Source organism: Eulemur rufifrons, chromosome 23 (assembly GCF_041146395.1).
Source record: "Eulemur rufifrons isolate Redbay chromosome 23, OSU_ERuf_1, whole genome shotgun sequence".
Lineage (NCBI taxonomy): Eukaryota > Metazoa > Chordata > Mammalia > Primates > Lemuridae > Eulemur > Eulemur rufifrons.
The window spans coordinates 28,702,854-28,817,477 of record NC_091005.1 but is presented as its reverse complement, the minus strand read 5'-3'; the positions used below and the strand labels follow the sequence as shown (position 1 = coordinate 28,817,477).

The 114,624-nt window shown below is 41.5% G+C and overlaps 1 protein-coding gene across 3 annotated transcripts; it reads left to right on the top strand.

The window, feature by feature from the left end:
- The first annotated feature begins 33,147 nt into the window (after positions 1–33,147).
- TENT4B (terminal nucleotidyltransferase 4B) lies at positions 33,148–105,765 on the top strand. Of its 3 annotated transcripts, XM_069456731.1 has the most exons (13): positions 33,338–33,767; positions 85,239–85,362; positions 87,500–87,546; positions 89,548–89,668; positions 91,300–91,407; positions 93,265–93,393; positions 94,108–94,321; positions 95,538–95,664; positions 95,767–95,870; positions 95,974–96,161; positions 98,297–98,461; positions 99,940–99,985; positions 105,581–105,765. In XM_069456731.1, exons 1-13 carry the CDS (start codon positions 33,382–33,384, stop codon positions 105,631–105,633), a joined length of 1,812 nt encoding a protein of 603 aa, XP_069312832.1. In that variant the 5' UTR covers positions 33,338–33,381; the 3' UTR covers positions 105,634–105,765. The 3 variants fall into 3 exon arrangements, with proteins under 3 accessions (XP_069312831.1, XP_069312833.1, XP_069312832.1); XM_069456730.1 differs by lacking the exon at positions 105,581–105,765 and having other exon boundaries at positions 33,148–33,767; positions 99,940–102,002; XM_069456732.1 differs by lacking the exon at positions 105,581–105,765 and having other exon boundaries at positions 33,317–33,767; positions 96,115–96,161; positions 99,940–102,002.
- Positions 105,766–114,624: the final 8,859 nt, after the last annotated feature.

Here is a 114,624-nt window from a genome sequence, read left to right as displayed (position 1 = left end):
AGCATGTGTTTTTTGGGAGAGATTCTTCCAATAAAGAAAAGTTTTAGAGTTCTCTTTGCCTCAAATATCTATAGAATATCATTATTTTCAAGGAGAAGAAAGCTTCCAGTCCCATTTTTTCCCATGCTTTCCAACCTATAGACAATATGCAGACTATCTGGCACAGGACCTGGTATATAATAAGCTCTTGATAAATATTTGTTGAACGCATAAATGTTATCGATTCTGTTTGGCAGCTGTTGAATTGCAGAATCATCCTGTAGAACGACAGAAGGTGAGTTGTTATTAATACACTGAAATGTGCCACCCTAAAATGTTTTTAGATGCTGGGGCATGGATGGTTTGATCCATATTGCTACCCTTCAGTTTTGTTATTCTAACAACAGAGAAAAAGGGAAAACAAATTTTAAATACACACTGCAGTTTACCTATTTACATAACAGCTTAGTAAAGCACGTGAGTAGTATTCATGGCACTATATAATAGAGACTATAGTGTTTTCCTTCATGACCATAGGAAAAAAGCAGTCAGCTTTAAAACACGTTTATTTGAAAATCATCCATAATCGTCCACTAAAAATATACACTATTTTAAGTGTTGGAGTATGAACTCATATGACATTCTTTGTTTTAGAAGATGTTATTAAGTGTTCACCCATAGCATGTTTGCCCAACGAAATAAAAATCACTACTTTTTGGGGTTTTATGCCTTTAAAATGGAAAACGTTTTATTTATTTTATTCTTTTTCTTTTTTTTTATTGCTTCATACCCACTCTGAGGAAACATTTTATTTTAAAAGAATTGATTTTGAAATATCGGTCATTTAATTACACTTATATTTTGCAGGTTTATCTTGTTTGAGTTACCAAGATAGGGAAAGATCTCTTTAGGACCCCTGTTTACCCAGCTATGTTGTGGGCTTCCTGCCTTTTTGAAATTGCACGGACCAAGACTTGATTGTATTTAAGCTATGTATAGAACATGAGCAATTTAAAAAAAAACTCTCTTCACTGTATCCAGAAATTCTATAGTAAAGTTATACTATAGTATTTTGAAACATTGACTTTTGGCCAGGCGCAGTGGCTCATGCCTGTAATCCTAGCACCCTAGGAGGCCAAGGCGGGAGGATTGCTTGAGGTCAGGAGTTTGAGACCAACCTGAGCAAGAGTGAGACCCCATCTCTACTAAACACAGAGAAATTAGCCAGACATTATGGCATGCACCTGTAGTCCCAGCTACTAGGGAGGCTGAGGCAGGAGGATTACTTGAGCTCAGGAGTTTGCTGTGAACTATGATGATGCCACTGCACTCTAGCCAGGGTGACAGAAGAGCGAGACTCTGTCTCAAAAAAGAAATCTAGTTTTAATATTTATTTTACAGTAGTAATTCTTAGCCATTTTGGGCATCGCTAATCTGAGACTCTAATGAAAATCATAGACTTTCCCCTCAAATAAGTGCACTGTGTTACTTACCTATTGTGCAACAAATTGCCCCAAAATTTACAAACTTAAAGCAGTGAAATTTATTGTTTCACAGTTTCTGTGGTTCAGGAATTCAGGAGTGGCTTAGCTAAGTGGTCCTGCCTCAGGGTCTCTCCAAGTTTCAGTCAAGATGTCAGCCTGGGCTATAGTCAGTTGAATGAAGGCTTGACCGGGACTAGAGGATCTGCTTCCAAGGCGGCTCATTCGCATGGCTGTTGGCAGGAGGTCTCAGCTTCTTGCTGTGAGAGTCCTCATGACACAGCAACCGATTTTCCCCAGTCAGTGATCCAAGAGCACAAGGACAAAGCGGTGGTGCCTTTTATGAAGTCGTCTCGGAAATAACACTTCACTTCTGCCATGTTCTATTTGTTGTGAGTCAAGTTCAGCCCACCCTGGGGTGGCTCTACCTATTGAAGGGAGGAATGTCAAGGAATTTCTGAATGTCAAAGAATGCATAGAACCACCATGTGCACATGCACACATCCCTCTGTTTTACATCAGAGCTCAGAGTGTTTACGGATTTTTTAATTCATGCGTGGACATCAGATTGAGGATTGCTGTTTTATTGAGTTGATAAAGTATTAAAAACATGCAAAACAATCATAAGAACCACTTACAAATACAAACTTATGTAATGAAAGTGTAAGCCATGCAAAAGAATAAAATACCAAAGTCAGGGTGATTCTAAAATTCATATGGAAAAGCAAAGGGCATAGAATACAACTTTTAAAAAGAACAAAGTTGGGGGGCTTATACTACCTGATTTTATAAAGAATCAACTTTCTTGGACATTGAAAGCTAGTTCCTCTTTTTTTTTTTCTTCTTGCTCTTGCGTGTACCCTTGGTTGGTGTGAGGACTGGAGCTGTCTCACCTGGTACAGAGTGAATGAGATCTTGTAGCACAGACCAACGAGATGAAGCAAGTGGTGACACATGAGGTAGATGAGGCCGATGGAAAGAGCCAACAGGAGGCAGAGAACCTCAGGCTCAGGGCAGACCTTTGCTTGGAATCCTTTGCCAAAGACAAGACTCTCCAGGTTATCAAAGGCAGTGAGAGAGAAGACGAAGGAACTGCACAGAAGTAGCCCCCCTGGGTGGTGAGCCGTCCTTGGAGGCCAACTGGCCCTGTACATCTGCATCCCAGCAAAGAGCGGGTGCCGGTCCCCGTCACCCTCATGTCGCAACTGTGGGTCCAATCAGTGCCTCTGGCTAAGAGAGAGGGGAGCAGAACTGGGTGCAGTTGGCTCTGTGACATGTTACCCGAATTTAAAACTTATTACCCAGAAAGCTATAGTAATGGAGTCAGCATGGTTTCGGCGTAAGTAAAGACATAGATCAATGGAACAAAATTGAGTCCAGAAATAGAGCCATAATTATATGGTCGATTGATTTTCCACTAAGGTGCCAAGTTAATTCCATGGAAAAATAATAGTCTTTTCAATAAATGGTGCTAGAATAACTGATAGCTATATGGAAAAAGACATGTACTCAAGAGTCAAAGTTTAATAAAATTAGTATTTTTTACTAATTCGTCAAGCACATGACTGAGTGCAGCTGTAAGGGCGTGATGGGGAGGACACGGTGATGACTGGCACAGTTTGGTGCCAAGGCCTTGATGGATACTCGCCACAGCGGTTTTAGCCGCCCTGCCCCCATTGCTTCTGTCCCGCAGCACCAACGTGCCGACACAGCGAAAGGGCAAGTCACACTCCAGTATTGTTGCCAGAATAGTCTTGACCTCATGACACCTCTCCACCCCCGAGAAAAGGATCTGTGGAACACACTTTGAGAACTACTAGTCTAGAAAGAGGTAGTAGGAGAAAAGAAAAAGGACGAAGAGGAAGCCACGAAGCAATCTAGATGTGGCAAATGGCCCGGTTGGAGGATGAACCTGAAAAGCAGCAGAAGTGAAAGCTGAGTCCTAGAGGACGGGGAAGCGCCCCCGGGGCAGTCAGGGAGCACCGCGCGCTGCCAGCTGCGACGGTGTCGTGGGCTCAGGGCCGCTGCGCATCCTACGACAGCCCTTTCCCGGCCATCGGCTCAGAAGGCGGGTGGGTGTGAGAGGACAGACGTCTTCAGAGGCGTCCGTGGAGGGGAGGGAGCCGCGAGTGGAGATTTGCTCTTCTTTTTTTTTTTTTTTTTTTGTTGAGACAGAGTCTCACTTTGTTGCCCAGGCTAGAGTGAGTGCCGTGGCGTCAGCTTAGCTCACAGCAACCTCAAACTCCTGGGCTTAAGCGATCCTACTGCCTCAGCCTCCCGAGTAGCTGGGACTACAGGCATGCGCCACTATGCCCGGCTAATTTTTTCTATATAGATTTTTAGGTGTCCATATAATGTCTTTCTATTTTTTGTAGAGACGGGGTCTCGCTCAGGCTGGTCTCGAACTCCTGACCTTGAGCAATCCACCCGCCTCGGCCTCCCAGAGTGCTAGGATTACAGGCGTGAGCCACCGCGCCCGGCCGAGATTTGCTCTTCTTGAATGAACGAGTGACTCGGCGATGCCATACGGGGCACGGAGCCCAGGATGACTCCTGGGTTTCCAGCGCAGGGAACTCTGTCGCGATGGGAAACGAGGCCCACGTTAGGCAGGACCTAGCTGTAGTCTGAGTTGAGGAAGCATCTCCCTGTGAAATCTTAATTTCCTTTTTAAGGAAGTGTTTGGTTTCTTTCCCCAGAAACCTCAAAGCCTGCCTACTGCTTCTGTTGGTAAGTTTCAAGGTCTTAGTTAATACTTTTTATCTTGGCCCTTCTTTGAGTTAAAAGTACACATTAGTTTAACCAAAAAAAAAAAAAAAAAGTTCTGTCTTCCTATAGTGGAAGGTCGTTACATTTTGCCCAATCAGAGAAATTTATATCTTTAATTGGGACTATTTTGGTCCACTTAATTGAGCATTTTCTTCTTTTGGTGAACAGAATTAACTTGAGTCATTTTTTTCTAGGCAGAGTGAGAAATTATAAGTAGTTTCTAGAGTTTGCTTAAGTGTATTTTTATCCTTCGTAATCTTATATAGGAATCCTAATTATGAGAACACAGTTGCCCTAAAATTTTAACATTTTCAGCAATGTAGGCTTGTTCATGAAAAGAACAAATTCTTTTTGAATAAAGGAATTACTATCTTCAATTACTTGCATTCAGTAAGAGTGAAACCAGGAAAACCACTTTCCTACTCTCACTTGTAGGAATCAATTTCCTGAGTTTATTTAACATAAAGATAATTAGTTATTCAAGTAAGATAGGAAGAAGTGGTTTTTTGAATGAATGTTGTTGAATTAAAGGAATAATGTATCTACTTTTAGGGTCATCGGATTTTCAAATTACATAGAGTGGAACAGGTGCAGAACATGGAGCTGAAATGATGTTCACAAAGCTGTTTCCTTCTTTCAAAAATGAATGTACAAAGATAGAAATTAAGTGTAAAATAATTACAGTATTTAAGAAATTACACCCTCCAGTGAAATAGGCAACTCCATACGGCACAGTTTCATGAAAATTTGCACATGAATTTAATGCACTTCACTATTTGACAAAGTATCCTGATAAACTACACCCCCCCCCCAAATTTAAAGCCATATGAAAGATATGGAATTTTTCGCCTTTGATCTTTCACTTTCACTTTAAATAATAGGGTAAAATAAGTTATGGAAAATTCAGAAGATGACATTTTCCATTGCTCTCTGTTGAAAGAAGTTATATTTCCTTTCTATTTGTTTTTAAAGTTGTGTTAATAAAAACAGATAAGACCTGTGCATGATAAACAAAACAATACTAGGAGACAATTCTTGAAAAGTTTTTCTATTTCCCAGTTCCTCTCCCCCAAAATAAGTACCCCTACCAGTCTTGTGTGTATCTTTTCAGAGATGCTCTTTGCATAATAAAGCACATGTATTTGTTCCTCCTCTGTTTGTTTGTTTGTTTTTTGTTGTTGTTGTTGTTGTTTTTGAGACAGTCTCTCTCTGTTGCCCTGGCTAGAGTGCCATGGCGTGAACCTAGCTCACAGCAACCTCAAACTCCTGGGCTCAAGCGAGCCTCCTGAGTAGCTGGGACTATAGGCATGCGCCACCATGCCCGGCTAATTTTTTCTATATATTTTTTTAGATGTCCAGATAATTTCTTTCTATTTTTTTTTAGTAGAGATGGGGGTCTCGCTCCTGCTCAGGCTGGTCTGGAACTCCTGACCTTGAGCAATCCTCCCGCCTCGTCCTCCCAGAGTGCTAGGATTACAGGCATGAGCCACCGCGCCCGGCCCTCCTCTGTTTGCAGGAAACTCCAAAGTTTTAATGTTTAATAATTAATAGGGCAACTGACCAAGGTCCAAGATGCAAGGATACCATGTTCAAGAAACTGGGGAGTAAATAACTCTATAAACCATATAGTATGTGATAAGAATGCATACTTTACTTTTTATGTATATATTTATATATATGTATATATATGGATTTTTTTCCAGACACAGAGCCTTGCTTTGTGGCCCAGGCTGCAGTGCAGTGATGTGATCACAGCTCTGTGCAGCCTGGAACTCAGACTCTGGAGCAAGACAGCCTGGGTTCAGATTCTGAATCTGCCACTTCCTCACTGTGGTCAGCTCAGACATATGACTTACTTTCTCTGCCTCAGTTTGCTCATCTGAAAAAGGGGATAATGATAGTAAGTAGGTCTGTTGTTGAAGGTTGAGTTAGTATTTGTAAAATACAGAAGAGTGCCTAACGCATATTAAATGCCGTGACAAATATAATGTTTCTTGCATAAATAGATGTCTAGATTAGTTCTGGTCTTTCACTGCTACAGACAATGCTTCGGTGAATATTCTAGGACTTGTGTGAATATCTATGAACAAGATCCTAGAACTTGAATTGCTAAAGGATAAGAATAAAATATATATACATATTATATATAAATATAACTATGTATATTACAACATCTCTTTGCCGGAGAGACATCCCACGCCGTCATCTGAAATAGTTGTGTGCACTCTCTATACCCTCATACTCTGCTATATTGTCTTCAGCAATCACCACCACTGGACATATTACATTTAGAACATTACATTTTTAATTCCATAAATTGGCCCAGATTTCTTCTCTTTACATTTGGAAAGAAAAATAAGAACCAGAAACCTGAGAACGCCCGTGTTCTAGATTTTTCCCATTGCTTTAAAGAGGGTTTTAGAAAGAATTGGATTTTGGAAGCCTCACATGATTTAGTGCTCACCGCACTCTGTCTCTGTCAGTGCCAGGAGGTGAGAAAGTCATTGCTCCTTCCAGGGGCTTCCAGATGAGAACGGAAGCCTAAGAAGTCTCTGTGATATGTGAGATGACACAGGCAGCCAAATAAATTCTGAAAGAAACAAGAGAAAAAAAGACGCTTAAGCCTATGTAGGAGCTTCGGGAGAAGAACATGGCAGGTACTGTTGGAGTCCTGCCTCCTGCCCTCATCCTGACTACGCCAGTGCACACCAGCCTGACTTCCGGCTGCCCACCCTGCCTGTCCTTGCCTGACCACTTCCTTTGGTCCCCAGGTCCTCCTTTGCCCCAGCATGGCAGCCAGGTCAGAAGTGCAGGGAATGGGTGAACCCACCCACCCCATCCCTCCATCGGTGACTGGCAGGAGCGGTGTATGAATACCCAACACTCTTGCCCCTTGGATGGGATGACTCTGAGGCGCCCATTCTACACTAGCTCCCAGAGTTACCGAGTGTTCCCAGTGGGTGCCCTGCTGGAAAACACGGCCTTTATTGCTGCCTTCCCGTCCCTGTCTGACTCCCCCTCTGCCCACTGGTGTTTTTGGGGATCACCCCCCTATAAACTGGTTGCTCTTGTCAGTAAAGTTTCGGGATAGAAAATCAATATACAAAAATCAGGCCGGGCGAGGTGGCTCATGCCTATAATCTTAGCACTCTGGGAGGCTGAGGTGGGAAAATTGCTTCAGGTCAGGAGTTTGAGACCAGTCTGAGCAAGAGCGAGACCCCTGTCTCTTCAAAAAATAGAAAAATTAGCTGGGCATGGTGGCACGCACCTGTAGTCTCAGCTACTTGGGAGGCTGAGGCAGGAGGATATTTGGGGCCCAAGAATTTGAGGTCACAGTGAGCTATGATGATGCCACTACACTCTAGCCCAGGTGACAGAGCAAGACCCTGTCTCAAAAACAAAAACAAATCAAAAAACAATATATAAAGATCAGTAGTGTGCCTATACATAAACAACAAATTTCCTCAGTGTCCATTTCTAGGAGAATCCAACACAACACAAGACATATTTTAGTTATATATTTTTTATTTTTTTATTTTTTTATTTTTTTTATTTATTTATTTTTTTTTTTTGAGACAGAGTCTCACTCTGTTGCCCAGGCTAGAGTGAGTGCCGTGGCGTCAGCCTAGCTCACAGCAACCTCAAACTCCTGAGCTCAAGTGATCCTCCTGCCTCAGCCTCCCGAGTAGCTGGGACTACAGGCATGCGCCACCATGCCCGGATAATTTTTTCTATATATATTTTTAGCTGTCCATATAATTTCTTTCTATTTTTAGTAGAGGTGGGGTCTCGCTCTTGCTCAGGCTGGTCTCGAACTCCTGAGCTCAAACGATCCGCCCACCTCGGCCTCCCAGAGTGCTAGGATTAGAGGCGTGAGCCACCGCGCCCGGCCTAGTTATATATTTTTTAAATATTTTTTATGTGTATATATTCATGGGGTGCAAGTTCAATTTTGCTACATTGGTAAATGGCACCATGGTGGAGTCAGGGCCTTCAGTGCGTCCATTGCTGGAGCAACGCACATTGTGCCCGACAAGCAACCGCCCCTCTCCCTGTCTAAATTATATTTAATGAGAAAAAATGTGTGTGTGTGTAAGATATGTAAGGTCATGAATTTACATTCTGGGGGTGTAAGAGTTCTATCCGTTAGTCACACCCATGGAGTAGTGCTTGTCAACGTGCAGGGCCATTATCTTCGATTTCTCGCTTTAAGATGGAAGATAATTCTGTTTCCATTTATCAAGCTAATTTCCTTCCATGGAATCAAAAGTTGCTTAAGTTCATCCAAATTTCTATTCAATAGAAATTAATTTAATGCTAGATTAAATTACATGTAAGTGTACTTAGGATCAAAACACTGTATCTTTTTTTTTAACTAAAAAAATGTATTTTTACTTTTTAAAAAAGTAAAAGTGGGCTGGGCATAGTGGTGCACACCTGTAGTCTAAGCTACTTGGGAGGCTGAGGCAGGAAGATCACTTGAGCCCAGGAGTTCAAATACAGCCTGCAAAACAGAGCAAGACCCTCTGTCTCTAAATAAATAGCCAACTGATAAGTTCTTGCCTAATGGGAATGAGATAAAATGAAATACTGGAAAATCAGAGCAATACACCCTAGTTTGAAAAATTATATTTTTATCCAGGAGAGACTAGTGTAAAAAGTATAGGAACTTGCTTATCCAAACTTTGCCTCCATTTCTACATCTATGTGTGTGTGTGTGGGGGGGAATCAACTTAACGATTACTTGGATAGGCCCTGGGAATCCACTCATAAAAAGATAGAAATAAAGTTCTTATTAAAAGACTGTTTTTGTGGTCCTATACAAATTTTAGAATTTTTTTTCTATTTTTGTGAACAATGTCATTGGTATATTGATAGGGATTGCACTGAATCTGTAGATTACTTTGGGTAGTATTGTCATTTTAATAATATTAATTCTTTAGATCCATGAGCATGGGATGTGTTCCATTTATATCCTCTTTAATATTGTTCATCAGTGTTTTATAGTTTTCCTTGTAGAGGTTTTTACCTCCTTGGTTAAATTTATTCCCAGGTATTTTTTTTTTTTTTTGTAGGTATTATATATGGGATTGCCTTCTTGATTTCTTTTTCAGCTAGTTTGTTGTTTTTTTGTTTTGTTTTGTTTTTTTGAGACAGAGTCTCACTCTGTTGCCCAGGCTAGAGTGCCGTGGCGTCAGCCTAGCTCACAGCAACCTCAAACTCCTGAGCTCAAGCGATCCTCCTGCCTCAGCCTCCTGAGTAGCTGGGACTACCGGCATGAGCCACCATGCCCGGCTAATTTTTTCTACATATATTTTAGTTGTCCATATAATTTCTTTCTATTTTAGTAGAGATGGGGTCTCGCTCTTGCTCAGGCTGGTCTTGAACTCCTGAGCTCAAATGATCCACCCGCCTCAGCCTCCCAGAGTGCTAGGATTACAGGCATGAGCCACCGCGCCCAGCCTAGTTTGTTGTTTGTCTATAGAAACACTACTGAATTTTGTATATTGATTTTGTATCCTGCAACTTTTCTGAATTTGGTTATCTGTTTTAAGAGTTTTTTGTTAGAACAAAACTGGGGGCATCACACTACCAGACTTCAAAATATACTACAAAGCTATAGTAACCAAAACAGCACTGTACTGGTATAAAAACAGACACATAGACCAATGGAACGGAATTGAGAATGCAGAAATAAGTCCACATATCTATAACCAACTGACTTTTCCACAAAGGTGCTAAGAACTCTCACCATGGAAAGGACAGTCTCTTCGATAAATGGTACTGGGCGAACTAGATATCTGTATGCAGAAGAATAACACTAGACTCCACCTCTCCCCTTATGCAAAAATCAACTCAATACACAGGGGAGAATGCCATATGACAACAGGGGCAGAGATTAGGGTGATGCAGCTACAAGCCAAGAGATGCCAAGGATTGCCAGCAACAACCAGAACTAGAAGAGAGGCTTGGAACAGGCTCTCCCTCGTGGCCTTCGGAAGGAACCAACCCTATCAACACCGTGATTTCAGACTTCTGGCTTCCTAAACTGTGAGACAATAAATTTCTTCTGTTTTAAGTCAAAAAAAAAAAAAAATCAACTCAAAATGGATCAAAGACCTAAACATAAGACCCAAAACTATAAAACTACTAAAAGAAAACAGAGGGGGAAATGCTTCAGGACATTGGTCTAAGAAAAGATTTTATGAGTGAGATCTCAAAAGCACAGGCAGCAAAAGCAAAAATAAACAAATGAGATTATATCAAACTACAAAGCTTCCGCATAGCCAAGGACACAATCAACAGAATGAAAAGATAAGCTATAAAATGGGAGAAAATATTTGCAAACTACACATCTGACGGGGGATTGATCTGTAAAATATTCAAGGAACTCAAACATCTCAACAGCAAAAAAAATAAATAGTCCAATTAAAAAATGGGCAAATGATCTGACCAGACATTTCTCAAAAGAAAACATACAAATAGCCAGTAAATATGTGACACAATGCTCAACATCATTAATCATCAGGGAAACGCAAATCAAAACCACGAGATGTCATCTCACCCCGGTTAGCATGGCTATTACCAAAAAGACTAAAAATAAAAAATACTGGCGAGGATGTGGAGAAAAGGGACCTCTTATACACTATTGGTGGGAATGTAAACTGGTGCAGCCACTACAGAGAACAGTATGGAGGTTCCTCAGAAAACTAGAACTACCATAAGATCCAGTAATCCCACTACTGGGTATTTATCCAAAGAAAAGTAAATCAGTATTTGAAGGAGACGTCTGCACTCCCATGTTTATTGCAGCTCTATTCACAATAGCCACGATATGAAATCAACCTAGGTATTCAACAACAGATGACTGGATTAAAAATGTAATGTACATATACAATGGAATACTATTCAGCCATAAAAAGAATGAAATCCTGTCATTCTTGGCAGCAGCGATAGAGCTGGAAGACATTACGTTAAATGAAATAAGCAAGGAACAGAAAGTTAAACAGCACATATTCCCACTCATATGTGAAAGCTAAAAAAAAGTTAAAAATCTCATAGAAGTAAAAAGTAAAACAAAGGATACTAGACGCTGGGAAGGGTAGGAGAAGGGAGAAATGGGGAGGATACGTAATTAAGGAATTTCTTTAAAAGACCTATTTTTAAGAAGTAGAATGGCATGGGCTTCTATTAATATAAGGATTTTCCTTACAGTGGTGTTTATAGTAGTAAAAGATTGCAAACTGGGGGCGGAAAAAGATTGCAAGCTACCTAAATGTTCATCCACAGAGTTGTGGCTGTATCACTGCAATATGGTCTCACTATGGAATTCTGTGTGGAGTTAAAAAAAGGCAAGTGGATCTGCATGTACTAACATTGAGAGGCCTCTGAGATTGTTGAGTGAAAAGAAAGTTACAGAACAAAATGCACATCTATGTTTTTTAAATGATACATGTTTTAATAGAGATATGGATGTTTCTAAGTGTGTGTATTAAATTTTTATTTTTTGGCCAGATTTTTTGGTGGCTCATGCCTATAATCCTAGCACTTTGGGAGGCCGAGGCGGGAGGATCACTTGAGGCCAGGAGTTCAAGACCAGCCTGAGCAACATAGTGAGACCCTATCTTAGGTGAAAGCAGCTAGATACCAAAGGCCAAATATTCTATTATTCCATTTATATGAAATCTCTAGAGTAGGCAAATCCATGGAGACAAAAAGCAGATTAGTGGTTACCAGGGACTGGGAGAGGGGACACCGGGGAGCGATTGCCCTTTTGGGGTAATGAAAATGTTTGCAACTAGAGATCATAGTTGCATAACATTGTGAATGTACTAAGTGCACCTGAATTGTACACTTTTTCTTTCTTTCTTTTCTTTTTTTTTCTTGAGATGGAGTCTCCTTCTGTCACCTGGGCTAGAGTGCAGTGGCATCACACATAGCTCACTGCAACCTCAAACTCCTGGGCTCAAGCGATCCTCCTGCGTCAGCCTCCAGAGTAGCTGAGACTACAGATACATGCCACCAAAATGGGCTAATTTTCTTTCTTTCTTTTTTTTTTTTTGGTAGATACATGGTCTCGCTATGTTGTTCAAGCTGGTCTCGAACTCCTGGGCTCAAGTGATCCTCCCACCTCCCAGCCTCCCTAAGTGCTGGGATTACAGGCATGAGCCCACCGTACCCAGCCTGAATTGTACACTTTTAAATGGTTAAGATGGTGAATTTTCTTTGCTCTGTGAATTTTACCTCAATAAAAAAGTAATCTTCAAACATGAATGTCCTAAAGTAGGTATCTTCATTTAGACACTGTGACATAGTACTGTCCGTCTGTCTACAGCTGCAAGAACTTGTCAGGTCAGAGGGAAAACAGTCCCAATCATGGAATGATTTTTTCTTTTCTTTTTTTTTTTTTTTTTTTTCTGAGACAGAGTCTTGCTCTATTGCCCAGGCTAGAGTGCCGTGGCGTCAGCCTAGCTCACAGCAACCTCAAACTCCTGGGCTCAAGCGATCCTCCTGCCTCAGCCTCCCGAGTAGCTCTGGCCTCCCAGAGTCCTAGGATTACAGGCATGAGCCACCGCGCCCGGCCAAGAATTTGTTTCTTATACCCTTCTGTACTGTGTGCTTTGCCCATCCTCACCACTTATGTAGGTATTATTTTTTATATTATGTATAAAAATTATTTTTAATATATAATTTTTTCATTTAATTTTTAATTTTTTTTTTTTTTTTTTTTTAGAAATGGGGTTTCGCTATACTGCTCAGGCTGGTCTTGAACTCCTGGCCTCAAGTAATCCTCCCACCTCAGCCTCCCAAAGTGCTGGGATTACAGGCATGAGCCACTGCACCCAACAAAAATTATTTTTTAGAAAGAAAATAATCAGGCCGGGCACAGTGGCTCACACTGGCCTTGAGCTCAGGAGTTCAAGGCCAGCCTGAGCAAGATTGAGATCCCCGTCTCTACTAAAAAATGGAAAGAAATTAGCTAGATAACTAAAAATATATATAGAAAAAATTAGCCGGGCATGGTGGTGCATGCCTGTAGCCCCAGCTACTCGGGGGGCTGAGGCAGGAGGATTGCTTGAGCCCAGGAGTTTGAGGTTGCTGTGAGCTAGGCTGACGCCACGGCACTCTAGCCCGGGCAACAGAGTGAGACTCTGTCTAAAAAAAAAAAAAAAAGAAAGAAAACAAATTCTTCCTCTTCATCCTCCAAACCTGCTCCTCAGAGGTAATGACTGCCAGAGGTTTCTCATAAATCCTTCCAGAAAATATTAAGCCTTTATTATCATTATTACAGAAATTTCGTCATGGTCTGCATGCTGTTCCACACCTTGCTTTTTCCACTTATGTTGTATTTTAGTGAGTGCTCATGTCACCATGTTTAGTGGTGGCTCATGTGTTTTAATGGCTGCATTTTATTGACTGAATGCACCTTTATTTGCTTAACTAGTCCCCTCCTGATGGATGCTTAGATTGTTTACAGTTCTTGGCTGCTGCAGATAATGTGACCTTAAATATTCTTATTTAATGATCTTTGTAGGCCGGGCACGGTGGCTCATGCCTGTAATCCTAGCACTCTGGGAGGCTGAGGCGGGAGGATCGCGCGAGGTCAGGAGTTCGAGACCAGCCTGAGCAAGAGCGAGACCTGGTCTCTACTAAAAATAGAAAGAAATTTTCTGGACAGCTAAAAATATATATGGAAAAAAATTAGCCGGGCATGGTGGCACATGCCTGTAGTCCCAGCTACTCGGGAGGCTGAGGCAGGAGGATTGCTTGAGCCCAGGAGTTTGAGGTTGCTGTGAGCTAGGCTGACGCCACAGCACTCTAGCCTGGGTAACGGAGTGAGACTCTGTCTCAAAAAAAAAAAAAAAAAAAAAAAAAAAAATGATCTTTGTGCACACGTGCAAACATGTATGCAGGGTACATTCCTAAAACTTAATGAACTGAATTGTGTCCTCCCCAAATTCATATGCTAAACCCCTATCCTCCAGTGTGACAGGATTTGGAGATGGAGTCCATAGGGAGGTAACTGAGGTTAAATGAGGTCATAGGAGTGGAGCCCTAACCTGATAGGGCTGGTGTCCTTGTAAGAAGAGGACGAGACACCAGAGATCTCTCTTTCTCTCTTTCTTTCTCTGCACAGAGAAGAGGCCATGGGAAGATGCAATGAGAAGGCGGCCACCTCCAAGCCAGGAAGAGAGGCCTCACCAGAAACCAACCCTAATGGCACCTTGATCTTGAACTTCTAGCCTCCGGAACTATAGGGGGAAAAAAATCTGTTGTTTAAGCCACGCAGTGTGTGGTATTCTGTTATGGCAGCCCACCCTGACTTATGCACTGGGTCGAAGGACATCCTCATTTTACAATTGACAGATAGGACCAAAATAGCCCTACAGAATGAACAGGACCTGTCCCTCCTGCACCCTCTCACACCGAGCATCATCACCCCGTTTAACCTGTGTCAGCCTGATCAACACAAAAAAGGTACCAAATTTTAATGTATGCTTGAAGTTGTGCTTTCCCCAAATGTTTGTATGACATTTAATGAGTGAATTCTTTATCCTTCCCCTCCAGCCCTGGAAGCCCATTGTGTGGTATGACATGAGAACTTGTCCAATTCCACAAGGATGTTTAAGTAACTTTCTCATTCATTCATTTTCCATTGCCTTTTGCTTCTTTCGTATTCCATGGGTTGAAATGGCTCTAAAAGAAACAAAGGTAAGAGAATGTTATTTTGGAGTCTGTTATATTTGGTGGCAAGGCATTCACAGTCATTTGGAAAATGAGTAATAGGTCACTATAGTATTATCAATGAACATGAGCAGTCAGAGTTCCTCAGCTGCCTGATCACTGTGTGAAATGGATTTGAACAACTTCACAACAGAAGTGGTTGCTACAGCATCCACGGCGCTGTTCGAAGTAGGGAGCAGAAGGATGTACAATTTTTGTTTCTTGAAATATGTTCGGTTAGATTCTTTCTGGACATTTTTCTTTCCTCCTTCTCATCACTTGGGAATCTGAGGATATGTCACCAGGACACTGCGCCAGGGGCATCAGCTTCCCCATTTGAGTGACGCATCCTCCGTGCCTGTCCTCCAGCAGCTCATATTCCTGACAATTGAAAAAGGATTTGGCCACAATGACATAGTGACTAGAAAACACACCCACATACCCACGGACCACTGGAATGTGAGTAAGGCCCCCGACTTAGGCCTCTTTGGAGTCCAGCGTTAAATGTTGGTAGAATGAATGAATGGCAAACGCAGCTATTTAATGTATCCACGTGTTTCTTGGAAAGTTGTTACTTTGGCCAAGAGGCTGGGCCCACCTTTTGATCTTCATAGGATTCAAAGTCATGACTTTGTAGCCACATGGGCAAGAAGTGTGGCTTGAACAGATTGAATAATCAGCCAGATGCAGCCATTGTGTCACCTGTGAGAAATTGTTATGTTTTATTGGGGTTTTGTTGTTCTTTGTTTGTTAGGGTTTTGTTTTTTTTTGTTTTTTTTTTTTTTTTCAATACAGAGTCTCACTCTGTTGCCCAGGCTAGAGTGCCGTGGCGTCAGCCTAGCTCACAGCAACCTCAAACTCCTGGGCTCAAGCGATCCTCCCACCTCAGCCTCCCGAGTAGCTGGGACTACAGGCATGCACCACCATGCCCGGCTAATTTTTTCTATATGTATTTTTAGTTGTCCATATAATTTCTTTTTATTTTTAGTAGAGATGGGGTCTTGCTCTTGCTCAGGCTGGTCTCAAACTCCTGAGCTCAAACAATCCACCCACCTCGGCCTCCCAGAGTGCTAGGATTACAGACGTGAGTCACCGTGGCCTGTTTGTTAGTTTTTTGAAACAGGGTCTCACTGTGTTGCCTAGACTGGTCTCAAACTCTTGGGCTCAAGTGATCCTCCTACATCAGCCTCCCTAGTTGCTGGGTTTATAAGCATGTGCCACCGTGCCCAGCAAAACTGTAATGTTTTATACACACTCATGCACACACGTACACACAAAACTAATTATGACTTAAGAAGCTAGTCAGAGATAATATCTTATAACTCAACTGTTTTTTAGCCATCAAATCACAGATGTTGATTAATCATTGAACATTAATTAGGGCTGTATGTGTTCAGGTCCAGTTTTAGAACTATGAACAAGGTTCATAGTCTTGTGTTGCTGCGGTTACAGTCCCTCACTAATTACTGAGAGTAAAGAAAATGTGATCGCAAGAACATTCCATTCACTGTCTCAAATATTCTCCATAGTGCAGAGAGAAATGACTTTCATTGTATCTGAGGTTGGTTGTATTGGCTAGTTTCATAGTAGACTGGGGGCTATAAATTCAAAACAGTTCCACTAGTGTGATGTGCCAAGGCTAGTTTGTAAGTGATAACCTTGGCAGCTTCTATTTCGGGCACAGGTGTGTGGCCTTGCACAGCCCCGTGCTGTACCCTCTGACTCAGTTTTTCTTGCTGTGTAAGGGGTTCTGTCCATAGTCGTCAGCCTGCACATTTTCAGTTGGATTTTTTTGTGTCAGCCAAGCAGATATAGACGTTGCTCCTCTCACCCTGGCGATTTTAGCCACACTTTTCAAAGCGCACTGTCAGACCATCCCCAAACTCCAGGGTAACTGTAACTTGTATCGTTCGCATGTTTCTCAAATGCAACATCTGCCAGGCTGGTTACACAGTAACAGCGGGGGAAAGCTCGGCCCCCTTTGCTTTGCATTTTACCTTCACCAGGTCCCTTGTGGCTTGACTGTGCACACGTCTGGAAACAAAGTTGCCTTTCTGCTTCTCTGTGAGGTGGGCACAGCAGGAGGTGCCTGTAGTGCGTGTAGTTTCAAATGTATCTAATTCTATCTGCAGCGTTCTCCTATTGGGAGCGCGGGCCACACAGCGCCCTGGAGGGGCTGGTGGAGACGGAGAACAGGCGGGATGCTGCTGGGAAGGGGAAGGCCGAGCTCGGGGAAAGGAATGAGTGCGGAAGAAATGACTTTACTTGGAAACCTGTAAAATTCAAAGTCTCGGGGGCTACTTTGTTTCAGGGTGTGTGTGTGTAAGAGATACATTTATAGAGAGAAAAAATAATCCAAACAGCTCAGAAGGGCATAAAGTGAAAGTCTCTCTTCTTCACGGATTTGGATTTGCCATTTTTTATTTTGTATACCTTTCCAGAACATTCTACGTTTATGCAGATATATACGTAGAGGCGCTCTCTCTCTCTCTCTCTCTCGCTCACACACACACACACCTGGTAGCATATTACAACACTGCTGCCCACTTTGTTTGCTGTTTTGCTTTTCCATAGCAATGTATTCATTCAATAAATAATCTATTAGGCACCTAATGTATGCTAAATCCTATTCTAAATACTTAGGATAAAGCAATGAACAAGCCAAACCTTAGTTTTCTATTGCTGCATAGCAAATTATCACAGCACACATTTACTATCTCGGTTTCTGCGGGCCAAGAGTCCAGGCACTGTCTGCCTCGGGCTCTCGCCAGGCTGCCGGCAAGGTGTGAGCAAGGCTGTGTTCTCATCCAGAGGCTCAACTGCAGAAGAATCTGCTTCCAAGCCCACCGCACTGGTTGGCAGAACCCATGTCCTTGGGTGGTGGCGCTGAGAACTTGGGTTTGTCACAGCTGTGTGCCAGAGGCCCTCCGTTCCCTGCAGCTGCTGTCAGGCAGTTCCCAAGTGGCCGCTTGCTTCTTCCAGGCCAGCAGGAGGGAGGCATCTGCTAGAAAGATAGAGTCTTATATCATGTAACATAATCATGGGAATGATGTCCCATCATTTGACCATATTCCGTTTATTAGAACCAAGTCACAGGTCCCACCCACACTGAAGGAGAGGGAATTACACAGAGATGGGACCACCAGGAAGTGCAGACCATGGGAGGCCCTCTCTGGAGCTTATGTTCCAGCGGGGAAGACAGACAACAAATGAATAAACAAACAAGTGTATGCTAGGTGCTGAAAATAAGTGCTAAAACTGAACGATAAAGTTGGATAAATGGAGAAGTGAAGGAGTGTTATTGCAGAAGAGGGTGGCAGGGGCGGCCTCTGGGGAAGAACCACTGGAGCAGAGACCCAGGGGAAGTGAGGAGGCCATACAGACAGCTGGGAGAAGAGGGCGCCAGCCCCCGAGGAGCAAGTGCACAGGGCCTGACTGTCAGCGTGCTGGAGGGCTCTGTGGCAGCGAGGAGACCTGTGTGGCTGGAGCACAGTGGCAGGTAGCAGGACACAAGGCTGCAGAGGAGGTGGGGTTGGACCAAGTGGGGGCCTGAGGCTGTGTGAGGCTCTCTGACTGTGAGGCAGAGCCATTGAAGAATTTGGGGCACAGGAGAACACTGTTTGGCTTGCCTTTGCAAAGGATCACTTTGTTCCTGGGGTAAGAACAGATTGGAGAGGGGCATAGTTGGAAGCAGAGAAGCCAGTCTCAGTCATCTCAGCAAGAAACAGTGGTCCAGCCTGATCAACACAATGAGGCCCCATCTCTACAAACAAACAAACAAACAAAATTAGCCATTGCTGATGGAGCCGGTTACAAAGAAAAGAAAAAAGAAAAAAAGAAAAAAAAATTAGCCGGGCGTGGTGGCACATGCCTGTAGTTCCAGCTACTTCGGAGGCTGAGGCAGGAGGATCACCTGAACCTAGGAGTCTGAGGCTGCAGTGAGCTATGATGGCACCACTGCCCTCCAGTCTGGGTGACAGAGTGAGACCCTGGCTCTAAAAAAGAAGGAAGGAAGGAAAGAAGGAAAAAAGGAAGAAAGGTTGGTTTGGGCCCACGTGGTGCTTGCATGTTTCCAGGAAAGAAAGCAGCTGTCGTCTACAGGTAGAGCCCGCAGCATCGACGGTGGATTAGATGTGGGGTGGGAGGGAAACAAATGTTAAGGGTGATGTCAAAGGCTTTGGCTTGTGGTGCTGGAGGGATGGGGTCACCATTTACTGAGATGTCGAAGACAGCCAAAAGGAATGGGTTTGGCAGAAAAAAATCTAGCGTTTGATTTTATCATACACTGTAAGGAAAGTGACATTGTCAAATTTGTCTTTTTAGAAGTTCACCTTGGGTGCTGTGGGGAGGTTGGAATGAGGGCCTAAAGTGTGGACACTCCCAGACCAACAGTTAGAAAGGCAGCTGACAGCGTAGACAAGAGCTAGGCAGGAAGGGTGGAAGCAGAGGCAGTAAGTGGGGTTGTGCTGTGTTCTGGGTGTGCTGTGGGGAAGCGCTGGGGTCTTCTGAATGCGGGAGGGGGTCTTCTGAATGCAGGAGGAACAGGAAGATTGCCTTTCTCTCCCAGGCATCAGGCGGAACGTGACTCTCAAAACAAAACAAGAACAATAGCAAAATTGGATTCTACACGTGCGCTTTGGCAACTTCTTTCAGAAGTGCCCAAGTAAACTCTTTTTCAAGAAGAAGGCCTGGACGGGATTTCAAGCTATGTAGGCTCTGGTAAGAGAAAGTTCTGGAGTGAGGACTCCATGTTCAGTAAGAGCCTTTGTCTTTAGAAATGGAATTTCTCTCCTGGGACTGTTTAATGACAGGTGACATAGCAACTGTCATGAGTACCTTCTAAGGCAAGACCACCTCGTGGGGTTTCTTCCTCATCCACAGACTGTCTAGCAGTGATGAGCTAAAAAGAAAAGGTAAATGCACAGTGCTTTTGGGTGTTGGGTCTTGGTTGGGTTTCCGGGCTTTTTCTCCAAAGTGGCTGCTGGGACCATCACTTGCTTTGCATGCCCCAGCCAAGGGCACCATTTCCTTTTTTCCTTTTTTTTTTTTTTTTTTTTTTTGACAGAGTCTTGCTCTGTCGCCCGGGCTAGAGTGCCGTGGCATCAGCCTAGCTTGCAGCAACCTCAAACTCCTGGGCTCAAGTGATCCTCCTGCCTCAGCCTCCCAAGTAGCTGGGACTACAGGTGCACACCACCACTCCCAGCTAATTTTTCTGTGTTTAGTAGAGACGGGATCTCACTCTTGCTCAGGCTGGTCTCAAACTCCTGACCTCAAGCGATCCTCCCACCTCGGCCTCCCAGAGTGCTAGGATCACAGGAATGAGCCTCCGTGCCTGGCCTCAATAAAGCTTTTAAAAAATATTCTAGCCTGAGCAAGAGCGAGATCCCATCTCTACTAAAAAAATAGAAAGAAATTATCTGGACAACTAAAAATATATAGACAAAACTAGCTGGGGATGGTGGCACATGCCTATAGTCCCAGCTACTCGGGAGGCTGAGGCAGAAGGACTGCCTAAGCCCAGGAGTTTGAGGTTGCTGTGAGCTAGGCTGATGCCATGGCACTCTAGCCAGGGCAAAAGAGGGAGACTCTGTCTCCAAAAAAAAAAAGAAAAAAATATATTTAATTAACAAGGAGGAATAATTGTATATGTTAATATCTGTGAGGTATTAATACAATGTGATGTTTTGATATATGTATACATTATGGAATAATTAAATCAAGCGAATTAGCATATCCCTCACCTCACATTTTTATCTTTTTTTGTGGTGTGAACATTGAAAACCTGTTCTCTTAGCAATTTTGAAATATACATTGCATGATTATTAACATATTCACCATGCTGTGCAATAGATTTCAAAAACTATTTCTTATGTCTAATGGAAACTTTGTACCCTTTGACCAGTATCTTCTCCCGCCCCCAACAAAGCTCTTAAAACGCACACACACTGTGTTAGGGCTCTCCAGAGAAACAGACCAATACGATCAATTCTATCTTTCTGTCTACCTCCATCTCTGTGTCATCACTATGATTTATTACAGGAATTAGCAAACATGACTGTGAGGCTGAGAAGTCCCACAATGGGCTGTCTGCAGACTGGAGACCCAGGGTGCAGTTCTGCGAACCAGAGGGCTGGTGGTGTCTCAGCGCGTGCAAGAAAAGGCTGACATCTCAGCTCGAGTAGTCAGGCAGAGAGAGCAGAGAGAGCAAGCTTGCCCCCGTCCTCTGCTTTTATGTTCTGTTCAGGCCCTCAGTGGATTGGCTGATGGGATTGGATGGGTAGGCACTTTGGGGAAGGCAATCAGCTTACTAGGTCACTGATTCTAATGCCAATCTTATGCAGAAACCCTCTCACAGACACACCCAGAAATGATGTTTTATCTGGGCACTCATGTCCCAGTCAATTCGCCACATAAAATTACCCATGGCAAGTCCACTCCTTGTGCCATATACCTGGCACTCATACACTCACACACAACTCCTTAAACCATATTTAATCTCCAAATAAGAAAATAACAGGTCATAATTTTGCCTAACATGATATATCTGTCCTGTGTACCACTGAAAATGCACTAACCCTTTCCCAGAAGAGGAGGTAAAGTCCCTGAGTGGAGTTTATTCTTCTCCTTGATATTCTGAGACTCAGACATCATGATGTAAAATGAAGGATACTTAAATCTTATGATATAAAGTCAATACATCTTAGATGTTATGTGATAAAACAAGAGAGAAAAGAAAACAAAGATATTTGCTACACACACACAACCATATTCATAACAAAACAAGGAGGAAATTCGCTCATGGCAGTTGCACTTGTCATTTCTGTAACTGGTCATGTGGCTGTGACCAGTCCTTACAGCTACCTTCTTCCCCGACCCATTCTGCACTCCCTTTGCGTGTGGCAGGCACCTCAGCTAGTCACAGTTCTTCACGTGGTGTGTTGACCCAAATTTTCAATTTGAAAGGATCCGGGCTGTCAGTAGTCCTGTCTGGATTGGGTTGTTGTGTATTTGCCCACTGAACTTAACCACAGGGCATGGTAATACTAAGAGATGCCCTCAGGGATGTCAGTTTCCCTTGGTTGCCAGGGTTAATCTCTCCAGCCCTGACAGTTGATTCAGGTAGTTGAGGAGCCCAAAGCATCCGGGTGGCAGCCCTAACTTCCAATTCAGTGCAATCATGGTTGTGTCTCTGGATGGAACCATTCTTCCCTCTGGAACTAAAACCTCTGGGCCAGCAGAGCATGAGGTTGTGGGAACAGGAACCAAAAATTTTGCCAGTGGGTCACTAGGGGTAAGGTGAGTGGTGCCACTCCCATTTCCACCCCTAATTCCTGGACCTGTGACTCCTGGCCATGGCAGAAACAGCACCATATATTGGATGCTGATTCAGAGCATATATGTGGCCTTCTGGAGAACCTTGCTCCAGGCCTGCAAGGTATTGCCACCTAGCTGATGATGTAACTGAATCTTCAAAAGGTCCTGCCACTGGTTCCATGAAGCCAGCTACCTCTGGGTGCTGGGGAAAGACCAGGGAATGCTGTGAGCGCGAGCCCACTGCTGCACTTCTTTCGCTGTGACATCAGTTCCTTGATCAGAAGCTTTGCTCTATGTTGTACCCTCACAGTGGATGAGGCGTTCTATGAGCCCAATAATGGCAGTTTGGGTAGAAGCATTGTGTCCAGGGAAGGCAAACTCATACACAGAGAAAGACTCTATTGCAAGTTGACATAGTGGTGTGCACCTGGAGTCCCAGCTACTTGGGAGGCTGAGGCAGGAGGATCACTTGAGCCTAGGGGTTCGAGGCTGCAGTGAGCTATGACCGTACCTGTGAATAGCCACTGTACTCCAGCCTGGACAACATAGTGAGGCCCCACCTCTAAAAACAAAACAAAAAATTTTTTTAAAGAGCCTATTATGGTAAGAACAAAATGCTATCCCTTCCATGATGGAAGCAGTCCAATGTAATCAACCTGCCACTTGGTAGCTGGCTGGTCACCGCAGGAAATGTCAGGGACTCAGTGTTGGTTTCTGCTGCTGACAGACTGGTCACTAAGAGGTGGCTGTAGCTAGGCTGGCCTTGGTGAGTGGGAGTCCCTGTAGCTGAGCCCATACTTAACCTCTGTTTCTGCCACCATGGCCACTTTGTTCATGAGCCCACTGGGTAGTGACAGGTGGTTGGAGAAAGACGCTGACTGGTAACCACAGAATGGGTCATCCTTTCCGCTTGATTAGTAAGGTCCTCCTCTGCTGAGGTCGCCCTTTGGTGAGCACTCACTTGGGAGACAATATCTTCGTGGTTTTTGTCCATTCAGAGAGGCCTATCCACACACCTCTTCCCCAAATTCCCTTGTCACCAGTTTTCTAATCATATTCCTTCCAAATCCCTGGCCATCCAGACAGGCCACTGGCCACAGCCCATGCAATTGTTGATACATACCATGAATTGGTGAATAGGTACCATAAATATATACCATGAGTTAATGAATATGTACCATTAATACATGCCATGAGTTGGTGTATATTAATACTTACATGTCTGGCCGTTTTTCCTCCCAAGCGAAGTGAACAACCAGGTGCGCTGTCTGAGGTTTTGTCCATTGGGAAACTCTCCCTTTGCCACTGTCCTTCAGGGATGTCCCCAAGAGAAGCTATAGTGCTGTGGATGTGCATTTTCAGATGGTGCCCACATAGTGTGCAGAACTATCTGTAAACCAGTCCTGAGCCTTATTGTCCTCCGTCAGCTAATTTGGGGGAACATCCTGTGAGGCCACAGGTGCAGAATGGGAGAGGGAAAGAAGTGTAGCAGGGGTGGGCACCATGGGCATTTGGGCCACTTCTTCGTGTAACTTACTTGTCCCTTCAGGGCCTGCTGGGGCCTGACCACATATACACCACTTCCTTACGATGACAGAGTGCTTCTCTGCACACCCAACTTTATAGCTTGGCGGGTCAGGTGACACCCAGTTAATGATAGGCAGTTCAGGTGACATGGTAAATTGGTGGGCCATGATCGAGCATTCAGTCTCTCCTAAGGCCCAGTAGCAGGCCAAGAGCTGTGTTTCGAAAGAAGAGCAGTTATCTGTGGAGGATGTCGGGGTTTGCTCCCAAATCCTAAAGGCCTGCACTGCAGTTCACCTACAGGCCCCCAACAACATGCCCACCTGCCACTGCCGCTTCAAGCACCGTGGGACCTGCTGAGTCGTGTGTCAACGCCAGAGCAGCTTGCGCAGCAGCCTGGACCTGTTGCAGAGCCTTCTTCTGTTCCTGGTCCCACCCAGAACTAGCAGCTTTTTGGGTCACTCAGTAAGTAGGTTGGAATATCACACCTGAATGAGAAATACGTTGCCTCCCAAATCCAAAGAGTCATTGTGCTTCCGTTTTGCCTGTAGGAGGGGCCGGGTGCAACGATGTATCCTTCACCTTACAAGGGATATCTCAATATGTTTCATAACACTGGACCTCTAGAAACTTCACCGAGGTGGACAGTCTTTGAATTTTTGTTGGATTTACTTCCCACCCTCTGACACACAAATGTCTTACCAAAAAGTGTAGATAGAGTAGTTGCTACTCCTTGCTCACTAGGTCCAATCAGCATAACGTCATCAGTGTAATGGACCAGTATGATAGCTTGTGGAAGGGACAGGTGATCTCTGCAAACTAAACTTTGACATAAGGCCAGAGAGTTGATATATACTTTTTTTGTTTTTCAGTGCAATGGGGTGATTATAGCTTGCTACAATCTCAAACTCCTGGGCCCAAGCGATCTTCCTGCCTCAGCTTCCTGAGTAGCTGGGACTACAGGTGTGTACCACTATGCCTGGCTAATTTTTTCTGTTTTTGGTACAGACGAGGTCTTGCTCTCACTCAGGCTGGTCTTGAACTCCTGAGCTCAAGCGATCCTCCTGACTCAGCCTCCCAGAGTGCTAGGATTACCGGCATGTGCCACCGCACCCTTGGCCTTCAGTTGATATATACTCTTGAGATAGGACAGCGAAGGTGTCCTGCTGGCCCTGCCAGCTGAGCGCAAACTGCTCTTGTGGGCCTCATTGGCTGAGACAGGGGAAAGACATGTGCCAGGTCTCTAGCTGCGTATCAGGTGCCAGGGAATGTGTTAATTTGTTTAAGCAATGAAACCACATCTGATAGCGCAGCTGCAATTAGAGTCACCCGCTGGTTAAGCCTGCGGTAATCCACCACCATCCTTTAAGATCTGTCTTTCTGCACGGGCCAAACAGGCAGGCTGGATGGCGCCGCCTCTGCCCCCTTCACATCCCCGACGGTGGCACCAACCTCTGCCGTCCCTCCAGGGATGTGTTACTACTTTTGGTTTAGCATCTCTAGGTCAAGGCACTGCTAGTGGCTTCTAAGTGGCTTTTCCGCCATCATAGCCCTCACTGCACAGGTCAGGGCACTGACACGGGGATTATTCCAGCTGCTTTGTGTGTCTGTCTCAATTACACTTTCTGGAACCGGAATTAACTACAGGAGGGGTTCGGGGACCCACCGGACCCACCATGAGACAGACATAAACTAAAACTTGATCCATTACTCGAACTTTAAACCCCTACTCTCTTTGGTAGGCCACAGTAATATTTTGGTCACTATCTTGGAATTAGTATTAGTTCAGAGCCAGTGTCCGGTCGTCTCCGAAAGTTCTAATCATTTCCTTCTTCCCAATGCAGTTACCGTGGTAAAAGTCCATAGGTCCTTTGGGGAAGGCTGGGAGACAGATTGACAGCATGAATTTTCCATAGTATCAGGGTCCTTCCCCAAGGGGACCAGGCCTTCCCCTCATTCCAGTGGCCCTGGGTCAGTGAACTGGTTGGAGTCTAACGATTCACTGAGAGGCTATGGGTCTCTATTTTTACGATTCCGGTTAGACTTTTGTTCGCTTGACCTAGAACTTTTCTGCTTATACAGATCAAGTAAGACTCTCTTTCACTTCTAGGAACACCCTGATAAACTAGCCGATGCCAAAGGTCTGCATGAGTCAGACTATTCTGATTGCTGCCTTGTTCCTACTGTTCATCATTCGACCCATGCCCGCCTTGCCTGTGTTGGTTGAGTGCCAAAATTTGGCCCCTGCCACCCTGGGCAGGGGTGGGATCTGATTACTCCCACTGCATTTAGGTTTCCCAATTCGGGGACCATAGTTCCCATTGTAAGGCCTGGCCTCCAGAGAACAGCATAGAGCTCTCCATGGATGCCGGGGATCCCTCACAAATTGACTTTTCACAGTACTGGTGAAGGGTATGTCTTTTGAACCCTCCCAGTGTGGGTGAGTAGGTCTTAAATGACAAATTCTTTTTTTTTTTTTTTTTTTTTGAGACAGAGTCTGGTTCTGTCGCCCAGCTAGAGTGCCATGGCATCATCATAGCTCACTCCAACCTCAAACTCCTGGGCTCAAGTGATCCTCCTGCCTCAGCCTCCCGAGTAGTGGGACTATAGGCATGCGCCACCATGCCCAGCTAATTTTTCTATTTTTGGTAGAGACAGGGTCATGCTCTTGCTCAGGGTGGTCTTGAACTCCTGACCTCAAGCAATTCTTGCACCTTGGCCTCCCACAGTGCTAGGATTACAGGTGTGAGCCACTGGGCCTGGCCCAAATCCATTTTAACATTCCAGTCTCCCTAAGCCTTTGACTCCCCTCTCTACACACACAAGGCAGTATGGCATTTCCGGTTCACTCACTGTGGGCAATGCTTTGGTGCTTGCTTGAGTCAACCAATCAGACAAACTGTCAGAGCCTTTTTGAACTCCTTGAGCTGGGACATTAAAGACAGAATATCTGCTTAGTGAACCTATGACAATAAATTTAGCTTGACCCCTTCCTACGTTCCTTCCACTACCCACTCCTTTAGTGTCCATTCCCACACGTGTGCCCCCATTTCTGTCTGTATAAATTAGAAAACTCAAGTACAATATTCCCCCCCTTATCCTCAGGGGACACATTCCAAGACCCCCAGTGGATGTCTGAAACTGGGTAGTACTGAACTCTATATATACTGTTTTTTACCATACATAACTATGATAAAGGTTAATCTATAAATTAGGCACAGTAAGAAATTAACGGTAACAACCAATACTGAAATAGAACAATTACAACAATATACTGTAGTGAAAATTATTACCGTGGCAGTAATTTCTGCAGTTAGAGGTGCGACAACAAAAGTAGCACAAATTTCTTTCTCCTTCTTCACAATTTCCCACGTAGAAGATTTGTTCCTACCATAGATCTTAGCAAGCTCAGTGCAGGATTCTTTTTCTTGCCTTACTAAGTGGAGAACTTTCCCCTTTTCCTTAAATGAAGCACTTTACGGCTTCTGTTTGGCACATCGAGTTGCCAGCATGAACACTCTCGCACTTTGGAGCTGTTATGAAGTAAAATAAGGGCTACTTGGACACAAGCCCTGCAGTACAGCAGCAACTGACAACCAGGGTAGCTACCAACGGGCGAACAGCATATCCAGTGTATAGGACAAGCCGGAGGAAGGTGTGGCTGATTCACGTCCTGGGTGAGATGGCATGGGATGCCACCATGCTACTCAGAACAGCATGCAATTGAAAACTTACTTTTGAGTTGTTTATTTCTTGAGTTCTCCATTTAATACTTTTTGGTTTTTTTTTTTTTTTTTGGAGAAAGAGTCTTGCTCTGTCTCCTGGGCTAGAGTGCAGTGGCGTCATCATAGCTCACTGAAATCTCAAACTCTTGGGCTCAAGTGATCCTCCCGCTTCTGTCTTCCAAAGTGCTAGGAATTTAGGCGTGAGCGCCATGCCTTGCCCATTTAATACTTTTGGACCATGGTTGACCATGGGTAAATGAAACCTAGGAGCGCGAAACTATGGATAAGGGCAGACTACTGTAGTTCTTTTGGAATGTAGCACACCTTCTCATGGATCACACTTCACCTTTAGGGGCCTGCTGGGACTTGAGTCTAGTTATAGGCCTAGAAGCAAAATGGGATGGTTGGGGTGGGTCCTGTCTCTCCCAGCACCTGCCTCAGTGGAGGCCATTACGGTTTTCCTCAGGCAATGCATGGTTACTTCCCCAAGATGAGAGTGAGGGGTGGGGGAGAGACCAATACAACTGGGGTGGGGAGGCCCCTTCCGCTGTCCATGGGGACTCATCAGAATTTAGGGGCTCACGGCTACGTGGGAGGCTTAGGTGGGAGGATTGCTTGAGGCTAGGAGTTTGAGATCAGCCTGGGCAACATAGTGAGACCCTGTCTGTAAAGGAAAAAAAAAAAAAGAAGAAGAATTTAGGAGCTAAATATCCCTTATCAGGATCTTGCCATACTTCCCCATTCCCATTTACAGGATCCTATTGCTTCCCTGACAGTGCCCTCGCTGTAAACAGTAGACACCTTGTGAGGCTGGGTATAATCCAGTCGGTCTCAGGCTGAGATGTGGCATTCGATTTTCAGCACTCTCAGCCATAGGAGATAAGTGATTCCTTCAGGGCACACATGGAAGCCCTGACCCAAAATGCTTTACTCAGCCAGGATTGGAGTGCTGATCTCATTCAGAAAGACCCTCCCAGACACACCCCCAAACAATGTTTAATCTGGGCACTTTGTGTCCCAGTCAAGTTGACACATGAAATTAATCATCACACATACATACGTGTACCAAAGGCCCCAGAAAGGCTACATAATCTGAGCAATTTTGTTTCTAGAACAGTAGGAATAAGAGAAATTTTTATTGTCCTAGACAAGATACAAGCCTTCACATTGCTAATTATTTTGAAGTCTCATTGGAAAATATTTCCCTACTTGGAATCCTCTTTGTATTAATGAAAGAGAAAAATAATATGGAACAATGATGTATATTTTGTGCAAAAAGGGGAAAGTTTGTAAATGGGGCCTAATCTAAGATTATTAATACCTGGAACAAATACTTCATAACGTAAACAATGCAGACGCTAATAACTATGTAACTATTATTCATAGTTATTATTGACTCCAGAATACAGTAATTTAATCACATACTCATTTAGTTGTAAAGACAATTATTAATGATACCAGGTAGTAGTTTGTGCAATTCCCCTTCTGTTTTATTTAAGTTAATAAATCAATGAAAACATATTTAAATTTGTGTGATTCTTGGGTAATTTTCTTATTTCTCTACTCAATTTGTACTCTGTAGAAACTTGGTGTTTCAGTAAATCTTGCAAGTTAAGACCATCAATTCAACATTTTCTCCATCTAGGAACAAAAATATTGAGAATGAATAGGACACCAGATTTTGGAGGAAAATGTCTGGGTTTGTGATAGCTGTGTTTTTTGGCTCATCAATTTAATGCAGATGGCTTTGAAAAATGTAATAAATGTCTGTTCTCTTGTTCTAAATAGCAAAATGAAAAGGTTGAGGAATTAAAATTGATTAATGGAATCAGTATGGTCTATCTCTTTGGATGTAGTACTAGATTACTTTGAAACAAAACATTGCAGATTTGTTGAGGAAAGTTAATACAGTTGACCTTTGAACAACATGATTTGAACTTCATGGGTCCACTTGAATGTGGATTTTTTTCAATAAATATATTGGAGAATTTATTAGAGATTTGGGAAAATTTGAAAAAACTCACAGATGAACTTCAAAACCTAAAAATATTGAAAAAAATTTTTAAAAGTTAATGCATAAAATACATGTAGATACTAGTCTATTTCATCATTTACTACCATAAAATATACACAAATCTATTATAAAAAGTTAAAATTTATCAAAACTTATACACAAAAACTCTTAAGGACCATACATGCCACTATTCACAGTTGAGAGAAAAGTAAACAAATATAAAGATGTGATATTAAATCATAACTGTGTAAAATTAACTGTAGTAATACTGTGCTACTGTAATAATTTTAGTCAGCTCCTGTGGCTACTGCAGTGAACTCAAGTTTAGCGCTTAAAATGCCCACGACGCTAATCATCTCCATGTGAACAGCTGTCTCTTCAGTAAGTTGTGTATCACAGTAAAAAGTGATCTCTCGAGGTTCTCACATATTTTTCATCATGTTTAGTGCAATACTGTAAACCTTGAATAACAGCAGGGGACCCATTCTAGTGATACTGGAAATGCTCCCAAGAAGCAAGAGAAAAGTCATGACATGACAAGAAAAAGTTGGATTGCTTGCTCTGTACCAGAGACTGAGGTCTGAAGCTTCTGGTGGGTGGCTGCCATCTCAGACAGATGATTCATCTGGTGAACAGACGATGTAAACTTACAGTATAGATAAATACAGTACAGTACTGTAAATGTATTCTCTCTTCTTTGTGATTTTCTTTCTTTCTTTCTTTCTTTTTTGAGATAGTGGCTCACTCTGTTGCCCAGGCTAGAGTGCCGTGGCGTCAGCCCAGCTCACAGCAACCTCAAACTCCTGGGCTCAAGCGATCCTCCTGCCTCTTGAGTAGCTGGGACTACAGGCATGTGCCACCTAGCCCTGGTGACAAACCAAGACTCTTATCTCAAAAAAAAAATGTTAAAAAAAATCATATTGCCTTATCATCTTGCACACAAAGCATGTTCCTGCCTCAGGAACATGCTAGTCCCTGTCAAATGAAGTATTCCTTAGTCAGGGCCTACTCCCTCACTTAAGTCTGGGCTCAAATATCACCTCCTCAGAGCAGTGTTCCCCGGTTAGCCCATCTAAAGATATCACACTGTCACTATCCCTTTAGCCTGGCTTCTTTTTCTTCATAGCATTTACTACAGTCTGACTTTATATGCTTGCCTTGCCCACTGGCATACAAGGTCCATGAAGGCAGGGAGGGACCTCATTAGTATTGTTCATTGCTGTATCCCCGGAATCTGACATACAATAATTGCTCAAGATGTATTTGTTGAATTAATTGAACTGCAACTGGAGTTTAAATATTTACCTCTTTTTGCCTCCTCAACCAGACAGTAAATTCATGGAAGGCAGCCAAAGGCCCTGGTTGCTTATTTATCTCCTCTAACGCAATTAGCTCAGTTCTGCATGGATGATAGACATTTAACCAAGACTTGCCGAATGCCTTCAAACGTGGATAAGTTACAGGGCTAACCTGTCAGCATTCCCCACCCCGGAATGAGAATAGTAATGCCTTGCCTGTTAGCCCACACTTTACAGTTTACAAGGTACTTTTAGGTATGTTAACTCATTTGAACATTTTGTCAATACTTCAGTAGTTCTTAACATTTGTCTGAAGAAATGAGCACTCAAATATAACAAATGTTAATTTCTGACATGTATTAATTTTGAATACTTTTTTTGACTTAGATATCAGTGATACTGTGTTGTTCTTGGACATCCAAAGAAATATTTTATTACGAAAGACTGAATTTATACCTGCATTTCAACACATATATGTGCACGGAGAAATTTTTTGGAAGAATGTTTAACAGCCTTCACTGTGGGTATCTAGATCGTAGGACCTTGATACAGTTTATTTTTGGGGCTTTCTGTTTTTCTTGTTTGAATTTTTAAAACAAATTTGAAGTAATCAAACAAGATCTATTTCTATATAATGTTGTAGTTTTCTCAGTGTGAGTAACATAAAAAATACTATTTTCGTAGCTATGTAGTTCTTAGTACATAGCGAATTTCATTTGGAGAAAAACTTTCAATACTGATTTCTAGTAAAATAGTAGCAACAAACAACTAGAATGAACTAACATTCTGAAGTGTTTTCATTTTCCATATTTGTGGTCATGTTATTCTCTTAGTAAGAAAAAACAGGAATGCTTCCTTCTTTGAGAAATAGTTTTTCATCATTTGCCAAAAAAACTTTCCAGGATATTGAGCTCCCTAAACACAAGGCCAAAAATCAGGCACCAGGAACTTGTTCTGGACTTTGGATCAACTTTAAAGGGCAGACATAGTATGTGTTCATCTATTCACTTTTTTCTCTTGATTTAAGATATTTGAAATTCTCCTTTCCTTGCCTTTTTTTTTAACATAGGGATTGGAAAGACATCCAAATACAATAACCACCTTGTGGAAAAAACCTCTACTGATGTTAACACTAGGGTCCTCATTTTAGGCTTAAAAGGGTTCGGGTTTTCTTAAACTCTGAATAAGAACTCTCTGAGGATGAACTTGCTCTGCCCTCAGAGCAGCCTGCGTGGCCGCGTCTCCCAGCAGCTGTGCGTGTGCAGCGCGCGTGTCCGTGCGAGGGGCTGGGAGAGCGTGACTGCGCCGCAGCCCGCAGCTCCCCCAGGGCTGGCGACGGGAACCGAGACGCGCGGCGGCCACGCAGGCGGCGCGGGATTCTCCAGCCCGGGCGGGGCGAGGCCCCTTCGCGGAGGCCGGCCGGGCGGGGCGCAGCTGCGGGGATCCGGCGTCAGGGCCCCGCACGTGCTCGCAGGGGCGCACCTGACCCCCTCTGGTGCGTCTGTCCCGCTAGAAGTAGTATTTTAGGCCGTTTTCTATTTATTTATTTTTTTAGTGTCTCAGAAAACAGGCCGGACCCCAGGGATCGGGAGGGTGGGAGGGGCCGGGTCCCGCGGGGCCGGTGGGGGAGGGGCAAGGGCGGGGCGACACCGCCCACAACGCATTTCCTGCGGGGTGGCGCGACCTGCGTGCGGCCTCACGGGTCTCGGCGACCGGGAAGCCGGGGCCGGGTGGCGGCGCGCGCGTCAGAGGCGCCCGGACGCCAGGTACGTGAAGCCGCCTCTGCGGCCAGCGCGGGGACGGTTGGGCCGGGCGGTTGCAGCCCCGTCGCGCCGCGGCCTCTGTGACGCACCGCGTGGCCTCCGGGGCCGGCTGGGCGGCGCGGCGCGGCGCGACGGGGGCGGAGCGAGCGGGGGGCGGGGCGGGGCGGAGCGAGCGGGGCGGAGCCGGCGGAGGCCCCGCCCCGGGGCCGGAGGAGCGAGGACGCTACGGAGCAGGCGCGTCCCGCCGCCGCTGCCGCCGCCGCTGCCGCCGCTCGCCCTTCTCTGGAGCCACCGCCGCCGCCGCCATTTGCACGGGAACCCCGGTGACAGGGGCTCGGCGGAGGGGCGGAGGGAGGGGGGGAGGGCCCGCGGAGCCCCCGAGGGCGGGAGCGACGCCGCCGGCGCCGGCCGGGCTCCCTGCGCTACCGCGCCGCCCGCGGCGGGCCCCGAGCAGCAGCGGCGGCAGCAGCAGCCGAGGCCGGGCGTGCGCCTGAGGCGGCGGCGGCGGCGGCCCTGCGGGCAGCCGGGAGGGGCGGGGGCAGCGGCCGCCGCCGTTTGATGGATCCGAGGATCGCCTGGTTCCAGCCAGAGCAGCTCGGACCGTCCAACAGTCTGTGGATGCAGATCTGGGAGACGACTCAGGGGCTGAGGAACCTCTACTTCAACCACCACTGTCACAGCAGCGGCGGCGCGAGCGGCGGCGGCGGCAGCAGCACGGCCACCGGCGGGAGCGGCAGCAGCACCGGCAGCCCGGGCGGCGCGGCCCCGGCCCCGGCCCCGGCCCCGGCCGGCATGTACCGCTCCGGGGAGCGCCTGCTGGGCGGCCACGCGCTGCCGGCGGAGCAGCGGGACTTCCTGCCCCTGGAGACGACCAACAACAACAACAACCACCACCAGCCCGCGGCCTGGGCTCGCCGAGCCGCCGCGGGCCCCTCGGCATCCTCATCCCCCTCGGGGTCCTCGTCCCCGCACTCCGCGGCCACCGAGCCCGCCGACTCGGCCTCGGGCAGCAGCAACAAGAGGAAGCGCGACAACAAGGCCAGCACCTACGGACTCAACTACAGCCTGCTGCAGCCCAGCGGAGGGCGGGCCGCGGGGGGCGGCCGGGCCGACGGCAGCGGGGGCGTGTACAGTGGGACCCCGTGGAAGCGGAGGAACTACCACCAGGGAGTCGTGGGGTGAGTGCTGGCCCTGCGGCCTGGTGGCCTGGCCCATGCTAACGCTTAGCCGGGCACACGCCCACAGAGGCGGGTGGGAGGGAGCCTGGGAGAAGCCACCCCAGGGCCTGCTTTCGCTGCTGCTTCACAGAGGGCTGATGGCCATCTGCCCATCCCCCACCCGCTAGCCCCCAGCCATCTACACCTTCTTCAACCCTCCTTAGCGGTCCACACCTTCTCCCTCAGCCATCCACGCCCTCCCCTCCCGTCCCCTCCCTTAGTCATCCCCACCTTCTTCCCCTCCCTCTTAACTGCCCACACCTTCCTTGGGTCCCCCTTTATCCATTCACTCTTCCCTCCCATCCCCCTTAGTCAAACACACCTTCCCCTAACCACCCCCCACCAGCCCTCCAGCCTCTACGAATTTGTCCCCATCATCACACCCCAAGATGAGGTCGTTTAGCAGGGACATATCGTTCATTCCCTGAAAACATTCATGTGTTAGAATCTTTTGATGGTACAGGACCCGGAGGTGCTTTCCTTGCCAAGAATAGAAACATCCAGAATGCTCCTCCCCCTCCCCCAATCCCAGACAGGAATCATGTCAGCCCTGTAAGGCATTGCCTACTCTTGACCCTTTGGCCCATCTTTTTATTTTTATTTTTAAAAATTTCCTGTATTAATGATGTCCTGTTTGGGGGGAGGGAGAGGTGAGGTTGACAGCTAAGTTTACGGTGGTGGAGGTGGTGAGCTCTTCTGAGGCCTTGATAGAACTTTCCAGGAGTTCATGGTCTGAGGCTCAGGCTTCTCACTGTAAAGTTATCATCCTGGCAGAGGCAGCCAATGCTTTTCATTCTAGGGGGTAGATCTGTGCTAATGAGTGAATGTTGCACCACTAGTGACTTTCTGTTTAAAGTTCACCTCTTACAAAATGGAATCTTACCTGACCCCTGGTGAATTATGCACATAAGCAGGGAATGTTTCCAGCTAGATTTCCCTTCTGGAAGAGCCTCTGTGCTGGAATAGGTTACTGAGTCTTTTTTCGTTTGTAAAACACGGCTTTTGGATTGTGTGTGTGTATGTGTGTGTGTGTGTGTGTGTGTGTAAGTATTTAGTTCGAGTATGGAGAACAGGCTTTCAAATTGCTTTTCATTTTTCAGGACTTTTTTTCATTGAGTACAACGGTATAAAAATGAAATCACCAATTACTAATCCTGCGTGAACCTTTTCTTAGATATACCCATTCAGATCTGCCCTGCTTTGGCAAGGAGAGACAGTTCTGTGTACCTTTTTGAAGGTCTGGGTAAAATGAGTTGGTGGGTTCCATCTGCTTCTAGTGGGCTGGTGTCTGCTATATGCTACTATTACAACTCCCACCTTTTATGGAAAATGCAGTCAAGCATTTTAGAACTGGTGCTGGGGTACATGTCAAAGCTGCCCTCGCTTTCCAGAGGGTAACCCTTTAGGGTCGAGTCCTGTTGGCAAGCTTCAAGGGCGCTCTCCATGGTCATCACACTTTCGTAAAGGCTTGTGGTTCCATCCTGTTAACATTTCCAAGTGTAAACCTGTGGTCTAGTGACAAGCAAATTGATATTGAGGGCTTCTGATGGTTTCATTTCATAGGAATAAGCTCCAGTTAAGTAATCACTGTCAATTAAAACCTTGAATTTCCCTAATTGCATATTACTGGAGCCTCTTTGCATGTGTCTAGAAAAGAGATACTGTAAATCCACAATACTAGCTGCCTCTTATTTTGATAAATTAGAAGTTGTCCTCTCTACATGATATTTAATGTAGAGGATATTGCACAAGGTTCACATTTGAACTTGATGTAGAAGCAAGATGTTTTTCCTGATTCAGATATTATATTGTCTTCAAAGGGATTAGGAGAGGAATTTTCATTTCCCAGCGGGATTAGTGTTTAAAAACTGAATGTAAACCTATTTTAAAACTGCTTATCACTTCATCAGATTTTCCATCTTTTGCCTCCTCTGTGAGGGTGTCAGCAGTTAAATTTTTTTTCCCCCAATTCTGAGACCTCTTAGTTTTGAAAAATATATTAAGCAGTTCCTAACAGTGTTTTTGTAAGAGGGCCTGGGTGCTTAAAAATTCTTATTTTGACTTATAGATCCTGATTTCTTAGTTTTTAAGGAAGTTTTGCTATTTTTAATACAGGTACTTTAAAAATCTGAATTCAGAGTGTACCTCAATGTTATACTGTTCTCAGATTACATATGGCAAAACTGTTACCACTAGTTTCTGAGTTTGTAGGGTGTGATTGATACTTAGCTAATGTGGTGGTCCTTGGCCTCTGAGACCAAAATACGTGAAAAGTGGATTACAGGTATGAGACAACTACATACTCTCCCATAGCTCTCTTTTATCTCTCAGTGTGGTTTCTCTGCTTCAGCCAAAACCAGTTGACATATTCCCTGAACACTTTTTTTAGATAGTTCAAAATCCTGAATTCTTCCATTACCCAAAGTTCTTGATTTTTTTGGTTCCTCCCCTGAACTCTTGAAATATGTGCTGCATGCTCTTAGTATAGCTCACTTATGTTTAACTTTCCTTTTATATATATGTTCCCTCTTATCCTCTAGATGGAGGTTTCTTTAGAGTAATAAGATATTTGGATTTCATCCTAAAGTCTTCATAGTCTTCTTTCAAAATGAAACTCTCCTGGACTGACTGTCTTAGACTTCTTCCTGTACCCACAGGCCCAGGGAGTTCTCTTTCCTTTTTTTTTTTTTTTTTTTTTTTTTTAAGTTGCTTCCACTTACTCTCTTTCTTGTTGCTTCATTACCCTTTGGGGCCGGCATTGGTAGGATGCAGTCCACGTGCTCCTTCTGGCTTGTCCATGAAAATGAGCCAACCCCCCCCCCCCAAGCTTTAATTGTTGATTACCAAGGAGAAAGAAGGGATGGTAAAAAGTAGCAAACACAGGGAACTTAGAGAGATTCAGAGCCCTTGGTTCTGAGCACTGCGTCCAGAAACGTGGAAGGTGCTTGGTGTTTATGCAAGCTCACGAGGATAGTTCTGTGTTGGCTGCACTACTTGATTTGTAGATGCTTTGACTTGTTCCAAATGATGTTTTGGAGTATGAATTTGGCTGTGAGAACATGAAGATGATCTCGTTGGGAAACTTGGGTTTTAGGAATAATTTCTTGAACTAGGATGGTGGGAATGGCATGGATGGGAAGGATGAATGAATGAGAGGTATTACAGGGTAAGATTGGAGAGAATTGTGACTCCCTTAGTCAATTTAACAATCATGCTATAGCTTTGAATTTGAGTAGATGGGGAAATGTTGGTGTTATTGAAAATAAGGGCCAGAAGGACTATTGGTTTGGGACAGAAGATAGGGGAATGTTTAGGCGGACATGCCTAGCAGGGAGTTGAGATTTGGGGGCTGAAATGTAGTGCTCTTTGCTGTCGTGGGGCATTACCCTCTTGTCTGTGCTGCTGTTGTAGTGCCCATTGTTCACTACATCACAGTAAGCTCAAGATGCTGATGGCTTTTCTTCAGCTCCGGCATTATGGCTTATTTCTTATTTCTACACAGTGTCATCAGTGAGATTGGTGTTACTGCTGGGCTCCAAAGTGATCAGGCAGATTAAAATAGGTTGAATATGAAAGAATTTAGAGCCCTTATTCTAGGGGCTTTGTGCTATGTTTAATTTCTGTGCATTTGCAAATGTGGCCCACAGTAATTCTTTAGTGAACTGGGACCTTCAGGTTATTGAATTTTACTAATTTGGGTACTGAAATGTGCTTTTAGGAAGACATCAGATTTTCTATAGTGTAGATTCTATCCTAATAGTGTAATTCATATTTGAGGATTTCTCCAAATTTAGTATATTGTGTTCAACTAAGTTACTTGCATGCCACAACTTCCATATTCTATCCAAAATCTGTGACCAGTGAACGCTGTCACTATTAGAATCATTGGCGTTTCAATGTGTGGGCTGTTTTTTAACCCTCAATAAGTTTTCAGCTGTTGAGAAGCAAAAAGAAACAGCGAGTGACTTTTTGGATTCTATCCTGTGTTCACATGAAAGATTTAGTACATTGCACGAAAGATAGAACGAGAAAGCGTTGCTAGAAAAGTCTAAGGCAGGGAGGTGGAGTGTGTGTCAGAAAAATTCTGATCTTAGTATGCTAAGATGGCCTTCTATTTCAGCTTCTTCCATAAAACTGCTACCAACGAATCCTGGTGTTAGAAGTCCAGAAGGGTCCATGGGAAGAGAATTCTGGTCACATGGTCGTCTCGCTTGTTAGTTGGTTCTCAGATAATCTGCCTAACAGTATATCACAGGAATGGTGTAGATATGATGGCAGTGGTTAGGAATTCATATACTGTCGAAGCTGAGGAAAATTAAAGTCACATTTTCTGTGGAGAGTAGAAAAGGAAGCTGTTGTATGATTTCACGCAGCTTTCTGTTCTCTTTGTTGACTCCGTTAGAGTAACATTTGGTGGAGGAAACTATTTCAGGATCACACCCACGACACTAGGGACTGTATTAATCACTTACAAACACATAGGTATAGAGTAATCTTGAAGGGGCTGTAGGCCAAAGAGGATGCTTTTTTGAAGAATTAGAGTCCAGTTACCAGCCACTGATCTTTGCTCTTTCTTACAGCGCTGACCGGACAGCTCAAAGTCTCCCAAATTCAGAGGATGTCCTATAGAATGTTCTTTCCACCTCTCAGAATATTTACTAGGGACTCAGCTGCTGTAGAACACCAAAAAGTCTTCAAATTTGTTTCACTATTTTTAAGATTACTTAGAATTATATTTTTTGTGAGAGATTATATATTGAGGTTGAGGATGGCCTTGAACTACTTTTCATTAATTTGGAACCACACTGCAGGTGATACATTTATTTACATCCAGTAAAGTCTGGAAAAAATCTTGCCATGCGAACAAGAGATTTCATGTACAATCTGGTATGTAAATGAGGAATTCTAGCTCAAGTCATGCCTTCTTTTGAAGTAGTTGTATCAGTTTAGTGCAGGAACCTGTGTTTTCAAATTAATTGATTTAATAAAGTGCTCAGTAAAATGGAAGCCTTTATTATGTTTCAAATACTGTGCTAACCCTTTCCCATTTGTTATCATGTTAACCTCCTCATACATGGCCCCATTCAATTTTTTTAACCAAATTTTTAATTTTGAAATAATTATAGATTCATGGGAAGTTGTAAAAAATAATAGAGAGATCTCATGTTCATTTCACCCAGTTTCTCCTCGTGGTAACTGTCACACATAACTAGTTTAATGTCAATGAGGAAATTGACATTGCTATAATCCATAGCCTTTTTAAGATTTCACCAATTTCACATAAATTAATTTTGTATATTTGTGGTTCTGTACAATTTTATCATGTGTAGGTTTGTGTAACCACCAGCACAATCAAGATGCAGAGCTATGCCATCAGCTCGAAGATCCCTTGCACTGCCCTTTTATAGCCACACACACCTTCTCCCTAACCCCTAGTGGCCACCAGTCTGTTCTCCATCTCTGTAATTTTGCCATTTTGAGAATATTATGTAAATGGAATCATATAGTATGTAACATTAGCTTTTTTTCTTTCACTGTAATTCCTTTGAGAGCCATTCAAATTGTTACGTGTATCAATAGTTCATTCCTTTTTGTTGTTGAGTAGTAGTCCAAAGTATGGATGAACCACAGTTTGTTTAACCATTTACTTGTTGAAGGACATTCCGGAAGGATTGTTTCCAGTTTTTTGGCTATTTATTAGAAATAAAGCTGCTATAAACATTAATGCACTTTTTTCCCCTCCTGCTGTTACGTGACATGTAAATGTTTTCCTTTGGCGGGGGATAAATGCCCAAACTTGCTGGGTCATATGGTAAGTACATATTTAGTTTTTTGTTTGTTTGTTTTTTTTGAGACAGAGTCTCACTCTGTTGCTCGGGCAAGTGCCTTGGCGTCAGCCTAGCTAACAGCAACCTCAAACTCCTGGGCTCAAGCAGTCCTCCTGCCTCAGCCTCCCCAGTAGCTGGGATTACAGTATGAGCCACCGTGCCTGGCCTCACATGTAGTTTTTAAGGGAACTGCTAAATTGTTTTCTAGTATTCTCTTTGGTGTTATCATTGTTTTTTATTTTAGTGATTCTAGTATGTATAATGATAGCTCATTGTGCTTTTTATCATATTATCCTTCCCATAAATAGCCCCACCTAATTTTTTTTTTTTTAGCTGTCCATATAATTTCTTTCTATTTTTAGTAGAGATGGGGTCTCACTCTTGCTCAGGCTGGTCTCGAACTCCTGAGCTCAAATGATCCGCCCACCTCGGCCTCCCAGAGTGCTAGGATTACAGGCGTGAGCCACCGCGCCCGGCCTCCCCACCTAATTTTAACTTTAATTTTTATTTTAAAAAGTTCTTAACAGTACTGAGAACTGTCTCAATTAGAAATCATTAAATATGGGCTGGACGTAAGCAGTGGCTCACGCTTGTAAAACTTGTACTTTGTTAAACCAAGGCCAGAGAGGATCACTTGAGGTCAGGAGTTTCAGACCAGCTTGGGCAATGTAGCAAGACCCTATTTCTACAAAGTATATTTTTTATTATTTATTTATTTATTTTTTAAAATTTTATAATTTTAAAAAAGAGACAAGGTCTCACTCTTGCTCAGGCTGGTCTCGAACTCCTGACCTCAAGTGATCCTCCCACCTCAGCCTCCCAGAGTGCTAGAATTACAGGTGTGAGCCACTGAGTCTGGCCTACAAAATATATTTTTTAAAAAAATTAGCCAGGCATGGAGGTGTACACCTGTAGTGTAAGCTACCTGGGAGGCTGAGGCAGGAGGATCGCTTGAGTCCCAGAGTTGGCAGTTGCAGTGAGCTATCATGATGCCACTACACTCTAGTGTAGGCAACAGAGTGAGACCCTGTCTCAAAAAAAAAAAAAAAAAAGAAAGAAAGAAAAAGAAATCTTTAAGTAAAATTGTGACTTAAAAGGCTTTAATTTACAAGTTTTTTCTTTCATTTTGCTCTTAGCAGTATCGTTTTAACTTTGTCTTTGAAGTAATTTTCAGTGTTTCCTTTGTATGTTGCTTTCTCTTAGAAACTAGTTATTGGCGTATAGTAGATCTTCAGTCTGGTTTTCTGAACAGGTAAAAGTATAATTTATAGCTGAGTTGATTTCAAAATTGAGAGTACTGTCTTTTTGTATTTGTATGAGTATAGTTCGCTTTCTGTTGGCTAGGCTCGATTTTGGGGAGTAAACCCTGTGGTCGGTGGTTTGGTGTTGGTGTAGTGGTAGTGAAGTTTTTTATAGTATTTTTATATCTGAATAATACCTTCTGACTGTGTAGAATAAATACTTTATCTTCAAATCTATCTTAGTGTAAACGGTTTCATCTGAACCGCTTTCTGGACTGAGAATTGGGAGTTGGTCCCTTATTTTTCCCTTACTGGGCTTTTGTAGTTACTGCTTTCATTCTGTCAAAATAACAGCTCTTAGCACAGTCAAGTATTGTAAATTTCTGCTAAAGCAAGAATAAGAATCTATAAGGATACCAAGTGTGGAGGGCTAAAGTTAATTCCTGGTAATTTGGACTTAATAAAGTACCATTGATGAGGTTTGAAATTTTGATGTCTTTATTCCTTGAAGTTAGTTATTCACCCTTTATTTTCTTGTTTGTATGAGGTGTTGATTACTGCTGTTTCTTAAGAGTACTTGTTTTTGAAATCAATTTGTATTTTATATACTACTAATAAATGCTAATTGCCAAAAATCTAGAAAATACACTAAACCAAAGGAAGAAAAATAACCCCCATAATACTACTACCAGAATGTAACTACGGTTAACATTTTGTTGTAAATGTTTTTAGACTTTTAAATGTGTTTATACATATTTTCCTTTTTTTAAATCACTCTGGACTTCTATGAGTTTAATTTTTTTCCAATTTAAAGAATTGTTATTTTTTTTATTTTTTTTACCGCTGATTATGTAGAGTAATTATTTTGTTTTATTATTTTTAATAACAGAAGTTTATTCTCTTATAGTCTGGAGGCCAGAAGTTAAAGCTGGTTTTTAGTCTTAAGATTTTTTTTTCTTCCTTGGGAGAAGGCTATCAGAATATTGTGAGTGTACTTTTTTGACTTAAAAGATATTTTATTAATATGACAGATGTCTTTTCAGATGAACTCTATTCTGTAGCATTTTCAATATCTCATTATCTTTGGAATGACTCTGTAGATACTACATGTGTACATGATATTCAATTGATTTAATGTACATTGTTTATTTCACCAATTCCCTATTGGCCTTGTAATTTGTTTCTAGTCTTTTTGTTTTTTTTAAAAGACATGCATTTAGCAGAGGCTTTGCCTCAGGATTATTTCTTTTATTTTTCTACTTTTTTAATTGAGATATAATTCACATACCATAAAATTATCCCTATTAAAGAGTTCAATTCAGTGATTTTACTATATTACAGGGTTGTGCAATCATCACAGCTAACTAATGCCAGAACATTGTCATCACCCCAGAAAGAAACCCCATACCCATTATCACTCCCCATTCTCTCACACCCCTCACCCTAACTCTGGCAACCACATAGAGACTGTCTGTCTCTGGATTTCTGGTCTTTTTGTATAAATGGAATCATATAATTTGTGGCCTTTTGTGCCTGGCAGCTTTTACTTAGCATAATGTTTTCAAGGGTCATCCATGTTTTAGCATATATTAGTACTTCATTCCTTTTTATGCCTAATATTTTGTTGTATGTATAACCACATTTTATCTATCCATTCACCTATTGATGATGTTTGGGTTGTTTCTACTTTTTTGCTATTATTAATATTGCTACTTGGATTTTTTTTTTTTTTTTTTTTTGAGACAGAGTCTCACTCTGTTGCCCAGGCTAGAGTGAATGCCGTGGCGTCAGCCTAGCTCACAGCAACCTCAAACTCCTGGGCTCAAGCAATCCTCCTGCCTCAGCCTCCCGAGTAGCTGGGACTACAGGCATGTGCCACCATGCCCGGCTAATTTTTTCTATATATATATTTAGCTGTCTATAATTTCTTTCTATTTTTAGTAGAGATGGGGTCTCGCTCTTGCTCAGGCTGGTCTCGAACTCCTGAGCTCAAACGATCCGCCCACCTCGGCCTCCCAGAGTGCTAGGATTACAGACGTGAGCCACCGCGCCCGGCCACTACTTGGATTTTAATGTACAAGTTTTTGTGTGAACATGTTTTCATTTCTCTTGGGTATATACCTAGGAGTGGAATTCCTGGGTCTTATGGTAACTATACATTTAACATTTTGAGGAACTGCCAAAATATTTTCCAAAGTGGCTGGGACATTTTACATTCCCACCAGCAATGAATGAAATTTCCAATTTCTCTGCATACTTGTTAACACTTTTTATTATCTGTCTTTTTTATTATAGACATCTGAGTGGGTGTGAAGTAGGGTCTCGTTGTTTTGATTTGTATTTCCCTAATAACTAATGATGTTGAACATCTTTACATGTGTTTTTTGGCCATATGTATATCTTCTTTGGAGAAAGTCAATTCAAATCCTTTATGGCTGTTTTTAAGTTGGGTTATTTAATTTTTTGCTGTTGAACTGCAAGAGTTCCTTTTTTTTTTTTTTGAGACAGAGTCTCTCACTTCGTTGCCCTGAGTAGAGTGCCGTGGCATCAGCCTAGCTCACAGCAACCTCAAACTCCTGGGCTCAAGCGATCCTCCTGTCTCAGCCTCCCAAGTAGCCGGGACTACAGGTGCACACCACAATGCCAGGCTTATTTTTCTATTTTTAGTAGGGACAGGGTCTCACTCTTGCTCAGGCTGGTCTCAAACTCCTGACCTCAAGCAATCCTCCCGCCTCGTCCTCTCAGAGTGCTAGGATTACAGGTGTTAGCCACATGTCTGGCCTGTAAGAGTTCTTGATATTCTAGATACCATTCGCTTATCAGAAAGATAATTTGCAGATACTTTCTCTCATCCTGTGAGTTGTCTTCACTTTCTTGGTAGTATTCTTTAAAACACAAAGTTTCATTATTTTTTTCAGTGAAGTCCAATTTTCTATTTTTCTTTGGTTGCTTGTGCTTTAGGTATCATATTTAAGAAACCATTGCCTAATCTAAAATCCTGAAGATTAGTTCATGTATTATATGTTTTGTTTTAAGAGTTTTTATAGTTTTAATTCTTACGTACTTTCTTTTTTTTTTTTTTTAAAGAAACAGAGTCTTGCTCTGTTGCCCAGGCTGGAGTGCAGTGACTCAGTCATAGCTCACTGTAACCTCAAATTCGTGGGCTCAAGTGATTCTCCTGCCTCAGCTTCCTGAGTTGCTAGGACCACAGGTGTGTACCACCATGCCTAGCTGATGTTCTTATTTTTTGTAGAGATTGGGTCGTGTCATGTTGTCCAGGTTGGTTTTGAACTCCTGGCCTCAAGTGATCGTCCTGACAAAGTGCTGGTATTACAGGCTCACTCCCTGCCGACACCTATTTTTTTTGTACGATTAGGTGACTTTTGGCAAATATATAGTGTTATGTAACTCACAACAATTTAGATACAGACCATTTCCATGACCCCAGAAGGCACCCTCAGGCCGTTTACAGTTGGTCCTTTTACCCCATCCCTGGCCCTAAGCAACGACCACTTTTGCTTTTTCTGAGGTTTCATATAAATGGAATTATGTGTGCTGTGTATTTTGTGTCTGTCATCTTTTATAGCAGGATGTTTCAGAGAGTCATTCATATTGTTGCACGTAACAGCAGTTTGTCACTTTCTAATGCTGATCATTGCATGGATCTGCCAAGATTTGTTTATCCATTGGTTATGATCTATAGAATTTTTAAACATGTCCTGTGCCTTTGGTGTTACATCACTTGTTGGTTTTGCGACTTCAGTCTGATCAGGCCAGAACTGATCCACACATTTTTGGGTTGCAGCTGCTCTTTTGCAAAACACTATGCTAGGCTTTCTGTAGGAAGTAGACACTGAAACATCCCTCTCCTTCTAAGAACTTCGGTTTGGCTGGATAGACAATGCATTAGTTGGAGAGATTGCTTTTAATCAGTGAGGTGGGGGCAAACTTTCAGAGGAATGAAGATTTCTGCTAATGGTTTAAAACAGCAGTCCCCGACCTTTTTGGCTCCAGGGACTGGTTTCATGGAGGACAATTTTTCCATGGTCTGAGGAAGGGGGATGGATGGTTTCAGGATGATTCAAGTACATTACATTTATTGTGCAAACTTTTCTGCTAATGATAATCTGTATTTGTAGTTGCTCCCCAGTACTAGCATCACTGCCTCAGCTCCATCTGGGATCATCAGGCATTAGATTCTTACAGAGAGCACACAACCTAGATCCCTTGCGTGTGCAGTTTACAGCAGGGTTCGTGCTCCTATGAGAATCTAATGGCATTGCTGATCTGACAGGAGGCGGAGCTCAGGTGGTGATGCTAGTGATGGGGAGCAGCTGTAGATACACATGAAGCTTCACTTTCTTGCCTTCCGCTCACCTCCTGTCATGTGGCCCGGTTCCTAACAGGCAACAAGCAGACCGCACAGTTTCAAAAGATTGGTTAGCTTGTGGAGGGTTTGAAGGGAAAAACTGATTGTATTGTTGTAAAATAATGATTAGCATAATTGAGATAGATGGTGAACAGAATTTACTATTATGATAGTTGACCTCTCTCAAAGGAATTTTGAGATCTGAAAGTACCCTAATTAATTTTTTAAACCTTTCTTATGGAAAATTACCAAACATAATACAGAAGTAGAGAGAATTTGATAATAAACTGCTATGTAGGCCTGACGCGGTGGCTCATGCCTGTAATCCTAGCACTCTGGGAGGCCGAGGTGGGCAGATCGTTTGAGCTCAGGAGTTCGAGACCAGCCTGAGCAAGAACGAGACCCCGTCTCTACTAAAAATAGAAAGAAATTATATGGACAACTAAAAATATATGTAGAAAAAATTAACCGGGCATGGTGACACATGCCTGTAGTCCCAGCTACTCGGGAGGCTGAGGCAGGAGGATCGCTTGAGCCCAGGAGTTTGAGGTTGCTGTGAGCTAGGCTGACGCCACGGCACTCACTCTAGCCTGGGCAACAGAATGAGACTCTGTCTCAAAAAAAAAAAAAAAAAAATCAAAAACCTCTATGTACTCATAATGCAGATTTAACTGTTATCAACTCAGCTAAACTTATTTCAGCCAATCTTATTCACACCCCAATCCATTTCCACCCCACATTACTTAGAAGCAAATTCCACATCACATAATTTCATATAAATATTTCCTTTTTTTTTTTTAATAGAGACAGGGTTTTGCTATTTTGCCCAGGCTGGCTTTGAACTCCTGTGCTGAAGCAATCCTCCCACCTCAGCCTCCCGAGTAGCTGGGATTGCAGGCACATACCACCACATCTGGCATTAAATCTTTACATTTTATAGGTTTTTCTGCCATCTGTCCTCCCTCATCCCCTCTTAATTTATTTGTTGAAGAAATCAAGTTTTTTTCTGTAGACTTTCACACTCTGGATTTTACTGATTGCGTTCTCTGTTGTCCATTTAATATGTTCCTTTGTTTCCCCATATTTTGTGTAAATTTGTAATTGGATCTAGAGACTTGTTTAGTTTTTTTTCCCCCCCAAGAATACTTCGTAGGTCGTAGTATATACTCAGAAGACACCTAATGTCTGGATATCTTTCTGTGATATTAGTAGCCATTAATGATCATTCCCTGTATTTATTAATTCATTATTTGGATTGTAAACCTATGATATTCTCATTCTCTTGGTCCTTTTTCTTTCTTTCTTTTTTTTTGAGACGGTATTTCTGTTGTTCAGGCTGGAGTGCAGTGGTGCAATCATAGCTCTCTATAACCTTGAACTCATGGGTTCAAATGATCCTCCTGCCCCAGCCTTATAGCTGGGACTACAGCTGCTCACCATCACGCCTGGCTAAATTTTAAATTTTTTTTGCCGAGATGGAATCTCAGTATGTTGCCCGGGCTGGTCCTGAACTCCTGGGCTCAAGGGATCCTCCCACTTCAGCCTCCCAATGTGCTGGGATCACAGGTATAAGCTACAGTGCCTGGTCACCAATTGGTCCTTTTTCAACTGTTAGTCGGAATGCTTCTAAAAGGAGAAAGTTTCCCTCCTCTACTATTTGGTTATCTTGATGGTTCTGTTCTTGTGAGTAAAACAGGCTAAGAGTGAGAAAGGAGATATAATTTCTATTTTTTATTTTTTTTTGAAAATTTTAATATATATTTTCTAGAACTGCAACCAAGTAAAGGAGATATAATTTCTAACTAGCTCTGTTAATGAGCTGTCATCCCTGGGCAAAGAGAAACAAGGTGGGCTACAGGAAGCTGAAGTAGGCTTTGGGATGACTGGTCCTGGGTGTGTGGCAATGGAAGTTAATTCTGCCTGTAGTGATCTCTGGGTGGCTTGTGGTCAGTGGCCAGGCCTGTCACGGGAGCCCTTTGCTCGCAGCCATAGCTGGTCTTTGCTTCCAGCTTGTGGCAGCAGAACAAACCAGATGATCTGTGACCTGTGAGCCTCTGCTCAGGAGACAAAGTTCTCGCAGCCTCAATTCAGTAACCAGGATGAACACATTTATTTTTCCTTGAAATCAAGCTTGAATTATATTTCTTCATCTTGTGCTTATATTCTTAGCCTTAGTGTGAATCATTCCTGCCCTCAGGCTGATGTAAACTCTACAGCCTTATAGGAAGATTTCCTACGGGAAGTAAATTTGTCAAATGATTTTCCCCCAAAATCAAATATTTATTTTAAAAGCCGCTATTGACGTGTAAAAACTGTGCAGCAAGCATGGTTACAGCTGTGTGAAGAAAGGACAGTGTGGCTGCTGTAAAGGAAGGCTCCGAGAAGATGAGCTAAACTGAGACTCTGGGTCATAGTTTGGCTTTGGCTTCCTTAGGAGTTTGCACTAGCCCTTCTGGGGAAGTCGGGAGACAAGGCTGTCTCTGAGACCTGGGCAAGGTGGGCGTAGTCATGGACTTCTCCTCAGTTTTTCCTCTCCAGGGTATATACAGTTGACCCTTGAACAACGTGAGTTTGAACTGTGAGGGCCCACTTATATGCAGATTATTTTCAACTGTACTCAGAGAAATACAATATTCTTGGCATTTGAAACCTGCCTGAATAGAAGCCCTACTTTTTTTATACGTGGGTTACACAGGCTGACTGTGGGACTGGAGTATGAGTAGGGGAATCTAAAACTAATCCCCCATGTATTCCAAGAGACAATTGTATGTTTACATAGAAATTATTATTTTTAGCAGTTACAGAGTTTCCATCCCTCCCCCTTCTCTTGTTATTGGCATCTTGAGATAGTGTGGTATGTTTCTTAAAGTTGTTGAGCCAATATTGATACGTTACTGTTAACTAAAGCCCATAGTTTATATTAGGGTTCACTCTGGGTGATACAGATTCTGTGTATTTTGGCAAATATATAATGATACATATCCACCATTATAGAATCATAACTGAGTAGTTTCACTGCCCTAAAAATCCCCTTTGCTCCACCTATTCATGGTTCCCTTCTTCACCCTGAACCCCCGGCGACCACTGATCTGTAACCATACTGTCTCCATAGTTTAGCCTTTTCCAGAATGTCAAGAGTTGGAACCATACAGTTTATAGTCTTTTCTGATTGGCTTCATTCACTTAGCAACATGCACTTAAGAGTCCTCCATGACTTTTCCTTGATAGCTCATTTCTTTTTGGCGCTGAATAATACTCCATTGTATGGATGTACCAGTTTGTTTATACATTCACCTACTGAAGGACATTTTGGTTGCTTCCAAGTTTTGACAATTATGCATAAAGTTGCTGTAAACATCAGTGTACAGTTTTTTGTGTGGACATGTTTTTAGCTGATTTGAGTAAATACCAAAGAGCATGATTGCTGCATCATATGGTAAGCGTATGTTTAGTTTTGTAAGAAACTGCCAAACTGTCTTCCAAGATGGCTGTGCCATTTTGCATTCCCACCAGCAATGAATGAGAGTTCTTGTCACTTCATATCCTTGTCACCATTTGGTTTTGTCAGTGTTTTGACTTTTCACCATTCTAATAGATATGTAGTGATATCTTGTTTTAATTTGCAATTCTGTTCCTTTCTTTTTCTTTTTAATTTTTAAGCAGGGGATTGGGAGGGGAGTTCAGTTTCTTTCTTTCTTTTTTTTTTTTTGAGTCAGAGTCTCACTCTGTTGCCCTGGGTAGAGTGCAGTGGTGTCATTATAGCTCACTGCAACCTCCAACTCCTAGGCTCAAGCAATCCTCCTGCCTCAGCTTGCCTAGTAGCTCAGACTATAGGTGCATGCCTCGTTGCCTAGCTAATTTTTCTATTTAGTAGAGACGGGGTCTCCCTCTTGTGCAGGCTGGTCTTGAACTCCTGAGCTCAGGCAATTCTCCTGCCTCACAGACATGAGCCATTATGCATGGCCTTTTTTTTTTTCCGTAGTTTTTTTCCCCCTCTCTCTTTTTTTTATTTCTTAGAGACAGGTGTCACCCAGGCTGTAGTGCAGTGGCGTGATCATAGCTCACTGCATCCTCCAACTGTTGGGCTCAAGTGATCCTCTTGTCTCAGCCTCCTGAGTAGCTTGGACTATAGGTATGCGCCACCCCGCCTGGCTAATTTTTCTAAGAGATGGGGTCTTAGTAGATGTTCAGACAAGACTCAAACTCCTGGCCTAAAGGGTTCCTCCCACCTTGGCCTCTCAAAGTGCTGGGATTATAGACTTGAGCCACTGAGCCAGGCCAGAAATAGTTTTTGCCACAAAGGAAAGACGAAGATTCTGAGACCAAAATATTTAATAGCTGACAAAATAATATTTGACCTTCGGGGTGCAGAGTGATAGATTCCTCTCATCCCCCTTTTGAATTCTCAGTCTATGAAATGGTCATAGTGTTCTGGAATGGGTCTTATATTGCATGGGAGAAATCTAGCTTGGGGATGTCACTGTGTAAGTAGTTTTATCCACAACATCATTTGTTACCAAAACTGCTTGTCCCTACTCCCTTATGAACTTTCTACCACTGTTTTTTAAATAAACAGACCCAGAAATGTAAAACCCATTCTTAGGAACATGGGAGATGAATCAAAGTATCAGCCAACCCAGGTAATTTTTACCAAGTATTTATTCCAAATAATCGCCTGCAGCTTCCCCACTTAATCTCCCTGGTATGCTTTTACTGGGTTAAGTCTTTATAGCTGACTTATAGAGAACAAAACCTGAAAGGTGGCAAAAAAATCAAAACTGAGTTCTGCCATGATTTGGGGGTCTGCTACCAAGAACTTAGCAGGCCCTGTCATCTGTGCACCACACACTGTGAGCTAAATTCTGGGGTAACACCAAGCGTTTCAGACATGACAAACTCTCACCTCTCTAGTGGGAAGAAGCAGAGAGCTTGAGAAAGAAAAGCCGGCTGGAAACACGTGTTTTGGAAGGGAGCTGGAGAGGGGTCAGGCCCCAGGGCACGGGCATGAGCCCGGCTCGGTCCCTCCTGCACGGGTGGCGGTTTGTCGTGACTTCTCGGACCTCGATATTGAGCATATTTTTATCTGCTTAATTGTTATGTGTATATTTTATTTGGTGAAGTGTCTGTTCTGATCCTTTGCCCATTTTTAAATTGGATTGTTTTCTCACCTAGTTTTAAGAGTTCTTTGTATATATGTATTTTTTGTGGGGGTTTTTATTGATTCATAATAATTATACATATATATGGGGTATATGTGATATTTTGATACATGCATGCAATGTGTAATGATCACACCAGGACAATAGGATTTCAGTCACTTTAAACATTTATCACTTCTTTGTGTTGAAAACATTTCAAATCTTTCTCTTCTAGCTATTTTGAAATATGCAATAAATTCTTGTTAACTGTAGGCACCCTACTATGCTATTGGACACTAGAATTTATTCCTTCTAACTGTATCTTTGTACCCATTAACCAATCTCTCTTCACACCCCTCTCTCCCAAACCCCCCTTCCAGCCTCAGGTAGGTTCTACCTCCACTTCCATGAGATCAGCTTTTTTAGCTCCCACATTTGAGTTGAGAACATGTAATATTTGTCTTTCTGTGCCTGGCATATTTCTTTCACTTAATCTTTTTATATTTTGGATACCAGTCCTTTATCAGATGTGTTTTGTTAATATTTTCTCCCAGCTTGGGGCTTACCTTTTCTGTTCTCTTAGCAGTGTCTTTTTTTTTTTTTTCTTCAGGCAAGCACGAAAATGAGGTTTATTGAGGAAAGAAAGATAGGATAATAGGGCAAGAGCAAGATACAGGGTTACAGAGCAAGATACATACACCACAGATGATGAGCAGATCCATCGTCGCAGCCAAGGGAGAGCCAAAGGAAGGGTAGACAGAGCTAGCAGTGTCTATTGCAGAGCGAAAGTTTGTAATTTTAGTGCAGTCCAACTTATCAATTCTTTCTTTATGAATTGTGCTTTTGGTATTGTGTCTAAAAAGTCATTGCCAAACCCAAGGCTGCCTAGATTTTCTCTTACGATTTCTTTAAAGAATTTAGTAATTTTGTGTTTTACATTTAGGTCTGTGATTTTGAGTTAATTTTTATGAAAGGTGTAAGATCTGTGTCTAGATTCATGTTTTTTTCATGTGGATGTCCACTCGTTCTGGCACCATTTTCTGAAAAAACTATCCTTTCTCTACTAAATTGCCTTGCCTCCTTTGTCAAAGATCACTTGATTATTTTGTCAACAGTGAGGAAACAGCACAGCTGATGTCAGAAAGGTGAGCCTCGTGATTATAGAGAGGTCTTCCAGTTGTGTGGTCGCAGCCCAGAGCCTAGGGAGTCTTTGTTCATCTTGCTGAGCTCTGCAGAGTCCAGGGAAGGGACACAGGCTGAGGGACGAGGGATAGACCCCTGCCTGATGTGAACAGGCTCCAGCCTGACCTCAGGCCTCTGTTTGAGCTTCACAAAATGTCTTCTGGATTTCCGCGCCCCGCTCCCCCCCCCCCAGGCAGGTATATTCCTGAATCTTCCAGATTTTTTTTTTTTTTTTTTTTTTTTTTGAGACAGAGTCTCACTGTGTTGCCCAGGCTAGAGTGAGTGCTGTGGCGTCAGCCTAGCTCACAGCAACCTCAAACTCCTGAGCTCAAGGGATCCTCCTGTCTCAGCCTCCCGAGTAGCTGGGACTACAGGCATGCACCACCATGCCCGGCTAATTTTTTCTATATATTTTTAGCTGTCCATATAATTTCTTTCTATTTTTAGTAGAGATGGGGTCTCGCTCTTGCTCAGGCTGGTCTCGAACTCCTGAGCTCAAACGATCCACCCACCTCGGCCTCCCAGAGTGCTAGGATTACAGGCGTGAGCCACCACGCCTGGCCTCTTCCAGATTTTTGATTGGAATTTTGTTGAATTTTTAGATCAAGTTGAGAAAAATCATGTCTTGATAATATTGAGTCTTCCTATCCATGTACATGAAATCTATCCATTTATTTAGATCTTAATTTCTTTCATCAGAGCTTTTGAGTTTTCCTCATGTAGATGTACATATTTTGTTAGATTTATATTTTAGTATTTAAGCATGGTTTTTTGGGTGCTAGTGTAAATGGTATTACATTTAAAATTTCTCCAGGCGTGGTGACTCATGCCTGTATTCCTAGCACCCTGGAAGGCCGAGGCGGGAGGATAGCTTGAGCCCGGGAGTTTGAGATTGCCGTAAACTAGGCTGACTCCACAGCGCTGGAGTCTAGCCTGGGCAACAGAGCTAGACTCTGTCTTAAAATCAAACAGAAAAGAAAAAGAAGAAAAATTTCAAATTCCAGTATTGCTGATATATAAGCAATTGATTTTTGTATATTAACTCTGTATCTTGCATTCTTGCTATAATTACTTATTAGTTCCAGGAGGTGTTTTTGTTGTTCATTTTTTTAGGATTTTCTACATAGACAAAGTAAGCTAGCTAGCTTGCTTGCTTGCTTGCTTGCTTGCTTGCTTTCTTTCTTTCTTTCTTTCTTTCTTTCTTTCTTTCTTTTTTAAGACAGAGTCTTGCTCTGTTGCCTGGCTTACAGTGCTGTGACGTCAGCCTAGCTCACTGCAACCTCAAACTCCTGGGCTCAAGCAATCCTCCTGCCTCAGCCTCCCAAGAGTAGCTGGGACTACAGGTGCATGCCACCCATGCCTGGCAAATTTTTTCTATTTTTAGTTGCCCAGTTAATTTTTTTTTCTATTTTTAATAGAGATGGGCCCTCACTCTTGCTCAGGCTGGTCTCGAACTCCTGACCTCAAGCGATCCTTCGGTCTTGGCCTCCCAGAGTGCTAGGATTACAGGCGTGAGCTGCCGTGCCCAGCCAAGAAAGTTTTCTTTTTTTTCTTCGTAATCTGTATACATTTTATTTCCCTTTCTTGTCTTAGCTAGGATGTCCAGTATTGTGTAGGAGTAGTGAGAGTGGACATCTTGCCTTATTCCTGATCTTAGTGGGAAAGCGTCTAAATTGTCACCATTATGTATGATGTCAGCTGTAGGTTTTTTGTAGATATTCTTTATCAAGTTGAAGAACTTCCCCTCTATTTTTAGTTTGCTGAGAGTTTTTCTCATGAAATGGATGTTTGTTCTTGTCAAATGATTTTTCTACATCCGTTGGTATGGTCGTAGGATTTTTCTTATTTAGCCTGTTGATGTAAGGGATTACATCAATTTTTAAGAGGTGGGATCTTGTTGTATTGCCCAGGCTAGATTTGAACTCCTGGGCTCAAGCAGTCCTCCTGCCTCAGCTTCCCTAGTAGCTGGGAGTACAGGTGGGTGCCACCATGCCCAGCTTACATTAATTTATTTTTTAATATTGAGCCAGCCTTGCATACCTGGAATAGATTTTATTTGGTTGTGCTGTAGAATTCTTTTTGTGCATTGTTAGGTTCAATTTGCTAGTATTTTGTTCAGCATTTGTGTATCTGTGTTCATGAGAGATACTGGTCTATAGTTTTCCTTTCTTGTCTTTGTCCATTTTCTTTCTCTGGTTTGAGGATTAGGGCAATGCTGGCCTTCTAGAATGAGTTAGGAAATATTCTCTCTACTTCTGTTTTCTAAAAGAGATTATAGAGGATTGAGATAATTTCTGATTTAAAAGTTTGGTAGAATTGGCCAATGAACCTGTCTGCGCCTGTTGCTTTTTGCTGTGGAATGTTATTAATTATTGATTAAATTTCATTACAGATACAGATCTACTGAAATTGTCCTTTTGTTCTTGTGTAAATTTTGGTACACTGTGTCTTTCAAGGAGTTTTTGTCCATTTCATCTACGTTATCAAATTTGTATTTAGAGAGTCCTTCGTAATATTCCTTTGTTATTCTTTTACTGTCCATAGGATCAGTAGTGCTGGCTGTATTTCATTTTTGATACTAGTAATTTGTGTCTTCTCCTTTTTTCTTTGTTAATCTGGCTAGAAGGTTATCAATTTTATTGATATTTTCAAACAACCAACTTTTGGTTTTATTGATTTTTCTCTCTTCCTGTTTTCAATTTCATTGATTTCTGCTGTAATTTTAATTATTTTTCTTTTGCATACTTTGGATTTAATTTGTTTCTCTTTTTCTGGTTTCCCAAAATGGAAACTGAGGTTATTGATTTTTTTAGATCTTTCTTCTTTTCTAATATTTGTATTCTGTGCTGTAAATTTTCCTCTAAGCACTGCTTTCTCTGTATCTCAAAAATCTTGGTAAGTTCTATTTTCGTTTTCATTTAGTTAGAAATATCTCTTGAGAATTCTTTGACCCATCTATTATTTAGAAGTGTGTTGTTTAAGATCCAAGTTTGTATTTTGGGATTTTCTAGCTTTCTTTCTGTTATTGATTTCTAGTTTAATTCCACTGTGGTCTGAGAGCATTCTTTATATGATTTTTATTCTCTAAATTTGTTAAAGTGTATTTTATGGCTTAGCAGGTGGTTGGCTTATTTTTGTTTTTTTAAGAAATGCTGATAATATCAAGTTCTCTCATCTTTTTTGTATGTGACTTCAAAATAACAGATGGTTAAAAAAAGAATGAAACAACCTTAAGTGTCCATCAGTGGATGAATGGATTAAAAAAAAGTGATGTGTGTATACATACACACACACACACACACACACACACACAACAATGGAATATTACTCAGTCTTAGAAAGGAAGGAAACTCTGTTGTATCCTACAACATGGATGAACCTTGAAATCATGCTAAATCGCCAGACACAAAAGGACAAATATTTCATGATTTCACTTATATGAGCTTCCTAGTATAGGCAGACTTACCGAGACAGAAGTTAGAGTGGTGGTTTCTAGTGGCTGGGGGTATGAGGGAATGGGGAGTTAGTGTTTAATGGGTACAGAGTTTCATTTGGGGAAGATTAAAAAGTTCTGGAGGTCAGTGCTAATAGTTGCACACCAATGTGAATATACTTAATGCCCTAGAACTATACACATTAAAAATGATTAAGATGATACATTTTATGTTACATATATTTTACCACAATTTTTAAAAATGGAAAAAATGTTAAAAGTTAGAATGGTGTTGATAGTGAAAAGGTTAAATAGTTACTTTAAAATTTTATTTTATTCCAGATGTTTATATTTATTTTGGGACTTCTGTGACTGGTTTAATTTTCATTTGTGATTGACCTGATAGAACATATTTTGTTTAGTTAGAATTTCTTAGGGTGTGATGAGTAGGGTTTTTATGTAAGTCAGCAAAAAATTGTATATTTCTGATTAATCTGACATTTGTAGAAGATATGCCTGCATTTACTTAAGGACCGCTCTGCTTATTCATTTGACTGATTTGTAGCAGAGTGATAATGGGTCCTAGTGTACCATCAGAATCTGGTCCTATCAGCCTAAGCCTGTGATAACAGATAAAACCAATGTGTTTCCTACAGTCTATGCAGGTAATGGTGTTCTGCTAATCAGCAGGGTTCTTAATCTTAAGAAGTTAAAAAAAAGTTCTTTTGATTGGAACCCACTCCTTGGAGATTCTGAATGAATAAGTGTGAAGAGGGTGGTGGTTTTCATATTTTTAAAAATAATAATCATATGCAACACAGATTGAGAACTGCTGTGAGAGGAATGATCAAGTGTGGGTTTCCAAACCTGGCTGATTGTCCAAATGCCTGGGGAGCTCATTGCGGTAGAGAAGACTCCTGCTCATGGGGGAGATAGGACGTTGGGAGACCTCAAGTTCACTCAAGATGGAATAGCTGTTCCCCCCCCCCAATTTCTCTGTATTGATTAAAACCAGACCAAGTGAATTAAACAACTTCAAGATAGTTATATGGGCAGCAGTTGTTAATTTAATGAAGTGAAGCTTGGCTCTGGCTTTGTAACACTATTGTTTTTTGGATTAAAAGTAAAAATGTTTATTAAAGCATTTGAGATTGTGTGTAAAATCTCTTTTAAGAATTTTGGTCTTAGACTGGGCGTGGTAGCTCACGCCTCTAATCCTAGCACTCTGGGAGGGTGAGGTGGGCAGATCGTTTGTTTGAGCTCAGAAGTTTGAGACCAGCCTAAGCAAGAGCGAGACCCCGTCTCTACCAAAATTAGAAAGAAATTGTATGGACAACTAAAAATATATACAGAAAAAATTAGCCGGGCATAGTGGCGCATGCCTGTAGTCCCAGCTACTCGGGAGGCTGAGGCAGGAGGATTGCTTGAGCCCAGGAGTTTGAGGTTGCTGTGAGCTAGGCTGACACCACCGCACTCTAGACTGGGCAACAGAGTGAGACTCTGTCTCAAAAAAAAAAAAAAAAAAAAAAATTTTTTTTGGTCTTGTGCTAAAAATGCTGGGGGGGTTTTGTTTGTTTTTTGATTGGGGTTGTTTTTAAGCAAGATAGTATTTATATTGTTGGAGAGGCACAGGGTGTGTGTGTGTATGTGTGTGTGTGTTTAAATGTGAAGACACTGTGCCTTGAATGCCCTTTATCAGTCTGAATCAAACCACCTGCACTCATGTGGATTTGAATTCCCTTAATGGAATGTTGGATAAACCACCTGTAATTTATGATCCAGAGATTTTTCTTAAAATTAAAATGTTATTTATATAAGTAAGGCATCAATTTATCCTCTTTGTAAAAACTTAAAACATTACCTAAAAGGCAGGAGTCTCACATAACCACCATTCTTAATCCCAGTCTCTTGCTCCGAGGTAGTGATTATTTCTAGTGTTTTGTGGATTCTTCCAGGCTTTTTTAAAAATCAGGTAGACCATAGAAAATGTATATTATTTTGCATAACATAAATGGTGTTATAGTTGATATTTTGTTTTGCAACTTGCTTTTTCCCGATAATATATCTTAGAAATTTTTTCATGTAGGATTTATGTAGGTGCTATATAGACTTCAGTTGTATGGTTGTACCATCCTTGGTTTTTTTTGTTTTTTTTTTTGCCATTTTCCTCCTGGTGAACATCACGATTGTTTCCAGTGTTTCATATTGCAGTGCTGCAATGAATATTCTCGCACAGGCCTCCGTGCGCACGTGTGCTGTGGTTGCTGGGACATGGGTGGACATTTAAATGTTTAACAGATCCTGCTAAATTGTCCCCCAGCCAGACTGCTGAGTGGTGATAGAGGTGAGGCAGGGACTCGGAGAATTTGCTGGACATCACTGAGCTCATAAATATTTGAGTCAAGACACAGACTAATATGGCACATGCCAATTTTTTTGTTTTTTGTTTTAAATTTGAGGAGTATCTTTGAGTGGGCCTTGCAGACCAGACCTATGTATCTGCATGCTTAGTGCCAGTATGCTGGGTGCTTGCTTGGACACATTTTATTAAAAATGCTAAATTAGGATAGTGATGTGAAGATGATTACCAGGTCATGGTAATCAGAATAATTGTGTCCAAACATTAAGAAACAGCAAGAGAAAACTTAATTTGATGTATTCCGCATTTTCTTTGGTGCTTGCCTTTCATATGAATGTCAGAAATTTTAGGTTGTATATTTAATAATTTTCTTCCATATTTGTTCAACTTGAGTATAAAATAACACCCAAAAATTGTAAGAATTTCAAAGAATATCTTCATAAACTCTTAGTATCTGTGTCGTTGTAAAAGATCCATTAAAAAACAATTTTCCCCAGCCCTTTGGGAAGTCAAGACGGGAGGGAGGATTGCTTGAGGTCAGAAGTTTGAGACCAGGCTGAGCAAGAGTGAGACCCGTCTCTACAGAAAATAGAAAAATTAGCCAGGTGCAGTTGCATGTGCCTGTAGTCCCAGCTACTTGGGAGGCTAAGGCAGGAGGATTGCGCAGGAGTTTGAGGTCGCGATGAGCTATGATGACATCACTGTGCTCTAGCCCCGGTGACAGAGTCAGACCCTGTCTCCAAAAAAAAAATTTTTTTTATTCAACATGAAACATCTTAAAGCATCTCCTGGTTTACATTTTATATGATTTTTTCTGTGTACTTACATAGTCTACACATGCAGCTTGTGTGTGTGTGCGCGTGTGTGTATGTAAATGTATTTTTCTATATAAATATGCCAAGGTTTAAGCATTCCTCTACTCTTGGACATGCAAATTTTTATTTTCTATTGTGAAAAAAACACTAGGAGCTTACTTATGCAAAGTATTATTTACTTTTCAGCTAGTATCTCCACCTGTGTAGCTTAAAATAAGATTGCTAGGATTTTTGTTATATGTTGCCAGAACAATCTTGAAGGTTAACAGTGAATGAGAGGAAATTGTTAACACTTAAGGTTCCCACTGCTCTTCTCCCAAGTAGATTAGGTTTTATCATTTTACTTATTTTTATTTTGGTATAGTGGTTGTGAGATTTTTGCCTTGTGAGGTTGTTTTGGGGGGGGTGTTTTGAGATAATGTGTGACTGTATTAGTTGTGTTGCCATTATACTTTGAAGTTTCACTAGTGTGTTAGTCTTTTTTTCTCATTATGTTTAATCACTTTCTTATCTGAAAGTGAAGTAATATTGTACTTGGCACCATTGCATTAGCAAATTGTCTGTTCTTGGCCAGAAGATCACATACACAGGAACTAGATAAGATTCAGCAATTCCAGAAATGGACATTTGTGTCTTCCATGGAGAAGAATCTGCCAGAGAATTGTTCAGATCTACGTAATTTTCCATAACATGAGACAAGACTCCTTTAGTAAGGATAAATTTAAGGACATGTAACATGTGCTCATTAATAAGGAAATTAATGGTGAAAAGAGTATTTTGACTTTGTGTGGATTCTTGGAAATTATCCTGTGAAAGCAGCAAGGCCCACGAGGGAGATGCATTGGGCAGATGCAGATTCATGGACTCTCGAATGACCTGCGGAGAAGCTATCAGGAATCTAGGATTAGATTGTTGTGGATTAAAAGCTCTTAACACTTTATATAAGTGGTGACCATGGGATTCTTAGATCCCCTGTGGGCATGAGTCCTAATATAAAGTGGTCTGCTAGTGTCAGTATTTAGAAAGACAAACGATTTTCCTGTTAACTAAAATATCAAGTTGCATTGTTTTGGGTTTGTGCAAGTCATTCATGCCCATAAAGTACAAGTCTTCTTTTTTATTGACTTACACAGTCTCCTGGTCAGTCCTCTTACTTTGCTTTGTGGTATCATACAAGGTGGAAGTTTAGGCACGATCAATTTAGTAGCTGTAATGGCAGCTCGTTCTGTCTTTAAAAAAAATAACAGCATTGAGATATAGTTCACACATTTAAAGTGTAAGTCTAATGGTTTTTTTTAGTGTATTCAGAGTTGTGTAGCCATACCTGGAATAAGTTTTAAGAACATTTTCATCACCGCCAAAAGAAACTGTCCATTCCTCCTCTTTTCTCCCCAAACCCCACAGCCCTAGGTAGCCACCAGCATACTTTCTGTCTTTATGGATCTGGCTATTCTGGACATTTCATATCGATATGTGGCCTTTTGTGTCTCCCTTCTATCACTTAGAATGTTTTCAAAGTTCATTCAGTTTGTAGCATGTATCAGTACTTCATCTTTGATGTAAACTGAGAAATATTCCGTTGTTTAGATACACCACATTTTATTTAATCATCATTTGATGGACATTTAGGCTTTCAGTTTTTGACTAGTATGAATAGTGCTGCTATGAACATTCATGTTCATGAGCATACATTTTCAGTAGATACCCAAGAGTATTCCCACTTTTGGTTCTTAGTGTCATTTTGAGCCTGTTGTGCTCTCACATGCCGTGCACTTACATGGAAATAGTGTTTTGGCTACAGTGGGAATTAAAAAAGACCTTGTCATGAGAGAGAGAGAGAAACAGAAAGAAAGAATGACTTTAGAGTTACTTCCATTGTGATATTATTTGTATAGTCTTGGAATGATTGGCAAAGTAGCAAGCTCAAAGTTGCAGTTGCTTTCAAGTTCCTGGTTTCTGTGGGAATTTTTACATTTTATTAATGACAATTTTCAGTTACATACAATAAGTAATTATGGGCCAGTCTTATCTATATTACTAGTCTATTAATATACTTGCTCGTGTATTAATAGAAATGCTGCAGCTTCTACATTACTTCAACTAGGAATTAATGTTTATTTAACTTGCATTTCTGGAGACAAGCAAAACCAATTATGCTGTTAGTGTGAGAGATAAGTCTAGCTAGTGAATGGTGATTGGCAACTCTGCCTGCTGATGGCCTCTTAGATCTGTGGGGAAAGTAGAGGGAAGAGAAGTCCAAGGTACACTTGATGGTAAGTTCTGGAACATTTCCCTGTATCCCTGGGCTGTGTATTCATTCATTGTTTTGAGTGTCTCTAGGAAGTTTTAATTCCTCGCGTAGACTTTTGATTTTTAGTCATTTCAAATTTTATGGATTCAGAGTAACATATTGAACCCCTGAGTACCTACCTACCACTTGGATTTAACAAATTTGAGTTCCTGTTTCTTTTTCCTCTACCCCTTCCCCTTTTCTGTAAGGAATACGACTTTGTAGGACAGCTGCACACCCTTGGTAAACCTCTTGTTCACCTTCGTCCTTTCCCAGAGGTGAATACTCCTGTGTGGCATATGTGTGCCCTTTTCATCCATGTTTCATCTGTGTTTATATCCATTAGTATACTGCTATCTGTACTTTTAAACATTACATAAATGGTTTAATATTTAATTGTAACTTTATAGCAGCATTTAATTAAGTTCTGCATGAAACATTTTACAGATACCCAATGTTGGCTTATGTTTCTGTTTATGTAATTGTGGTAAGATACATATAACATAAAATTTATCTGTTTTGGGAGGTGGGGGGAGACAGGGTCTCTCTCTGTTGCCAGGGCTAGAGTTGCAGTGGTGTCGTGATAGCTCACTACAACCTCAAACTCCTGGGATCAAGTGATCCTCCTGCCTCAGCCTTCCAAAGTGCTAGGATTACAGGCATGAACCACCACGCCAGTCCTCAAATTTACCATTTTAACCATTTTTAAGTATACAATTCAGTGGTATTAAGTGCAGTCACATTGTTGTGCAATCATCACTGCTGTCCATATCCAGAACTTTTTCATCATTGCAAACAGAAACTGTATACCCATCAAACAGTAACTTCCTACTTTTCCCTCCCCACAGCTACTGGATACCACCATTTTGTCTCTATGAATTTGCCTATTCTGGGTACCTCATATAAGTGAAATCATACAGTATTTGTCCTTTTGTTACTGGGTTTTTTTACTTAACGTAATGATTGTGAGGTTCATCCATGTCATAGCACGTTATCAATTTCATTTTTAAATGGATGATTAATATTCCGTTGTATATATACACCACAGTTTACTTTTCCGTTCAGTCTTGCTGGACATTTGGATTGTTTACACCTTTGGACTGTTGTGAATAATGTTGCTGTGCACATTGATGTAGCATGTATTTGTTTGAGTCCCAGATTTTTAGTTCTTTTGCGTGTACACCTGGGAGTAGAATTGCTGGGTCATATGGTAATTTTATGCTTAACTTTTTGAGGAACTGCCAAACTGTTTTCCACCATGGCTAGGTCATTTCATGTTTTCACAAGCAAAGTTTGATTGTTTCAATTTCCCCCCATCTTCACCAACACTAGTTGTTTTTCATTTTAAAAAATGTAACCATCCTAGTGGGTGTGAAGTGATTATCTCATTATGGTTCTGATTTTTCATTTCTCTAATGACTAACATTGAATATCTTATTATGTGCTTATTGGCTACATGTATATCTTCTTTCTTTTCTTTCCTTTCTTTTCCTGTCCTCCCCTCCCCTCCCCTCCCCTCCCCTCCCCTCCCTTCCCTTCCCTTCCCATCCCTTCTCTTCTCTTCTTTTCTTTGGCTTAATAAACTTCCATTGATGTATATCTTCTTTGGACAAGTGTCTATTTACGTCCTCTGTCTGTTTTTAAATTGAATTGTTTGTTTTCTTGTTCTTCAGTTGTAGGAGTTATTTATATATTCTGAATATTATTGCTTTATCAGATAGATATATGATTTGCAAATATTGTATCAGATTCAGTGAGTTACCTTTTTACTCTCTTAATAGTGTCCTTTGATGTACTAAAGTTTTCGGTTTTGATGAAGTGTCCAGTTTATTTTTTCTCTTGTTATCTGTGCATTTGGTGTCACATCCAAGAAATCACTGTCAAATACAATGTCATGAAGCATTTTTCTCAGTGTTACCTTCCTAGAGTTTTATAGTTTTAGCTCTTAAGTTTCGGTCTTTGATCCATTTTGAGTTAATTTTTGTATGTGGTTTAAGCTAAGAGTCAAACTTCATTCTTTTCCATGTGGATATCCAGTTTTCCTAGCATTATTTGTTGAAAAGTCTGTCCTTTCTCTACTGAATGGTCTTGGTACCTTAGCTGAAGTTATTTTTATTATAATGCTACTTCTGAATGCTCACAAGTTTAAACTCCTCATACTTAAAGATTATAAAAAGAAACATATCCACAAATTAAATGCAGATAAGTGGCAAAACCAATAAAATTAAAATTTTTTTTTTCACCTCAATAAAATTAAAATTAACTTTATGAATCGGATGATGTTTTACTCAAATTGCTACTCTCATTACAAATACAGTATGGCCTGTGGTAGCTGACTTGGAGGCTTTGGGAGTGCTTCTCTTACCTTGCCATGGGGTGACTCAGGTGCCTCATCACTGTTTTCTGTTCCGACAGCTATGAAACCTTGCAGGAGTGCCCTTTGGCCTTCCCTTGGCATGTGTGTGTTATACCGGGGTCCGGTCTTACTCCATTCTTGACTCGGTACACAACAATTAAAAGCCTATTGTTTGGCCTTGCCCCGTCTGGTGAGTACACACAACAGCACACACGGGCTAGGAAATCCCCAGGCAGCTCTGTGTTTCCAGGGAAGCATCTGGATGATCCAGAACAGGCTTATGCTAATGTTTTTAGCATAATTTTAAAATGGAAACACACAGTTTAAAAATCCCCATAGAGAATTTATGGACCTGGAGAGGTTTCTGCAGACCCAGTTTGCGACTTTTCTCAGTGTTGGAAAACACTGCAGTATTTCCTATGCTGCTTATACGTTTAATTTTTTCACCCAAATTTAAACAGTCAAGTTGAGCACAGTGGCATGCACCTGTAGTCCAAGCTCCTCAGGAGGCTGATTGGGACACGAGGATCACGTGAGCCCAGGAGTTCCAAGGCTACATGTAGTACACTGTGATTGGACCTGTGAATGGCCACGGCACGCCAGCCTGGGCAACATAGTGAGACCCTGACTCTATTTATTCAAAACAGAAAGTTAAGATAGAGATATTGACTTTCTAGTTTGGCAGGAGGAGCTTGTTTTGTTTTTCTCCCCTTTTTTCGTAGTAATCATTTATAAAGCATTTCAGGTTGGATGCAGTGACTCATGCCTGTAATCTTAGCACCTTCGGAGGCTAAGGTGGGAGGATCGCTTGAAGCCAGGAGTTCAAGACCAGCCTGGGCAACAAACATAGCGAGACCTGTCTCTACAAAAAAATAAAAGAAAGAAAGAAAGAGAGAGGAATCAAAATAAATTAGCCAGGTATGGTGGTATGTACGTGTAGTCCCAACCACTCAGGAGGCTGAGGGAGGAGGATCACTCGAGCCCAGGAGTTTGTGGTTACATGGATGTTATGATGGAACTACTGCACTCTAATGTGGATGACAGAACGAGACCCTGTCTCTAAAAAATGAAATAAGTTAAAAAAATATATAGGGCATCACATTATTGTCTACTGTCTGTATTGCTTCTGCTCCTCTATGTGATAGATTCATTGTAACTTCAGCTTTTCTTATTATTTATTTTTATTGCTTATATCTTATTGTTTACATTGAATACAACCAAAATAAAAGCTTATATTCTTCATCTTAGATATAATGTTTATATTTAAAAATATTCTTACTGCCAAAATTCTGTTATCTTGACTTTTACTACATTAGTTTCTTTAATGTGCTTTGCATGACCCTGGAATACCTTGTCTTCTCACTGTTAAATTCTCAACTGAATTGTCTCTATTTAAAGTTTGAGATTGTGCCACATTGATTTTAAAATATTGCAAATAAGTTATGGCAAGATAAAGCTGCAAAGGAAGAATCTCCATGTTTCCTTGATTATAAATGCTTTTGGCACTTGTTTCTACTTGAAGATAACATTTTCCTAGTGCTTTTTTGAGGAAAGAACCTCTGAACTCTTCAGATGGGTCAGGGGGCAAATGACTAAAACATGAACTGAGGCCCTGGGTTGTCTCCTAATGAGGAATCCCCTTCACACTCTTGCTGGAATGTTCCAGTGTATGGTGTGTTTCTTATTGGTGTGAACTCCAATATAAAACACCCCAAATCAAACTGTAATTTATCTTCTATGCATGACCTAAAGTAGTGCCCTAATCTAATTCCAGTATGTGATTCAACATTTCTCTTAAAAATATAATGGTTTTCTAAATTTGTGTCAAAAAATAATCAGAGAATCATATTTATTAAGAAAATGGTATTTTTGGTGTTTCTTTTCACAGACTAAGGTTTTATGTGAAATAACACTGCTATGATTGATAGTGGGGTCGGTCGTAGTTCCTCAGTGATGTGTCTCTGCTGATTATTAGCTCTAAGTGAGCGTTGGCTTTTTTTGTTTGTTTTTTTAAAACAGAAGTGATGTTTTTATTTTTTTATGTTTTATTTTTATTTTTATTTTTTGAGACAGAGTCTTACTGTGTTGCCTGGGATAGAGTGCCGTGGCGTCAGCCTAGCTCACAGCAACCTCAAACTCCTGGAGTCAAGCAATCCAACTGCCTCAGCCTCCCAAGTAGCTGGGACTACAGGCATGCACCACCATGCCTGGCTAATTTTTTCTATATATTTTTTTTAGTAGTCCAGCTATTTTTTTTCCTATTTTTGTAGTAGAGACAGGGTCTCGCGCTTGCTCAGGCCGGTCTCGAACTCCTGAGCTCAAACGATCCACCCACCTCAGCCTCCCAGAGTGTTAGGATTACAGGCGTGAGCCACCATGCCCAGGCTGTTGGCTGTTTTTTTAAAGAACAGTGCATTTTTATGCTTTTTAAAATTGTGGCAAGATACCCATAACATTAAATTTAATGTCTTAACCATTTTTAAGCACACAGTTCAGTGGTATTAAGTATATTCACATTGCTGTGCAACCATCACCACCATCTGTCTCAAGAACTTTTTCATCTTCCCCAGCTAAAACTCTATGTCCATTAAACACAAACTCCTCATTCTTCCATCCCCTGGCCTTAGCAGCCACCATTCTACTTTTCTGTCTCCATGATAGAGATTTTACTATTCCTCATATAAGAGGAACCAACAGTATTTGTCTTTTTGTGATGAGCTTGTTTCACTTAGCCTAATGTCCTCAAGGCTTATCAATGTTATATGTTAGAATTTCCTTTTTAAGGCTGAATAATATTTCACTGTATATGTATATCACATTTTGTTTTTCCGTTAATCTGTTTCTCGTTCCATCAGCGGACAATAACAATTGAGGCTGGGCACAGTGGCTCATGGCTATAACCTCAGTGCTTTGGAAGGCTGAGGCGGAAGGATCACTTGAGATCAGGAGTTCAAGACCAGGCTTGGTAACATAGGGAGACCCTGTCTCCACAAAAATTAGGAATTTTCCAGGCATGGTGGCACACACCTATACTGCTAGCTACTCAAGAGGCTGAAGTGGGAGGATTGCTTCGGCCCGGGGGTTCGAGGTTACAGTGAGCTGTATGATGTGGATTGTGCCACTGCATTCTAGGCTAGGCAAAAGGGTGAGATCCTGTCTCTTTAAAAAAAAAAAAAAAAAAAAAAAATCAACTGACTGCTATGAACCAGGATGGACATGTGGAGGATGTTGAAGAGACAGTTGTTCCTAGAGTGTGGAGGATGTTGAGGAGACAATTGTTGCTAGGGGTACTAAGTGTAAATCTAATTCAATAGATTTTTTTTTTACCCCCAAATAATGTAGAAGGCAATGCAGAGAAATACACAGTGTAACTTGGTAGACTTGGTCCATCAAGTTACTCTTGAATATATTATGGCACCTATGTATAAGCAGGGGTCAGCAAACTTTTCCTATAAAGTTAATAGATATTTAAAGCTTTGTTGCTTCTGTGGTCTCTGTCTTAACTACTCTACTGAGAAAGCAGCAGCCATTGACGATATGTAAATGAATGAGTGTGGCACTCTTCCAATAAATCTATTTATGTACACTGTAATTTGAATTATATGTAATTTTCATGTGTCCCCAATATAATTCTTTTGACTTCTTTTCAACCATTTAGAAATGTAAAAACATTCTTAGCTTGTGAGCTGTGCAAACCCAAACCCAAACCCAGGCTAGCTGAGATTGGCCTTTGGATGTGGTTTGCTGACCTCTGGGAGGGGCGAATTAGTGCATGTTAGAGACAGTGTGGAACCGTGTGATATTCGGGTCCTTTGTAGAAATCCTTTGGAGTTAGGTGGTTGGTTCAGGCAAAGTGCCAAGGGCCAATGGAGTGAGGCTGGTAAAGGAGTGGTAGGCCCAGAGCAGTAGGTCCTGAAATCTCTAAGGGGATGTGTGTCTGGTGTGGCAGGTTAAGTGACTGGACCAAGGCCTGATGCAGCGCTTGGCATGTCATTGCTTTCCACAAGTGTGGGAATGTAGGTAAAGAGGAGGAGGAGTAGAGGACGTCTGAAGGATAAAGAGGAGGGGTGGCGGCTGCCACGGTAAGTGATTGCCGTTTTGGTGGACCTGTCTTAGAGAAATGACCATCATACTCTCTCTGTGGGTGTGTGAGCTCATGAAGTCCCATGGCTGCTGAAGCCTGAGGGTCAAGTGGGGACTTGAAAGTGCATCACGTGCCAGGCAGTGCGCTCAGAGCCCATGGAGCTGTGGAATGGACGTTAACATCCCTGTTTTACAGACTCAGAGACTGAGAATGAGGAATGTTGAAAGGTCACTCAGCCAGAAGAGTCTGAGCCAGAATTTGAAAGTAATTTTACCTCTGTGGTCCTCCTAGTGGTTGGTATGTTCAAGTGAGGAGATCTGTTTTTCAGATTTGGTCCTGTCATTGATTTTCTGTATGGTCTTAGGGAAATAAATTATTTCCCATAAAAATTCTTTTAATCACCAATTAACTTCTGCGTAGTTTGCCTCACAGAATTATTGTAGATGATTGAATCAAAGAATAGATGAGAGCTCGTGGAAAAATATGAAGTGCTATGCAGAAGTTAGTTGCTTTGTCCAGGCCCCTCCAAAGCACAGCCAGGAAAGTGTAGGAGGCACTCCTTTTTTTCCCCCCACCCAGAGTCTCGCTTTGTTACCCAGGGTAGAGTGCATGGTGTCATCGTGGCTCACTGCAACAAGTGATCCTCCTGCCTCAGCTTCCTGAGTAGCAGGGACTATGGGCCCGTGCTAGTACAGCCAGCTAACTTTTTCTGTTCTTAGTAGACATAGGGTCTCGCTGTTGCTTAGGCTGGTCTCCAACTGCTGCCCTCAAGCAATCCTCCTGCCTTGGCCTCCCAAAGTGCTAGGATTATAGGTGTGAGCCACTGCGCCTGGCCGGAGGACTTTAAATCATGTATGCCTTAGGAACATAGCACATTCATATCATTACTAAAGTTTTAGCACATAGCAAGGAAAGTTTGGTAAGTAATACTTATATATATACTTTCTTTGATGTGGGGGGAGACTGGGTCTCATTCTGTTTCCCAGGCTGAGTTCAGTAGTGTCATCATAGCTCCCTGCAGCCTCAAACTCCTGGGCTCAAGCCATCCACTTCAGCCTCCTGAGTAGCTGGGACTACAGGCACGGGCCAACACACCCTGCTAAGTTTTAAAAAAAGTTTTTGTAGAGATGGGATCTCTGTGTTGCTCAGGCTGGTGTTGAACCTCTGGCCTCAGGTGATCCTCTCACCTTGGCCTCTCAAAGTGCTAGTATGTAGATGTGAGTCACTGTGCCTGGCCACATTTCATTTCCTATTAGCAAAACTGGATGAGGCAATTATAGGGCCTCTTATCAAAGTGTTCACAGTGTCTTCCAAAAAAAATTTATATATATGTATATTTGCATGTGTATATGCATAAAAATATACATATTATATATATTAAAATTTGGTGGACTATCTTGTAGCTCTTTTATTTTGCCCACAGGTCTTAAAGATTTTATACTATTTTCAGGGAAAGGATAACTTTAGTGGAGTCTTTTATAAAGTGCTATATTGCCTAGTGTAGATATAGTAGAAATAACTCTTGGAACGGCAGACATCCCAGGCCTCACTTTGAAGTAGAAGACATAGTCAATGTAGAAAAACTTCACTGTACATAGATGTCTCCGTCAATAACTTCTGTAGACAGCAAATTTTAAGAGAAGTTAGGTGGTAAACGAGACATCTAAAATGGATTTGGTCTGAGAGAATTTAACAAGGTGAAACAGTACACAGTCCCGATAATTTGTATAATCAAAGAATTATGGAAAATCTTCAATGTTTTAAATCTTATGCACATCCAGAAAATGTCTTACTGTGATCTGTTGGCTGGCTACGCAGTGAAAGTATCAGGTGTGTCATTTTTGTTTTGTTTTGTTTGCTATTTTATTGGGTTCAGAAAGTTACCTAACTGGGGATAAGAAACAGTTGATTTATTAAGTGGGCTTTTGTTTAACTTTAAACATTTTTGTTGTTACTGCAATATTAGTTGCCTATTTGTGAAATTTTTTCATGGAGAAGCCACATACTCAATTGTAGCTTTTACTTTTCTGTTTCTTCTTCCTCCTTCTCCTCTTCCTCCATCATCATTGCCATCATCATTAAAGAAAAAAATACCTTGTTGCTTTATTCTGCAAAAAGTATTGCAGATGCTTGTTCAAAATAACTATTAGTGAAGTCTTAAATGAAATGTGTGTGTTAAAAGAGTACAATTTTTACGCCAGGCGTTGTAGTGGTTGTGCTTAGTGGTGGCATGTGCCTGTAGCCCAGCTACTGGGGAGGCTGAGGCAGGAGGATCACCAGGAGTTCAAGCCTGCAGTGAGCTATGATTGCACCTGTGAATAGCCACTGAGTTCTAGCCTGGGCAGCATAGTGAGACCTTGTCTCTTGGAAACAAAGAAACAAAAGAGTGCAACAACTTTAGTTAATATACAGATGTACAGATACTTCCTTAACCTGATAAAGAGTGGTACTTTCAAATGTATACATTATGTGACACTAGAAACACTTCCCGTTAAATCAGTAACAAGATAAGGATGCTTGCCCACACTGGTATTATTTGACCTAATCTTAATAATTCTAGCCAATGTAGTAGGGCAGGAGAATTGTGTGGTTGTTTATAAAATAAATACATGAAAGTACATAGTTTTCCCATGTAACAGTCAGAAAATATAATTGAAAAGAGTTCACTCACTAGAGCATCAGAATCCCCAAATAATTTCAAAACAAAGCCAGAGAGGTGAAGAAAATAAAAACCTTTACAATGAGTAACATAAAAAACTTGAAGATATTAGGTCAAATCATTAATTTGTCAATTAATATAATTTACAAATCCCACTGAGTTTTGGGGGGAAGGTGGGAGAATAACTTGTCAAAATGATTTGAAAGAGCATCTGGAAGAATAAACAGGCAAGAATAGCCAAGAACATTTTGCATACTAAAGATGAGTTCAGGGGAATGATTGGTTTTGTACTATCTTGTACTATCAACTATTTATAGATTTATGCAAGAATTTTAAAGGGTAATTTGAGCCCTAGAATAGAAAGAGCCATAGGTCCGAAGAAAAGCCTAAGATCTGACCTGACTATGAGAGCTTTGTGTGTGAATCAGGAGTCTTTTCTGGTTGAAGGGGAAGAAACTCATAATGGCTTAAGCAAAAACCAAACAAAGGCATTTATTTTGTCAAGTACCAGGGATACCCTTTGGATAATACTTGCTTCAGTGACATCAGAGGAGGCTCAAATGTCCTGTCTTTCCCTGACTTTGATTCTTTTTGGAATTGGCTCCATTCTCTTTTCTTGCTCATGGCTTCCTTTGTGTAGCTAGAAGAAAAGGAGGTATGGTTGTTGATCCTTCCAGGCTCCTATTTTTATAGCTTGAGGTCAAAGATGAAAGTGACCTTCCTTAATGTCAGTATGTACAGTCCTAAGGAAGGGGCAGCATGTGGGCTGCTGGGTACAGGTGCCCATCACTGGGCCATGACCATGGGAGTACTGCACTAACTGGGGCCACCCATGCCTCTCCTGTCTAGAACCACCAGGTGGCTTTGTCATGCAGCCTCACCAGAATCACAGGAAACAGTAGGCACAGGAACTGTTTCCCCAAGGAAAGCAGGTGGGGTGGTAGAATTATTGGGGGAACCAGGGGACAGGCCATTGTGCAGACTGATGCAGCAAGTATATACTCAATCACTGAGAAAAGGATGACAGATAGTCAACAAAGGGTACTGAAAACTTGTTTAGCTATTTGAAAAAAAAGTTATATTCCTACCTTTTGCCATATTCAATTAAATCTCAAATGAATAAGTGATAGTTAAACAGTAAAAAGAAAAAAAATAAGTTGCAGAAAATATAAACAAATTTTAGAATTTAAAAATATTTATAGACTTTATATTTTAGAGCACTTTCATGTTCATAGCAAAATAGAGGGGGAGGTACAGAGATTTTCCATATACTCCCTGCCCCAACATACACACAGCCTCCCCCACGATCCATATCCTGCCCCAGAGTGGCACGTTTGTTACAATTGCTCAATCTACATTGACACATCATAGTCACCATTGTCACGTGGTCCATAGTTTACATTAGGGTTCACTCTTGGTGTTGAACATTCTAGGGGTTCTGACAAACATGCAATGGCATGTACCCAACATTAGAGTATTGTACAGAATAGTTTCGCTGCCCTAAAAACCCTGTGTGCTTTGCCTTTTAGTTCCTTCCTCCTCCCAACCCCTGGCAACCACTGATCCTTTTACTGTCTCCACAGTTTTGCCTTTTCCAGAATGTCATATAATTGTAATCATAGAGTATGTATGAAAAGGCTACAGCTTTTTCACATTGGCTTTGTTTACCTAGTAATATGCATTTAAGATTCCTCCGTGTCTTTTCCTGGCCTGACAGCTCATATCTTCTTAGCCCTGAATAATATTCCATTGTGCAGATGCCCTGCAGTTCATCTATCCATTCACCTACTGAAGGGCATCTTGGTTGCTTCTAAGTTTTGACAATTATGAAAAAAGCTGCCATAAACATGCTGTGTACATTTTTTTGGTGCAGACTTGTTTTCAAATCATTAAGGTATCCACCAAGAATTGTGATTGCTAGATTGTATGGTAAGAGTATATTTAGTTTTGTAAGAAACTGCCAAATCGAGCTCCCGTGCGATGGAGGCATGAGTTGCAGACTCCCTGGCCGGTGAGACTGCGCAAGCAGTGGGTGGGGATCTGGCAGTAGTGGGCAGCGCTGCTGCAGGGCCCCCAGTCTTGGCGCCTCTGGGAGCAGCATGGTGGAAGGTTCTGAAGCAAAAAGACATGGATGATTGTCTGTGACGTGTATCTGTAAGGAGATTTGAATCATTTAATCTGTTTTCAGTAGCAGAAGCCTAAAAAAGGGAAACTGAAGAGGAAGTTGGTGCATAGATCCAATATACAAGTGTCTTGTATCTTGAATACAGTATCTCCTTAAGGCATAATGGATCCTTAAATGTTGAAGAGGTTCTTACCAGCTTTGACAGTACAGGAAATGTTTGGATGAAATGAAGTTTATTGAGGAAGGACAAAGGTAGGCTTACAGAGCAAGAGTAAGATACATTTGCCATAGACAATGAACAGACCCCACCGTATTAAAAAGAGGGCCTTAAACATTTTTTAAGAAGCAAAATATTTTCATACATTTATGGTAACCTTTGTAACCCTCTCTGATCTTTTCCTTCCTCCTTTTCCCCCCCTCCTTCCTTCCCTATATGTAACCATTACCAGAAGCTGGTGTGTTACCTTCTATTCTATTCCCCTATACTTAAATTTCATATGTCTCCCCCTTTTACCTTTGTTTAGTTTTCCCCACCATCTTGCATGCGTTATTGGGACTTTGTGGGTTTTTTTACCTTTTTTTTTTTTTTTTTTTTTTAAAGAGACAGGGCTTCACTATGTTGCTAGGCTGGAACGCAGTGGCTTTTTACGGGCATAATCCCACTGCTGATCAGCACGGAAGTTTTGACCTGCTGTGTTTCTGACCTGGCCGATTCACCCCTCCTTAGGCAACCTGGTGGTCCCCTGCTCCTGGGAGGTCACCATATTGATGCTGAACTTAGTGTAGACACCCAATCGGCATAGCATACTACAGGCCAGAACTCCTGGGCTCAAGGGATCCTCCTGCTTCAGCCTCCCAAGTAGCTGGGACTACAGGTGCACCATGATATCTGGCCATTATTGGGATTTTTGTCATCCTAACATTTTAGGGATATTTGGGAGTTGTTCCTTTGTTGGCTGTTTAGGTCAAAAACTAATATTTAATAGGGAAAGAATGGTTCAAGACTCCTAGACTTACCATAAAAAGAGGTCTACATCATGTCGCTTTAAAATCTCCTTTATTAAATGAGTGAGATAAGTGAGAGCTAGTATAGCTCAGTGGTCTCAAAAATGCATGCTTTAGACCTATATTTCCTAGGTTTGAATCTAGGTCGCACCACATCTTAGTTATGTAACCCTAAGGAAGTTGTTTATTCTCTCTGAGCCTGAGTTTGCTCATCTTTTAAAAAAGGATAACAACCATTATTTCATACATGTGAAGTGCTCTGCCTAAGACCTGGCACATAGATCTCATTAAATTTTGACTATTTACTGACAAAAATTCAAATACTCTTAGTTTTTTTTCTCTCTCCATTAGCTGTCTCTTCTGAATCGATACATTTTATTTAATTATTTGGAAGCCTCCTGAAACTATTTTGCTACTGAAGTAAACAACCAGTAACTCAAGCAACATGAAACATTCTCAAAATATCTTAAAAGTTTAATTTGGAGTGTAGTTTAAAAGTAAGTTAGGCGGGCGTGGTGGCTCATGCCTGTAATCCTAGCACTCTGGGAGGCCAAGGCGGGCAGATTGTTTGAGATAAGGAGTTTGAGACCAGCCTGAGCAAGAGCGAGACCCCGTCTCTACTAAAAAAATAGAAATTAGCTGGACAACTAAAAATATATGTAGAAAAAAAAAAAATTAGCTGGGCATGGTGGCTCATGCCTATAATCCCAGCTACTCGGGAGGCTGAGGCAGGAGGATCGCTTGAGCCCAGGAGTTTGAGGTTGCTGTGAGGTAGGCTAACGCCACGGCACTTCAGCCTTGGCGACAGAGTAAGACTCTGTCTCAGGAAAAAAAAAAAAAAAAAGTAGTAAATTATGCATTCTGCACAGTTCTCTGGGGGCTGATTACAAATACTGAATGGTCGTATAGTCTGTTTTTCATTTGAGTGATCATGGGCATTGTTTCTCTGTTTGATTTATCTTCATCTCAAAATCTAATTTTAAATGAAAGTGATTGGCAGATTTTTAGAGAAGAGTATTTTGAATTAAATATAACCATAATCTACTGTTAGTAAAGAAATTAAGAAATGGATCCATGGGAAATACGTACTTTTTTTTTTTTTTTTTGAGACAGAGTCTCACTTTGTTGCCCGGGCTAGAATGCCATGGTGTCAGCCTAGCTCACAGCAACCTCAAACTCCTGGGCTCAAGCGATCCTCCTGCCTCAGCCTCCCAAGTAGCTGGGACTACAGGCATGCACCACCATGCCCGGTTAATTTTTTTTCTGTATATATTTTTAGTTGTCCATATAAATCCTTTCTATTTTTAATAGAGACGGGGTCTCGCTCTTGTTCAGGCTGGCCTCGAACTCCTGAGCTCAAGCAATCTTCCTGCCTCGGCCTCCCAGAGTGCTAGGATTACAGGCATGAGCCCCCGCGCCTGACTCATACATTTGTTGAATTGAAAATTATAGCAGTTTGCTCAAATCTATTGTATTGTTCATGTAAAACGCAGGTAAAATGAAGATGATGATTTAAAAGGAGATATAGTTAGAAATGTGGCATTCCGAAAGACTTGACTTAATATGTGGACATGAGTTTCACAATTAATAAATTTTAGGCCTCATACAAAATTTAAAAAAAAGAGAAAAGGAACTGCCAAATTGTCTTGCAAAGTTGCTGGGCCATTTTGTGTTTCCACCATCAGTGAATGAGAGTTCCTGTTGTTCCACATCTTCACCAGCATGTGGTGTTGTCAGTGTTCTGGATTTTGGCTATTCTAATAGGTATATAGTGTTATCTCACTGTTTTAATTTGCAGTTCCCCAATGATATATGATGTTGAGCATCTTTTTAATATACTTGCCATCTGTATGTCTTCTTCAGTGAGGTGTCTGTTTAGGTCTTTTGCCCATTTTTTTTTTCTTTCGCTCCTTTTCTAAATGGTTGGTTTCTTTTCTTTCTTTTTTTTTTTTTTTTGAGACAGAGTCTCACTCTGTTGCCCAGGCTAGAGTGAGTGCCGTGGCGTCAGTCTAGCTCACAGCAACCTCAAACTCCTGGGCTTAAGTGATCCTCCTGCCTCAGCCTCCCGAGTAGCTGGGACTACAGGCATGCGCCACCATGCCCGGCTAATTTTTTCCATATAGATTTTTAGTTGTCCATATAATGTCTTTCTATTTTTAGTAGAGACGGGGTCTCGCTCTTGCTCAGGCTGGTCTCGAACTCCTGACCTCGAGCGATCCACCCGCCTCGGCCTCCCAGAGTGCTAGGATTACAGGCGTGAGCCATCGCGCCCGGCCGGTTGGTTTATTTTCTTACTGTTGAGTTTTAAGAGTTCTTTGTATATTTCAGATACTAGTCTTTCATAAATATTTTCTCCCAGTCTATGGTTTGTGTTTTCTCATTCTCTTGGTAGATATTTTTCTATCTCAAAGTAAAAAAGCCTTTTGAAACATTTACAAAAAAGAGATTTAAAAGCAGAGATTGCACACTGATGGCCTACTAGCTAGATCAGACCTAGACCTGTTATGTTTTGCCTGCACTGTTTTGTCTTGTTCAGTGTATCTTTTGAAATTAAATATTTGTTAATAATAATGATAGTTGATATTTACTTACTAGTAAACCCTGTGCTAAGCCCTTTCCATACTTTTGTTTAATTCCTACAGAAACCCTCCAAAATAAGCCCTATTGTTCTTATTTCACATATGAGAAACAGGCTAGAGAGGTAGAACACCTGTCCAGTCACTCCCAGTAAGTGGTGACACAGAGGTGTGATTCCAGCTGTGCTCTTTAAATTATTATGTTAATTACATCTAATACCATTGAAATGAATTGAAAAAAGAAGGAATATAAATGTCTAATAAATATGAAGAAAATTTGCAACCTTACTAGGAATCAGAGAACAAGAACGAAACACTCTCCATTGATACGGAGCTTGGAAAAGGACCCTTAGGCATTTCTGTGGGGAGAATGTACCAGCATCCTTTCTGGGAGAGGGCATTTTGGGAATATCTTTCAAAAGTATTAACTGTTCATACCCTTTCACCCAGGGATTCCACTTCTAAGAATTTATTTTGAGAAAAATTAGAGTTTATTATAGATTTCTGTGCAAAGATAGGCATTATTATGTTAATTATAGCAGTAAAAAATTGGGAGCAACCTAATTCTCAACAGTAAAGGATTGGTGGAATAAATAATGGTATATTCATGTGCTAAAATACTATCCAGCCATTAAAAATTCAATTTTATCATAGCAAATAATATGCATGGCGATCCTGATATGGCCACTGTGCTTTTCCACTGACTCTAAAGTGGTATGTGAGTAAAGCAGTTTGCACCAGGTGTTTGGCACATGGCTGTGTTTGCTACTGGCTGTGTTTGCTGCTGTTAAGGGGGTGGGCGCATAGGTTATTTTTATGTTGTTTTTTTTCCTGCGTATTTTCCCCCAGACAGCTCACAATTTACCTATTTCTTTAAGAGTTTTTTATTTGTTAATTTTGGAAAAAATATAGAACTTCATAAAAGTCAGCCTGGGTTTCATACAGTATATTTTTGGTATATGTGTAAATGAATTCTTTGTGAATCAATTTGTTTTTATTTTTTTACTTAAGCTTTTAAAAATTCCTTAAATAATACTAGCACTTATCTAAAAGATCTCAACAGTACAGAAAAAGAAGTAAATTGTGAAAGCCTTTCTCCAAATTAGTCTTGTTCTCAGTTTCATTATTTAAGGTAATCACTATTAGAAGATAAAATTTTAAATATTTATTGGCAATTTGCCCTAGTTAATATAAATTATTTGTTAAGCAAATAATCACCTCTGATATGTTTTGAGTATTGGGATTTTCAACTCTAGGGATCCAAGTGAGATATCCCCACGTTGGTTCTGTCTTCCTTTTACCAGTATACTTAACCTAAGTAAAGATGTTACAGGTAGTTGTGTATTTATAGTGCAGTGTCTATTCTCAGACACCAGTCCTTCCATCAAACATAAACAAAAAAATAAATAATGATGTTTCGGTATTAGAATAGTGTGAGTTAAACTAATCCATATTTCGTTATTTAATTATATAACTTCTGTAGAATGGACTATTCTTACTGGCATTTGGACCTTATAGCTGAGGAAAGGTTCAGCTTCGTTTGTGTTTTGTTTTCTTTTTCTTTGCTTCACAGATATTTGAGGGCCTCTCATTTGGGGAATAAATTTATTCCCTAAGGTTTTGTTTCAAGCTGTTTGATCTTAGTTGGGGAATACTACCAAGCACTCTTCTTTAGGTTTCCTAAGTTTACCCACATTTGGTTAGATCTACTTAGAGTGGTGGGTAAATTCAAAATTTTTACTGGAAGGGGAAAGAATTATTTACCAGAATTAGATAAAGCACCTCTTGGGTAATGATTTCTTTTTTCTCTCTTAATAATTGATTGATTGAAAGTAGTGGCAGGGTTTTGTGGCAAAGGAAAGGCCTGGGGAAGAAGACAGGTGGTTTTCATTCTGTCCCTTCATAGCAGTAAAGAGGGAAAGGACAGAGAGGAAATCATCTGAAAACCGTCCTGTGAACATTGGCCTAAAAAACCGTAGTACAGAAATTCAGTGCCGCCAGCAATGGTATTTAGGAGGAGCGATCCAATTTCTAGGAAAGCAGGTACAAGTACCCTTTAAAAGAAGGAAAAAAAAAAAAAAAAAGGAATACTGTAATTTGGGATACACAGACAAGTGTTTGTTCTCTGCACTTTTTACTACCCTGTCCTAACCAAGGATGGGTTAACATAGCAAATAAGACATTCCTTAACTGTGAACAACCATTGTAAATGCCTGCAATGTTCATGAAAGATATGAGGGCTCTTTAAATAATTTTATGTTGTCATCCATATTTTCTCCCTTGTTTTTTTTAACACTTGGGATATAGTGAGAATTATTTGGGGGTGTGAATAAGTTTCTTGTCCACAAGTAGAAGAGAGAGGGTTTTTTTCCTTTCAGCTTTGGAGGTGGTGTCCTTCCTATGTAGTTAGGCATGGCTGTTTTCCAAGTGACCTTGTATCCTTATCAATACTGTAGAAAACTAGACACATCGTACAGACTTTACAATGTAAAGCCATTAGGGCATTGCATTCTTGAAATACTTCTAAACCTTGGCTTTTAAAAAAAATTACATGTTCATTGTGGATATTTTCTTATAGCCCTATCTGTGTGCACACGCGGACTTACTTCCTTAGGCTACATGCTGAGACGTGGAATTGCCGTCTGTAACTGTAAAGGACATCTACAGTTCTTGGGCCAAATGACCCTGTGTTCTTTTTCTGTCAGTTCTCACCCACAATACACGAGTGTCCATTTCCTCGGGTTCTGGTTCGGGGCTCATTTGAAGGGAACGTCACCTCCCTTTTGTGACTATGTGGACATGGGTGTGTGTAGATTTCCCCCTGGGAACCTAGGGAAGTGCTTCTGTGTGCAGAGCCCTGGGTCTGGGCACACGGGTCCCCAGCAGGGCGCGTCGAGCCAGAGTGGGCAGCCTGCAGGCAGGTGCTTGCTCTCCGGGACCAGCTGCTCTGCGCGGGCTGGGCCGGGCCTGCTGTGCTCCAGGAGCACTCGGGAGGCTCTCAAGTCATTCTGCCTCTGGGAATTTTACAGAGGTGATATTGAGCTCTCGAAGGCTGAGTAAGAAGGTGTTCCAGGCATGGGGCCTGCCTGTGCAAGCGTGATTTCTGAAAAGGCGTGGCATGTTCCAGCACAGTTCTATGGGGCTGTCCTGGGAGAAGAGGCTGGAAAGGTAGGCGGTGATCTGATAAGGAGTTTGGAAATGACCTGTAGGCTGAGGAAGGAGATCCCAGTGGTCCCGTCAAGATGGCTTAGAGAAGGGAAAGCCTGGTGGCTGGGAGAGCAGTGTGGAGGTTGCCACAGTGTTCTACTGTGAGAAAAAAGGACTTGAACTCGAAGCAGGGGCAGGGAACATTTGGAAGTGTTTGTTTTGGTTTTTGGTAGAAGCATTTGGGCTACTTTGCCTTGTAAGCTCCAGAGGATGAAGGAGAAGGGTGAATTAGGGAAGAATCTGAAGATTCCATTTAGGGAAACACAAACTCCAGAGGAAAATGCAAGAAGTAGGAGGAATAGGTTCAGGAGAAAGAAAAGGACTTTTGAGTTGGAGGAGACATCTTAGTAGAGGTGTCTAGCTAGTAGCTAAAAGTACAGGAGGAGCCTGGATGTGTGTGTGCAGTTTCTTTGAAAAGATTGATTCTGGAGCCTCCTGGAGGTGTCAACTCAGATTACACTGCCATCGCCCCAGGGCTTGAGGTTTTCACTTTTCTCTTCATGCCTCTATGCATTTAAGACAAATCACAGTACAAAAAAAGTCACAGCCACTTAGACCTCAGTCCCACCTCAAGAGAAAAGTACTGGTAACAATTTTTGTGTATTCTTCCAGAAATTTGTCTTGCATGTACACATACATCTAAGCATATAAATCCCTAGAAAGGATGAGTCAGACACCAACGGAAACTCACTACACACACTGCAAGGGACACACAGTAACTTCCCAAAGTGTACTGGTGTGTGCTGTCGCTGTGTGCCTGGATTTGGGGGTCTTCTGTGTCCCCAGGAGTCAGTGCTGCTCATAGGTGGACCACTGAGTCCCTTCCACAATTGCCCAGGTTCCCCATTTTTGGTTTGCAGGGCTAGAATTAGAGTAATTTGAGTCTTTGTACTTCTGTGTTAGTTTTCTTTAATGAATATTTTTCCTAGTTACAAAGACCTTGTTTTAAAAATATATAATGGTAATTAACATGTATGCATTTTAGAAAGTCTGTATAGATGCATACATTTTAAGAAGTGAATTCTCACCCCCACCACCCCCCATCACTCCCCAGATTTAATCCCTGTTAGTGGTGTGGTGTATAGACCCCATTTTATGTGAGGGGAAAGTGGATGGGGGTAGAATACACATTTTCTTTCTTTCTTTCTTTCTTTCTTTTTTTTTTTTTGGAGACAGAGTCTCATTCTGTTGCCCAGGCTAGAGTGAGTGCCGTGGCGTCAGCCTAGCTCACAGCAACCTCAAACTCCTGAGCTCAAGGGATCCTCCTGTCTCAGCCTCCCGAGTAGCTGGGACTACAGGCATGTGCCACCATGCCCGGCTAATTTTTTCTATATATATTTTTAGCCGTCCATATAATTTCTTTCTAATTTTAGTAGAGATGGGGTCTCGCTCTTGTTCAGGCTGGTCTCGAACTCCTGAGCTCAAACAATCCGCCCACCTCGGCCTCCCAGAGTGCTAGGATTACAGGCGTGAGCCACCGCGCCCGGCCTAGAATACACATTTTCGACATGGGAAAATATAAAGAAGACAGTAAATCTCATGGCCTATAATCTCACCAAGCAGACAGTGATCCCTGTTAGAAGAGCAAACAAATGCATGATAGTGGTTAAAAAAGCAAACAAACTAGAATAGTACAGAGAGAGACAAGGTAAAAAGTTAGTCTTCCTAACTCTCCTGCCCATACTACTAGACAGAAGTCCCTCTCCCCAAGGTAATCTCTATTACAGTTCTCATTCCAGAAAACCTGTGATGCAAATATAAACATTGTGTGTGTGTGTGTGTGTGTGTGTGTGTGTGTGTCTGTCTGTCTGTCTGTCTGTCTGTCTTTTTAATGCAGACAGAAAGGACCCTACTGCAGTGGTTCCCAACTTTTTTGGTATCATGCAGGGCAGTTTATCCACACACCGGGGGTGGGTGGAGGTACAGAGCTCAGGTGGTGATGTGAGGCCCATTTCCTAACAGGCCACGGCCCGGTACCAGGCCGTGGCCCTGGGGGTTGGAGCCTGCAGCCCTACTGTGCTTTTTCTTTTAAACTTAACATATCTTAGATCTTTCTCTATCAGCTTTACTTTATTCTTTTTAATGGGTTATTGGCTATAAATGGAAGGTCAGTCAATGGGTGTGTCTGTGATTATTTAATTGGATCCCATTGGTGGACAGTGATACCATTTCTAAATTTTTTAGTATTCCAGATAATGTTGTGAACATGCTTGTACAGATATACTTGTTCCCTCATGGAAATATTTCTGGAGGATAGAAAGAAGGGGAATTTTAAAAATTATTTATATATGTTATCTATCATTATATATACATTGGTACAATCTAATGATAATATAGAGAGGTTGTAGTAATTTATACTTCCACACGTGTATATGAATGCCATTTCCATGTATCCTTGTCAAAATTGGATATTATTAACTTTAGAAAACATTTTTTGGGCCAGCCGCAGTGTGTCTCACCTGTAATCCCAGCACTTTGGGAGGCCAAGGTGGGAGGATCACTTGAGCCTAGGAGTTTGAGGGCTGCAGTGAGCTATGATCACACCACTTCACTCCAGCCTGGGCAACAGAGTGAGACCCCATCTCTAAAAAAACAAAACAAAACAAAACTTCTTGTGTGTAGGTGTCTTATCATTTATTGACAGTTATTAAATAGAACTTTGTCAGTGCCTTCCTGTAAGGATGAAATTGGCAATTAAAGGTTTCTTACTTCAGTTATGAAACCTAGAAACCTTGACCTTGATGTGGAGGTAGCCTCAAGGGTGGCCCAGCTGAAAGAATGTGAAGTGAGTTTTTCCATTTTTATAGCCAAAGAAACTAAGCCTTTGAGGGCCGTTTCTTTACCCCTCTTACCCCATCATGAGAGGAGCATTACAGAATTAATACAATTTTGTTAGGCTAGCATTTCCCTCTCTGTAGTAGAGCTTTCCTCAGAGCAAAAGTAGATTTTTTTTTCGTGTCTCTATTTTGACCTAAATTATCTAACTTGTACTTTTTTTAAATATGTAAAGTACTTTTTGACATCTTACAACATTAAATTTTTGTTATTGAGAGAAATGTAAATTTTACCCCAGCAAATTAATTTTGTTTCTCTTTTTTTTGGCATCCTTTCCAGTTGTATAGTGGTACTCATCTCATCATTGCTTTTATATTACTTTTCCTTTATAGACAGAGAATGGTATGTTTTCTTGCTTACTTTTCCTTTTAAAAGGAAAACATTGATATCATAGTAGAAGGTACTGTATTTTGGTCCTGAGTGAGTTCATATCACAGAATTGAATCTTATATTAATAATTTCATATGAGAAACTGCAAAGGCTGGATATCAAGCAGAGGCCTATGGATTTAAAAAAAAAGAAAGAAAGAAAGAAAGAAAGAAATGACAATGCTGGGTGCGTGGTGTTCAGCAATACTTACTAATGAATCATAGGAGTTTTCATCCAAACATGGTCTCTGTGTAGTTGGATGCTCTCAGAGGCAGAAAATGACAGTAACATGTGGAAACACGCCTGCAGAATTCCTCTGATGTCCATTCTGCCACCCAGATGTACATCCAGCCTGTACTGGGCACCTCAAAAACAGAATTCAGGTCCTTCAGCCTTTTTTAAGCACCTAGATATGAAAGGCACAGTGCCAGTTAATTATGCAGTCCATGGGGATAGAGTCCCTCAGAATTATTTAGAAATCTGTACTGGAAGTTTATTTCCTAAATGTACCAAGATTTTTTTCCTTAGTTCGTAGCTGGTTACATGCAGGTGAGGTGGTGATGCTTGTCCTTGGTATAGGTAGAAAGATGATCCTGGCAGGGCGGGGGGGGCGGGGGGGTCTTCTTACTGTTCAAGTATATTTTTGCTTTAATGGCCTCCCCCCAACCCAAATTCCTCTTTCTCCCTTCTAGTATGGCAAATATACATCAATTAAAGAAACATAATAACCCGTGGGGCCATTTTTCCTTAAATAGGAAGAAGATTCCATGGACTATTAACTATTTAGGGTGGTCTTATTTTGAGTGCTTGTCTTATAAACCTATAATAATGTTCTTCCAAATTAATGTGCTAATTAGAAGCCTGGAATCCCAGTGCTGAACGTGAATTTCAGAATCTCCTCCAACTTTTCACCAAGGTCAGAAATCTCTTTTATTGGACCTTTGTTTGCCCCAGGGTCATCTAGTTTCTTCATTTACCCTTGAAGTGACAGGAGCCTCACTACCCTACAAGGCTGCCCAGTTCCTTCTGGGCTTTGGAAAGCTCTGAATCACTCACCTGAAACCTGCCTGTGGAACAGCGCAGAACACACATATTGCACACACCACAAAACTGGGTTAAACGATTATTTCTTTTCACAGTTAGCTAGGAATTACCCAGGCAGGGATCATCTTTGGTAAGTGAACACAGGCACTCAGTAGTGTTTAGAGAATGAATTCTTGATTTCTTATGACTTAAAGATTGACTGGCAATTAGTTGGGCTAATTATTTTTTGTCTGAAATTGCATTGGAAAATGTGTAAGCGGGCCTGTGGATGCAGTCAAACTTAGGCGGTGGTCTCCATTGGTTAAGATGCCATTTGTTTTACAGAGATCAGTTTTTAAACTACAGAGGAACTCTGATCACTGATAGCAGACTATCCAGTGGGATAAGAGGCAATCTCTTCCTTCTGCTGTTTAGTCACGGCCCCCTTCCTTACCAGCAGACCTGGGCAGAAGAGAGACTGAGGCAAGCTGTGAACTTTCTAACAGCTATTCTCTTTTAGCTGTTGGCTTTGAGAAGCAGAAGGGATCAATAATCTTAGAGAATATAGCAAAACCCGGGAAGCTTTAAAAACAAACAAACAAACAAAGTAAACATGAGAAGTTGAAAATTTAAGGTATCCAGAAACATCCCAAGGAAAAATAGACTCCACTGGGATATCTTCTGAATTCACCCACAGAATTCTCTGGAGTTTTAAAATCCACTTTTATGCAGTATTGCACAGCAAACAGACAGATCGCTATTATAAATCATTCCTTACCAAAGACTCAAGTTTTGAAACTAAGGGCTTGAAAGGAGCTTAGTGTTGTGTTGTGCCTGAGCGTGCTGAGGCCCGAAACTACCAGTCACCTGTCAGAGGGAACACAGCTGCCCTCAGTCAGAGTCTGGGTCTAGAACTCAAGTTTTTTGACTCTCAGCCCAAAAATAAAACATCAGAAGAGGCAGGAACTGTTGGTTGCTTAATTAATCACATTTTCAAAGTCTCCAGAGTTTCATGTAGCAGAAGTTATAGCCCGTGGGAATTGGAGTGTAGACATTTTTTTTTCCTTCCCCCAAACCATTTTTGGTTTCTCAGTGTTTCCAGCTTCCTGCTCTGAAGGGGCTGTGCAGGTGCAGGCCCACTCCCCCTTCAGGTCTCTGTTGTCATGCGGCTGCCTTTCCAGGCCACCATCCCTCAGTCCCAGCCCCCCTGCCCCTAAAGCTCTCATGGCCTTTGCCACCCATTACTTCAAGCACCTTCCTTCCAGCCTCCTGGTCCATCCCAGGCAGGAGAGACTGGGAGACCCCCTGAGGTCACCTCACTGCAGCTTAGGCTGACCTCCTCAACCTGGAGGCGGGCCGGCCGTGCTTGTGAGTTGCACTCAAGGGAATTTGAGCAGATCACACCCCTTCTTTTTTCATTCCCTTCCATTTCACTCTCACTTTTCCCTTCCAAAGGGTGCTGTTCATAGTTTCACCGACTTCATAAGAAATGGTTCATTCCCAGTGTCCTGCGGCATTGACTATATTCAACTCGTAGCCCAGCCGTTGAGTTTGTCCTGTCCTCCCAGCCAGTAGTTTCCCATAGTCCCTCAGGCTTCAGCCTTCAAGGCATCCTCAGCCCCACCCCTCTGCATGCTGGGCGGGCCCTGCACCTGGCTCCGTATGGGAGGTGTATGTGGTTTCTGGGGCCCGTTCCTTTCCTGCCCACCGTGTTCTAGGCCTGCATCCAGTCCGGTACAAGTCAGTGATTTATGACTTGTTCTCCCTGCATCCTGTCTGGTCTCTGCCGGTTCAGTGCTTGCACAGTTGCTGATTTAATCTTCTTAAAATGCTGCATTTCTGAAGTCAGTCTCTCCCTAGTCCCTCCCAGCATATTTACATACTTCCCTGTTGCCCTCTACCGGGGCCTGCCTTCCTCTCCAGATGTTTCTCCTGCTCTGCCCCCTGCCACAGCCTGGGCGGTTGGCTCCTTGCCTCATACCTCAGGCTCTCTGGGAGTCTTCAGCTCCTTCATGGAGCTTTTGTCTGCCAGCGGTTCTTTTCAAGGCCTTGCTGATGTTCACTGACTGACTTGTTCATTTGACACTTAATTCACTAAGCAAACATGGAAGACATACTGTTTGGTTCACTGTGAGAAATGGATTACTGAGAGGTAAGAGGCTCAGTCTCCACCGCCAGGAAGCTTGCCTGGGTTCAGTATCTTCTTGTGTTGTGTCTACTGTATCCTGAGTGGAAAGGCAGAAACCAGGTCCTGTGCTTTTTTTTTTTTTTTTTTTGTCTAAATTACCTGTACCCAGCAAGTCTTCTGTACAGGGAATTTCTTATTTTATTTAACTATTTTGGCTTTTTTGATTAAATTCTGTGCATTCCCATTTTAGCTTAGCATGAGTTATAACATTAAAATTAAGATAAAAATCTATGAATATAAAGTCATCAGCTGAATTATCTCGTAAGACTTAATTAGATAAGATTACTTAAGACAGTGATTTCTCATTAGATCGGCCCTGTTCATATTAACTTTTCTCCATTTGTCCTCAGCCTGCATGAAGAAATCAGTGATTTTTATGAGTACATGTCTCCACGGCCCGAGGAGGAGAAGATGCGGATGGAGGTGGTGAGCAGGATCGAGAGTGTGATCAAGGAGCTCTGGCCCAGTGCTGATGTGAGTCCCTGTCTGGGGAGATGCTGCGTAGGGTGACAGCCCTTGTCCCCGAGAGGGAAGTTGTCTGTTGGTGTCTCATGCAGAGTCCTCACCTGCAAGTAGGAGTGTCTCTGTAGAGTTATGGTCTAATTAAATCTTAAAGGCAAACTTTTTTTTCCCCCCCAACCTTCAGATTTGGGGCTTCCTAATTATTTTCATTGAATCGGATGGCTGATTTAAAACATTTTTTTTGTGGTGCTAACAACAGTTACTAGATGGAATCTATATTTAAGAACCGTTGGTGTGAAGAAAGGAAAGACAAATCAAACCTCATTATAGCAACCTGTTATTGGATGTGATATATCAATCCCATTACTATTGTGTTCCAATCTCCAGTATAATAAATGTTTTATAATTGTTTATAGCTGTATGAAAATGTCAGTAGGAATTTTTGTCACCTGAAGGAAATTTTCTTAGGCTACTGCAGGTGTAAGGCTTTTCTACCCCATCCTGCAAACGCTCTTCCTTTCTTCTCTCTCTGACCAGCTCTTGTCAGAGAGCCCTTGTTTCCCAGCCCAGCCTAGCCCCCCACTTATCAAGAAAAATTTTTGCCCAGGATTTCTTCTTGGCTTATTTGTGGTTCTTGTTATTGGTACTAAGGTAATACTTCACCTTTTAGGGCTCTTTTGAGGGTCTGTTCTATAATTCTGTGCATTCAAAGAAGTAACTTATTAGAATCCATTACTTTGTCTATATAGCTTTTCTTTAGACTCTGTCCTGAGGTGGCAGAGGGGAAGCGAGGGAAGGTTTGTGTCCCGTTGGCAAAACCAAAAGGATTTTGGATATGACACTGCAGGTAAAGGGAGAGGGAGGACACTAATATTTTATTGAGTAGCTACCCTACGCCATGTTGCTTCTCCCATGTGATCTAAATAAGTGGCTCTCAACTTAGGGTGGTTTTGCTCCCCAGAGGGCATTTGGCAATGTTGGCAACATTTTTGATTGTTGTGACTGATGAAGCACTTCTGGCATCTAGTGGACAGAGGCTACGGATGCCACTAACAATCCTACAGTGAACAGTACAGCCCTTACAACAAAGAATGGTCTACCCAAATGTCAGTAGTGCTGAGGCTGAGTAATCCTGATCTAAATTAATCCTTATCCTTCTGAGATGGGGGATTTTATCCATTTTTTTAAAAAGCAGATGAGAAACAGGTTGTGGTTAGGTTCCCAGTTCATCTCACCTTAAACATTGAGCTGTTTTCACTGTTGATCCTTTATTGTGATTAAGCACATACACATACCTGCCTGAGTTCCCTGTTGTCCGTGGGTTGAGGTGGAATGTGTCCCAGCTTTATGCCACAGCGTGATGTTATAATGGTAGTGCCTGATGCTCTCTTTGGAGTTGACCTGTAGGCCAGCTCTTGTCTTGCAGTTGAAGTAGTCTGACCCTAATTTAGTAATCTATAAGAAGACTTCTGTTAGAGAACAAAAATTAAGAGTTTGTGATTGTGTCTCTGGCTTATAAGGAAACCTCAGTGACCTGAATACTACTTTTGAAAGTTTTCTACAGTTGGCCCAGTCTATCCACAGGCTCCACATCCCCATATCCAATCAACCTCGAATTGAAAATATTTAGGAAAGAAAAACCTGACAAAAATAATAATACACAAATTAAAAAATACAAATTTTTAAAAATACAGTATAGCAAATGTTGATGTTGCATTTATATTTTATTATATTGCAAATATTTATGTTGCATTTATATTTTATTAGGTACTTTAAGTAATCTACAGAGGACTAAAATTATATGGGAGGGCTGTGTAAGTCTTATGCAAATATTATGCCATTTTATATTACAGGCTTGGAGCATCCTTAGATTTTGGTGTGGGAGGGGTGGAACCAGTCTTCCTCAGATACCAAGGGAAAACTGTGTTTTAGTCTGTATGTTTCATATTTGAGTCTGATAAATTTAAATTATATTCTGAATGTCTGTTTGTGAAAGAGTCCCCAATTCATGAAAGCATGGTGTTAGGAAAAAAAAGGCTCTTGTAGTACTAAAAAGTACCAGTAGAGGGTAGCAAAAACTGGCATTTCTCCATAGCCAGGTGACTTTTTATCTGATACCTCAATATAATATCTTCTTTTTCTATTTCAGGTCCAAATATTTGGAAGTTTTAAAACTGGCCTGTATTTACCTACTAGGTTAGTATACTTATGAAGGTTTCAAGGGATTGTACAAAGAGTGTATTCATTTTGGTTACTGAATGCATTATGAGTGTAAACAAAGCAGTTAGACTTATAAACCAAAAATTCATCCACTGGTGTTTTATTTGAATTACCTTGAAGTAGAATATCGTTTCGGATCAAGACTGAGATGATACAGAGATGTCAAAGGCAGCATGTAGTGGTGGAATCAGTTGCTAATTTGCAGAAATTGACTACTTGGCAGAGAACTGCTCAACTCCAGAACATTTTTTTTCTTTTGAAGTTTATTTCCCCTTATTTTTATTTCATGATATATAAATATTTTTAATTTACAGATTTACACAATGTAAAAAATCATGTACCTACCACCCCAGTCGCGATACAGAAGAATTTTCCTTGTACCTCCCAATTCCTTCCTTCTGCACCTTACATTAAAACTCTTTCCCCCACCTCTGATCTGTTTTCGCTGTCCCTATAGTTTTGCCTTTTCCAAAGTGTTCAAAAAATGGAATCATACAATATGTAATCTTTTTAAGTCTAGCTTTTTTCACTTAGGTTAATGCATTTAAGATTCATCCATTCAACCCCATCACTTAACCCACTAACATAGATGTTAATGTAGTATTGTTATAAAATGACTGATTATATGTAGCACTAGATATACTCTGGAATTTAAGGTGTCTCTTTCTCTCTTTTTTTTATAATTAAGAACTCGTTCTGCTGGTATGATTCCAGCAATCCTGAACCAGAAATTCAGGGCACAAAAACTCTTCTCTGAGGATGGTCCTGGCCTTTTCAGTACCCTTTTTCAGTCTCAATGGTACTGAAATTTCAGTACCCTCAATTTCAGTCTTCTCAAATGAGATCTATCTTAACCCACAGCCTTGGAGGAGCTCTTTGGTGACCGGTAATGTTTGCCTGAAGGGTGGATAGTTGCCCCCTTAGAATTGAAACGGTTTGGTCTTTATGAAGGAAAAGCGTTCCAATATGTTTTTTTATTTGAGCTTGATTTGGTCTACTTTACTCCAACTTAAAATATGTTGAAGTGGATAGACCCTGGCAATTTCCATTCTTCCCATTAGTGTCGTTGGCCTACAAGAGCCATAAAATATTCAACTTTGAGTTCATTAATATTATTCCTTATTTAGGTTCTGAGCTACAGCAAAACCCAAAAAGTCATTTTCCTTAAAAATTTAATTAGATTTTATGAATAGGTAGTACATCCATATAGTTCAGATTTGGAAAAGGCAGAAAAATAATTGCAGTGAAAAAAATCTCAATTCCACCTCTGTCCCCTAGTTCTCCTCCTTGGATCAGCTATGTTGGCAGTTTCTCACATACCCTTCCGAGATATCTATTCATGTAAAAGGAAATGTATGTCTGGGTGTGGCTGCTCGTGCCTACAGTCCTAGCACTCTGGGAGGCCAAGGCAGGAGGATCGCTTGAGCTCAGGAGTTTGAGGTTGCTGTGAGCTGTGATGATGCCACTGCACTGCAGCCCGGGCAACAGAGTGAGACTCTGTCTCAAAAAAAAAAAAAAAAAAAAAAAAAAAAGGGAGGAGGGGGGCAGTACGCATGCTTACATAGTGGTAGCATGCTGCCCACACGGTGCACTGCATCTTGCTTTTTGCACCTAGTCACAATTAGTTTCATCCAGATAGCAAAGTCTTTAGGGTTAGTACCAGAAACCTTTATGAAAAGGAAACATTAACTGGTATTTTTTTTGAGGTTTTACTTCTTTCAGAATCACTCTATTTCCTGAGGCCTAAGTTATGCAAAATGACTGTGAGGAGGAGGTTGTTAAAATCAACAACGTCTCCTCCTCTCCCCACGCCCCCCAAAATCCCTCATTATCGCTAACACATTTAGTCTTCTTCATTGGGCAGGGTGAGAAATAGGTTTTAACTCTACAAATAAAGTCTATGAGCATGAATGTCACTTAAGACAAATATAGTTTCTTGCTTCTTCAAATCCTTCTGTGTGTGTGTTCTGTGTTCAGTGACATCGATCTTGTGGTGTTTGGAAAATGGGAAAATCTACCCCTCTGGACCCTCGAAGAAGCTCTTCGGAAACACAAAGTTGCAGACGAGGATTCAGTGAAAGTTCTAGACAAAGCTACTGTAAGTTCTTTAGAATTTTGTGTTAAAATCTCTAGTTATTTACATATGAAACTTAAATTAAAATTTAATTTTGGTGAGCACAGTTGGATTGTGGGTATGTGATTTTTTTCCATTTTGTTACTGTCACAGTGCTTGTACTTAAAAAGTTTTGTTTGTGAAACAAACTAACTTGTTCTGGCTATGTATTTCTTTAAAAAATAATACCCAGTTTTATCATACATGATACCCTAGAGGTTTTTTAAAATATAAAAAAGTATAAATAAAAATATGGATTTCTATTAAATAGTCTATAGTTACACCGAAGATGTTGCCATTCCATTCTAACTTATTTTGTGTCCTTGAGAAATTGTATATAGTTGAGGTTTTGTAAATCAGCCCTATTTTAATCATATCTGGAACTTTCATGGAAGCTCATTGTAGAAATAAACCTATCTGTTTTAGAAGTTGGATTTTTGCATTTTTTGGTTTTCTTAGAGCAAAACAGTTAAATTGTTTCCTACAAAAAGCTATTAATTTGAAGACTCAGTTCTTTTTTGTTTTGTGGTGGTTTTTTTCTTTTTTTTTTTGAGACAGAATCTCATTCTGTTGCCTGGGCTAGAGTGCAGTGGCGTCAGCCTAGCTCACAGCAACCTCAAACTCCTGGGCTCAAGCGATCCTCCTGCCTCAGCCTCCCAAGTAGCTGGGACTACAGGCATGCGCCACCATGCCCGCCTAATTTTTTTCTATATATTTGTAGTTGTCCAGCTAATTTCTTTTTATTTTTAGTAGAGACAGGCTCTCGCTCTTGCTCAGACTGGTTTTGAACTCCTGAGCTCAAATGATCCACCTTCCTCGGCCTCCCAGAGTGCTAGGATTACAGGCGTGAGCCACCGCACCCGGCCTGAAGACTCAATTCTGCATACAGAATTTGTTTGCCTGAGTTTTCTGATGCTTGGTGCAAATAGAGCATTTTTAAAAAGAACTCCTAATGTCTTGTATAAATCATCCTATCAGTTTTTCTTTGAAAATAATTCTTACAGTTTATCTTGTTGGGTTGCTTTTTGGGCTATTTGCAAACTGACCAATAATGCAAGTGGGTTACTGTGTATGACTTAAAAATCCAGCAGTGTTCTTATCAGGAACAGTTTGATAGAAAACATTTAGTGCCTGACATTCATAATTCTTGATCTGATACTGAGTTGGAAACTGTTCTTGGAAGTCGAACAGTCTTGAGAAAGGCTTTTGTTACATAATTTCAGGATTCCCAATTAATTTAACTGTATGTCAGTTAATGCAACCATATGAGATGATGGGTATGTGAATTTGCTTGACTGTAGTAATCACTTCAGTATGTATATCAAGGAAAGTAGATCAAAATACCATGTTGTATACCTTAAATAGATACAATAAAAAATAAATAATAAACCAATAAATAAAGTTGTTTGGACACCAAAATAAACAAAAAATTGTAAATTGATAGAAATTACAAAATAAATTTTATGAGGTTAAAATACTAAATATGTAATGTGTCTGTAGAAGACCAGGTTAACTGTGGTATATAGTATTGACCGCCAGTCTAGAAACCTTCCATCTCCTGATTTTATCATTTAATTTGATTAAAGTATTTTAATTTACCTCTCTTCTCTTTCCAGGTACCTATTATTAAATTAACAGATTCTTTTACTGAGGTAAAAGTTGATATCAGCTTTAATGTACAAAATGGCGTGAGAGCAGCTGACCTAATCAAAGATTTTACTAAGGTTAGAGAATTTATAGTGTTTATACAATGGAATTATGAGACGTGTAATTTTGTTTTGAGAATTCTTTTGTGGTGGTATTCTGATACACTTTGCTAAATAATTTTTATATGCATATTGCTGACAAATGCTTTTTTTCTGTGCAATGGTTTTGCTTTCTTTGAATCTGATTGTAATGATCAGTAATTAATTTATAATGTGACCTCAAGTAAGAATTAAAGGTTGAGAAAGTTTTTGAAGAAATTCTGTGCTTTAGATCTTTCCTCTTGGGGACATAAAGGCTGAAATCATGGTGCACAATTGATTCCTATCAGTTTTTAATCTCTTAAGAGTTTAGATTAAGAACCTTTCCTTTAAGAACCTTAAAAAGCCTTTTCTAGATTTTAATCCCCAAGTCACCTATAAAGTGGTTCCTGTAGGTTTCCTTACTTCTGTCTTGAAGTGATTTATTTCTATTTGTTCTGTTTTCTTCCAAAATAAGGAAGAATTTATCAACATTATCTTTAGTACATTTTACATACTTAGCTTCCAATTTTTTTTCTCCCTAAGCTAAAACCATTAACTGCTTTGGTTTACATTGGAATATCTTTTCTATACATTCAAAATTTTTTTCCTTAGTAGCTCTGTAGTTTTTATTTTTTAAGAAAAAATGGTAACTACTTTATCATGTTGTGAACATCATCTTCTCATATACATGTTCGGAGGACAGAAAAGTGGAACAACAGAGATATTATCCATGATCTCACTCTTTTGGAAGTGGTGTGTGTGAATTTTCTTCTTCTTGAGAAAACAACTTTTTTTTTAACCGTTAAAAAGGGTTTGGTGAACATCTTTCCATACATGCATCTTTCTTTATAGTTGCAAATGTTTGTAGGAAGATTCCTGGAACAAAATTTCTGGGTCAAGGATATATCCAGATAAAATTCTGATGGATATTTGCCTAAATGTTCTTTAAAAATGGGCTGTTTCTAGCCTGACTTCAATCATAATGTTTAAAAATACTTACCTCTCTTGCTGTGAGCTAGGCTGATGCCACGGCACTCTAGCCTGGGCAACAGAATGAGACTTTGTCGCAGAAAAAGTATAAACCTTTTTTCTTCTATACATGTTCCCTGTTGTAGGAAGTCTAGGAAACAGAGATAAGAGTAAAGTAGAAAATAGAAATCACTAGTAACTCTACCAACCCTAAGTAATGGCTGCTAAGACTTCTTTCAAGATGTTTGTTTCTGCCTTGTCTCCCTCAGTGTCCCCAGCCTGCGGCCTGGCCTGCAGAGAGCACTGAGTGAACTTGTGCACGAGAGAAAGATGAACTGCACATATGTGCCCGCTGTGTGTTCTCACAGATAGCCCCGCCTCGTTCTCTGTAAAGCACGGGAGGGAGGGGAGGCCTGTGTGTGGTCACCAGCTCACGTGAAAGGCAGCAGGCAGGGCTCTGCTTGCTCCAGGGCTGTGCAGAGCACCACCTAAGAAAAGGGATTCTTTAAAATCCCTCTGATTGGTGCTTTAAAATTTTGAGAGGCTTTGTTGTTGCACTGTTTATATTATCTTTTTACAAATGCATATGATATGGTCATGGTCATGAATGAGCATCATCAGATATATACTGTGAAGTGTTTCTGGCTGTCGTGAGTGCTTGGGTGCCATTATTTAGGTATATATGCTTTAGATTTTACATGTGGGGAGAAAACCCTTAATTACTTATAGCTTAGTTTTTATATAGCTTACTCTTAAAATAAAAAATTAAGTATATTGCAAATCTCCACCAAGTTTTGTAATGTAAGGACCAATTTATGCCCCATCAATGCTTAGATCTATTACTGATATAGGAATCATTAAAAATATAACTTATTTCTTTTTCAGAAATATCCTGTATTGCCATACTTGGTTTTAGTATTGAAACAATTCCTATTACAGAGGGACCTTAATGAAGTATTTACAGGTGGAATTGGTTCTTATAGTCTTTTTTTAATGGCAGTCAGTTTCCTTCAGGTAAGTTGTATAGGTATTCCACACCATGCACACTAAAAGTAAAAGAAAGAAATCAGGCAGAGAAACATTTTGGAAAAAATTTAAGTCAACCACTACTTAGAATGCTTCCCTTGATTATTTGTGGCTTTTCCCTTTAAACTGGGTACCTTTTTATTATTTAGCAAATAAGTATTTAAAAATTCCCAGGAAAGAATATTTTTTGTTTTTAATCCCATACGTTCTAATATCTTTGCAGTTTTCACTGCAAATTTTAGCATGCAAAGGTATGGCCTGGCTTCCATAAGTGTAAACAGTATGGGAGTGTAAATGCCAAACATAAGAGTGTCTTCTAAGCGGCTAATCTTGTGAGTTTAGTTGAAATTGAGACCTGTTACTTGGGTAAGATGAGTTAGAGTCTAGTATTATAAGTGGTTGTGTTTGAGTCGCACAGGGCTGCCAACTTCCCTGATGTGTTGGGCCAAGCCAGCCCTGTCAGCATCCTGCGGTAGCCATAACATTTAGCCTCATAAACTGTCTCCCGCCAGTTCTGCACCATGGGGCTTTAGTGTTGTCTGTAACAGCAGTACAGCCTGCTGTTACCCCGCTATCTGCTGACTGATACGCTAGACCAAAATTACCATAACGTTGCTTATAGAAGTTAGGATGTCATTTATACATCTGCCTGATAATTTAGCAAAAATCCAATATGATTTCTTCCTTTTTTTCTGTTTTTAGTTACATCCTAGGGAAGATGCCTGCATCCCCAATACAAACTATGGTGTTCTCTTAATAGAATTTTTTGAATTATATGGACGGCACTTCAATTATTTAAAGACTGGCATCCGGATAAAGGATGGTGGTTCATATGTGGCCAAAGATGAAGTACAGAAAAATATGCTAGATGGTTACAGGCCATCAATGCTTTATATTGAAGATCCTTTACAACCAGGTATTGAAATTAGGTAAATTTGTGGGCATTCAGAGAGGGCATTGTCAGTCACCTTGTTGTACTTTAAGCTCTCTTTAGGTGAAAAATGAAGGAATAACTTCTAATTGTAGCCATTCTTTTCTCATCAATATATTTCATAAGCAAACATACCAAAATAGTCACACAAACCAGAAAAAACACCTTGCAGACTTCCAGATGAGTTGAGAGTAGAATCCAGTTGACTCTCAGAAGCAAAGTAGAATGGATTTATGTGCATCTCCAGTTTGATGATATAGGAGATGGGTCCTCCATTGCCCACGATTCCAGCCAGTTTTGTCAGCAGGACTTTAATGAGATAATTCTAAAGTTCTCAGAGGCAGGAAGCATGGTAATATGTATTTAAATTCAGGAGCAGGAGTTCAGGAGGATTGTTTGTTTCTTTTTGGGACCTCTTCTTTATGCCTTAATTTTGCAAGGTCTCCCTGTGGTTTTTCCAGCTTCTGTTGGCTTGCAAGTCAATGCATTCATGAAGTTATATTTCCTTGTTTGTATCCTCATTTTTCTGGACATTATTTTTTCCTGATAAAATCATAAAATATTTAGATTCTGCATTATGAGACTTTAGTGGAAGTGCTGCTAGGTATTTGCTTTAATGTGTAAACTTTGAAAATAAGGAAGGGCAGTGAAGAAATACAGCAGTTGCCTGAGAGCTCTTCTGGCTTTTTGAGATGCCTTATAAACATGAATTGTCCTGTGTGTTTATGTGTTGAAGGAGCATTCACTGGGATCCTCTGTGCAAAAGACAAAGACTTTTCAGCAAGATGATCCTTGCTTTTTAGGAGCCCATAGTTTAGTGTGGGAAATACATCTATCTATCTATCTATCTATCTATCTAATAGAAACAACAAAAAAATACGAAGGTATTTCTATTTTAGCTTGGTTTCGCTCTTAGGAGAAAACGGGCAGCTATTTCTTTTGTTTACATCACTATTTATATGTGGGATAGGATAGTTCTTTTTCAGCCAGAATACATTTAAACAATTTATACATTGTAGTAAAGTACCAACTATATGATGCGCTGGTTCAGAGACTGGGGAGCTGTGGGGACAGCTCAGCTTCTGGGTGCAACTCTAGTGGGTGCTGTTGTCCTTGCTCTCCTGGAAGAGGGCTCATCAATATTTAGTTCATATTAAGCAATGGTCAAACCTACTATGTTATGTGTATGTTTCTTTTAAAGGTAATGATGTTGGAAGGAGTTCATATGGGGCCATGCAAGTGAAACAGGCTTTTGATTATGCCTACGTTGTTTTGAGTCATGCAGTATCACCAATAGCAAAGTACTATCCCAACAATGAAACAGAGAGGTAAAAGTTCAACTAAAATCAGCCCATTGTGTCAAAATTGGTTGTGGCTTCTTATCTTCAAATTAATGTTATCTCCCTCCCCCCTTTTTTAAACACATGCAGCATATTAGGTAGAATAATTAGAGTGACGGATGAAGTCGCCACATATAGAGATTGGATATCAAAGCAATGGGGCTTGAAGAATAGGCCTGAGCCTTCATGCAATGGTAAGATGTTTTTATTGATTAATTGACCAAGTATTAGAGGCTTTTCTGTGTTGTGTGTGTTTAATGGGAAGAAACGTTTTCCAATCTTTTGCCACTCTTTCAGGAAATGGTGTTACCTTGATAGTAGATACTCAGCAGTTAGATAAATGTAATAATAATCTATCTGAAGAAAATGAAGCCCCTGGAAAATGTAGAAGTAAAACTTCGGAATCTCTTAGTAAACACTCTTCAAACTCTTCATCAGGTCCAGTGTCCTCCTCTTCTGCCACGCAGTCCAGCTCTAGTGACGTAGTAAGTACAACAGACTCGGCTCTTCTGCGCGCAGACACGTGCACGTTCTCCTGCTGGGGTTAACTCTGTCTAGAAAGCTAAGGCCATTTCCTTTTCTTATTTATTACTGGGAAATTTTAATAACTTTCATGCATGTTCTTCAGCATTTTATTAAAATTTTCAAGCACACAGCAAAAGTGAACGAGTTTCAGTGAGCATCTGTACACCCGGCACTGGAATCTGCCGCTACCATTTTACTTGCTGGTCATGCACCTAACCATCTACAATTAATTCATCTTATTCTTGGATCCGTTTCGAAGTAGATTGCAGACATCACTACACTTCCCCCAAAGTGCCATAGCTTACACATTATTAACCTGACTTTAATATTTGTTTATAGTTTTTCCCTTTTGATATAACATTGACATATAAGGAAATCGTGATTGTACATTGACTACATTTTAGCAAATGTACACACATGTGTAACACAAAATCCTGACAAGACAGAGAATATTGCCATCACTCAGATGGGTCTCGTGACTTTCTAGACAATCACCAATTTCACCCTCAGAGGGAACCACTGCTACAATTTTTTAATACTGTAGATTAGTTTTTCCTTTTTAAAGAGTTCATATAAATGGAATCATATAAAGTATAGTCTTTTGTGTAAAGCTTCTTTCATTCAGAATGTTTTTGAGCTTCTTGATTGAATTTTAACAAATTTATATAGTGTAAAGTTTACCACGTAAAAATATACAATTCAGGATTTTTTAGTATAGTCACAATGTTGTGCAGCCATCTCCATTAATTCCAGACCATTTCCATCACCCCAAAAAGAAACGCCATACTTAGCAGTTGTTTTTTTTTTTCTTTTTTTGATAGAGTCTTGCTCTGTTTTCTGAGCTAGAGGTGCCGTGGCGTCAACCTAGCTCACAGCAACCTCAAACTCCTGGGCTCAAGCAATCCTCTTGCCTCAGCCTCCCAAGTAGCTGGGACTACAGGTGTGCGCCACCACGCCCGGCTAATCTTTTCTATTTTTTGTTGCCCAGCTAATTTCTTTCTATTTTTTTCTTTTTAGTAGAGATGGGGTCTCACTCTTGCTGAGGCTGGTCTCGAACTCCTGACCTCAAGCGATCCTCCCGCCTCAGTCTCCCAAAGTGCTGGGATTACAGGCGTGAGCCACCATGCCCGGCCCGTACTTAGTAGTTGCTTCTGCTTCTTACCCACTTTATCCCCTGGTAACCTCTAATCTACTTTCTGTCTCTATCCTGATAGAATTTTTTTCCTTCCCACAATTCTGATAAAATGTTAACTATCAATTACAACTTAAGTTAGTTTTTTAAAACCAAGGTTAATTTTGAGTTTATTTAATTGAGATATAAAATAGGCTTACCTATTATTAGAATTTCAACTTTATTAAACATATGACATAAAAAAGTAAATACGTAAGGGACATAATTTTATGTTGTTGGCAATGATCACATATCATTATGAAGTCATAAATTCTCCTATGCCGAATCTACCTGTGTGCCTTTTTGGTTCCTAGAGCTGTGTGCTCTGGGGGACAGAATGCCAAGCTGGATGTCACAGGCACACGGGGTAGAGCATTAGGGACTGAAACGATGTGACTCAGAGATGCTGGGTAAAGTGCCAGGGCCAAGGGTGGAAACCTGGGGAGAGAAGTGGGAGGCCCAGAAACGGGGAGCTCAGCTGACTGCCACTGGGAAGCCTGCACCCACCGCACAGCGTGTTTGGCGAGAGCACAGCCTCTCAGAGATCGAGCCTCTTAGACCCATCGTCTTGTGTTTGAGTGAAGCCAGGGACTGGAACCTTACTGTTTACCATGTTCTTTCCATGTACCTTGATTCATTTTCTGTAAATAAAAAAGCGTATACACCCAGAACTCTGTGAGCATCAGGATCAGATATGGGCTGTGGATTTAACAGTGAGCAGAAGCCCTCTGATAACATATTCACTTTAAATGTTTGGCAGAAAGCTTAAGGAGTTAATTTTGTAAATTCTTCAGTGTGCTTCCTTTAACTCCCAAATGTTTAAATTTAGTCCAGAGAGTACTTAGCTCAAATTGCTTTCCTTTCTGAATATTGAATATCTGAATTACTAACATGTCACCTTATAACTCATGTGACTTGCGTTAGGATTCCGATGCGACACCATGCAAAACCCCGAAACAGCTGCTCTGCCGTCCGTCCACTGGGAACCGAGTAGGGTCGCAAGATGGGTCCTTGGAGTCCTCTCAGGCAGTTGGGAAAATGCAAAGCACCCAAACCACTAACACATCCAACAGCACCAACAAATCTCAGGTGTGTGGAATTTGTGTTTTTAGTTGTTAGTATTCGATACAAAATACTTAGAATTTCTTACATGTGATTGATATACATCATGGTTTGAAGAGAACTCTAGATTGAAGAAAAAAACTTTTGTTCTAAGGGGTTACGAAGCATAACAGTGCTTTGGTAATCGGATGTCCTGAGGATCTTTATGAGGCAGCATTATAACAGGAACCTTTGTGGGAATCTAGGGACCAGTCATTCTAAGATGTTCCAGCCAACAACCGTATTACAGCTTCATAATAAAAAATTGCATCAAGTTATAAAAAGGTTTCAATTGTAATTGAAATAAATATTCCGCCAACCCATCATATTGCAGATTGATCATAAAGAATTGCATCAAGTTATAAAAAGGTTTCAATTGTAATTGAAATAAACTTGCATGAGGTTTTTGTGTGGCCTCATGGCAATGTTTTGCATATCTGGGAATAATATATCCTTTTTAAATATTTTAATATTCAATACCTAGTTGCCTGTGTTGAAATGATCAGGTAGCTGTCAGGCAAGGTCAGGTGCTTAACATTAGCTTTGACTTAAAAGGCACTCCTAAGTATTCTAGGTGCCTAAAATTGTCATTAGCCATGAGTAATGAATCGGAGTGAGGGGAGGAAGCCATTTATACCGGGCTCTGGCCTAAGGCCTTCCACCCTCTCTGAGTACAGCTGGGAAAAGGCCTCTTGGCATTAGGATTACTGTCTTGTCAGTCACCTGTGTCTGGTTTGACTTTCTGAATTCACTTTACCTGTCCAGCCTAGCCGTGTGAACCAAACACAGACTCATTGGGATATTCTAGTTTAAGTGACAGGGTTGACAGAAGGGACTGGGGTCGTGAGAAAGCCACAGGCGATAAATAGCAGGAAAGGTGCCACCAACCATGCCAGCCCTGACCTGCCAGTGCACCCGAGTGTGTCCAAGAGCCTCTTCCAGTAGTGCCACTTATGATGTAGTACATGGGCTGGCAGGTTCTGTAAGAAGAGTTTTAGTTCTGCAGACTCTGTTAAGAAGGCAAGCTAGTGGTCTGTTTTTTAGTATTTCCATTAAAATAATGTGAGAGTTTTAGAGCTGAAAAGACTTCAAGCCCATAACATCTTTTCCTGCCTGTTAGATAAGTCAGTGATCACTACCTCTCTAGCCAGCACATTCCTAGTTTTGAAGGCTCCCCTGAATTTAGGTCTTTAGGAGTACTCTGCTAATCTGCAACACTGATGTCTTTTTTTTTTAATTAAAATTTTTAATTATAATGGGTATATAATAGTTATATATGTTCATAGGGTACACGTGATATTCTACTACAGGCATACAATGTCTATTAATCAAATCAGGATAATTGGGGTATCCATCACCTCAAGCTTATCATTTTGTGTTAGGAGCATTCCAGTTCTACTATTTTTAAGTTATTTTCAAGTATACCCTAACACTGATGTCTTTTTGACCGCTTTATTTTTCTGCAGCATGGATCAACAAGGCTCTTCCGATCTTCCAGCAAAGGCTTCCAAGGTACAACTCAAACAAGCCATGGTTCCTTGATGACAAACAAACAACATCAAGGCAAATCCAATAATCAGTATTACCATGGCAAAAAGAGGAAACACAAGAGGGACGCGCCCCTCTCAGACCTTTGTAGATAGTCGGCGCTGTGCGATGGACTGTCTTCTATGTGCAATGATTTCTTGCTCAGGACAGTTGCGTAGGGACTCCTGGGAGACATTCAGGAGCCTCACACTGTTCAGACGTTGATTTAGCAACTGCGTTTTTTCCCAGCTCGCCACAGAATGGATCATGAAGACTGACAACTGCAAAAACAAAAAGCAAGCAAACAAGGGGGGAAAAAAGGCTGCTTATTTGATAAGTCATATGCTACAACAGGGTCATTTTAAGATTTAAAGCTTGAATGTAAAATAAATATATTTCTCATTGGCTTTATGCAGAGTTATAGGGAATAGTATTCAGTGTGGGTAGGGTAATAGAAACAAAAACAATTTCAGAGGATGGGATGGGGAAGAAAACAAAGGTCTCTGATAGGAAGTCCAGATTCCAAAGGGTAAAGTGATCCGTGCATGTTTTTTTTTTTAATATTTTTGCATATATTTACCATTTTATTGTGTGTATATATAGAACACCATATAGGAAATTGATATTTGTAATAGTGGATTTGTTAATACTTTTTACATAACATTACTGTTTAAATTGTAAACAGATTTTTTCTCAGGATTAGTTTGAAAAATAATCTGAATTGTCATCTTAACATCCATATATAGGGAAGGGGTTAGTTCTATTACTCCATTTGTTTTTCTCAGCATTGAAACGACTTAATAGAACCGTTGTGTCCTGCTGCAAAAATTTTTCCTCTCTAAAGAAAAGGTTTATGGTGGCAAATGACATTTATTTTATTTTGTAAAAAAAAAAAAAACAAAAAAAACACAAACAAAAAAAAAGAATATGTACTATGTACTTTTGTGTAAACACTGAAAAATCTCTAGTCATCTCTGATAATTAACTTGCAACTGTTTTCTATAGTGCTGTCGTCTTGGGCAATGGGCAATTACATGATTTTGTGTTTGTTCCTTTGCAGTCTTTTTTTTTCCACCCGTCTTCCTAATAGAAAAAAAAAGGCCACCTACGTCTGGTCTCATTCCTGTTGCAGTGCAATCTCGAGTTCCACAGACTTTGCATGCTAGCTCCTCTAACCCTGTATGCTGCGTGTGCTTGTGTTTCTCATCTTATTCTTTTAAAAATTCATGCTTAACTACTGTGGGAGAGGATAACTGTAAACAGCTTTAATTAAATCATACTGAAAAAACTATTTTCTTATACTCCACTTTATGCTTTTGGTATTGTTGATCTTTAAAAATTAAATGGTCTTTGATAATGGGTCTATTTTGTATTGCCTCATTAAGACCAGATGCTCCTTGTCATCCCATCCTTTATCCTCTCCTGTCGTGGATTGTTATATTTAATTAAAACTTTTTTAAACATCGGCTTGTTTCAATCATACTGTAAATTTTGGTTGTGGTCAGCTTTGAGTGCAAATGAGATGTATAATTCTGTTATTCATTACCTGTTGAGTTTGACACTCAGTTTGAAATATTTAATATAATCGAATGTACGTGACATTTCTGAAAATGCTTTCTTTCAAGGTGAAAGCTTTTATGTTTAGCATCAGTGTGTGTGGCTCTGTTAAATGCAGCCATTTCTGAGATGAGATTCTTTTTTTATACATACATATAAAGTACTATTGGCTTTTAGGAATTTCTTTTATATGCATTTATGAAATATTGGAGACCAATCAGACCGTTAATGGACACTCAGTGCAACTTTTTATAAGGAAAATAATGCTAACGTAAGACCAAAACTGATGTCATCACTGAAATTAACAGTTTTCAATATGTTCGTATTTTAATTCACAACAGAAAAATATGTTCCAAAACTGGAAATTCATAGATAGTACTTGTGTAAAACCATGGAAGATTTTAAATGTGATGTTATTTTGACAATGTTTTAAATTTTAGAGTCACATTTTATTCTGATCAGAATTTTTATCAAGATGTTGCGCTTTTGTTTTTGAAACTAGTTTGTCATAACATTGTGCATAATCACAGTATTTATTTTCTAGGACTATTGTGAATGTGTAGACTTATGTTTACTGCTAAGGGAACAATTATTTATAAAATAATATTAAATTCAGTATTAGCTGCCTATTTTAGACACTTAATACTTGCAGAGATCCATGTTACATTTACCACACTGAATTTTTTTTTATTTTTTAAAGAATCACCCTCATTGTTGAAAGTAAATGTATTCTTAGGGTGCGAATATTAGTGTTCCAGTAAGCATGTGATTATATTAAGGTGGTGGTAGCGGGAAGATAATCTTGATTCCATTGGGAATCTTAGGTTTTCGTAAATTTATTGGGAAAATAGTTTTTCCTGTACTGCTGAAGTTTCTTTTTGGTAAACAGTATCTTTCTAAAAATAAGCATGGAGGAGAAATTGAGGTGTGTATACATTTCCTCAGGTGACCAGCATTGTATTCGTGAATACTGTGTATCTTGCAGTGAACAGTGTGGAAACTGTTCATTTTTCAATCTGAAGTAAAATACTTTCAAGAACTTTTAGTTTGCCTGTTCATTTGTTTTATACATTTCATCTCTGTAGTTGGCTCCTGTCTTCTTTCTTTTTTGAGTTTTAATACTTTCTACAAAGACTTTGTGAATATATCAGATATGTGTCATTTAAATATTACAGTCCATTCATATCCATGAGTCATAACTTTCCTTTGCTAGAACTTGTAGAACGAACGGGGTTTTGCCAATTTTGCCTCACTGTGGTGACATTCCTCTGGTAGTCATGTACGTGGACCTGGTCATAAGAAAATTTAAAAACTGGTTTTTAGAGGTGCTGATGGGTTAGCAGGGTGTCAGCACAAAACCCAAGTGATTATGTCTTGATGATAAAGGTAAACGCACTTTTTCCTGCCAGTTTGAAGGTGTCCACGAAGGTGCCTGGTTTTTAGTGTCTTTGTTTTGTTTGGAGATGTTGCACTTGGTTTTCAAGTCTAGCTTTGATCTAGAGGATCTGTGCTTTTTACATGTAGTTGCCCTCCAAGCAGCAGTTGATCATGTTACATTTTTGTTTTATTTTGATTGCATTTTACCTTTACTTGCATTTTGAGCCTCTAATTAATATTTGGGTTATTTGATTTGGCTCCACATATTCCTAATGTCTTCCTTTGCACTCAGGGCAAAACCTGAGTGATAGGGATAGCATTTTTAATAGTATTTTTCCTCTGGAACTTTATATGTCCATGTATTTTCTTCTTATTCCCTCCCCCATGTAATGGTAAGTGTGAGTTGTGTTTGCCTTAACCTGTGGACTAGTGTTGGGGTTTCCGGAAACACAGGGGGGCCAGAAAAGAGTATGATCGCTATGAAGCGCAGAGCCCTGCTGCTGTGACGTGTCCATTGCTTACACCTCTCCAGTGGCCAGGAGATGTGGTTATCAGGATTATTCTGTAGAAATCTTTAGAAATCACCATTATCAGGTATTACTGATCAGTGTTACTGATATTTTTATTGGTCATGGCTACATCTCAATTTTATTTTAATATTGATATGTAGTTTGAAACTGATCAGTTTTTTCAATTCTAACATGTTGATTTCTTAGTGTTTCAGTCACTAACCAAGAATGTTTCTAGGCAATTGCTTCACAATTATCTTCTCAGAAATTAAATGGTAAATTATAAAAAAGACATTCCCAATTTTGCTGTGATAAATATTGACATGTTAAATTAATGATCAGAAGAATTTATTCTTACTCATCTATTCTTACTCTCCTAGCTCATTAACCTGTTTCAATTAGTGGAAAGCAATATTCTCAGAAAGTATTTTGTGAGCAAAATATTCTATAAGTGGCTCTATTAAACCTGAGTAGAAAAGTTGTATTTAATAGTCTTTATAGTAATTTTCATCAGAGTCATAATTCATCTAGTAAATAAAATGTTTAGAGGATGATATAACACCAAAGCAGGAATGATTCGTATAAGCAGTTCCTTGAAGTTGTTCTTAATCTTGCCTCAGCTTCTAAACCTCAAGACTGTAGCTACCGCCATTTTGTCAAAACATTTATGGGTGGAATAAACGTTAAAGAACAAATTTTAATAAGTTCCTTGATATTCAAGCCAGATTTTACTGTGAAAGTTATTTATGTGACACGAAAACTTGACTTAACCGGAAGCTTTTTTCTCGACCATCTTCTTGTGAGCTGTCTTGACTTAACACCATAGACAATTTTTATGTTGGTCAAAAATAATGAGCTAAGTATATGTAGAAATTGAATGTTGACAAGATTATTAACCAGAAAAGTTGCTTATAAAGTCTGCTGATCTGTTTGATATCCAGAACTAAATACTTATTTAAGGACAGTTTTTAGTTAATAAACTGCTGATATTTGTTTTACTCTATCTCAGGTGTTTTCTTAATGTATTTGGCCTTTACATTTTCTACTTACCTGTGTGCTATATTGAGGTTAACCTAGTTCGTAGTCTAGTAGCCCGAAAGAGGTAACACTACGTAGGAGGCTGAATCACAGAGGCGGAGATAGTTCATCTCCTTTGGTTATTATAAACTTGCACTATCTCCTGGATTTACTTAGGGACATTTTAGCTATGTCAGTAAGAACAGATAATAATTTGGAAATCAGGTGTTCTCTTGCGTGTTTCGGTGAAAGTTTTTAATAGTATTGCCCACCATCCCTGTGTCTGCACCTTAACTTAAGTCATTGTGGTTCCATGCCCTGGGCTGCCTTTCACTGCGCCAGCCTGTGTGGCCTGATGACAGGGAAGGTTTCCACTAAGGACAGTCTGGGTGAATTTTGGGGGACTGTTTTATCTGAAAGATGCTGTAGAAACAGAATGTATGTAGTGCCAGTGAGAGATGAAGTAAAGGCTGGTCATTCGTTTCCTGCAGGGTGGGGTGGGGTGGGGTTGGGAGGGGAGGGAAAGGAGGCCTTGGAGAAGCATTCTCTAAAGCCGGACACTTGGCAAGGCTGGTAACTTGCCTCTTAGAGGTGAGCCGGCCCACACCCTAGATGATGGGTCGGTTACCAGCCACGTTCTTTGAGTTAACCTTTATCTTCACCTTTCAATCGCATTCTGTATCATTTGTAACCGTTCCCTAAGATCATTTCATTATTACCTTTTATATTTGCAATTTATCATAATATGTCACTTTGTCCCTAGATTTAATCTATTTTTAAGATTCCCCTCTTCTGGTTTTATATGTTAAAATCTTCAGAAGTCACTTTTTAAGAAAAAGCTTTTGAAAGTCCTGTAATTCTAAAATAAACCAAAGGCTTGTTTGTTGTGTCAGTCGTCACACTTCACTTACTGACTTCTTATTAAATAAGTGTCTCTAGTGCATGTTGTTAAAGGCGAACAGAGGTAGCAGCCGGTATAGTTTCTGGATATAAAATGTGAAAAGGACTATTGGGATAAACGGTTTTTAGTGGAATATACATAGATACATGTGTGTAGAAAGTTTGGTGAAGCCAGTGTTTGTTTTTAATAACCTTGTTATTTATTTCCTTCTTTGATTAGCATTGCCTTCTGTGTTAAGAAATGCGGACTCCTGTGAGGTGCTGGAGGTTTGAATCATCTTGAAAGCTTTCCAGTCTTGTCTAGTTACCGCTGCAGAGGCACTAAGGAATTTACCAGAAAAAGAGATTTGATACAAATGATTTATGAAATCTTGACTTTTCCTGAGGTCATATCACTGGGCACCAGTTATGAAAACTATGAATGAATTGTACACCGGGAAGCTTTTTTTTTTTTTTTTTTTTTTTTTTTTTAAGCTAACGACAATCTCTTCAAAGATGTCAATTGTTTGCCTTGAAAATTTTATAAATTGCATTTCTACTCACATCTGTTCCCAGTGCTTACCATTGGGTTTATTATTCATAATCTGCAATTCAATAAAGGCTTTGTGCTTTCATTTATCTTCAAAACCTCTGGTATGAGCCTTTATGTAAAACCTGAACTGCTGCTTTTTTTCTTTTTCTTTTCTTTTTTTTTTTTGTTAACTCTAAAGACAGCCCTGTTTAGACAGATGGGAGGTTTTCTTGAACACTCAGCATTTCTGTGGCTGGTTCTTGAATAATCTCTGAACTGTTTTTCATCCTTTTTAATGCCAGCAGTAAAGAGTAGGAGATGCTTTAGAATGCTGTTTTTCTCCTGCCCTAAGACGACAGTATTGGTTGTCCCCACCCCCACAGCCATTGCGAAACTATGGAAACTGACCCCGTAGAATTTGGTTATTTGTAAATACCACCCCAGTTTTATCCCCACTTTAATGCTGGGTGTTAGGCTTGCTATACTAAGAGGGTGAAATACTTCACCATAGTTGGGGGCGCAACAAGTCACACAGACTGTTACAATAGGCAATAACAGCGGTTCTCCAGAGCAGTGAGGAAGGCAGGGCTGTTCCCAAGGCGCAACCCAGACTGTGCTTCAGACGTCTCCCTCAGGGGGGCAGGATTGGGAGTCCTTTGGCTTGGACTGGCGATGCCCGCCTGGGAGCCAGCTGAGCGCTGGTGAAGAAGAACCTGGGTAGTTTGCCTCAAGATGATCACAGATGGATGCAGAGTGAAGTCGCTCAGGTGTAGACACCTGGCTGGTAAAACGAGACCGCCCGCTCCAGCCCGATTTCTACTCACTTCTGTCTTACGTGTCTACTGAAGTGCTCTCTTTCCTTCTTTTCCCCTCGCTGCCAGGAATACTGTGTCGAGTAGTGTTCTCTTTAAAAAGCAAAGAAGTGTAATTCTAAAGAGCATCCCAGAAGTTTCTCAAATAGTAAATTAGAGAATGAGCTGAATATACAGGGCAATTTTGTCCCTCTCCCTGGACACGCTGAACTTACTTTCAAAGTATAATATATGACTGTTTGCTCCATTGTGAGGAAACGTAAATATCTACATAAAAGGACCTAGCTGCCCTTGACTCTCTAATCCCACTTAGCTCCCCAGAGCGCCCCCCTTCCCATTTTAATATTTTGGGATATATCTTTCTAGATTTTTTTTTTTGTACATTTATACACAAAAAATTTCGGGAGTCTTTAGCATAAACAGGATCTACTGTAGTATTCTGCAACTTCTCTACCATATAAAGAGATCGTTCCATGTCAGCACACATGCTATTTCATTCCTTTATATTATGCTGACTTTTGCTTGCAAGTTGCTTTGGTAAATTAATACGTCAGATACCTCTAATAAACTAACAGACTCTTATGAAATGTCCAGTATTTTTCAGCTTACCTTGAGTTAGCGTTTTATAAAGTATTGCTGTTTGATGGTACTTTTCTTATGAACTGAGTTTACTGAGGAAAAAAACATTTCCCTACAGCTTTACATTGTTTTAGGTGAATTTTCCTGAGTTACTTTGAGAAGTGTTTCATCTTTTGATATTTTGCTGGGATTTAAATGTTATAAATACAGTGTGATCATCTGAAACAGTGCCTTGGTATTTGTCTCACTGTGGTCCAGGCTAGAGTGCAGTGGCGTCATCATAGCTCACTGCAACCTCAAATGCCTGGGCTCAAGCGATCCTTCTGCCTCCGCCTCCTGAGTAGCTGGGACTGCAGGCATGCGCCACCATGCCCGGCTAATTTTTATATATTTTTGTAGAGATGAGGTCTCATTATGTTGCTCAGACTGGTCTTGCACTCCTGGCCTCAAGCAATCCTCCTGCCTCGGCCTCTGGAAGTGTTAGGATTACAGGCGTGAGCCACCACATCTGGCCAACCTGCTATTTTTTCTGTATTTTACTTCACTTTTAGGAAACATCGCCCTTGGCAAAACTGATGAAAAACCAATAATATTGATCATTCACCACCACCTACCCCTTAAAACTCAATCTTCTAATTGTGAGATTCTCCAGTAACTACAGCAGCAATAACTAAAACTCCCTCTAAAAATAAGTTATCTGTCTTGAAGAGGAATGAGTCACATGTTGAATAGAGGGAAGGAATTCAGGTGAGAAAAGAATCCAGTTACTTGGGGTAAAGAAACAGAAGGAAGAGTACTGCCTCGAATTTTGTTGAGAAAATCCACTGGAAAAATCTGTTGGAGGCCGGGTGCAGTGGCTCACGCCTGTAATCCCAGCACTCTGGGAGGCTGAGGCGGGAGGATCGCTTCAGGTCAGGAGTTTGAGACCAGCCTGAGCAAGAGTGAGACCCTGCCTCTACTAAAAAATAGAAATAATTAGCCAGGAACTACTAAAAATAGAAAAAGTTAGCTGGGCGTGCCGGTGCGTGCAGCAGTTGGAGGCAGCCCATGGCACTCTAGCTGGGGCAACAGAACAAGACTATTGTTTCAAAAAAAAAGCAAAAAAAGTCTGTTGGAGAAAAGGGATGAGAGGTAGCTGTGGGAACTCCCAGACAGTGATCCCCTAAGCCGTAGGCGTACAGCAATATTTTTTTAAGGAGATATTTTCCTTGAAATCACTTTTTTAGGCTGTCATTATGTGATTGCAGAAGTTCTGCTGTAATTTCTATTCATTGATGTTCAGAAAGTCTATTCCTTTTTTTAAGAGATAGGGTCTTGCTATGTTGCCCCAACTGGTCTCAAACTCCGGGTAGCTGGGTCTACAGGCACCCAACACTGCACCTGGCTCAGAAAAGTCTACTGTGAGTACTATGTTTGCCAGTTTATCGTAGGAATGCAATTTCTTTTACTTTTAAGTTGGGAACATTTTGCCTTTCAAGTGAAATGCCTTATATTTTCTTGGTTAGGTACAGTGGTTCATGGTTCATGGTTCGTGCCTGTAATCCCAACACTGCGGGAGGCCGAAGTGGGAGGATCAATATGAGCCCAGGAGTTTGAGACTAGCCCAGGCAACATGGCGAGACTTTGTCCCCACCAAAAATTTAAAAATTAGCCGTGTGTACTGGTGCACACCTGTAGTCGCAGCTGCTCGGGAGGCTAAGGTAGGAGGACCACTTGAGCCCGGGAGTTTGAAGTTACAGTGAGCTATGATGGTGCCGCTGTACTCCAGCCTGGGTGACAGAGTGAGGCCCTGTCTCCAAAAAAAAAAAAAAAAAAAATCCATTTCTTGCTTGCCCAAGAAAACTATTTTAAACTCAAACTAATAATCTGATAATCCATTTTGGAAGTAGCATACATTTCTCTGTGTGTTGGGAGGGCGGTGTTTCTTTTATTATAAATTGACAATCTATAACTGCATATATGTGTGTATATTTTAAAGCAAGTAACTAATATTTGAAAACGGGATTAAAGGCCGGGCGTGGTGGCTCACGCCTGTAATCCTAGCACTCTGGGAGGCCGAGGCTGGTGGATCGTTTGAGCTCAGGAGTTTGAGACCAGCCTGGGCAAGAGTGAGACCCCGTCTCTACTAAAAATAGAAAGAAATTATCTGGACAGCTAAAAATATATATAGAAAAAAATTAGCCGGGCATGGTGGCCCATTCCTGTAGTCCCAGCTACTCGGGAGGCTGAGGCAGGAGGATCGCTTGAGCCCAGGAGTTTGAGGTTGCTGTGAGCTAGGCTGACGCCACGGCACTCTAGCTCAGAAAACAGAGCAAGACTCCGTCTCAAAAAAAAAAAGAAAAGAAAAGAAAAGAAAATGGGATTAAAATTTTGTTGCTGAAGAGGAGCCATTCAAAGCGCAGATGAGACTAGAGATAAAAATGTCTTAATGTTTATTACCAACACTAAAATGAAAGGAAAGGAGAGGGTTATTAAAAGTATCAAGTGACCTATTTAAATGGTTATCAAGTTTCCAAAGAGTTACTGCTCAAGTTAGGTTGCAAACTACTTTTGTACTTAAATCACTCAGCAGGTAGCTTCAGGAATGTGGCTTCGCCCAGCACCGCTCCAAACAGTTGTAAGGTGGAGTAGACCGTGCATCTTTGGTTTTTTAAATCCAATTTAAGAAAACGGTGCTTTCACGTGTCAGGCACAAGGACCCAAGACATCTCCGCAGGACAACATAAGGTAAGCAAGAAAGGACACAGGACAGCCAGTGGAGATGAGGTGTTCAAGGCAGCCAGGCAAGGCGCAAGGGAAGAGTGGGGTGGGCGCTGCCAAGGGATTGAAAAGCAGGTGGATAGGGGCAGGGCACCAGTTTTGTCACAGTTAAAGCCAAATAGTTTTTTTTTTTTTTTTAAGAGACAGGGTCTTGCTATGTTGCCCAGGCTGGAGTGCTCGCTCGTGCCTAGTCTCCATAGCGCCCTACGGCCTCAGACTCCGGGACCAAGCGATCCTCCTGCCTCGCTGGGACCACAGGCACGCATCACTGCTCCCAGCGTTAAAGCCAGATAGTTCTGAAAATTTGGCCCCCAACCCCTTCCTCCACTCTTCCCCTCTCCTAAGGGAGCCACTTCCAGCTTTGGGGCGGTTTTTTTGGGTGGAGTGTTTACCTCCCTGTCTCTACATAACATACCTCTGTGACCACTTCGTGACTTTTAGTTCTTGAAATTACGCGTTGACTTCGCCCGTGCCCCAGATGTGCCTGTGCCCCAGCTCCCAGTAGCGCTATCCTGGATTTTGGTGAGCACAATCTTCAGTGTTTACATGATCATGACTGTAACTGCTTTTCTTGTCAACTGAGATGTATAATAAAATGATTTCTTTTTCTTTACAAGTTTTTGTTTTGTCTGTTTTTTTCCTGGAGTTAACTTTGGTGGTGGTGTTTTCCATGGAGTTACTAATTCACCCTAAACTCTGCCAGTGTTCTAAGTCCCCTCCAGACGCTCAGCTGCGGAAGGTATCCTGTGTCGCCTAAGAGCGTCTCTCCTGAGCCCCTGCCCGGCCGCGCCTGGCGCAGACACCGGCCCGCCTGGTCCCTGCATCCGCCTCACGTTGCGTCCCCGCTCTCCACACTTCGCTCTCTCCATGAACCGTCTCCTTTCACTGGTGCACGTTCCCAGCTGCTTTCTGGAAAAGAGTGCACAGGCAGTCAACATCTGAACGTGTCTTCGTTCTTCTTTTACACTCAATTGAAAGTTTGGCCGGAATTCTGGGTTGGAAAAATATTTTTCCTTTGGAATTTGAAAGCATTGCTTCATCGCTCCCGGTGTTGTTGTGAGAAGTCCAAAGCTAGCTGTGACCTTTTTTCCCTCTGTCCCTTGAAGCTTTTAGGATATTGTCTTTGTTCGCAATGTTCTCAAATGTCACTGTTATGGAAATTAGCTGGGCCTGTTTTGGTCTATTGTACCTGGCACCTGACGTTAGGGGCATGTTCCATCTGGGTCCCCCGCATCCTTCAGGACCAGGAAAGGTTTAATGCTCATTTTCTTCCTCTTCTTCCTCTCTTCTCAGGAGCTCCGCAGTTATTCAGATATTGGGTCTCCTGGGCTGACCCTCTAATTTTCTTTTCTTCTCTCTTTTCCATCTCTGACTTCTTGTTCAGCTTCCAACCCTTCTGTTGGTTTTTCATTTCCGCTATCATGTTTGTCATTTCCGAGTTCTTTTTTGTCCCCAGATGTTGCTTGTTAAAAAACAGTATCCTATTTTGTTTCATGGTTGCAATTTTTTTGAATCTCTGAAGATATTAATGATATCATTTTATTAGGTCTTTTGTCTGCCTGCATCGTCCTGTTAGATTTTTTTCTCTTTTGTTGTTTTGGACTCTTTTTTGGGTTGAAGGCTTTTCTCAGATTTCTGGTGATTCCTGGTTGCCCGCACATATTTAAGAGCTGGGGACTAAAAAGCTGGGGGGAGCCGGGTGTCAATGTGGCTGGTCAGTGGTGCGCTTCCGGAAGGGTGAGCGGGCTGTGGGGTCCCCCAGAGAACTCCAGCCTGGGAGTAAGGCCACCCCCATCCTGGGAGCTGAGTGGGGAGAGGGCTGGCTTGGCTGTGGGTGTGGGGCTTCCCATATAATTTGCCTTCTGAATTTTCCTGTTTGCAGTTGGGCAGCCCTACACACAGCTGGGCTTGGTGTTCTCTGATTCAGAGTCTCTTTTACCTTTTCCAGAGAAAAGGCCTGCAGGCTGTTGGGGTGGGGAAGGGCAGCCAGCTGTGGGCGTCGGGGAGGGACTGGCACTCTTAACTGCCGCTTAGATTTTCCACTTCCCCTCGCTTGAGCCCTACCCCAGCCCCACCGCCCGGCCCTTCCAACTTCTGAGTCTCTGGAGCTCGCCCAGTGTAATTGGGACTGATCCCTTGTTCTCCCAACTGCCGGTGTAGGATTCAGTTTCCTGTGCTGCCAAGTCAGTACAGCTCGGCCACCGTACCGCTCGGCCACCTGCCTGCCACCTTCCACCTTCATATTGCTGTCACCGCCTCTCTCATTGTCTCCATTCCTGTGGGCCTTAAAAAAAAAAATCCTCTTATTGCTGGTTTAGTGGGGTCAAGGAGTCAGCACAAGTAGAACACGGGTTCAATTCACCATCTTTCCTGGCCAGTTCTCTAACATAAAATTGCACTGCCAGGGAGGAAGGGGGCAGAAAGGATGTATCCGGAGCCTTTGGAATCCGTTGTCTCAGGGAGGCCACCAACATCAGCTGGGAGATGAAGGAGAGGACAGGAGGAAATTGCCAAATCTTACCTTTGGATTGTTTCATTTTCTACCGCGCATGTCCGCTTTCTAATGACAAGCTGCGGACCGCATTGCCCGCGCGGGGCACTTGCTAAGCACCTGTCACTGGGGAGCACCGCGGGCGGAGTGAGGGAAGCAGGGAGCTCCTTCCTCGGGGGCAGGCGGCAAGGCCCACCCGGCCGGGAAGGCCAGCACTGTGCTCCGTGTGGTGACGCGTGAAGGATCTGTGAAAGGACCACGAGGACAGACACCAGGCTCGGGAGACTTGCGTGCTGTCCTGCTTGGCTGCGGTCCCTGTTGCCTGGTAAAGGGAAGGATCGAGTCGGCCGAAATAAGCGATTCTTAGCTTCTGCTGGAGTGATCAATTTTAAGTTTTTAAATCGTCTTCTCTGCACAGGTGAAGCAAGGACCCCAAACTGTTGGCCACCCCAGAAACCGATTCAGGCCACGAATGCTGAGTGTGCTGGAGCGGGAGGCACTGGGCCTCCCTGGTAGACGCCACCCGGCACTTATGTGTTATAAGGGATGGTTTGGGCAAATTCGTTCTGGAGTTTTCCGACACTGGATAATGAGAATCACAAACACATTAGGTGTGGACATTTGGAGACCCCTCCCCTAGATCGAGACATTCAGCTTCCAACTGCGGCCCCTCCGTGTGATTCATTTTCCCGTGCACACTTCTCCACTCCAAAATTACGAACACACTAAAACAAAAATAGGTTTTGTTTTCAAACACAAAGATCTTTCATCTATTTTTTTTAAAGTATGGTGTCTAATATTTTTTCCTCAAATGGTAGCCAATTCATCCAACACTATGTATTGAAGAAGCCATTCCATTTCCTTTCTAATTTGAAGTGCCAGCCTAGTCACTAACTAAACTCACCTGGGTTTTTTTAAATAATGGGATTCCCAGACTCTACCCGAGGACTGGAATCTCTGGCAGTGGGACTCGGAGCCTTGCGACCCAGTCTGGCCCAAGGATGAGGAGCATGGACATCACCCAGGACCTCGTCAGAAGTTAAAGGTCTTGGTACCCACCCCAGATGGGCCCACCCCAGATGGGCTGAATCAGGAATGCAAGAGTGGGGCCCAGCAATGTGTGTTGTCCCTGGACCTCTGGCTGATTCTGTTACTGGCCGTAGTTTGAGAATCGCTGACTTAAAACAGTGTCCAATGCGGTGCTTGCCGCTGAAGTGTCCACAGCAGAGAGGGGGACGTCTTGACAGTTGATGGTGAGTGCTGACGCAAGCGTCACATTTAGTCCACTTTCTCCAGCTCTGTGTTCCTGTCTGCTGTCAGGAGAGTTGCTCATAGACTTGCCTGTAGATGACACACAGATGACAGGATGGCATGACATGTTCCCTGGCCCCCACACCAGAAAGGCTGAGGATGAGCCCCAGCAGGGCCCTCCCATCCCTGGGCTGGGCTCCACTCCCTTCTCTCTCTCTCCAGGGCTGACTTTGGCGGGGAGGACACACAGCTGGAGGCCCTGGAGCAGGCAGGTGGGCTTCCTGACTCCCTGGTTCTGTTGAAGGGGCGGGGCTGCCGGGGTGGGCGCGGCTCTGATGAGGACCACCCTCCTGACTGCTGCGGGGATTCCCACTTCCTGGGCAGGGGGCCCCAGGGGCTCAGGAGATCTTCCCCCACAAGCCCTTGGGATGTTGCAGTGACCTGGCCAGGGCCCTCTGTGGGGAGGGCCACAGGTGGTTGCCCAGCGTCAACCCGGAGAGCCAAGTGCCACTGTGCGCGACGCCCAGAGGCTGCTGGGGCCCAGAGGGGGTGCCTGGCCAGTTTCAGGGCCGCCGGGAGGGCTCGCTGCTCACAGGAATATAAGTCTCAGCTGGGACCCTCCCACTGGCCATCTGGAATGGAAATCCGGTTTCCACCTTCCAGCCTTCCACTGTCGGATTCCTCAGCGTGGTTTCAAAGTGGCCTCAGGGCTGGGTTCCAGGCCCACTGTCCTGGGCAAGGCTGTGCCACAGCAGGGGCTCTTCCTGCGAGGGTAAGCTGGGGCACCTGGTTCCAGGTAGACCAGGGTTTCTCCAACCTGCTTGGCATAGATCACCTGGGTGCTCGTTAAACTACAGGCT

Bases quoted from the DNA above. Each gene is read 5' to 3' on its own strand.
- TENT4B (XM_069456730.1), top strand. From the start codon at position 33,148: ATGGATCCGAGGATCGCCTGGTTCCAGCCAGAGCAGCTCGGACCGTCC. The intron at 87,547-89,547 runs GTTAGTATACTT...TTCTGTGTTCAG, and splicing joins GGCCTGTATTTACCTACTAG to TGACATCGATCTTGTGGTGT. The intron at 89,669-91,299 runs GTAAGTTCTTTA...TTCTCTTTCCAG, and splicing joins AAGTTCTAGACAAAGCTACT to GTACCTATTATTAAATTAAC.